This window comes from Mercurialis annua, linkage group LG3, assembly GCF_937616625.2.
Source record: "Mercurialis annua linkage group LG3, ddMerAnnu1.2, whole genome shotgun sequence".
Classification (NCBI taxonomy): Eukaryota; Viridiplantae; Streptophyta; class Magnoliopsida; order Malpighiales; family Euphorbiaceae; genus Mercurialis; species Mercurialis annua.
The window spans coordinates 65,111,594-65,247,814 of NC_065572.1; the positions used below are offsets into that span (position 1 = coordinate 65,111,594).

The window sequence follows — 136,221 nt, forward strand, 5'->3', positions numbered from 1 at the left end:
TTCTATAAAATAAAGAGTTAAATATTTTTAAAGAGTTTGTTAGAGATGCTCTTAGACCGTTAGTCATCATTGAAAACTAGTAAAATAGTATAGCGGTGCTTTAGCTTTTTAATTTTTATTATTAATTAAATAATTAATTAAATAATTAATTGGATAATATATTATTTTAAGTAACATACGTTTAATGAATTTCAGTGTTTTTCCATAATTACACAACATTAATGTTAGATATTGTATCACTTTATTGAACTATAATTATATACCTTAATAGAAATTACATTAAAATAATTAATATCAATAAAAATATATTTATTCAAATACAAAATAATTAATATCAATAAAAATGTATTTATTCAAATACAAAATAACTAAATAAATTAAAAATATTAGAGGCCATTTGGCTGGTAACAAAGAAGCGAGAATGGAAATGAAAATAGATGATGTTTACTATTTGTGTTTATTTTGTTAAAATTTATTTGATAGTGGAAATATAATTATTCCTTCAATGTGAATCACTCATTCTCTATCTCATATATGAGAATCAATTTTTCATTGGGATAAAAATAAAAATATTCAAAAATATAAAAAGTTTTCTTAAATAGCCAAAACCGGATAACTTTACATTCATAGCCAAAATGACCAAGACTTTACATTACTAGCCATCCAATAAAAAAGAGACAAAAATGAGGTAAGAGTTAAATTAGAAAAAACCAACCATGTGGGGGACAATGGCTGACGCGCGCGTCAATCCTTTTGCCCTCCAACTGATGGTTTTTCTTTTAAACATCTATTTGTTTTTATTATTTTAATAATAACTATAACGAAAATTAAATATTTATATAATTGACCTATCAAATATAATAATTATTAATAAACAAAAAAATTATTAATAAACAAACAAATTATTATAAATTTAATTTTATTAAATTATAAAAAACTAAATTTGTAATTAATTTTTTATATTTTACTTTTATTTTTTAAAATAAATAAATAAAATCATTATATTATGTACATGTGTATCTGATGTGTATATAACAATCTAAATTATAGAGTATGTATAAATAAAGTATTAAAGACGTATCTGTTGAATATCATATATTAAAAAATATATTTATCATGTATAAATTATATATCACTGATTTCAATCAAATACATTTTGAAAATGTCTCGCTCACATCTCATAAACTAATATATATTTAAAAAATAATATATATGAATTATTTTTGATATATATTCATATATAACTCTAACGTAGTGAGCAATATATTATGAGTATATATAATGTATTTGCAGCGTATCTCATATGAAAAACAATATGTATTACTAATGCACATATCATATAATATATATTAAAAAATATTTATCACAAATTACATATAAAAAATGTATCTATTCAAAAATATTTTAAAAACATCTCAAACACGTATCAAAGACGTGTTTATCATATAGATTTGTGGCAGGTATGTTCTTTCTTCTTTATTAGTATGTTTTTTTTGATTCGTATATACTAATTTGTAAACCGAATTGAATCTTCTAATTTAAACATAAACTAATGCCTGATATAACCCATGTAAATTACATTTGGTTTATTGTTGGTTACATCTGTATAACAGTTTTTGAAAACCTGCATGAGTCTTTGGCTTTTCCTTTAAAATGTAATGGATTATTTACAAAATGCAAGTTAGTTCCTATATAACCAGTCATAAAAGTTTAATATTTTATATGTAATTTTATTATTAGTATTTATTATATATTTTAATCTTAGGTCCCTGTTAGTGATACTTATTGTCAATATGCTTGTTATTTACTTTAACTTGCTGCCTACAAGTACTTGATAATCAAATATAATAACCTTTTCAAAAGCAAGAAATATAATGTTGTTTTAAACATCTATTTATTATTTTACACATTTAAGCAACATTTAAGTTTATTTAACTTGCTGCCTACAGTTTTTTTGTTGATACTTAGTTTAGGCCAATAAATGCCTTTAACCCAACCCAAACCGATTATTAGTATTTATTATATATTTTTATGTTAAGTCCCTGTTAGTGATACTTTATTATGATTGTGATTATTATTATTATTATCAATATCCTTATTATTTACTTTAACTTGCTGCCTACAAGTACTTGATAATCAAATTTAATAACCTTTTCAAAAGCAAAAAATATAATGTTGTTTTAAACATTTATTTATTATTTTACACATTTAAGCAACATTTAAGTTTATTTAACTTGCTGCCTACAGTTTTTTGTTGATATTATGTTTGGGCCAATAAATGCCTATAACCCAACCCCTATGTATGTTATTTTATTGATATTTTGTTAGTTAAATTTTGATTTTTGTGTTTTTTCAGGATTGATTCCTCCTTTTGTTATTTCTTATAATGTGATATCAATGTTGACTCAACTGAATGAACATCTTGGAAGTCGAAACAGAATGTTGATTGAAGAATTACACGGTGTTCGATCAATTTTGTCTTCAAGACAAACTGATGCCGACTTTGATGTTTCTGCGGTCCTTAATGATGCTGATTTTGCTGATGCCCCCGCTGCTGTTCGTGGTTTTGTTCCTCCTGTTGGATCGCCGCGGAGTTCATTGTTTTCAACTCTTTCTATCCCGCCGGTTCCTCAGCAGCTGCCCTTCCTGGGCCAGCAGATCCCCTCCCTGGGCCAGCAGATCCTCTCTCCGGGCCACCATGAGATGCCATACTCGGCCCCGCAGTTCTCCCACTCGGCCCCGCAGCTCTCCCACTCGGCCCCGCAGCTCTCCCACTCGGCCCCGCAGCCGCCCCACTCGGCCCCGCAGCCGCCCCACTCGGCCCCGCAGCCGCCCCACTCGGCCCCGCAGCCGCCCCACTCGGCCCCGCAGCCGAACCCCTCCTCTCAGCTGCGTTCCACGATGAGTTTGAATTCTTCAAGTCAGCTATCTTCCACTAAGATGCTTGATGCTGTGCTTTTTCAAGCCCAGTCTAACGCTGTTGGATTGCAGAATTTTGGTTACAAGTATTCCTTTCTACTCAAGTTTGAAGTAGGAAGTGCAATACTGTATTCTCTTGCGGTGCCTATTATGTGTATCCTTGTTATCAAAAGTAAGTTTTATTAATTTTTATTGATTTTTAATATTATATATTTGTTTATTAACAGGCTTAATTTTGCAGGTTTTCCAGCTTACGGTCGTGCTGCTAACTTGGAAATGACAACTTGAGTCGAGCCTTGATCTGTACTTCGTAAAGATTTCTAGACTTTGTGTTAAAATTTAAAAATTCTTAAATTTTTGTACCCATTATCCCAAAGTATCAAAGAGATGAATTTAATGATACATAGTTTAATAGTATATGTGGTCAAACAATGACAAATTGAGTATGTAGGCCTGGAATTTTGTTTTAACTGTATGCGAGCAGTCTGTTTTCTGGAATGCTATTATTTCTTTTCACCTTTCATTTTGATGACTAATCATTTAAAATGTGGCTAAAATTTGTAATTCTCTATCAAGACAAGGACCCCATTTCTTTCTTTCCATGATTGCCTGATGGGTAGAAGAGGTGGTCGTGCTTAGAGTTTATAATTTAACATTTTTACAAAGAAAATTTAAAATTCTAAATATTTTTACAATTTTAATTTTTTGATATCAAACAATTATTGACCTAGAACAAAAGCATGTAACCAATGTTTAAGTAAAAAACTCATGCCGGCAAAGTTCAAGCAGTGGCCAAATTTAAATATAGATCCCTACATTATTAACTTTTTTCAGAATGGGTCCCTGCACTAAAAAACTGTAAAGTTCTTCCTTGCACTTTTAAAAAGGTGATAAGTTAGATTATGAGAAGTAAAAATAGGTTTACATGTACTTTTGTATTATGCTGTCAATATTTGTGTAATAACTTTTAGTGATCTCTCACTTAAACATGTGATTTTATCTTCATCTTATAAGAAATAAAGAGCCTCTTTATTGCAATCTTTATTACAATCAATAGGCAATTTAGTAAGCTAAAATGAGCAACTCATATACTGTAATGTAACTGAAGTTGGGGTTAAATTACTGAATGTTAATCGACGGCAAAACACAAGAATAGTGGCATCAGTTCATCGGAGCTTCAACCTCCATACTTCCATCGAAATACCTTAACTTCTGAATCTCAATCTAGACTAGAGCGTTATCTATATAGATCCGCTTTTGAATGGAGCGATTACCATAAAAAGAATCAACTCTTAGAAGATCTCCGCCGGAGAGGTGGGGCGGCCGCCGCAGCTCGCCTCACCCTACATGTGCCACTATTTCTATCTATTTCCTTAATCTCATAGTATTAGTTTTCATTTTAATTTCAAAAATTTCGTTAATCCTTACTGTTATGTATTATATAATTTTATTTTGTGTTTTCCATTTTCTTCTTTAATTGCATAGTAGGTGCTTATTTTTTTTTTCTTTTGAGATTTTATTTTAAATCTATTGTTAGGTATTATATAATTATTTTTTATAATCTCTGCATTGGCCCAGGCTAATGGTAACTAATTGGCTCATGTGGCTAAAAAGGAAAATCCTATTATTAAACTCTGATAGCTTAATCATAACTATTCCATTTAAACCTTAACTCTCCTCCAATTAATCTAAACAACAATGGTTGCTTCTCAGTTGAGGAAGCCGAAGAAGGCTTTTATAAAAGAAAAATATTTGAATGTGAATCTTGTACTCCTTACGAGAAAAGAGTTAATTACTTAAAGAAAGAAAAACTTGAACTTATGAAGAAAACAAATGATTCAATATCAAACATATACCTTAAAACTCTATATATAATGTTGTCATGGCGTTATTTATATACTATTTGTTTGCAGTGATAAAGCCAACAAATTAGGTCTAGTGTTTGGAGTTATACTTCTTGTGTTTTTTGGATTTCTGACAGGTATTATCTATATAATTTTTCGATTATGATTTTAGTTAAATACGGATTTGTATGTTCTTAATCGGTTGATAATGAATTCACTGTTTAAAAACTGTTTAGCTTCTTAACTTTGCTTCACTATTTACTACTGTTTATTGGTTTGTGTATGTTTAGCTCATTTATGATTCTTAGTTTATATTCTATTTTGTTTTTGCTATGAATTTTTTTTAGTTGCATTGCTGTGTTATTTGGATTAGCAGTTTAAATATTTAATTGTGTGGTCATTGATTTCTTCTTTAACTTTCTTTTAATGTGTTGCTTAATTATGATACTCTCATTGTGTTTTTTTCAACCATAATATCAATTTTGTTGTTTCGTATAGAATGATAACGAACTTTACACAGCTAAATGATCACTTGCAAAGTAGAAATAAAAATCTTATTGGAGAAATGCATGGTAAATAAATATTCTTGCTTCAAGGCAAGTCGTCGCCCGCCGCCCCCCGCCCCCGCCGACAACGCAACTCACGCCGACAAGGCTTTAAACATACGTGATAAGCTAGGATCACAAAACTCTATTCATTTAGAAATATTGGAACCCAGAGTTTCGGCTCAAAGAAATAATTACTCATTTCATCATCATCTCCAAGATGGCACTACTGCTCATATAGATCGGAAAACCTGTAACATAATTTAATGCATAAAAAACAACTCTATGACATTAAAAAACAAAACAACAAAAATGAAACTTACTTTTCATCATAAGGATAGACAAGATAGGCTGAGCAAATGCATATGATATCGATTTACCAACTTCCATCTTCAAAGAAGACATTATTAGCCCTAAAGTTAAGCATTGCAAATTCGTTTGCCTCAGCCTGATAAATCACAAAAGAAAACAACTGACTCGAAGATGATGAAAAAGGTTATTTGTTGGTAATGAATATTTCTCTAAGAAAAAGTTTAGGTGTGAAAGTAGAAAAGAAGTGATGAGGAAAAAGGTTATTTGTTGATAATGAATAAGAAAATAACGGGCATGTGAAAGACAAGTTCATTAAATAAAAAAATAAAGGAGAACAAAAAGGATGTTATAGTCAGTTTATAAGATTATGGAGTGCAGATATTAATGCATGGAGTGCAAAAATACCCATCCATTAGGAAATGGTGTTTATTGATGAAATAAAGTATGTAGATTTATATAACAATAAATAATTAAGATTTAAAGGTAAATTATCTTATAAAGAATTACAATAAATTAAAAACAACTAGGATAAATCCATTCGGCCGAAACTTTATAGACACAATTTGACCAAAATATAATTTTTGCAATAAAAAACTATATTTACTTACCTATTTGATTTTCATAATTGTCAATGTCACTTACTATTAAATAACATTTATTATTACATATTTATAGAAAGAAATTATCATGTCATAATTTAGCCTTTAATATATGTTGTTATTAGCTAGTTTAATGGAGTCCATATTAATAGTATTACTAGCGTATAAATTCAATTTTAAAAGTTTTGTATAAACATATTAAATTTTGTTATAATATTTTGATTCTCTTAACACATGTCCACAATTTTATACGAAATATAATTAAATAAAGTCAACAAATAATAAAAAAATTATTCTATAAAATTTGAAGAAAATTGTATGATGTATGCATACAATTTGATAGTTGGACTACATTATTTTTTTCTTAATTTAAATTATTAAATTTTTTCCACTTTAAAATATTTATGAAAATAATACTATTTATGAGAGAATTTTGTACTATTAATCTGTCAAAATTTATATAGTTTAAATTTTTCAATCTGCTTAAAATAATAATCTTTTTAGCAAGAAGTTAAAATTTAAAGAGGACGTAATTGATTCAACAATAGATATAAAATTTATTTTTATAGTAGCAAAATTGTCCTTATCTACTAAGGCTATGTAAAAAAACCGATAAAACCAATTCTTTGAATCGAATATCGGAAATTAAAACCATAAAATATGGGAAATCAACAGATTGAGTTGAGACTGAATTATACTAAACTCAAACTCAAACTCCAATGTGTTATACAAGTTATAAGTCGAGCTCGAATGAGTTTAAATATTCAAATTCAAATTTAAACTCAACTCGATTTGAATAAAAAAAATAAAAAAAATTATTAGTAAATATACATTTATTTTTTTATTATAAAATAAAAATTATATAATTATGATGATTATATACCTAAATTTAGAGATATTAAAAATTGAGAATCACGAGTTTCTCGAGTTGATCTCGAACAACTCAAATATCGTTTGAGCTCGACATAAAATTTGTATGACATAATGAAACTCAAGACTTTGAATTGAGTTTCTGCCTAATTCGAACTCAACTTGACTTATTTATACTCCTAATTTGAATAGCCATATTGGCTTGATCGTTAATTTTGTGTTCTACTTTTTCTTTTCTTTTTTTTTTAATTTCATCAACGAAGAAATATCCGGCTAATTTTTGTTGACTGGGACACCGGAATCTTATGTGGCATGACACGTGGGACGAAATATCCGACCAACTTGGACTCGAATGTATTATACAAGTTTGAACTCAAACCAGAACGAGTTTAAATTTTCAAGTTCAAACTCGAGTTCATATAACTTCCTGAGAGGTAGAACTTGAATACAAAATCTGGATCAAGCTCAACTTGATTTCAATAAAAAAAATAAACAATCTCGATCAAACCATAATATCTCTAGAAATAAAATAAAATTGTCCAAATAATTTATTTTACCGAATATTATATTTTTAATTATAAATTTTAATATATTCAAACAAATATAAATGCATGTATAAATATAAAACTTACCCTAATACCCTAAACCCTAAACTTCAAAACTTTAAACCCTAAATCCTAAAATTTTAAATTTAAATAAATATAAAAACATGTATAATTTATTATAAATTTAATTTTTAATTTTCTTACCTTTTTAAATTATTTCTTATCTTACTGAAAAATCTGACTGAATGAGGAAAAACTTTTTATGCGATCCGGACTCGAAGTTCTTATGGCAGAGCACGAGGAGATTTATCATCAATATGATGATGGGAATGGAAACCAGAAGCACGACCGGGGTCTTCGTGGTCCAAGAGAAGGTCTGCAGCTGCATCCCAATACCAACTCTGCGAACCATGCTGGAGAAGATCGGACAAGATCTCGGCGAGACCAGAGGGGTCTAGCATCGCGCTCGGACACTAGACCGCTCGTGCCCGCCCATTCTGTCTCGCCCTAAATGGAATGATCACTTGCCTCCATGGCCCAAACGAAAGTAAAAAGTGTTAGTGATATGCACTAGGTCAATCATGTTTGACCATGTTTTGACTTTATCATTTTATTATTTATTGATTGGCAGTTTTTATCATTTTATATTAATGATTAAAATACTTGAATGGTTAATTCTTTCTAAGGTCATCGAGTATGTGACTTGATAGTAGAACCCTTAGGTTTAATAAAAGAATTATATACCATCTATCCCTAGTCTTAATAGAACATTGAGACTAGTATGATGTTGACTGATGATTACGTTTTACTAATCATGTATATGAGATATTAAGTCAAATCATAGGTGCTATTTGAGAAATAAGGCACTGGATGACCCACTGTGAGAATACTACATAGATCACTGTCATAAGTAATTCTCATTACAGTTCTATTAGTATAATCCTTTGACCTTGAAATCATCATGGATTTCTACATAGCTATTTCATATTTTGATACAGTCTTACATTATCTTTAACAGGATAATGGAATAGATTGTCATTGGATATGAAAGTAACTATGTGAGAAATGTGAGTGACTGAGAAGGAATTTGTCCCTCATTTATTTGAGTAAGATATCTATGGGCCCCTTGAAGAAGATAGACTGAAGTAAATGCATGGCCATGCTAATTGATAAGAAGTTATCATTTTCAGTCTATTTAGAGTCAAGAAACTAATGATTGAATGTTATAAGGATGACATAACTATGCCTTATATTCAATCTGGATATCGAGAGACAAAGGGATTAAAATATTATTGTAAATGGTTAAATCGGATTATCGATATTCATATAACTTGGGTAGTCATAATGTCTTGCTAGAGACCACTTATGACTTGTGGGCTGAAATAGGGATTTCGAGCCTACTGCCAACGTTATATGAACCTACAGGGTCGCACACTAAGAACAGGCCCAAAACAGTTATGGGTTGTACAAGCCCAATGTGATTAAGTGATTAATTATATATATATATATATAATTCGTAATATATATATATATATATATATATTAATAAATATATATATTAATTCGAAATTTAAGGATAAGTGTTTTTCTTAATTTATTATTTTTGGAAGATAATAAATATAGTAATTAATGTATATGGATAATTATCAAAAAGGAGTTTTTGATAAACATAAACTTGTAGAATTGCAATGAGATTGAAATTCGAATTTGTCTCAAACCCTAGTGTTATTTATCACTATAAATACTCATTAAGCAGTTGGTTTGAGAATCACAAAATTCATTATTCACTAAATCACTAAAATTCGAAATTGCTTGTGAAGCAATAGTGCTAGCACACAAGCACTAGTTTTGGCTAAGGACTGTTCGTGTGGATACTCGTAGAGGACGCGTTCTTTTGGAGGCGTTTCTGATCCGAGGCCAGGTATCACCAAAGTGAACCACCTCCTTCCTTCCTACATTGCTGTTGAATTCGACATACAAGTAAGTAATTGTTCTGTTTAATTCGAATTACATGGATCTTGGTTTGGGTTTTTAGATAAATTTTTGAAATTCCGCTGCGTTATGAACCAATAAAACCCAACAAAAAGACCTCTAGCTCATAGTTCAATTGGACATGTAGGTTATATTCGTACTGGGTTCTCATGTATACTGATGCAAGTTCTTCCCTTCTGAATCAGATAGATTCATATCCGAAAGAGATTGACAATAAGTTCTTTCAAAATTGACTATTTGTCCCTCTGTTAGAGCAGAAATGTCTGCGATCGAAGCTCGTGTTGGATAGATCAAAAATCTCCCTGTAAATAGAATGTATCGGTTTCCACCGGGTGAGGAAAAAGTTTTCACACCGCTGGCAAATTCAACCATTTCCCCCTCTTTGTTCAGGGCAGGCGGCGTGAACTCTATTCGATCCGGGTATTCAATCCCGCCGCTGGAACAAAGAAGCTCCCCCAGGGGGTACTTCCTCTCCAAGAGCGATAGAAAGAACAGGGGAATACAAAAAAGTAATGAGAGAGGCACACAGACCAATCAATCGATGTTTTCATACTAAAATTAATATAATCAATTGAAAGATTTAATATTTATGTAAAATATTTAATATTTGGTAACAAAAACCTTAATTATTAATTAAGGTAAAAATAGAAAATTTGCAATAAATCAAATCATTTCTTTCCATTTTATTTTAATTTATCACTGTTGAATGAAAAAAATAATAGTAATATAACTCTTTTATATAGGCTTACATAAAATTGTAATATCAATTGAAAGATTTATAGTTTAATTTTATTAGCTTAATTAAAAGTTAATTTATTTTATTTTATTTTATATTTAATAATAATATACTCAAATTGAATAAGCTATCTTCTTCACTCAAATCAAATATTTCCCTCATTATTCATGTTATGGACCCATTTGTATCTACCATTTTATTTTAATTTTTAATTTATCCACTGTATGAAGAAAAAGAATAGTTATATCACTCTTTTATATAGGCTACATAAAATATTTAGTCATTTATAATAGTCAAAAAAAAATTATTAAAGTGAGAATGCAATTTTATTTCTATTAAAAATAGTGAGTCATTTATTATAGTCAGAGAAAATTTATAGTTAATAGGAGAATAATTGTTAATATGAATGGACACGATATTGACCGCACCTATATTTCCATATCTATCAAGAATAGTTTTTGAAATAAAATCTCATCATATATCTTACCAAATATGTATAATAAATTATTAAATATAATATAATTTTTTTATGTGCTAATTTCCCTAAATACATGTTTCGTCAAAATAATTACAACTTTACATTGCAAGTTTTGAGTTTTATTTTTTGACTTTTTCCCTAACTTTATTTACCTGTTTTATTTTTTTATTTACCAAAATATCTTTTTCGGTTTTTCAATTTCGATTTTCGGTTTTTCGGTTTTTTGGTTCGGTCAACCAAACCGACCGAACCAACCATCAGTTTTTTTATATAGTGTAAGATTAGTGTATATATAGTGTTAATTTTTATTTTTTATAAAATTTTTTCCTGAAATTTTTTATTTTATTTTTTATAGTGTAACAGTAGTGTTTTTATGGTGTTTATATAGTGTAAAATTAGTGTATAAGTAGTGTATTTATGGCATTTAGTGTTTTTGTGGTTTAACCATGAAACACTGCAAATACACCAGAAACACTGCAAATACACCATAAATATACTAAAAAACGGCAGAAATACACTATTAATACACCAAAAATACACTAAAACGTAAAGATATTATAAAATTATTACAAATGCACCATAAATCAATATTTTCTTTACAAAATCAGTAGCAATAAACAAATTTATGAATCAGAGAAGACAAAATAAATAATTATATGAATAATATAACAATTTTATAAATAAAAAATTATAGATCTACAATAATTTACTTACAAAATATTTAAATCATTATATAAAATCGAAAAAATTAAACAAATCTAAAAACGAGTCGAGAAATCCATAGCGCGAACGGAAAAGACGAACGGACTAGCGCGAACGGAAAACCGACCGGAAACGACGAGAAATCGGAAGTAGACTAACGGAAGCGCGACCGGAAAAACGAACGGAAAAGACGAACGGAAAAATAATCGGAGGAGATAAACTGAAAATCTAAAGAAAAAGAAAAAGAGAAAAGAGAGAAGAAGAGAGAGAAGAGAGAGAAAAGAAAATGTGGCTATGAAAAAGTTTAACCTAAAATGAGATAAGGCTTCTTTATATAGTAGGTATTTTTTATAAATAAATTAACTTATTAGGTAACATAGGATAAGAGGAAAAGATGGGTCAAAATGGTGTAAATATTTTACCCAAATAAGGTATTTGGAAAATAATCCCTTTTTTATATATTAGTTTAAAATTTATATTTTTTATTGTATAAGTATTAATATAAAGCTGAAAAAATAGAATAAATATAATGTCATTTTTTATATATTAATTTTAAATTTAATATCATTTAAAACTAAAAAATAAAAAATGAATTATCAAATATAATATCATTTTTTATATATTACTTTTAAATTTATATTTATATTTTTTTATGTTTATTTGTTAATATAAAACTGAAAAAATGATATAAAACTAAAAAAATGCAAAACAATCAGTATAAATGTCATTTTAAAAATAATATAAATTATTACTGATATAAAAAAATGATATGAATTTATATATAAATTATTAAAATGTGTATTTTTTTTAAATACTAGTTATTATTTTTTAATTTTATAAAACTTACTAATCTAATCAATTATAATGATCAAGTAATATATTAATGAAGCCATTAATTGCTCTTTTTATCTATCTATCTATCTATTTATCTATCTATCTATCTATTTATCTTATATGTGGAAAGGGGGGGACAGACAAAATTACGATAATAGAGTTCATTAAGGGTATAAATTAATAATAAAATTAATAAGTACAAATTTAATTCAAATAAAAAATACTGATTTAATATAGAAATAAAAATAACCGTACTGATAGTATTGTATTTGAGTTAGAACTTAGAACTGCTTTTTGTTTTCTGTAGAAACAAAAGACATCCAAAATAGACACAAATTAGTGTTTTAATAGGATAATAAGACTTCAATTGAAAGTGTCCAATTAATTATAGATAAAGCAAATAACACACGCATATATACTCATTAAACCTTATGTCAAATTCATATTGCCGAAGATTACACATGAGAAAATTATACTTCTAATTGAACATCATACAAATATCATTTAAATACTATAATTTTAATTTAATAAAAATTATTTTATAATATTTTATTTATAGTTTAATTATTACATTTAATAGTTTAGCTAATATTCATATAAAATAACGGGTCATATAATTATCAATCACGTGCGTAGCATGTATTTAGCAGTAGATAACAATTTATTAATAACTAAACTATTTTATTTAATATTTTAATTAAAGAAAACCTTACTAATTTAGAGTCTAATTATTAGAAAAAGAAAATCATATTAATTATTGAATTAATTTTAGGCTTTTAGCTTTTTAGGATGGATAGAGTCCTTAATGCATTCCAGATCCTCAATTAGAAGTTAATTAGAATACTACTCTAATTTTAATTTTAATAGGAATCTTATTCTAACTAATATAAATAGTAAACATAACATAACAGTACATTTTAATTCATAACATTTATTATACCGTGAAGTTTGATTATCATAAATTTTCTTCGAACCTTTCAATCTCAAGGTACGAGAGATTCTTAGGTAGACTTAGTCCACCACGTCATCCGTGAACTAGCCTATCACATAATGACACGTCATTAAAATGATGACAATTTTAAAAATTCGTTTATTATTTATTTACACATTTGAATAGTAATATTACAAAATTGCCATCATTTTAATGACGTGTCATTATGTGATAGGCTTAGTCCACGAATGACGTGGTGGACTGAGTCTACCTAAGAATTTCTCCTCAAGGTACATATTTCAATTTTGTTTGTTTCCATTGGTTTTAATTATTTTTCTTTTATGTCATAATTATTTGGTTATAGATTTAATTGTTAAAGTAGCTCTATAAGGCATTTATATTATAGCAGCCATCACTTTTCTTTTATTTACATATATCTATTTTATTAGAATTTGTAGTCATTTTGTTCCTTTCCCCTCTAATTTGTGAAAATATTAATAATAGTTTAAGTAATCTTTAAATCAAACAGAGGGTAATTATTTCACTTGTACAAACAAAATATTATTCATAACAATTTAAATATGTATAAAAAATAAATTATTTATAGCATGAATACTATATTTAATTATTTCATGTCATGTAATTATTACTTACATGCGTAGCACGTGTAAATAAAAAATTATCTATAACAATTTAATTATTAACAATATAACTATTTTGTTTTATTTTATATTTTATTTATTATTAAATTTATAACAGGTCATGTAAATAGACTCCATTAAGGGTATAATTCATATTAAAAATATATAATCTTAATAGAAATTTAATTTAATTAAGATAATGTAAATAAAAGATTAGTGTTTAGGTAAACTTAAAACTCTATTAATATTTACATTGATTCGTGGAAAACAATATGGCTTTCCCGCCCTACGTTAGATGCAGACCTAAATAAAAAATTAATTTGGTTCCAATCAGTGGCGGAGCCACATGAGAAGCAAGAGGGACAATTGCCCCTCTTAATTTATAAAATAATAATAATTATCAAGTAAAGTTTTTTATTTTTTGTACATATTACATAAAAAATATCACACTTTGCCCCGTTTTAATTTTAATAAATTTTAGTTGTATAGATAATTTAGTACGCACGTGAGCTATTCATATGTCCCGTTAATTTATTAAATATTAACAAAATAAAAATATATAAATTGCTTAAATGTAACATTTTCTACATATAGTAAAATCGTAAAATCGAATAGGAATTTGAATTTTAGGTTAGATAATTAAATCTAACCTAGCCATATTGGTGAATAGTTTACAATAACAATTTTGTTTGTTAATCCAATTCTATTATTTTCTTGAATTTAAGTTCAAGTTTTATTGGTCAAAAAAAAGTTCAAGTTATAGAGAGTTCTAATTTAAATAGAACTACCATAAGTAAATAAATGTATAAATAGTTAAATTTAGTAAAAAAAATTATTTGTTGAAACTAATCTAAAGATGGTGAAAAATCATATATGGAAGAAAAAGTAGAAGGCATCACATGTTGATTTAGGATGAATGTTTATCTATTTCTTTTTCTTATTCTTTTGAACTATCATATAAAGTTAGCCTCTTTTATTCTTTCATGTGTTTGATTATTATATTGTGTAATATGTTTATAAATTATTGACTTTTAATCTTAATTAGGGATTAATTAGTGCCAGAATTGCTACGAACCTTAAGATTATGAATCATAATTGGTAATCTGCATAGTGATGAATGTCCTATTATTTTGGTTGTACAAGAGATATTAAGAGAGAGTTTTAATGGATGATCTTACGGGACAATGTTTTGCTCAAATATGTGAAAGGAGACAGTAGCTCATTTAGTTTTAAATGAAAGTACTCATTTAATTGTGGCACGCGACCAATTATAAAATTAGCCTTCAAAAAGTTAATTTATATATATTACTCTATAATGGGTTATATAAATATCGCTTATATGTGTATAAGTTCCTTAAGTGATATAGGTCCCTTAAGTGATATAGTCTTAACTTTAATAAAATTCATAAGATGTATTTGAAATAAATTTTGTATTTCTTATTTTAATTAATATTTAATTTAAATAACGGGTCATATAATGCCGCTCACGTGCGTAGCACGTGGCGAAAAACTAGTACTATATATAAAAGTACGGATGGGGGGACAGACAAATTTACTGAATAATCCTTTTCAATTTAGTACTAAATAAAAGTTTTATTGTCATTAACTAATTAGTTATTTAATTAATCACTATTGTAATTAAAGTTCTAATTAAAATATATAGCTAACTTATCTCCAATTTAGTTTTTAGTATTTAAAAAATAACTAAATTGTCTCTAAATTAGTAGGAATACTTATCTTTTAGTTTGATTGAACTACAAAATTAAAATACTGTATTTGGTCAATATATTATTATTTAAATTTTTGTTTTGTTATTTTTAAAAATATTATTAATAAAATTAAGTTAATTATTTAATTATAGTTATTATAAAACCAAAAGAAGAACAAATTCAGTATGGAACAAATTTAATAACAGAATATATTATATTTACTTTTATAAAAATTCTTAACTAATTTAATATTAATTATAAATAAAAAATTGATATAATTATAATAAATTTACTAATATGTTCATTGACGAGTTACGTTACGAGCCACGTGCATAGCACGTAATGCGAAACTAGTAACAAATAAAAGAGCAATTTATAACAAAGTCTTTAAGTATTTATGTCAAATTTCTTATTTCCAAAAAAGAGTGATTATCAAACCATAAATGAAAAAGATTTATTTATAAGTAAAATTAATTTAAAATCTTATTTGTAAAAAAATTATTTCAGGACATTTTGTGTCCAAAAAATTTCGCGCCATTTACCATTTCACATTTAGCATTGCCCATACAAATAATAGCAAAGGATTTCAATTGAATAGAAGAAAAATTATTGCACACAACCGTTGCGACATGTCATTCGTGCAACAAACCAGTTAGCCATGTGGAAAATTGAATGATAAAAGAAATAAGTAATAATTAAAAAATTCCCTATCGCAAATGCTCATTGGCTTGATGTAAAAATGACGTGGCGCAACGGTTGCATGGGATAAACACTCTGAACAGAATCTATAAAGCATACAACACTCTGAATCAATCGCACAAATTAATTACTAATTCCATCTAATTGCTTTAACCTAATCCATAAAATTAAATAAAAATAAGCATCAAATCAATGAAAAAGAAACAGCAAAGAAGAAAGCAAATACCTTCAAACCCAAAGCTAAATCTGAAGAAGACGAGAGTGAGTTTTTGTACGCAAGAAAAAAAGCTTGGGCATTATTTTAAAAGCCAAGCAAATAAACAACCTTCCATATTTCAAATATCTCGTTTATATAAGTAAGAAAATGAACAGGGTCGACCTAAAAGTACTATAAAAAATTGAGTATCATGCCTAACTAAATCTTAAATTAAAATACATGTCACGACCCGATTTCTAGGATCGCACTACAAGAAATATTAGAATTAGAAGCAAACATTTTTGCTGCTAGTAGTGCTAAAATTGTTACTGTTAATATATAGCAACAAAAAAAATTTGTGCCATGTTGCTGCTAATAAACGTTGCCTTAAGTAATTGTTAACAAAATTTATTATAAAATGCTGCTATAACTTAACTAATGGCAGCAAATTTCAAAATTAATGCTGCAAAATGTTTCTTAACAGCAAAAAAAAATTAGCTGCAAAAGAATTTGTTGCCAAATACAGAATTCCTTGTAGTGTCGAGACCTACGCTAAGAAATGTAAGTGGTTAATCCGAAATCCGCAGTAAACTTATAAGTACTATAATTTTTTTGCGAATTATAAAACCGATCATAACTTATTAATCTCTTTTACAATAAACCGGCAAAATCGCATAAAAAACTTGAGCGTTTAAACAACAAACCAATTACTATACCGCCATGTTTCAAATAAAATTGTATTGGATAGCCGGTATATTCACCATACATAAACAAATGCCATAAAAAAATGTGCATTTATTTAAACATACATTCACATATTGATATAAAAAAAGTTAGAGTTTTAACCGTATAATAAGTTATAATAAGGGATAATATCATAAAAGTTCACCAACTTTACACGTTTTCTCAATTTAATCACGTTCTTTAAAACTTCTCATAAAAATACATTAACTTTCATTTTTTTCCAAATTCATACACGGTGCTGACGTGTCACTCATTTACTGGTGCAATTTGCTGATCTATAAGTTATTTTTAACCAATAAATGAGTGACATGTCAGCACCGTGTATGAATTGGAAAAAAAATGAAAGTTTATGTATTTTTATGAAAAGTTATAAATAATGTGATTAAATTGAGAAAACATGTAAAGTTGGTGAATTATTATAACATTAACCTTTATAATAATAGCCGAACTAGCAACCCATGATACCTGCTAATATAGCACTAGAAATAGTATAAGCATATTATAAACCAGAAAGATTTTTAAGGACAACTAGAGATCCTATTAAGTCAAAATATTTATCTGAAAAGGGAAAATTATCAACGGATCAGTTTAAAAATGAGTGAGTTCGCAAAATTTACTAAATACATTAACATAAAACCACATGCAAAAAAGTTGATACATTGTCAAATATTCGATTCAAAATGAAACCCTAAATCTCAATTTCATAATCATAACATGCCATAACATATAACCACAAATCATAATTTGTCTAACATCACAGATTTAGGCTGTGCGTCAATAGTACCATCGTCGTACAAATTTGGATCGGATTTGCAAACCGTCACCTCAAAATATTTCCTATTAGTCTAGGTCGTGAATGGTGTTACCGTCACCTCATACATATATCATTTTCAATCTTTAGTTATCATGCTTAGTTTAAATAATCATTACCGGTGATCATTTAATTTTATTACCGCTCAATAGGTAGCATGTATGAATCTCAATCGGTTTCAAAATTATGAATACATCGCTGTTCAAACAATGCTCATATCGCATTTAGGCTTGGCAAGTCCGTTCGGTACGCGACCATTTTAGTCAATAACGGATCTTGATTTCTTGACCTCTGGCCTCCAGTTTGGTCCTTAGTATAAAAGCTACCCTGGTTTCTTCATTTCTAAATTTGATAGAATATAATTTTGAATACATGGGAAAATTAATAAAAATTGTTATTGCTATTTGGAAAACCAGATCTGGTTAATTTTTTTAAGTGTTGATAGAACATGATGATTGAAAAGAGCGTTCGTGAAACGTGGTATTTAAAAAGAAACAACTATAGTCGACCTTCTTATAATTAATACACATGGTGGATCAAATATTTATTAATTATTAGAATTATTAATTTATTGAATATTAAATAAGACGTAATATTAAAATTAGTTCCCTAAAATTTTATTAATTATTAGAATTATTAATTTATTGAGTATTAATTATTAGAGGGTCTACTGTACCTATAGTATAAAAATACAGTATTCTAAAAAGAGCCTCATATATTAAATTTGTACATAAGTATAAAAATACAATATTTTTGTAATTAGCTTTATTTGAATAGTAATTTTATAAAGTAAACTTTGTTTTGTAAATACTTTTTGTATTTGTAGTATGTATTTAAAGATCTCTAGAAAAAACCAAGAATTATCAAACAATTCCAAAATCACAACCAAAAGAATAGAAAAAGAATAGCTGAGACAGCGGGCTAAAAACTCCAAAATCCAGAAACAAAAAATTGAAAACAAACCAAGTTTTCTACAAAATGAAGTACAATAGTGTAATTTATATTAGCAGCAGCAACAATATGAGAATATGAAAGAAATAATCATACAATTTTATGAAAGGACTCAAAGCTTTTGGTATAAGGACTCCAGCATAATTTTCTCCTATCACAACTCGTTATATTTCGTCCATTGAGCATAACATCAATTTGCCTAAATTTTCTCAGCTCGAGATGATACTGAAACAACCCTACACCATCCCAATACATTAGCAGCTGCCCCTCTGGGAGGTAAAAAAGCTTTATATAATAGTATTGATGTGTTACGGATGGGTAGCGTTTCATGTCGAAATCAAGATTAATATTGTACCTCTCAGCCCAGAGCCATTTCGTAGAATCTTCAAGCACCCAAATCCTGATGAGTTTCAGATATATGCGAGCATAGAATAACCTGTTCTCCACATTTAAGAGGTTCATATAAGGCTGCGCATCTCGACAGCTAGAACATGTCGTCCCTGGATGAGCCATAACTCGGATTTCCTCAGTTTTCGTGTCGAATGTGATTATAGATGCAGTGCATAGAGGAGGAATAACAGCTGTATAATCTACTACTTTACTGTCAATCATCCAATAAACAATCCCATTTATGTTTACAGGACCATCCTTGAGAGGCGGCGCGAAAGTAGCCATCGGAAGCGGAAACCACTTCTTCACGACTAGAGCTGATGTTAGATAGTACCAGCAGCAATGGGTAACGGCATTGGGATTTTTATATGTATAAATCGCCCTGTATTCTCCGGCCGAACTGTGAAAATATACAGCACAGATGTAGGCTGTACTATATGGCATTTTCATGAATAATTCCTGTTGTGTGATGGGGTTGTAAATAATGGAGTACGGGGAGTCCGCTGGAAAACAGGGTGATTCTAATACAATTAATCCATTATAGCTAAAAAGAACATGAGGCAAATACCTTAGCATTTTGAGAGTAGGCTTACTGCAATATTTTTTGACCATCTGGTTCTCATTAGCTCCAACATCAATTAAAGAAAATTGCATTCCATGCTCATTGTAGGGTTTTGTGCGTGAAACATACTGTACTAACACAACTGGAGAAGCTCCCGTAAGGTGGTAGCGCGAAAAATACGGAGTGGGAACGAGTGCCATCCATTCCTTAGCGACACTACGACATTTGAGAACTTCATCAGCCGGGAGCCTGGATAGTATTTCGAAAACAATATCGCTCGGAAGAGGTTCGACATTCTTTCCGAAGATGTTCATTACCCGGTTCCAGACGTGTCGAATCCATAACAACAAGCATTCAAATTCCATTCTGCCCTGATTTCTTTGTATTCTCAGCAACAAAATAATAAATAGGAAACCGCAGTGATACAACGAGACAAAATCTCAGACCTGACTTACAGATAAATAAGCATCAAATCAATGAAAAAAAGAAAGGAAAAACATTTAAACCCAAAGCTAAATATGAAGGAGAAGATATAATGAGTTTTTGTACGCAACAATGACTTACATTAAATGAGTTCATAAGAATAAAACTCTTAATTTTTTTTTTCTAAATATTAACTTTTTTTGTCATTCTAAACCCTGGGTGTTTTTAAAGCCAAGCAAACGAGAAATAAACACCTTCCGTATTTCAAATATCTTGTTTATATAATTCAAAAAATTGAAATCTTAAATTTTAAATAATAAATAAATTAGTTATAAATGTAATCATAAATTTTATTTTATTTTATTTTTTAGAAAGTTGTTTTTAAAAATTAATTCAAAGATTTTTTTTTTCTCAAACTAAACTGAACAAGTCAGTTCGGTTAATTATTTAGTTTGGTTTATATTAAAATTCAACTAATTCTTTTTACGTTCAAAATTAAATCAACCCAGTACTTATAATATCAAAGCAAAACTAAATCAAAAAATTCATTTTCTCAAAATCAAATTGGGTGAATTTTTTAATTTTTTTAGACCAAATAGAAATGGTCAGTTTGACCAGTTTATGAAATTTTCTTCGATATTTCTACTTTCATGAAAAAGTTGAGATAACGATGGTGTTTTTTAAAATAAGAGTTTTGAAGAAGAACAAACCATACTAATGTTAGGAAAGTTCTACATATTTAGGTTTTACCCTCACTTGGTTGGGAGTAACTTCATTAAAAAAGCCTAACTTCTCGAGAAATACTATTTCTTTTCTTACTTGGTTCATTTATGTTAATTTACTTCTCATGATTAGAAAAATGAATTCTCTAGTAAAATTTAGGTATGTTACACTTCTTTAGTTAAGTTAATTAAAATGCAATTATATTTCTATATTTAATTAGCTAATTTAGTTATTAAGAGGAATATTATCTTTTAATTTAAATTAATTAGAAATAGAATGCAATTTTTCGGAAAGTTATTAAGTGAACCGAGAAATAAAAAGATTAATTTACTCCACACGAATTTCCTTAATAATTAACTTTTCACTTATAAGCTTTTGAACCAAGTGAAGCCTTAGTGAAGGTACGTCCCTAGTTAAAGGAAAGATAAACATCTAACTTACCGGAAAGTAAAGTGTACAAAATAAACCAAACAAAAAAATTTACTATTTTCCGAGAAGTGCAATTTCTCTACCCTATTTACCCCTAACCAAGTGAGGCCTTAATTTTTGTAGAACTAGACTGCACTAATCTTTTTTAGAGTTTTATTCTAGCAAAAACAAGAAAGGTTAATGTTAAAAAAAATCACGAACTTTATACGTTTTCTCATTTTAATCACGCAGTTTAAATTTTCTCATTTCATGCACGAACTACCATTTTTTCTCAATTCATGCACGGTGCTGAGGTGTCAGTCATTCATTGGTATAAAATGACCTCCACCTCAGCGAATACACTAATGAAGCCGTGGCACCTCAGCACCGTGATGAATTTGAGAAAAAGTGATAGTTCGTATATGAAAACGAGAAAATTTAAAATATGTGATTAAAATAAAAATACGTGTAGTTGGTGAATTTTTATGACATTAACCCAAATAAGAAAGCTGCAAATTAACATAATAAGTAGAAAAAATAACTAAAAAAGGTTTTTCTCACTGAGGCAGGGTAAAGGCGCCGCATGCGGGTAGTGAGGCTCTTCGGCCGTTGCCTGAGATAGAGGTGGCTACAGGCTAAGTCACCCTGTCGACCGGTTTGGAACCAGTCAAACCTAAAATCTTACCAAAACCATTTTTTTTTTTGATAAATTACCAAAACCATTTTGGAACTGAGAAGTACCCGTTTTGGACCGGTTCCAAATATTTTAGAACTGTAGTCATCGGTTCCGGTTCAGAACAGACGACTCTGATATCAACCCGCATTTATTTAGAAATAAATATACTTTAAGTTGCCTATTATTTAAGAATAATTAACAAAATACTTAAAAAAGAAATATATTAGTGTTTTTTAAGCCTCATTTTCAAATTTGATTTTCCTACCCCAGCGTGTTACAACTTTATTTTTTTTATTGTGCTCCTTTATTTTTGTACTTTGTATTTTCTTCACCTTTTTTATCAAATAACTAACAATTTAATAAATTAATTCAAATTTTCAGCTCATAACAATTCAAAAAATTGATTTTATAATTCAATTTAATTATTAAAAATTTATTGTGAGTTTCAAATTTAGTTCATGATCCACTAAAATTTTTAGTTCGTAATCAAACAGTTTTAAATTTTACTTCAATTGCAAATTCAATGATTATAACTTTCTCAAAAAGAAAAAACTATAAACTATAAATTTATTTTTTTTAATTAAAATCTATTAGAAACGGTTTCAAACAATTTCAAAAGATTTATAAAATATAGTTTTATTATAATTTAAAAAATAATTATACAATGGTTTCAAACAGCTTCAAAAATTTAAGAAGGTTTTGAACAGTTTACAAAATTTTCAAACAGATTACAAAGGTTTTAAATAGTTTCGAAAAACACAATTTGTAATCTTTATTTAAAAACAGTTTCAATCAATTTATAACCGATTATAAAAAGTTTTAAACAGTTTACAATGATTTCAAACATATGAACAAAATTGTCGATAAAAATTGACAATTAACAGATAAAAAATAGAAAGAGGGAGAAGGAAATCCAGAATAAAAGGATAGGGTGGTGGCGATGGCAGAAAATTTTGTTACTTCATGAAATGAAGGCTAATAATCACCCACGGACCCTGACTTTAGGGGTACCTTACGCTAAACCCCTTGATAAAAAAAAAACTGCCGTAAACCCTCTAAACTTTACCCAATAATTAGCTAAACCCCTTTTCGCATAAATTGACCAAAATACCCTTCAAATCTGTAAATAAATACAAACAAACAAGACAGCTTCAATTAAACCACACTTAAAACCGATCCAATCAAATCAAACCAAACAATCTAATCAAACCTAAATTTATTTAAAAATTAAATAAATAATTATTTTTAATTTAAATAAAAAATAATAATTTTTTTCCCAATCCGGTGAGCAGACCCACCACGGTGGGTTTAAAATTAATTTAAAAAAAATTATTTTTTTATTTAAATTAAAAATAATTATTTATTTATTTTTTAAAATTAAATGATTTTTATTTGAATAATTTTTTTTGCGGCAATGGACGGTGGTGGCCGGAAAAAACCGGCGGCGGCGGGTGGAAGTTTTCGGTTGGATGGTTTGATTTAGTTGAGTTGATTGGTGGTTTAAGTATGATTTGGATGGTTTATGTCTGATTTGATTAGATAATGACTTTAGATTTGGTTAGATTGGGTTGGTTTGGTTTTTGTTATTGACCTTAGGGGTATTTTAGGTATTTTTGAGAAAATAAAGGGCTTGGGGCGGTTTTTTGGGGCGGTTTTAGGGTAAAAGGGGTTTAGCTGATCATTAGGTAAAGTTTAGGGGGTTTACGGCAGTTTTTTTTTTATCAGGGGGTTTAGCGTAAGGTACCCCTAAAGTCAGGTCCGTGGGTGATTATTAGCCTGAAATGAATACTTTATTTTTTTATTAGTAACTTCTTATTAGTTTTATATTTTTGATTGTTTAATATTATAGATAAAAAATGTTAGACGAATTATACAAAAATTAGATAAAAAAAGACGTTAATATAAAATTGATTGTTCAACTGTACCCTGAGATGTTAACACTATATCTACACATAAAAAAATTGTCGGTCGGTTCGGTCGATCTAACCGAAAAAACTGAAAACTGAAATTGAAAACCGAAAAAAAGTTATTTTTGAAATTAAAAAAACAAAAAGCTATTTTTTGTAAATAAAAAAAAGTAAAAAAGAAAAATCAAAATTTGATAGATAAATGAGTAAATAAGTTAGCAAAACATGTATTTCAGGAAATTACCGCAATTAATAATAGGTTTCAATTTCCTAAACGTTTTAGGAATTTTAAAGTGTTATTTTAATTTGCGGAATTCCGCGGAAAGTAAAAAAGAAATAAGAAGGAAAGAAAGGTGTGAATTGTAATCTCAACTAACCATTGAATAGATTTTGTGTTTATGTCTCCCACTCCGTATTAACATTAAGTCATATATAAACCTTCTCTTTTCATTCACTCTCCTTTAATTCCTAATAATTTCAAAAACTAAACCACCCCTCTCTTAAGATCTCTCTCTATCTGTCCGAAAAACCCAAATCCAAAGCACCAATTATTAAAGGTAACTTCTGTTTATGTTCTGTTTTTTTTTTTAGTTTCTGTCGGTTTTTGGGATGATCTGACCAGTTCGTTTAGTTTTCATAAATTTAATTGCTTTCTTTACCTTACTGTTCGTCTCCTCTCTGGGTGTTCATCACTTTTTGTTTTTGTTTTCGATTTGGGGAGCTTTCTTTTGTTTAGCAGTGTGTAAAAGCTTGAATTTTTAGCTTGATTATTAATTTTAATTATGATCTATACAGTATTTAATCAATTTTAATAGTATTATTTGAAAGTTTAAATTTGTGAGGCGGTCAATTGCTCATACCTTACTCTCTATATAATTGAGCTTACTTCGAATATCTGACATGTTTGTTCTTTAAATTATGGCTCTTATTTTATAGTTTTGTTTGAATTTTCTTGAGTGTTTGTTGATGGGTTTTGTACTTTGATTCATTCTGTTATTATTGTTTTGTTTGCTAAATGGTTGCGTTGGGTTCGGTCCGCAGATGGCAATGCAGGAAGCAGACCCTGCCTCTGCTCCTACTGCTAATGTTGTTGGCAATGCCTTTGTGGAGCAGTATTACCATATTTTACACCAATCTCCTGAGCTCGTCCATAAATTTTATCAGGATTCTAGTTTGCTAAGTCGCCCAGATGCAGACGGTACCATGACGACCGTGACTACCATGCAAGTAAGTTTTTATTCCGAATTTCCAATAGCAAAAATCTTGTAATTTGGATGTAAATTCTAGGATAGATAGTAGGATATCTATTAAGTTCTTGCTCGTGAAACTATAGGTATTGAAAGATTGTCCCTATTGATGATTAGGTTATTCTTGTATATGTGTTTTTTTTGTGTATATAGATTCCTCTGAGAGCAAGAAAACAATAATTATGAGCATGATGTTTGGTTATGTGTGATAAGAACCTGATATGCATCACGCCTATTTGTTAATGGAACCTCTGTTTAAAGATTTTTCTCATATAGGTCAAAGTCATTAGCTATTATGCTATAATTGTACCGGATATTCCTGCACACATGTATGCTAGATTTATATTTTCCTCTAATACTAGCCTACTAGGTCACTAGCTTTTATGAATAGCAATTTGAATTCAGATGATGTACGGTATTTTCATATTACTTATCTTGGAACAGGCAATCAATGAAAAGATTCTTTCCTTGAAATATGAAGACTGCACAGCTGAGATTAAAAATGCAGACGCTCAGGAGTCTTATGAGAAAGGTGTAATTGTTCTTGTGACTGGTTGCTTAACTGGAAAGGATAATGTGAAGAGGAAATTCTCTCAAACATTTTTCCTTGCTCCACAAGACAAAGGCTACTTTGTTTTGAATGATGTATTAAGGTTTGTTGAGGAGACTGATTCATTGCCAAATGATAATACTAGTTTGGTTAATAATGTTAATGAAAATGCTACACCAGTAATGCCTACAACACAATCAGGCTGGGGTAGTATCTCAGAAGCAGGTTCGCGCTACTTTCTTTGATTTTTTTTTTTCTGGTTTAAACATGGTTGTGATCTACATATGCTAAACATAATCTTTGATGCAGTTCCTACTCGGGCTGCTGATCATCTTACAGTTGATCCTGCTACCTCTTTTGAGGAAGAAGATCTTGATAGTGGTGCTGAAGTTTATGATCCTTCTGATAAGGAGGAAGGATCAGTTGTTGAAGATGAGGTTATTGATCATCAATCTGGTTCAGTTCCCAATGAACTTTTCTCTAGTGTTGATGCATCTTCTGCTATCTTGGAAGATGCTCCAAAGAAATCATATGCTTCAATTGTGAGTGATATTTCTAGTTCATTCTATTAGTCCTTGTTATGCAGTCGATGTTTGACACTTTTACCTGTATTGTTATGCAGCTGAAAGTAATGAAAGGTAATACAGTGACTAGATCAGTCCATTCTGTTACCACTAATGTGAAGGCGGCGCCTGTATACTCCGCAAAACAATTTTCCAACTCTGCAAAACCTGCTTATGCAGCGGAGTCTATTACTCCGACTAGCGGTGGTGCTCCTGAAAGTGGCGATGTCCATGAAGAAGGTATATATATCACTGAATTGATTTGATAGTTTTCTAAGTTAAGTTACATATGCTCTTGTGAAAATTTAGCTGATTCTGTTTGTTTTTGTTGAGTATGTTTGGAGTACTAATCACTACTAGAGGTCAGGGTATTGCATATGGCAGGATCATCCGTTTTGGATATCCTGATAATGATACCCCTCTCTAATGAGGGAGAGGACCTATTGTTTTAATGTGCATCTTTTGTCTTTTAGTTGTACCTAAATAACCAATATTTTTATTTAATATCGTGGTTGTTACAGGAGAAGGCCACTCCATATATGTACGAAATCTCCCTTTTAATGCAACAGAGGCACAACTTGAAGAGGCATTTAAAAAATTTGGGCCTATTAAACGTGGTGGTATCCAAGTTAGAAGCAATAAGGTATGTTTTACATTATTTTCTTCAATTCTTCCCAACTAAGCAGCTTCTTAACATAGTTGTTTTGGTTACTCTCATGGAATGCAGCAAGGGTTCTGTTTCGGCTTTGTTGAATTTGAAACATTGAGTTCCATGCAAAGTGCACTTGAGGTACTGATACTTCCTTATTTCACTTGTTATGGGATTGTAGTTCTCTTTTATTTAAATCTATTATTATTTGAATAAGCATGTGCTTTCCATGTGTAGTATCTTGATTATTTTGATAGCTACTTAGGTGATTAAATTTGGGATCAGGCCCAAGATTGTTTGGGTTTCTTAAAATTTTGTAAATGCTCAAAATCTGTGCGTCCTGTTTGTTGGAAGTTTGAGTCCTATAAATGTCCTAGTCCAATAGGTGATTGAGATTTGTTTTATAATTTTTTTGGACCAATTCCTTTGATATAGATGGATTTATTTGGTTACTGGAAAACAGAGGGAGAGATAGGTGCAATATTAGGGAAAATCAAGGAATTAATTAACAACTTAAGTTATTACAAACATTGGCCTCAATCTAAAAGGCATATATTAAATCCTGTCCATTCAATGAGAATATCCAAAGCATTGGCCTCAAAAAAAAATTGTGTGTTCTTAGACTAGGGCTAATGGGAAATTGTCCTCCAAAATTGACAATATGTCATTATACTTTTCACTAAGGATCATTAGTTGTTTCTTGATCAATGGTTGGTTAGTTTAAACAGTCTGAACGGTGTCACTTGAAATAGAATCTTAGGCATGAAAAGAAAATCTGCTCTTTATCAAGCTTTATCTGCAGTACTGGGGCTCATAGTTCCTTTCAGTGATTTTTTCTGTGTTCTACTCTACTAGAAGTTTTCTGATACAAGAAAGGTTTTTAAAACTCTCTTTTTATTCCCACAATACAGTTTCACAAGTAGGCATATCTAAGGGTTTTAATATCATATCATGGGTAAATAGCAAGCTGGGGTGCCGAATTTTTGTGAATTGGTTTAAAGTATGTTCTTAGCTTTTCTTGGTTAAAGCATGAACTTAGTCTGTTCAGTCGGCAGACCTGTGTTCCTTCTCTGGTGCACCAATCTTTTTCCCTGCCTTCATTTAGCTGTTCTTGTTTTACCAAAGAGAACATAGAGGTGTGCATTGTTTGCAATTTGGTTGATACACTGTTTTTGTCGGCTAACAGACTTCATAACCCAGAGTTTGTTTTTGAATTTGATGTTATTGCAAATATTAATTTCAGACTTCGCCTGTCACCATTGGGGATCGTCAAGCTATTATTGAGGAAAAGAAAACCAACACCCGAGGTAACTTAAAATGTATTGTCTATTTGTTAAAGTAGATGATTTATATTCCATTTGAGTACTTGGTTTATAATGATGATTTATGTAATTGGTGAAAAAATCCTCTGGTTTTTGTAGTTGGTAGCAGTGGAAGAGGAAGGTATCCGTCAGGAAAAGGTGGTTTCCGGAGTGACAGTTTCAAAAATCGTGGGAACTTTGGTGGTGGTGGAGGCCGGGGTTATGGCAGGAATGAATTCAGAAACCAGGGTGAATTTTCGGGGCGACCCAAAGGTTCAAGCGGGCGCAGCGGTGAGGAATATCAGCGAACTAATCAGAATGGAAGCCGAAGGGGAGGGCGCCAAAGTGGAGTAAAAGGTACCACTACCAGTCCTGGTTCGACATCAACATAGGCCCGTGAAAACGGATAGATGATTTTTTGACATTAGAATTGGAGGTATGAAGGCACTAGAGATACAGGTTTTCTACCTTTTATTTAAAAACATTTCACAAGAATGCTGTTGTTATCCTTTTTTTTTTTTTAGTTTTCCCTAGGGAATTTCATAAAATCTTACAGGAGATTGATAATGCATTTGGCGCAACCATGTAATTTTCCATTTAATCGCATACATAATCTAGTAAAGGTGCTCTTCCTCTTCCCATCTTTCTGCATGACAAATTGATAATGTAATGCATTTAGCAGCAATATTAAATTATCTTAATTTACTCAGGTTGAGTACTTTTATATTTCAATGAAGATGGTTTGTGAATTGTGGATTTTTATCTTTAATTAGCTGAATTTTTAAATATTGAAAAAAATATTGAAAAACATTTGAGCAGATTTGTAAATGAATCGTGCTGTCAAATTTAGTTTGATTTCTGCAAGTTTGCAACAAAATTTGAAGCAGCAAAAGCTGCAGATCCCCCAACAACAGAAACCAGAGCAACTGCAACCTGCACTATAATCTCCACAAGGTTATCTTCAGGCACAAAGTACACACTAAAGGGACCTAAAAGCAGCAACCCCAGGCTGAGGGTGAGCAAAGTCCCCGGAGTCCCGGGATCGGTTGCTGCAGAAAGGACTCCCAATTCCTCTGCCTTGGAGAGAAGGCCCAGTTTCTCTATCGACGACAATGAGAGACCGGCTTTCTCTGCTGCAGATAGCAACCCAGCTTTCTCTGCTTTGCTCAGCAGTCTTAGTTGCTCCACCCTTGTAAGCAGCTTAATCGGAGGCGAGCTTGCGACCGTGCTATTCCTCGGACCTTTCTCACCGAGCGGAAATACCGTCGAGCTCTGCATTATCATCACCGCCACACAAGCTATTTAGATAAGCATTATTCATGGTCTATATTGCACGAAACGTAAACGTCGAAAATGGAAAACAACGTGAAACTATATGTTTTATCAAAATATGCTAAAAATAATAACGTTTTGGAAAACGGAACTCATCAAAGTAAAGAAGAAAAGCTAACCTTCTTGGAGCTAACAGTTTTGGGAGCTGATGGTGATGGTTTTTGAGTAGCCATGGATTTGATAGTAAGAAGGGAAACGGAGGAAGAGTTTTGTTTGATCAAATGTTTGTTTGTATAGAGAAATCTGCTGCCAGAAATTGCTGTTGCCTCCATCTTCTTCTCTCTGAACTTAGCCGAATGAAGGAAAATGAATGAATGATGGGTTTTTGATTGTTTCTTATTGGGTTAGGTTTGTCCACGTTGCCTCATATCTTTGATTTCCCTTTTTAGAATGTTGTCATTGCTCTCACTTCCCTTTTCTTTTGGCTTACATGTATAAACATGGTCTATACGCCAATAAGTTTTGAGGAAATTACACCATTTACCAAAAAAAATGAAAATAATTACAAAACTACATGTTGGCTTTTTTTATTTACAAAATTTTTAAAAATAATTATAAAAGTATCAAAAAAATTAAAAATAATTACAAACATACGGTGTATACTGTGAGTATAATCTCATTATACTAATAAACTACTATTATATCAATATTATATCAAAATTATACCAACATTATGCATACTGAAATTTCATTAATATTAAATAAAAATTTACTTAAACTACATCAAATTGTATCCTAAAATTAAATTAATATTATACCAAAATTACACCAACATATCAAGAGTATATACATCAAAATATAATGAAAATTTTATTATTACACCAACATTACACCACATCGTATACTAACAATTAAACTAATAATATATTAAAATTATACGAACAATATACAAATTCTCTAGTTAATTACCAATTATACTGAAAAATACATATAAAAATAATTATACATGTTATCAACTAGAAAATATATATAAAATTTTATAATCGATATACTAAAAATATACTAAAATTATACCCAATAATAAACCAAATACTATTTTTAAATTATCTGATTTATAGTTTTAATATTCCTAAAGTATACCATAATTATACAGACATTATACACATCGTACTTTTGTAAATAATTTTCATTTTTGGTAGTTTTGTAATTAATGTTAAATCAGTCGTATTTTTATAAATAAAAAAAGTTTACAGGTACTTTTGTAAATATTTTTAAAATTTTAGATACTTTTGTCATCATCCCATAAGTTTTACCTCAAGTGTTATATTGCACTGCATACCCAGTGATTGATCTATCGAACGGATTTGTCACGTCATTTTTACAACAAATCAGCAAGTGTGCGTGATATTAGAATATTCAACTATTATTTATTTTTGGCTTAATTACTTAAAAACCACTCACCTTGAACTTTTTTTTCGTTTATACCCTGACCTAGGAAAAAATTCATTTATACCCTCACGTATGTATTTATGTTTCACCTCTACCCCGAGGCACTAAATTAACCTCTTTTCATTAAAAAAAAGTTTAAAATAGTTCTTCATTTTTAACCTAAGCTATTTAGAGTTTAATTAGAAATGAATTTTTCTCTAAATTAAGGAATATTCTAAATTTTTTTATAAATGAAAAGAGGTTAATTTAGTGTCTCGGGGTAGAGGTGAAACATAAACACATACGTCAGGGTATAAATGAATTTTTTCCTAGGTCAGGGTATAAACGAAAAAAAAAATTAAGGTGGGTGATTTTTAAGTAATTAAGCCTTTATTTTTTTCTAATAATTAAATATCCTAAAACTGCAAATGTCTTGATTTGTGCCTGTCAGGGGCCATACTGCCTCTTTGATGGCAATAAAATTTGGGTTTTAACTTTTAAGCCTCTTTCTAACCGAATTAACAGAACAAAGCAAATAATTTTTTTTTTATATTAATGTGGCTTTAGGTTAAATTAATTTATTCGTAGTTAAAAATTTTGATTTTTTTAATTAATTTAATCTTGTTTTTTATTTAAATTTCTTAAAAAACAGAACCAACCAAATTAATGCATGATGTAAATGTTACTTTTATGATTTTTCAAAAGTTTAATGTATTTTTATAATTTTTCTGAGGGTTAAGCATCAAGTTGCCTCATAAATTTGTTTATAGTGAGACATTAACATCAAAAGTGATTTTTTGTATATTTATAAAAATTGATTTTAATGAAAGTTGGTTAAATGGTTAACCAAATAACCAGCTGAAGTAAAATATTAGCTATTAATCATCCGTGACCCTAACTCTTGGGGTCCAATCACAAAACCACGTGATGTTTAAAAACGATCACAAAACCCTATAATTTTTGTGACGACGCCATTCACGGCCCTTATGGACAAATATACCCCCGGCGCCGTCTTTTTTTTGGCGGCTGTCTTTTAAAAATAAAATTGATGGCGCCACGTGTCAATTGACACGTCACCAAAAGACAAAAAAATACCAAAAACACCCTTAGATATTATATCTGATCAAATCAAAAAAATCTAACCCAACCCTTATTATATCTGAAAATATGGGTCACTAAAATAAACAATTGAGATTTTGAAGATTTCCTTGTAATTTTCTCAAATTAAAAACCAGATTTTATTGCAATCAAAGAGGCAGTATGGCCCCTGACAGGCACAAATCAAGAAAGACCTGTATATTTATTCCCACAATCTAGCGAACCATATTTGCATCCAACATGGAATCACCCACCAGCACCATAATGAACCCAACCAGCAACAGCAATGGCCCCCGCAACATCTCAGCCAAACCACGCTCACCAGCACCGACGCTCGGTTACCATCTAGCTCGCAGACTAGTCGAAATTGGTGTATCCGACGTTTTCTCAGTACCAGGCGACACCACTCTGACTCTTTTCGACTATTTCGTTGCAGAGCCGGGGCTGAACCTCGTTGGGTGCTGTAGTGAGCTGAATGCTGGGTACGCTGCCGATGGATATGCGAGGGCCAGAGGTGTGGCTGCATGCGCTGTTACGTTCACTGTGGGTGGGCTAAGCATTCTGAATGCAATTGCTGGTGCTTATAGTGAAGATTTGGCTGTTATTTGCATAGTTGGTGGTCCGAATTCTAATGAATATTGTGGTTCTAGGAGAATTCTTCATCATACCATTGGCTTGCCTGATTTCAGCCAAGAACTTCATTGCTTTCGGGCGGTTACTTGCCATCAAGTAAGTGAATTTTACGTGCTTTTTTTAGAGGTGATGTGAGACAATGTTATTATGTGTATGCATAAATTTGATCTAATTTGACATATATAATATTGTATGGCTTAATACATAGTTTGACCCCTGAACTTGTACCCTTTTACCCATCTAACCTCCAAACTTAACGTCTCACCTATCGAACCCCTGAACTTGTTAAATAATCCGATTTGACCCCCGAACTTGATAAATACGTAAACATTGAACCCCTCCGTACACAATTTCTTCTAGAACGTTTCAAGTGACAGGTGGACACGAAGGGTTCAATATTTGCATATTTATCAAGTTCAGGGGTCAAATCGGATTATTTAACAAGTTCATAGGTTTGATAGGTGAGACGTTAAGTTTAGGGGTTAGATGGGTAAAAAGGTACAAGTTCAGAGGTCAAACTATGTATTAAGCCAATATTGTATCATGTCGGCGTTAAATTAGATATGCATATATTTAACAAATGTTGAAAAAATAATAGATCAAATGATTTAAAAATCATATTATGTTTTACAAATAAATTATAGTTCTAAATAAATAAATTTATTTTGCCATAATAGTTTTAGTAAAATTTATATGAATGATATCTTAATTTTTTAACTCTACTATTATAGTGGCTGAAAAAAGAATTAGTATTTTATTTTCAAAAAAAAAAAATGATCTTAATTGTTAGTTCATTAGTGTGCTAAAAATAAATCTCATATTTGCTTAAACTTTATAACCACTAGTAGTAAAAAAAGACAGCAGTTTGACAATGATATTGAGTTTCAGCTCAGTATCACAAAAAAAAAGAAGATAAATTTAATTACGCCATCAGTTAGTGATTAATTATTAATTGGATTTTTTAAGTTCCAAACTGGCATTAAACTATTGGTCCCATTGAGACTCAAAACCGAGATCTTAAAAATACAGTGGAGAGCGTTAACCACTTGAATTAGACCTTACCAACTTCTAATTAGTACTTCAGCGATTGGAGAACTTATATATATATATATATATATATATTCTTTTAATCTTATTTTTCATTAAAAGATGGTCTTTAAAAGTTCATTTTAATGCATATTATTTATCTACTTCCTTCAAAATTTATTTACGGATCTAAATAAAAAATAAAAATAAATTAAGTTTTTTTCTAAACATGCTTAAATGTTAAATTCAATCGTTTATATCAAATGTTATATATAAAATAGATAATTCATATAATTTTTTTTTTATGAATAGATAACTCAAGATTCTACGTACAGTACAAAATTCAAACCTAAATTTCTCGTTAGAATATTAGTACATTCCAATGTTAAAACTACTTTATAAATTCCATATTTTTAAAATGAAACTTCTATTAAAATCTACTTTTTAAAAAAGAAATATATGACCAATGAGCTGTAACTCAAATGGTATAAGCGCTAGGCAGCAAATTGCTAGGTCGTGGGTTCGTTTCCTCCCACAAGCGCTCCCCCTCCCCAATTATCAAAAAATAAAAAAATATATGTATCCAGTATCCACCTTCATTTCTACTAAAGAATGGGGTTTACACTTCTACCTACCATATGGACTCCACTGCTAGCTGCCATATTAAATTATGAATTGATATTGAAATTAATACTGATTGATTAGATAGGCTAAGAAGAGAGAGTAATATGCAGTCTGCTGCCTGAAACAAATATCCATGCTCAATTTATTATAATGTCTCATAAAAATAAAATAAAATAAAAATTACTATTTTTGTTATCTCATAAAAATAGAATATTTAATGTTTGAAAATAAAATTGCAAAAATATATATCTATCTAACCTATCATGTGAGTATTGAATGTAATGACTCTAAAATGATTACGTTTTAATTTGTTAAAAGAGTTTTGTATAAATATTATAATAAATTAATTTCTTAAATTTTGTGAAGGGGAATAATTTCTGGTCTTTATGTAATAGGGCTAATACTTATTTATAACTTAATATTTTTTAATATATAAATTGAATATTGCAGTAGACCGTAACTAAATAACTAGTTTATTCATATTGCGAATTTCTTTTATCATCACGGTGACGGAGAAAGAACGCTTGTTGGGGAACTTATAATTTCAGCGTAAAGTCTCTGATGCTTATACTACTTGAACTGTAACTCATTGGTATTAATGTATTTAATACAGTCTGAAGTTCAAGTTTGTATAGGTATTACCAAAGCTGAAAAGGAAAAATCTGAGTATTGATATTCATCTTCACATATAAAGTTATATAAATATTGGTACAGTTTAAGTTTAGTACATTTTTAAAAAATTAAGATAGTACATTTGGACAATATATTTAAATGATGAATTATAAATCATTCCGATGCTGCTTATGAATTAACCAATTATTTTAGGTCTAATGTCGTAAAAAATCCTGACCTTTTAACCCTTTTTAAGTCTATTCTAACGTTCAAAACTAGTCAATTTTACCCTATTTTGCATTTCTATGTTTTAATTGTACCCTAAAATATTAATTGACGTCTTTTTCATATTGGAAAAAATTCAAAAACGTTCATGTCTAGCATATATTAATTGTATGTGTTTAAAATTTATTTACATTTAATTAAATTAATTAAAAATTTAAATTAGTTTTAATTTAATTATGGTTTTTAGTTGGTTTTAAAAATAAAGGACTTATTTGTATTTTTTTAAAATAGAAATAAATTTAATTTTATCTCTAAATTTAGTTAATTGAATGATTTTATCATTTAAATAAAAAAATTGAAAAAAATCAAAAAATTGGGTTACAATTAAAACGATAAAATGCAAAATAGGGTACAATTGACCAATTTTCAACGCCAGGATAGAATTGAAAAGGGGTAAAAAGTCAGGGTTTTTTAAGGCATTAGGTCATTATTTTATGTAATACCTAACATTTTATTCTTTGCCATATAAACATTAAAAAGTTCATTTTTTATAGATTTGTCTAGAACTTTCAAAATTTAAAAATTCATCTGATAATTCAATTGTTTATTTAATTGTTTTAATCTACCACATCAGCACCATACTCAATTTTCTTTTTCTTTTTTTGTTGTTCATTTCGAACTTTAAATTTATTTCTTTTTTGCTTCAACCATTAAAAAAATAAAAAAATAGAATATTTTTTTTTGTTATTTCTGAGTTTTTTTTAATGAAGAGTTAAATATTGCAGTTATGATAAATATATTTTATGAATTAATGTATTAGCATAGAGATTTAACTCAAAATTGAGACAATCAAATTGTTTGAAAAAATAAATAAAATTACAATGAAATTATTAAAATAAGATAGATTTGTAAACTTTAAAAGTTTTGGATAAATTTATAAAATAATTTTAATTTTTTTTAATACTATTAAACTTCATTTTCTTTTGTAATTATTATCTTTGACTTAATATTGTATGTGTTGTTTGATTTAGGTGATTATCAAGGACTTGGAGAATGCTCAAGAGCAAATTGACAATGCAATTACAATATGTTTGAAAGAAAGCAAGCCTGTTTATATTAGTATCTGCTGCAATTTGGTGGCAATTCCACATCCCACTTTCATTCCCAACCCTATTCCACTCCACTTCTCTACTACTAAGTAAGATCACTCATTCTAAAACAGATTCTCTAAATAATTAAAATTGGACTAAAATTAATGGTATCTTTAAAATTGGACTAAAATTAAAGAAAGTAAAATTTTGGTTAGAGATGAAAATATTTGTTTTTTCTTTTTGAACTATTAGACCTTATAAAAATAAGGCAAAAGGTATAAAACCCTCACATTATTCAAAATGACTATAAAAGCTATTTTGTTCATTTAATTCCATAAGTTTTTTAAATGATGCAAATAAACCTTATACTTGAAAAAATTACAGAAATAATTGGTGTCAATAAAATAAACTAAAAAGGTTTAAAAGCTCTTTCCAAAACAATTAAAGAGCTTTTTTGCACCATCTAAAAATATCAAAGGCTCAAATAAACAAAAAAACTAAAAGAGCTTATGTAATCATTCTGAATAACTTGAAGGGTTTCTTTGTACTTTAGACTTAAAAACAATTTAAAAATAGTTTCATTTTCTTTCAGATTGAGTAGCGAGATGGCCCTGGAAGTTGCCGTAGAGGCAGCTGCAGAAATCCTGAACAAAGCAGCGAAGCCAGTTCTAGTGGCCGGACCGAAACTCCGATCTATTAAAGCTAACAGCGCCTTTGTTCAGTTAGCCGAATCTTCCGGTTACGCATTTGCAGTAATGCCTGCAGCCAAAGGACTTGTCCCCGAGAATCCGCCTCATCATTTCATCGGGACATACTGGGGCGCATCCAGCACAGCCTTATGCGCAGAAATAGTCGAAACCGCGGATGCATCGCTCTTTATTGGACCGGTTTTTGATGATTTGAGCAGTCTCGGCGACTCGCTGTTCTTCAACAAAAGAAATGCTATTATTGCAGAATCTGAACGAATACTGATTCATGGAATGCCTGTGTTAGGGCCTGTTCTTATGAAGGATTTTCTGACAAGACTGTCTAAAAGAGTTGATTATAATGCCAGTTCGTATCGAAACTACGAGCGAATTTGCGTTGCGGAAGGTGTTCCTCAACAGTTGGATCCGAAAGAGGAGTTGAAGGTTAATGTTATGTTCAAGCATATTCAGAAGATGTTGCTTGGTGACATGGTTGTGATAGCTGAGGTAGGTGACTCATGGTTTCACTGCCAGAAGCTCAAGTTGCCGCAGGGATGTGGGTATGTAAGCTTCATAATATTTTCTAAACCATAAACTTTGAAACAAAAAATGGGACCAACTCGATAAGTTTTCGTGCAATATAAACTATAAATTTTTTAAAATTCAAAGAAATGAATATGCAGATATGAGAGTCAAGTGATGTATGCTTCAATCGGTTGGTCAGTTGGTGCAACACTTGGATATGCACAGGCTGAACCAGATAAACGAGTTATTGCCTGTATTGGAGATGGAAGTTTCCAGGTATTTTTATATACGTCCAGTGGCATAATCAGAATTTTAAAAATTAAGAACGATTAAAAATATCATTTCAATATTTTTCGATTTGAGAGCTCTTGTTTTCGAACGTTTTAAGTTAAATCTAATGCTAGCAGATGACCCCTCAAGATGTGTCAACAATGCTAAGATGGGGACATAAAAGCATAATCTTCTTGATAAACAATGGTGGATATACGATCGAAGTTGAAATCCACGACGGACCGTATAATATCATCAAGAACTGGAACTATACTCAATTGGTTAATGCAATGGACCACGGCCAAGGCAAGTGTTGGACTACAAAGGTAATAGCTATACCAATAATTATATTATATAGTTATGATTTCAATTATAATCGATCTTTTGTTGTTGTTACTCATAAATTCATAATATATATATAATATAAGGTTCGATGCGAGGAGGAGCTAATCGGAGCGATAGAGACAGCAATGATGGAGAAAAAGGATTGCTTGTGCTTTATAGAGGTGATAGTTCATAGAGATGATACCAGCAAAGAGCTGCTTCAACTTGTGTGCAGGCTTGCCGCTACTAATAGCCGCCCGCCGAACTCGTAACTGTCTCAATAGTCTTGTTAATGTGTCCCCGTCGAGTCGTCGATAATTTAATGGTAGGAATGTTGTAATTTAATCCGTAAGAATCGAGTTTGAATTTTTTTAATTTATTTTACTAAAAAAATAAAGGCATTGTTGTAATCGGTTACATTCAAATGATGATACTCGAGTTTACATTAGCATTAGCTATGTTTTACAATGCACGAAAACTTCATTCAATTTTTATGCTTCCAAAATATTTTAAGTACTCTCATTTTGAAAAACATTTTTTCCATATTGTGAAATTTTTAAGAAATAGTTTTGTCATTCTGTTTTTATTTCAAAGTGTGTGTTTTTGTGCAAGCTAGTATGTAATTTTAACAGCTTAATCAATTGAGTAAGACATTTAACATGAAAATAGACTCCAAACATAAATGAATTCCTAAACTCAAATTATTTTATTTGGACCAAAGGATCACTTTACCCCCTGAACTTGTCACAAAGTATCAAAAACGTCCAAATTGAGAAAACCGGATCACTTATACCCTAAACTTGGCAAAACCGGCTCAAAAACACCTTTTGTGCTGAAGTGGCACTTAATTGGAAAGTGGGATTTATAAAAATCATAACTAAATTTTTAGGTATCTTTTTAAACCTTTTTTCAAAAAAATTAAATTTGTTTTTCTTTTTCTTCAACAGCCAAAACCGACCAAACCACCACCCTCTTCCTCCACCTCCACTGTCTACCATCCAAAACCGACCAACCACCGCCCGAGACGAGCTCGTCGTCTCCGTTGAGAGACGAATCCATCTGGTTCGTCTCTCAACGGAGATAGATCTGTCTTATTGGGTTCGTCTCTCAACAGAGACGACAGTTTGTCTCCGTGAGAGACGAGCTCGTCATCTCTGTTAGAGACAGATCTCGTCGTCTCTCACAGAGACGACGATGAGCAGCAGCCGGTGAAGAAACTAGTAGCTGCTCATCGATTTTTTTTGTAAAAGATACATAAAGATTCTTTAAGTTTTTTGTTAATAAAAATTTGATATATAAATTTTAAAATTAATTTGATGTTTTTTTAATTATTATGGATTAATTTGAAAAAAATATAGCGGAGAGTGCATCTCACTCTCTTGGGTGAGAGTGGGGAGGGTGGTTTTTGTACCCTTTTTTGACAAGTTCAGGGTAAAAATGATCCGATTTTGCTAATTTACTTTGTGCCAAGTTCAGGGGGTAAAATGATCCTTTATTCATTTTATTTGAATATAATTAAATTTTTTTACTTAAAATTCGATTAATAAATTAATGTTACTTCTAAAATTTAAAAATATTTTTAATTTATTTTATAATATGATGTTAAAATTGTGAGAATTTTTTTAAAAAAATAATGAATATCATATTTATTTGAAGTATGGGAGAGTGCCAATGTGGGCCTAACCTGAATGATGAAGGCGTCTCTAAATGCATCGAGAGGTTGTTGGTTCGAAACATGCCTCGTTAACTAACAACTAACATGAGACTCTAAAGAGTCGATTTCCACCTTTGATTAAAAAAAAGTATGGGAGAATTTATTGAGGGCTAATCGGTAATTTAAACCGATTTATAACCCTAATAAAGCCCAAGATTTCTAATTCCAGTCTGTTGCTTCGCCAAGAAAAACCCTCTTTTTTTTCTTTCGTCTAAAACCCTAACACTTCGCACAGTTAATCAAATGGCTGATTCAATTCTTTCCGTAGAAAAGCTCAAAGCTTTGTTGAACTCCCAAATTCATGATGAAGAGAAGTGGGCCCTCAATATGGTATTTTTCTCCAATTTTTGCGCTTTCTCAAAAATTTTAATTTTTTTTAATGTCTGTTTTCACTCTTATTATGTGCATAGTTTAATTGATTATTGGTACAATTGTTTTAAAAAATTAATTATGTTTTACACTTAATTGTCGAATTTAATTGTTGTTTGTGGTGAGGCTTGATTCAAATAGGCCTTTTGGGATGTTGCAATTTCTTTGTAAATGAATAAGTTTTATGAGAGAATTTATAGATTAAAGTTCGAGTTCAAAACCGAATAGTTCTTATGTATGTTGAAATCAGCATAGAAAAGCACAAGTTATAGCTGAGGAATTTTTCATGTGTATGTTCTGTTCAAGTTGTACGTTTTGCTTTACTGTCCGATTGGTAGCTACAGGGTAGCATCTTTGTTATAGCTGCGTCCGCGATGAAGCGTTCCATTTTTTGAGAAAAGCTACCCATGATTGGAATGAAGAATATTGGGAGTAGCTAGTAGCTTGTGTTAGTTTATTAAGTATTGAGGATGGGAGAAACGGCATTATACTTTATCACTTCAAATTTATAGTACTGTAGTTCTAGCATCAGGGGGGAGAAATCTCTCTCTATCCAGAATATGTGGTAGATGATTTATTTCAAGTGGTAATTACTGCATAATACTTGCTCGTGTGAAAAGAAGTTCAAAACCTGAGGTGTTAGAAGTGTTATTATGTCATTACTGGAGAAAATCATTGTTTTTCATTTGGTTTTATAGAAACCATCTTCAAGTAAATGCTGCGAATTCTAGGCTTTTGGTCAACTGGAATGTCGTAGTTGAGTGAGTCGTTTGTCAAGCAAAATGCTTTGCCTGAAAATGATTCTCTTTGAAGGTAATGGATTGATCTTTATGCTTATTGATCAAGCTTGGTTTGGAACGTAACATAAAACATAAGCATTAATTTAAGAGAAAATATTTCCTTGGTTATATCCGGAGCTATTTCTATCAGACATCTAATGATATGCTACGCCACGTTATTTCTTAACAGAGACCTATAAAAATACCTTAAAAGATCTATTGAAAATTTTAAATTTTATGTTGAAAATGTAGATATATAGCAGTTTTCAATATTGAGGGTTTCTTGTTGTGTATATTTGGAGTGTGTTTGGTTGTGTTCTGTAATCTTATATCACTCGTGAATTTCTCCAAAATCACTTATATGGATGTCTCATTGATTGGCTGGTATTTTCATTTTCCTGGACAACAAAGTTTTTTGTTGGGTTGTAGTAGAACTATAAGAAACAACTCGACTAATCCCTTGATTTGATTTGATTTGATGTTCATCTCACACGATTGATCTAGCCATAACTGTATAGTGTATTCATTAAACAAGACATGATCTTTTTCCGCGAGCCTGCCTTGTAGAACTTAAAACTTTCTGAGAATTGCTGGTGGGCAAGTTGTTGATAGAGACTAAAAGTTTTTTATAGAAGTAGAGTAGCATTATATGTGTTGTGGTTTCTATATTAATTGCAAGCGCAATGTTCCTATGTTCCGAGTTGAGGAATGCTTTTTCCCTTTTTGCAGAAATTGCTCCGTGCCGCTGGACTCTTTGCTGGTTCCATCTTCCTGATGCGAAATTATGGCGATCTCATGGCAATATAAGAGCAATGAACAGTCACGTCATTGTGGAGGCGGCTCGTATCTCCTAGTACTTTAGCAACATTTAGGTTTTAGCTGTTGTTTTTTTGGTATTGGTCTCTCTGAGAATTACAACAAACAGATCACCAAATTTAATTTATGAGGCCATGTTTTCTTTATGAAATGTAATGCTATGATTCTTTTTCATGTTGCTCCATTTCACTACTCTAATGAAGCCTCCCATTCAAGGCTTAAGCTAAAGCTTTGTAATGAATTTTTTTCGGTTATTGCATCCGCCTTGCTCCGGTGAGTTTCTGCCATTTAAAACTGAGTACCAAACTCCCAATCAATGTTTATGGGTAGAACTCCCCTCCTTTAGTTTCAAATTTCATCCAATGTAAAGGAATTTGGCGCATGTCTAATGACTAGGATGCGCATTAACGGATTGAATCAAATCAAAGCTCTAATTTAGGTTGGTTTTTTTGGTTATGGTTAATTTTTTTGAAAAGTTTGGTTAATTTGATTTCTTTCGGTTATTAGTTGAGAATTTGTCAACTAACCGAACCGGAGCAATTATTTATATACTTAATATTTTTCTATTTATTGATAGAACTTAATTTGCCTTTGGATTTGATATTCAATAAGCAATTAAAACTATTTTTTATATTTATAGTTATCTAATGAAATTAGGTTAACAGAGTAACCGGTTAAATTAAACATATTGTATTCGATTTCTTATATATATATATTGCCTCAATTAGTTATACTTCAAAATTATATAAATCATTATTTTCTTGTAAATGTATTTAACTATTTAAATAAAATAAAATAAAAGGTAAACAAATATAATTAGACTTTTTAAATGGAACCTATAAAAGAATAACAAATAAACTTCTAATGAAAGTATTGCGGTAAAGTTTTAGTAGTTACTGATGAATGCTTCCGTTTATTTTATAGTATAAAGAATGAAAGGACATGAAGTCGTTGTAGTATAGTGGTAAGTATTCCCGCCTGTCACGCGGGTGACCCGGGTTCGATCCCCGGCAACGGCGATTTGTTTTGTCTTAAATTTTTGGAAATGAAAGCAAAAGAAAAAGTGGACAATTATACGGGTCCCACCTCCGGTCACGACTCAAACCACTTCTGTACCAAAATATTTAGTCCAGAATTATATTTTTTTAATTTCATCAATAATCAAAAGCCACTTATACTCTCCAAATTGTAACTTTTTTTTATAGAAAGTATTTCTTTTTTACATATAGAAAATCTGACCGGGTTAGAAATATAATTTTAGGTTAGTCCAGTGGAAACAATAGGCCGTATCAAAAAATTAAATTTTATGAATGCACTTGAAATCCAAATCAGTCAGGCATGACTTCACTGGCATAAAAATATACTTAATTAATTTATTTTAAATTTATAATTCATACTAATTAAAACTTTGTAAGTCATGGAAATATCTGAGAGGGGCGAATTAGGTTTAATCAAAAAATTAAAAATTTGTTTAAGATAGAGATGATGAAGTTAGGATTTGGAGAGGAACACAAAATAATTTTAAAGTGGTTCGAATTAAACAAAATCATATATCCACTACTCAATTAAAAATTGAGATTGTCACAAGAAATAAACTTGATTACAAGTTACAAAATGGTGTTTTAAAGCTTAACACTCAATTTATAGTTTTTTCAAAGTTAAACCCCTAATTTACAACTAATTGAGTTTTACTAGGTGTAATTAACAACCCATAAAAAAAATACTCTAATAAACTAGAACAACAAACAATTAATGTTAAAGAATTGATGCACAATAAATTTGAGAGAATTTGAATTGTTAGAAAGTTTTGAATGTTGCAATTAATATGTTCCATATATTTATTTATTTTACATACAGTATCGCCTTCTTCGTCAATTTTAAGATCAACCAAAAACTAATCAAAGATCAACTAAATATTAATCAAAAAATAATGTATCAGTATTCTGTCTCAATTAAATTTTAATTTGTTTAATACGTTTTTCATACATTGTTGTCTTTTTCGTCAATTTTCAAATAAACAAAAAACTATCTTAATGAAAATTAATAATATCAATCATATGTTAACTGAAAATCAAAACGAAATCAACATGTGTACAATACTACAACATTATTATAAATATTCATCAGTCAACCATTATCAACAAATCGTGATGTAAAAAAAACAACACAATTAAAATGCAGAAGTAACACAATATAGCTTCAAAAAATCATAAGATGTATTAATATCATATGAAAAGGCAATATAATATTTAAAATGGTTTTTTTTACACAATGGTGAAAAAAATGTTGTAAAAAGAAAATATGAAAAAAGCAGAAAGAAATAAAGAAGATGAACAACGATAACATACTGTGATTTCAATGCCAAACAAAAATAATGATGATAAGAAGCATTCAAGCTAAAAAAAAAAACGACGCCGATGACATGGAAGCATTCGAGCAAGGGTGAAGCAGACAAAAAATGTGGGTTATATTTGATTACAAAAAATGAGATTTTTAGAATTACAAATTGAATGTTGTTATGACTAATGCTATATAATCCAATTTTTTCAACCATTTTTTTATTCCGTATGAGGTGGCAATTAAAAAGTAAATTTAATTAAATTTTATTTTTTGAGATATATATTTTTAATAGAAAATTGGACGAATATAATCTTACCACATAAGATGGGTTAAAAGAGTTAGGTTATAAAATATTTTTCTGTTATTATTTGTGTAAAAAGCTTTATATATAGATCACTAATTGAATATAATGCGAAATAGTGCTAAAATTCAGATATTTTTTATTTTTACAATTTAAAGTAAATTAATTTTAAATTTTATAATATTATTTCAGTTTTCTTTTTTCGTTGGAATTCTATCCAATTTTCTAAAATCAATTTAATTATCCATGTGAAAATACCACATTAAAATTTGGCCTACTTGGCTTGACAATGCCAAAAAGGAAAACTTTTTTTATATTTAGCAAAATCAATCCAAAATGATAAATTTTTTATTCTATCCAATTCATAATCATTTAATTGTTTAAATTTTCAATTAAATTTATATACTTATTTTATAATAAAGAAATTCAAAATTTTAAAATTAAATAAAAATCAGAAATAATGCCAAAACCAATGTTTGGAAATTGAAGAAAAATAAAAGCAAATTAAAAATTAAAATATCAGAAAAGTCAAATAACATAAATTTGTATCGTATTTGTAGTGAAAGATTAAAAATTTCAATTAATTATAACAAATAAATAAAATTGTAACAAAATTAATAAATTAAGGTAATTTATAAATTTCAATTTTTTAAAATAAAGTTACAAAAATTCAAAAGGTTTGCATTTTTACACCATCAAACTATGTGGGCAAAATTTTAACAGGGCATTGCCATGTGAGTTGTAGCATTATTATTGTTTGTGATACTAAATTAATTTTGAAAAACTAAATAAAATAAAAATAAAAAATAAAGTTATATTATTATTATAAAGGAATGTTTATCTCATATAACTGTTGTATGATTGTATCATGTCATTTTTATATCAAATATGAGCATTTATGATAGGTAATCTTTTAATTATTATATATTTTTTTATCATTCAATTTTTCACATGGAAAACGCACAATTAGTTTGTTACACGAATGACATGGCGCAACGGTTATGTTGTATAATTATTTTGACAAAAATTATAAAATCCAATTTAAATTGTAAAATATGCAAATATTAATCACTGGATGAGCATAATAAAAATAATAGTAATATAATTATTTTATTTTTTAATTTATTTAATCTATTTTATTATTGGATGCTTTCAATAGATAAAAAAAATACTTATGTTCTAACTTACCATAACAAGCTCTAATAATAATGCTAATAATAATAAGAATTATACAACATAATCTTTTAAATAGAAATTCCAAAACACCAACAGAGAAATACCAGCGTCACCATATCTGGTTTTCAAACGACACGTGTCAAACGAAAACCCCACAACACTGACGCCGCACACACTTTTCCAAAACCCTAATTTACGAAATCACCACTACCTCAATCAAAACCCGATAAAGAAACCACAGTAATAACAACCAAAAAAGGAGGCGTTTTTGGTAAATAAACAGTCAGCAGAGAACACAAAGACAAAAGACTCGCAAGAAAGTTTCAATGTCCAAACACAGACAGCACACAGAAGCCTAACCCAAAAGAGAAAAGATCCCGTACAACCCCTCTCTCCTAAGCCACTGCTCGCCACGTGGATGCCCTCAAAATATGTGTTGTCATTTACAAATCTTTAGTAACAGTCTTCTTCCTCAGTCGCTACCTCCATTTTTCATAACTTTCACCAGATTTTCATTTGATTTCACTTTTTCTTTTCTTTTCGCTTTTCATTCTCTTTTTATGGCTATTTAAATCGTCTTCTAATTCACTCTAATTCACCACAAAACAACGTAAGTTCATCATTCTTTTTTCATTTTGTTTGAAACTAGGTAGCACGGACACGGAGAAACGAGACACTTGAATACAGACACGGCGAGACGGCATTAGTTTAAAGTTTTTTTTTTATGTCTGAATCGTCAAGTGTCTGATACGTTTTCGAAACGAGATACAGTTGATCGAGTGAAGTGTCCGTGCTACCTTTGTTTTTGTTGATTCTTGAGTTGGGTAGTTGTCATTTTGCATTTATTTTTGTTAAGTTCTAATCTTTTGTGTCCTGTTTTTCAGCATCAACAAATAGCTGAAGCTTTTCAATTCTCTTTAATGGCGGCATTTTCTAAGAAAACCAAGTTGATGAACATGGATAAACCAGATATGAATCTGGGACTCTCTTTATCTCTGGGTGGAATTTATGAATCCAATAGAAATTCATTACCATTGCCAAGATCATCTTCCATTATTGGAATGCTGACAGTGAACAAAAATGATGCTGAATTAGCTGAGCATAATTCAAAAAACTCACTGCTTTTTAGGTCTTGTTCAGTGCCAACTGAGGCAGAGCAAGAGCAGAGAAAGGCCACTGTAATGGCTATGATAGCCAGAAAAAGAATTGATTCTGCTTATTTTATGACTGAAAATGGAATTAATGGTAATTTGCAGGAGAATTTTGTGGCTAATGAACCAAGTATTATGCCATCTTCACCATCTGAAATTGCTGCTTGGGCTGCTGCTTCTGCTGCAAAAAGCCCCGCCCTGTGTCGCGCTCTCGTCGAGATTAAGAGGCAGGCCTTTTTGAATAGCAGCAGAAAACTTGGTGGTATGGTTTCTTATCTTTTGCTGATTTGATGTTAATTTTTGTTTTTGTTGATCGATATATGCGTAATTGTCCGGAGAAACTGAATCGATAAGTGATGATTGTGCTTTAGCGATTAGTAAATGGGTATTGATTGAATAGAAATTAAGAGTAATACTGCATTTAGTTGTATGCATTTTAGTGAAATTTCTAGTTTGTAAGGTATGTTCTGCATGAAACTAATAGGAAATACATGTAGAGAAAAGGTTAATTAATGAACCAATAGCTAGGCGAATTTCTCGGAACATTATGTAAGGGATATATGCTTTTTCCGCAAAAATGTAAGAAAATGATGCAATCAAATCTTGAATTCATTTGCGAGCCGCCAAAACTAGAAAATGATCTGGCCGATATTGACAAAAAAATGAAAAGGATAAAATGATCATCTATTAGAATGAACACGTGCCGTGAAAATGTACTTAAGAATATTTGCGGAAAGGTTGTACATTTCACTTATTTTTTTGACTAATTGTTGGTTCAAGTTGATTAGAATTAGGGAATTAATGCTGGATATTGGAGTTAATGTTGGATTTTGGGAATTAAAGTTGATTAGATTCACTACTTTTATTAAAGCGGAAAGTGGATATTGATATCTTCATACGTGTTGTTTCTTTCGTAAAAGTCAACCAAACCAAAAGAAGGTTCGGAAAGGATTTAATAAAATTATAAAATAATTATATATATTTTATTAGGTATAACTCTTTAGATTTTTATGGATATGAATAATTGTTTTCAGTTGTCTATTAGATTTTAAGTAAGAAATGAACGATTACTGATAATTGTGCTTTTGGATTAGTAAATGGTTATTGTTCGAGTAGAAATGAAGAGTAATGCTGCATTTAGTAGTATGCATTTAGGGAAATTTCTAGTTTGTACAGTGTATGTTTCATGAAACTAATAAGAGAACACATGAAAAGAATGGGTTAATTAATAAACCAATAGCTAGGCAGATTTCTCGGAACATTATGTAATGAACATTCGATTTCTCTGCAAAAAAGTGAGAAAATGATGCGATCAAATCTTGAATTGATTTGCTAGACGCCAAAACTAGAAAGCGATTTGGCCGATTATTGACAAAAAAAATGAAATGGATAAAATGATTATCTATTTGCATCAACACGTGTCGAGAAAATATATTTAAGAATATTTGCGGAAAGGTTGCAAATATATTTCGACCAATTGTCGGTTTAAGCATCTTGTGAATGGTAGATTTTGGAATTAATGTTGGATTTGGGGAATTAAAGTCAATTAGATTCACTACTTTTATTAAAGTGGAAAGTGGATATCCAAATCTTCATATGTGTTGCTTCGATGTATCCAAACTTAGATTTTGAATTTAGGCTGGAAAGATCTAGCTGAGGTTCATAAATCGGTGGACATATATAAAGTGAAAGTTAATCGAACCAAAAGAAGATTCGGAAATGTTTTTGTCGTGATAGTATAATTTTTATTATTCTAGTATTTAGTTGAGAAATGCAAGAGTATAGTTTTCTCCTTCAAACTCTAAATAGTACCAGGGTTTAAGTTGATGCTAAGCTATATATAATGCATGTTGATTTCAAGTTTCAATATTTTCTTTCTATGTTTTTGTTCTTCGCTAAAATATAATTCATGAATTAACATTAAGAGTTTTGTCACTTTAATCGATTTTCAATCTATCATTAAATTTTATGTCTATGTTATCCCTTGATGATTATTTTCACTAGAAAAAATAAATTAAAAAGACATTAATAACTTTCAATGGAAGTATTATCCGCAATGAAATTTAGTGTAGATTATAGTCATTGGTGGGAAATTTTCTGAGTAAATTTTCTCAGGTTCTTGAAGCATTGAAGTTCTAAGTTTTGTCTAGTACTGATCCATACGTTTCAACTTTAGCTAAAAAAATTCGTACAGAACAAGAAAGTTTGGCTGCGGAGAATGGTGCGAGCCGTCCACACGCTCCAACGCAGAAGGAATCAGAATTCAAGCTGGCAGAACAACCCGAGAGCGGAAATCCATTCAAAAAGGCTAAACTTATGAGCAATGTGTTTGAGGTTACGGGGATGGAAGTGATGAAAGAGATGCCTAGTGTGACAACAACAGGAGATGGCCCATACGGAAGGAAAATAGAAGGATTTCTGTACAAATACAAGCAAGGCGAAGTGGGCATTGTGTGCGTATGCCACGGCAGGTTTCTGTCACCGGCAGAGTTCGTAAGGCATGCCGGCGGCTATGATGTAGCAAACCCGATGAGGCGCATTACTGTATGCCCCTCTTTTAATTCCTTTTAGCACATTTTATTACAGGGGCTTAAAAGTGTAACAATTGTGTCTAGCAATTACTTTTATTGAATTTCCTTTTGGTGTTCTTTTGAGAAATCTCAGGAGGACTCTCTATGATAAGCTTTTAAAAGGAAGAAATAGATTTTAATTTCTCTTCATTGTGGAGAGATTGTTTTATCACATTTGTGTTGAAGTTGTTTGCACCTTGCAGTGTTATTTAGAACTTGATCAAGCATTAATATAATGAAAAACTCATTTATGTTCCAAAATAATTGTTGTTTTTATTATTTTTATATATTTTAAAAAGGGCTAATACCTCAAAAAAAACTCCGACCTTTTAGCCCCTTTTCAATTCTACCCTGACGTTGAGAACTGGTCAATTTTACCATATTTTGCATTTTTGTGTTTCAATTGTACCTTTAAATATTAAATTGACGTTTTTTTCGTTTGGAAAAAAACTAAAAAACATTCTCCATGTCTAGCATATATTAATTGTATATGTTGAAAAATTATTTAAATTTAGTTAAATTAATTAAGAATTTATATTAGTTTTAATTTGATTATGGTTTTGAGTTAGTTTTTAAAAATAAAAACTTATTTGTATTTTTTCGAATGGAAATAAATTTAATTTTATCTTTAAACTTAATTAATTAAATGATTTTATCATTTAAATCAAAAAATTGTGAAAAGTTAAATAATTAGGGTACAATTGTGTCACGACCCATTTTCATGAATCGTGACCGCCGCTAGGGTATGGGTAATATAGTACCAACACCCGTAACTAGCCTTCCTTATATCATACAATTACAATAAACATGCAGAAAAACCAATGCTCAGGGCAACCGAGACTTCAACCTAATTACAATATTAATTTTTTTGATTTTATATATATTAGTATCGGTTTTTTATATTCAGTGTTTGTGTCTACTTAAATAGTATATGTAACAGGTTTAAACTGACAGGAAAAATTGTAAAAAACAGCAAATTTCTGTCGGGAATTCATCTTATTCCTGACAGAGTTTTTAAATTTACCGACAGACTGTCCGTCAGTAAATTAAAACAATTACTGACGAACGTCAGCGACGGATAATTCGTCGGTAATATTTTCCGATGGATTATTCGGTCGTTAGAACGTCGGGACTTCATCGGTAAATGGGTTGCCATTTACTGATGGAGTCTGTATATACCGACGGATGTGTCCGTCGCTAACATTCCTCGACGAACAAGTTCGTCGAAAAAACGTCGGTTCTTCATCGACAAATAGGTCGCCATTTGCCGACGGAGTCCGAATATTACCGACAGAGTATTCTGTCAGTAACTTTTCCTGATGGACTTTGTTGTATCGCTAAAGATTTAGTGACAACAACAATACCGACAGATGCAATCTGTCATTAATCCGCCGGAAAACGAATTTATCGACAAATTTATTGGTGTAAGCGACAGAAAAATCCGTCGCTAACACCAGACATTCTTGTAGTGAAATTTAATGGCGAGCGAGTGCTGGCCATTTTAGCAACGGATTATTCGTCGCTAAAGTGGAAGGCTTTTGGAGAGAAAGCTGAGGGCCAAAAAATTGGCCAAACTTAGCAACAAATTTCGAAATTCGTTGATAAATGGCAATTTATGTAAAAACGTCGCCTCAAATGCAACGTTTCATTTGTCTCAATTTTAGCGACGAATTTCTATATGTGTATTCGTTTGCTAAACTCGAGATAATTAAATAGAAGCAGCCCCTTTTCTTCTTTTGTTTTCTTCTTTTCCTTTGCAAACCGCCGTTCTCCCCAGCCATCATTAAAAATGATGAATTTTTATAATGATGATAATACAACTTTACCATCATTTTAATAGGGTGTTATAATACAATAGTTTTAGTCTACGGATGACGTGCTAGACTCGGTCTATCTAAGAATTTCTCTTAATTTATTTCTTAATTTGATACAACAAAAATAGTAATAACTAGCTATCTACTTTTTTGTATCGAATATAGAGGAAATTTTCTACTGTACACGATTTTATATTTTATTTTCAACTTTAAATTGTTTTGAAACATAACTACATCTCGTACTTCTTTTTTTTTTATCAAAAATACCTTTTTTTTAAATTCAAAAGTACTTTTTTTATTTTTTAATGATTTATGATCTTTTTAATAGATTTTTTTTGTGTTTTTTAATGTAACTATATTGTTTTTATAGTGTGTATATGGTGTTTTTTAGTATAATTATTTTTATAATGTATCTATAGTTTTTTATGGTATAATTATGGTGTATTGTAGTGTTTTTATGGTGTTTTTCTATGGTGTTTTTATATTGTTTATATGGTGTTTAAATGGTTAGATACACCATAATTATACTATAAAAATAGCATATAAGCATTATAAAAATATCATAGATATACCATAAAACACCGTAAATAAACTATATGTGCACTATAAAAACAAATACACTATAAAAACACCATTGTAGATACACCATAAAAATAATGTAAATACACCATAAAAATAACATAAATACACCATAAATTAATTAGTTGTGTACAAAATCAGTAGTATCAAAATAAAAGAACAAATCTATAAAAAGAGAAAGGGAGAATAATTATATGAATACTAGAATTATAAATTTACATACATATATATGTATATATATATATATATATATATATATATATATATATATAAAATAGATCTATGATAAAATTTGTGTATAAAAAATTTAAATTATCACAAAAAATCTAAAAAAATTAAAAAAATCTAAAAAATTACAAAATTACAAAAAATGTAAAACGACGTCGAGAAATCCACCGAAAAAAAAGTTGACGATGAGAAAACCAACGGAAGAAACGCGGCGATGAAAAAATCATCGGAAGAAATATGGCGATTAGATTTCCAACAGAAACAACGCGATGGCAGAAAAACCAGTGGAAGAAATGCAACAGCAAGAAAAACACCGGAAAAAAATACAACGGCGAGAAAATTACAGGAATAAACACGACGACCAGAGGAGAAAAGAAAAGAGAGAGAGAAATTTGGGAGGAAGAGAAATAGAAAGAGAGAGATGTGCGGCGGCTGTGAGTAAAAAATTACTTTAAATGAGTTGATGTCTTTTATAAATAATAGGGTATTTTTATAAACATATTTGTGAAAAATAGGGTAGCGAGAGAAATTATTAATTTTGGCCAGAAAACATGTAAATAAATTTTAAAATCATGTATTTTAAAAATAATTCCTTGATTATACATAATAATTGAAAGGTTATATTATTTGCATATAATCTTTTTCATAATTTATGTAGATTTTAAATTCAAATAATTTAATTTGATCTAAGGTTCTTTTGATAAAAATACATTTCTCTTATTTTATATTTTAAAAAAGAACAAATGATAAAAAAACCCCTGATGTTGCGTTAAAATATAAAAAAAAATCCAAAAAAACCAAAACCTGATCACAAATCACTTTTACCCTGATGTTGCGTAAACCGTATCAAAAAGGCCCTTCTATTATTTTTTCCCACTCTCACCCAGAGTGTGTAACACACTCTCCAAAAAAAATATACAATGATCCCTGATATTTTATTCATTGTAGAAATTGATACTAAACATTAATAATTACCCAACCACTCACCCACTATTTTCTGACCACTAGCATATTACCGATCGCCGGATTTTTTCCGGCTGTCTTCTCCGGCAGCTCTTCCGTTCAAGGGAAGAACAATTTTTCCCTTGAAAGGAAGAAAAATCTGATGTTCGTTCTTCCCTTGATGGGAAGAACAGAAGCAGAAGAACCAGATCTGGCTCTTCCCTTTAAGGGTAGAACGACCGCTCGTTCTTCCCTTTAAGGGTAGAACGACCGCTCGTTCTTCCCTTAAAGGGAAGAACAACCTGTTCTTTCCCATGGGAAGAATGAATAAATGCCACGTTAGCAATGTATCATTTTTACCTTTAAACTCGTCAAAACCATATCAAATACCCCCTTAAATACATTTTCCATTCTCCGAGGGCCTTTTGATACGATTTACGCAACTTCAGGGTAAAAGTGACCCTTTCTTGGAGTTTTGCTTTTTTGATATTTTGACGCAACATCCTAGAGTTTCTTTTGATCCTTTGTTCTTTTGAAAAATCAAGGCAAAAGGTCTGAAAAACTACCGACCTTTCAATTTTTTTTCAATAACACCCTCACCTTGTAATTTTTTCAATAGCACCCTATTTCGTATTTTTCGATTTCAATAGCACCCTAAATTTTTAAAAAAAGATGGTTTTACTATTATAAGGATTAAACTTTTTAAATAATTAAATTTAAGGGTCATTTTATACTTTTTTCTACTTGGACAAATTCAAATAAGTCCCTTCACTTAAAAACCTTTTAAATAAATTCAAAAAAATAAATAAATATATATTAATAATTTAATTTTAAATCAAAAAAAAACCGAACCCGCTCCGCTCGTCTTCCTCCATGGAAGACTGGTCTTCCTCCATGGAAGACCAGCAGCTGGTCTTCCATGGAGGAAGACCAGCAGATCTGGTCTTCCCACATGGAAGACCAGATCTGCTGGTCTTCCATGTGCGAAGACCAGCAGCCGCTGGTCTTTCATGGGGGAAGACCAGCTGTGCTGGTCTTCCTCGGAAGACGAGCCCTCCGGAGCGGGTTCGGTTTTTTTTTTATTTAAAATTAAATATTTATTCATATTTTTTTTTGTGAAGAAGATAGCATTTATGTATAATTTAAAACATTGTAGGATATTTAGAACTTATGATATATATGAAGGATTTTTTTTGAATATTAACCAGATGAAAAAAGTTCAATTTAATGCTTTAGGGTGCTATTGAAACCGAAAAATACGAAACAGAGTGCTATTGAAAAAATTACAAGGTCAGGGTGCTATTAAAAAAAAAAATGAAAGGTGGGTAGTTTTTCAGCCTTTTTGCCAAAAATCAATGTGCAAATGTTGATTATTATTAATATATTAAAAATTTCTTCTCAAAAAGAATTAAAAAATTAAAATATAATCTGACATAATATTTATTTTTATATTAAATTTGAAAATATATATTTTTTTGATAAAAATGTCAAAAAAGTGAATGAAAGTTTTAAAAGTTGAAGAGTTTTTTGCTGATGAACTCACTTAAGCCATTGTTGCGTACAAAAACTCATTCTCTTCTCCTTCAGATTTAGCTTTGGGTGTAAAGGTATTTCCTTTCTTCTTTACTGTTTCTTTTCCATTGATTTGATGCTTATTTAGGTCTGAGATTGTGTATCGCCCTGGTTTCTTATTTATTTAATCTATTATATGCTTTACAGAGTCTGTTCAATTGAAATCCTTTGCTGGATTATAATTATGATTGAATTTATGATGTGTAGGAGGAGTGTGTTGAATTGAATTTGTTGCTGAGAAATCAGGGCAGAATGGAAATTGTAAGCTTGTTATGGATTGGACGCATGTGGAACGAGGTTACGAACATCTTCCAAAAGAATGTAGAATTTCTTCCTAGTGAAATCATTTTTGAAATACTATCTAGGCTTCCTGCTGATGAAGTTCTCAAATGTCGTAGTGTCTCTAAGGAATGGAGGGCACTCGTTCCCACTCCGTATTTTTCGCACTACCACATACGCAAACAAGCATGGAATGCAATTTTCGTTTCTCGATCGAGGAGCTAAGGAGAACCAGATGGTCACAAAATATTGCAGTAAGCCCACTCTCAAAATGCTAGAGTACTTGCCTCATGTCCTTTTTAGCTATAATGGATTAGTTGTATTAGAGTCATCCCCGAAATCCTCGTATTTCATTATTTACAACCCCATCACACAAGAAGAAATCATCTTGAAAAAGCTATATAGTACTGGCTACATCTGTGCTATTTATTTTCACAGTTCGACAGGAGAATACAGAACGATGTATGCATATAGAAATTGCAAAGCCATTACCCATTGCTGGTCCTATCTAATAGCAGGTCAATCCTGGAATCATTGGTTTCATCTTCGGATAGCTACTTATGCGCCGCCTCTCAAGGGTGGTCCTGTAAACATAAATGGATTTGTTTATTGGATGATTGACAGTAAAGTAATAGATTATACAGCTGCTATTCCGCCTCTATGCACTGCATCTATAATCGCATTCGACACGGAAACTGAGGAAATCCGAGTTATGGCTCATCCAGGGACAACATGTTCTAGCTGTCGAGATGCGCAGCCATATATGAACCTCCTAAATGTGGAGAACAGTTTAGTCTATGCTCGCGTATATCTGAAACTCATCAGGATTTGGGTGCTTGAAGATTCTACGAAATGGCTTTGGGCTAAGAGGTATGACATTAATCTTGATTTCGACGTGCAACAGTACCCATCCGTAACAAATCCACACTATTATATAAAGCTTTTTTACATCCCGGACGGGCAGCTGCTAATATATTGGGATGGTGTAGGGTTGTTTCAGTATCATCTGGAGCTCAAAACATTTAGGAAAATTGATGTTATAATCAATGGACGAGATTTAATGAGTTATCATAGGGAAAGTTTATGCTGGACTTCTTACACAAAAAGCTTTGAGTCCTATATTAAAACTGTATGATTATTTCTTTCTTTTGCTATCATTTTGGTTGTGATTTTGGAATTGTTTGATAATTCTTGGTTTTTGTTTAGAGATTTTTACATAGATGCTAGAAATACAAAAAATATTTACAGAGGAAAGTTTACTCTACAAAAATACTAGTCATATAAATTTAATTACAAAAACACTGTTTTTAAGCCATAACCTATCTCTTGAATGACTCAGCTGGCCATGGTTTTTTCTTTGCCAATACTTTTAGCTCTTCAACACTGCTTTCTTCTTTACCGCAAGAGAAAATTGCATGTACAATACTTTAACAATACTTTAAAATAAATAAAGGCTAAACCTTAACAATACTTTCTCATTGGGTCCCTCTACTCTTCACTTTTTATTTTGACACATCATCATTTAAAGGAAGATTAGTATTTAACGGATAGTGTAGCACACTCTCCACATCCCATCCGTTTAGGGGTATAAAAACAAAAATAAATAAAAGTGAAGGGACTCAAGGAGGACAAAATAAAGTAAAGGCACCGAATTAAAAAAAGTCCAGAGTAAAAGGATCCCAAGATGAATTTTAAAGACTCTGAGTTATTAGAGATAAATAAGTATTTAGAATAAAAAAATGAAGAAATGAACAATTATATAGTACGGAAAGTAGGGGTGGGCATGAACCGGTTAACCGGTTCATGAAAGTAATTTGTAACCGGTTCATTGTAGTGTGGTTTTTAAAATTAAAAATCTAAACGTAAAATTTTAAAAGGTTAACCATTAAATTGGTTAATCGTTTAAAACGGTTTGATTTTTTGGTGTTGCGAGTTTTAACCATGCGACCATTACGAAAATAAGAACAAAAAAAATAAAATTTTAATATAGTCTAATAATTATACTTTAATTTTTATTTAATTATAAATATATACTTCTTATATATTTCTAACTGAATTAGGTAAATATTTTATTAAGAAAGATAAAGTTCTTTTAAAATATTATATATATATATATATATATAGATATATATCTATATATATGTATATGTATGTATATATACGTATATGTATATATACATATATGTATGTATGTATAAACCTGTATAGGTATGTATGTATGTATGTATATGTATATGTATATGTATATGTATGTATATATATATATATATATATTCTAAAAGTTAAAATATATTTCTAAATAAAATATTTATTAAATATATTTTTGTGTTTAGTATTTTATGTGTGTCGATTATAAAATATATTTTATTTGAATTATAAACCGGTTAACCGCATTTAAAATTTAAACTTAAACCATTAATCATAAAAAGTAAAAATCTAAATTTTTGGACCGGATAATTATATTTTTTTGTTCCATTTTACAATTTTGGTCTTGTTAATCGGTTTAACTGATTTTTTTTCACCCCTAAACGGAAAGAGTATAAATTATAGAAACTTTATGGATCCCGAAAATGAAAGAGATGGGTGCAAACGTAAAATGGGAGATGATGGTGGAGTAAAACATAAAAAACTAAAAGCGACATGCGTTCATCCTCAAAATAATATGTAGAAGATAGTGTGAATTGAATCTATCTTTTTGCTAAATTTCATTAGCTTTCACTTATATGTTACTTGGTTATTTTTTTATTAGGGAGGTTCAAAATTGAAATTTAATTGGTTTATGAAATGTAAAATATTTAATGAAACATCTAATAATATACTTATAGAATGCCCGGATCATCATCATTTTGGCTTAACGCATAGTTTAACCTTTTGAACTTATACCTGTTCTTAAATTTAACGTCTCACATATCGAATCTCTAAATTTATTAAAAATCATATTTAATCTTAAACTTAATAAAAAAAATAAACATTGAACCTTTCCGTACACAGTCTTATAGAGTGTATCAAGTATCAGGTAGATAAGAAGGGGTTCGACGTTTATTTATTTATCAATTTTAGGAGTCAAATAGGATTATTTAACAAGTTCAGATGTTCGACAGATAAGATATTAAATTTAAAAGTAAGATAGATAAAAATATATAAATTTAGGAGTCAAACTATATATTAAGCTTTCTTTCTATTCCTAAAATAATTATACTAAAAGAAGTGGAATCTTTGTAGCTACAAAAACAAGTCCAATTAAATGACAAATTTTAGCCTCCTTTTTCTTGCTCTATTCATTTTTTTCAAAATTTAGTGTGGTTGTCTTTATTTTACTAATCAGTGATAGTCCATTCTTTCATAAATTTAATAAAATATTTCTCATTATTGAAAAAGTTATATACTGAAAAAATGATTATTAAAAGAATTTAAAACTAATATATAATCTAGAGCATGAGTCAATTATCATTCTTTGGCCATAACAAATATCAGCATTGTTGACTTTAGAAAGGATGGTGTTCCTTCATGTGTTGACTTTATAATTGTCATTTTCTATTCCCACACTATATCATAAAAAGACAAGCTATAAGCCTTTCAAAATGAACCACTCTATTTCATTTAAAATTCATATACATAATTGTAGGTCAGGGTTTTTGACAAATTTGTTCCCCCTCCTTTATACAAATTTCGGATTTATGCCCCCAAATTAAAAAATTCTAAATTTGTGCCCGGAGACCCACCGGCCCGCAATAAGCTATTGCGGGCTGGTACCAGCCCGCAATGGCTTATTACGGGCTGCCTCTTAATCCAGCTAATTAGCTAATTACGGGCTCCTTTATCATTAATGCCATATTGCATCATATAGTCACTTTATTCATTTCCTTTCTATTTTGTATTGCTTTCTTTTCTATTTTGTATTGCTTTCTTTAGTGCCCTGATTGGATTTTGAAAATTTTGCTTATAAATGCATGATCCCCATTTCTTCTTCATTTTCAAATTTACACTATATAAAAAATAATAAAATTCAAAAATCTAACAGATAGTGAATATATTGTAATTAAGTAGTAATTGAATTTTTGAATAAAGTAACATAATCATTTCCTAAAAAAATAAAGCAACATAATCATTAATGTTGAATTTAAATTTTAATTATAGTAAAGTGGCGTAAATAATATAGAAGTATTTATCTGGTTAAACGTCGAAAATGCAACAAAAATAATAAAAAATAAATTATTGACTATTAATATAATAAAAAAATGAGATCAGTTTACAATTTTTCACGACTTGTTATATTATTTTATTTTTATTTTTTCATAAATTTTTTCTTATCGAATATAAATTATAAAAATCATTTGCACTTGAAGCAGAAAAGTCCAAATTGAAAGAACTTAAACTTTGAAGAAAGTGGATGTAAATTTCTAAATTAATTTCAAAGTTAGATTGATCAATTTACAGAGTAATGTTCCAAATGTCACCTACTCCTTGCTAATGTCTTCAAAAAGAATTATTTTTGGATGGTTTAACTAACTATGGTACCAATCAAAAGCTATAAGTTATACATTAACATAATATTATTATTATTGGCTTAAAGTCATTTATAAAATTAAGAATAACATTACCATCACTTAACCAATTAACTAGTTAAAGGTGCTTTGGTTTACAATGACAGCATTAGTACTAAATGACATACTCATTAATCTAACTTTTTATTTTCATTGTTCAACTTTTAATCATAAAATTAAATTTAAAAATCTATTTAGTTCAAAACAAATAATGATATATTTTTGTGAATTATATTTTAAATTAAAATTTCTGATGCTTCTAAAGTTTTAATAATAAAGGGTATAAAAATGTTTAATCATTTAAAAATATTTTACTATTTTGACTTTTTTTATTTATATCCCAAGTTTTTAAAGTCGTTAATCTTATCTCATTTTTTAATTTTTAGTTCCAGATATATTTATTTTTTAAATTGGAGTTTTTCCATTTTGTTCATATTCGACACTTAAACTAAATAAACTTCTAATATTATAAAACTTACATTAAAATTGAGGCTATGTGTAAAATGTAAAAGAATTTTGAATCTTATTCCAAGTTTAAAAAAATTCCAATTTGAAAAATGGATGCATTTAAAACAGAAAATTAAAAAATGAGTTAAACTGGACAATTTTAAAAATTTAGGGTTTAAACAGAAAAAATAAAAAATATGAAATATTTTTAAATGATCAAGCCATTAAAAAAAACTATAATATGTATTGTATTTTAAATTGTTTATACAATTTATGAAATTCAATATCTTTGAATCTACAGGCAATGGAATTTTGGTTTTCAAAATTTAAGAAAAAACTTGTATAAATTTCGGAAAGCCATTATTTTGTATAAATCGGAAAGCAATGAAATAATGGGATTGATGCATTTATAAGCCAAATTTTCAAAGTCCAAACAAGGCACTAAAAAACAGCAATACAAAATAGAAAGAAAATGAATAAAGTTGACTATGTGATGCAACATGGCATTAATTGATAAAGGAGCCCGCAAAGGCTTATTGCGGGCTGCCTCTTAATTCAATTGATTAGCTAATCAGCTGGATTAAGAGGCAGCCCGCAATAAGCCATTGCGGGCCGGTACCAGCCCGCATTGGCTTATTGCGGGCCGGTGGGTTTCCATGCATAAATTTAGAATTTTTTAGTTTGGGGACACAAATCCAAAATTTGTATAAAAGAGGGGGAACAAATTTGTCAAAAATTCCATTATTAGACTAACTAATTTCAAAACTACAATATTTTATTTTTATCTATAGAGTATATAAAAAAAATTATTATTTACTTTTCAACTTGTAGAGTACTTTATATTTTTGACAAACAATTCAAACACTAAAATTCTTATTTATCTATAATAAATCTATATATTTATCATCAAATAAATTAATTGTTTCATATTCTAATCTATAATGCACTGATAAGTAAACTTATCATTATTATACTATTTATACATTTAGAAATTAAAAGAATAAAACTAGAAAGATATATTAAAAAATTAATTTTAATTAAGTTAGCTATATTAAAAGAAATTTATTCAAACGGATTACTATTTTAGAATAGATACAATTTACCAAATAATGAAATTTGTTATTGAAAGTATTTTTGTTGTATATCAATATTAGTACTACCCCATTTGACAAACAATTCAGCCAATAAAAACAAAGAAAAAAGAACTGGCATCATTATTATTTATAGCAAAATTCAAAAACTAAATTTGGACCCAATCATGGCCATCCACATCATCACTTTAATATTAATCAATTAGTACAATTATTCAACAAATAATTCAACAAATAACTGATAATTATTGTCAAAGAGATAGATAAACAAAATCTTGAAGTTTAAAGATTTTATCTTGAAGGAATATTCTTGATTGTTAATGGATCCACGGCTACGAATCCTCAAACCCCATCTTGTTCAGCTTATTTATAAAGCTGTAGACTTTTGATGTTGGCTTCAAAACAAAGAAAGGCAAAATCTTTTGATTGGATTTTGACTTTCTTGAGAGTAAAGGAGAGCGCTTTTTTAGAGAGAAGCTCTCATAAATATATAATCATGACTGTGGCATGTAAGTTTTGCATATTATAATCCTTATTCTCTTCTGGGGTTTCTTAGTTTTTGCTTAGTTTTCTTTTTATAATTGGGGAAGGAGAGCGTTTGTGGAAGAAATCGAACCCACGAACTAGTTGAATGTTGCTCAGCGCTTATATCATTTGAGCTATAGTTTTTGCTTGGTTTGAAGTTTGATTTGATATGATCTTTGATTTTGTGTGTGCCATTTTGTTTGCAAATTGCTTGTTTGTCTATGCTGATATATGGAATGTGTGTTGAAATTGAGTAGATAGTGATTTTGGAATGATTGTGTACAATTATTGTTTAAATGTGATTCTATATTGCATAGAAAGAGCGCCCCTCCTAAGACCGACTAGTCCTAGGCTTGAGTCATCACGGGGGTAGGAGTGAAATCCGTTAATCCCCGTTAAAGAAAAACAAAAGATTGCATAGAAACTTGTTGAATCTATGTTTTCTGTGTTCCCATTTCCGAAAAGGTTTCTTAAACCCCGAATTTCTATAAAAAAATGTTGGTTTGCCGTTTTTTGTGAATGTGTTACAATTTGTTTGTCTCTATTTGCAATTTAATATATACGTTATTATGCATATGTGTTTCTTTGATAAACCTACAATTTTGTTTAGTTTTTGGATGCTATAATGTTTGAGGATCATATCCAATTGATGAATTGTTTCGTATGACGACAAAATGCAGGTTTTATTGCAGTTATATGCCTATCTTTGGTTCTTGTAAGCTATGCCAGGCCAATTTATCCTTTACCTAGTAAAATGAGCCATAATGAGAGACAGGCTCTACAGACTTCTCGTCCATATAACATTGCACATCGAGGATCAAATGGAGAAATGCCGGAAGAAACTGCTGCTTCTTACATGGTAATATGCATATGCAAGTTAAACCATATGTTCTTTTTGCCCTCTGCTCATTTACTACAGTTTCTTTATTTTGTTGATATATACATATTTGAAAAGAGCAAAAGAAAAAAAGCATATCAGCAAAATTATTGAATTTTCTTTTCGTACCTAGTTGCACAAAGATTTATAGTCCTAAATTTTGGTATTTTATATGCTTATGAAACTCCTGCTTTTGTAACAAATGTCATTTTGTTGTTTTTTGTTTCAGTATTTTATGTTTACTGTTCTGTTTTTTTGCAACATGACTTTGCATACTTTTGCAGTCAGAAAACATTTTCATTTCTAATCAGTGAATCTTCAGCTGGATGTTTTATTTCTCTCAAATAGATGAAATTGGACCATATCTAGAAAAATCTCAGAAGTTCTTTCATTTCTTTTATCCTAAATGATTTGATTATGTCACAAATGGATTTTGATTTTGTTTTCCTTGTTACAAATATTTGAACCGCGCATATCACTAATAATTTTTGCTTGCAGAGAGCCATTGAAGAAGGAGCAGACTTTATAGAAACAGATATCATGGCCTCCAAAGATGGTGTTCTGATATGCTTCCATGATGTTACCCTTGATGACACAACTGATGTTGCTCAACATAAGGAGTTCGCAGATCGTAAAAGGACATACGATGTTCAAGGGGTCAACACCACTGGCTTTTTTTCTGGTATTGAATCCCGTGATATTCTTTATAGATGATTTTATTGCACTTCTAAATACTGTAGTTGTCATTCTTCATAGGGCTTTGAAGAAACTAAACTTGCAACTTGTGCATGCATCTCTATGAATGTTTTGTTTTACCGTTAAAAAAATAACTGAGTCTTTTTACTACTTGCAGTTGATTTTACTCTTAAAGAGCTGAAGGCATTGCGAGTGAAACAGAGATACTCATATCGCGACCAACAATATAATGGTTAGTTACTCTACAACATGTTCAAATCTAATTTCTAATGAAATATTGCTTAAATAAAGAGCTGCAAAATTTTGTTGTCATGAAAATAAATTAAATTTCTTGCCAAAATTCGGTGTTGACAAGAACATGTCGTAATGACATGTGGTAAGCTTTTCTTGACCAATTGATTTGGTTCAATGGTGGATGATGTGTTATTCTTATAGAAGAAACCCTACTATATAAAAAAAATATCCATCATCTGGCATCTTTGCTTTTACAATTGTGCTTGTGTAAAGTTTACTATATATTTTATGTGCTCTGTGTGTGATAAATAACGTAAAGGTGTGCAATTTGGTAATAATAACATTACGAATCTGTTTATGTGCATTCCTCAGGAAAATTTAAGATTATTACATTTGAAGAGTTCATATCAATTGCATTGGACGCCCCGAGGGTTGTTGGAATTTACCCAGAGATGAAAAATCCTGTACTTGTCAACCAGCATGTAAGGAATTTGTTTCTACAATCAAGATTATTTGACGACAAATATTTCTTTAAGATTTTTCACAAGCACAAAGCTCATACTTTTGCTATATAATCATTGAACTCACTGCTTTAAGTCGCACTTGCAATGGCATTTTGAAAGGTCGTGCTGTCCTGGAACCTCAAAAAAGACGCATTCGGTTTTTGCCAGTGTGATCCGTTTTCATGTTTGATAATTGATGATTTTCTGCAGATTCAATTATATTTTAGATCAATGATTCAATCATTCAATTTTCTGATAATAGGTGAAATGGCCTGGTGGTAAGCGATTTGAGGATATGTTTGTTGACACACTGAAGAAGTATAACTACAAAGGTTCTTACATGTCAGAAGATTGGCATAAACAACCTATTTTTATCCAATCCTTTGCTCCAACTTCACTGGTCTACATATCAAATCTAACAGACTCGCCCAAAGTCTTCTTGATCGACGACGTTACTATTCCAACTCAAGACACTAATCAGGTTTGGTTTGAGTGCTCTTACAGTTTTTGCATCAATTTGAGCCTCTATAGAGTAGTTTCAGAAAGTATTGAAGTTTTAAATTTTGGTTTCGAATTTTCTTTATTTATGTTAAGATTATATAATTACTAGTTTACTTTCCGTCATTACTGCGCTGGAATTTCTAAACTTCTAATGAATATAATGCGATTGACAATCTGCAGTCATACTGGGAAATAACTTCTGATGCTTATCTCGACTACATTAAGGAATATGTGGTCGGCATTGGACCCTGGAAGGATACATTGGTTCCAGCAGCAAATAATTATTTACAAGAACCTTCAGATCTTGTGGCTCGAGCACATGCCCGTGATCTCCAGGTAAATTTTCTAAACTTTTTTAAAATTATAGAGTATCATATGGTAGAACTAGAAGTGACAATTTTAGGAATCATTTCTTCAGTAATGCATGTTAGCGATGAAATAAATAATATTTTCATGGACGAGTTTATAAGTATATCACTATTCAGAGTAAAAATCCTAGACTTATTTTGATATTATTCTCTCGATTATCATGTTCATCTGAAGTGCTTTTGCTTATGCATAGGTGTGCATTCGGTTTAAACTTATTAAAGGGAACCAATTCTATAAGCATTTTAAATATTTCTAACTGAATTGAACCTGTTGGTTAGATTTGATTTTTTTGGTTCAGTTTGCACCAAAAGTGAATTGTTTGTTTTTTACTTTCAAAATCGAACAGAACTGAAAAACCGAAATATTTCATAACTTCAACCAAACCAAGTCGAATTTGTCGGACTTGTGCCCATCTCATTGTTCTTAATCTTCACAAGCTGATATCTTATGCAATTGTGATATAAATCAGGTGCATCCATACACATACAGAAATGAGGAAAGTTTCTTACACTTCGACTTCCATCAAGATCCATATGCAGAATATGATTTCTGGATTAACAAGATAGGAGTTGATGGACTTTTTACGGATTTTACAGGAAGTCTCCATAGTTTCTTGGAATGGAATTCACCGCTCGACGGTGATAGCAAAAGTGCATCAAAATTATTGCATAAAATAGAATTAATGCTGTCCTCATTAAAAAACTGACGAGGATTTTTATTTTTTGGTCATCTTATGTTTAGGTGCAATTAATTTTAGGCTTATGCTTATTCTATCTATTCCCTGGTGAGAATAATGAATGTAGTTTGATCAGATTTTTCAATTTCAGATGTTGCATATATTGTATTTAAATGTTTCTTGATTCTTAGCTGGGGTGTGTTACTGAACCAACCAGAATATTGAATCATACTGAACCAAAATGATCGGTTTGATCTATTTATTACTCCATTTGTTCTCATCTAGTTGACACAAATAAAAATATAAAGGTTTAATAGTGCTAAAAATTACCTTTTTGATTTTTTTAAAGTCTATTCAAAACTTTCAGATATCGTAAATAAATTCCAACTTGAACAATTTACTAAAAATCTATCAAATTTTTTAAAATTGATTTAATTGTTTTTTTGTGACAGTAAAGTCTTTTGAAAAAATGGAAAGAGAAAAAGGTCACATAATACGAATAAATTAATTTTAAAAAATATTAGTACATCAATTTTGAAAAGTTTAATAAATTTCTAACAATTAAATTTTGATAGAATTATAACTTTTGTAAGGTTTGGTAGATTTCCAAATTTTGACACCATTAGATCAATATACATAACAAAATATAATTTTGCTAAGCTTTTAAATTATTTAAAGCATCAAAATTACAATGTCAAGTTTCTTTTAAAAACTTAAAAAAAATGAAATGATCTTACAGAAATAATCTTCTTTATATTCTATATGCTAGTATTATATTATCATCAATACATATTGAATATAGATTTAAATATTTTTAAAGAAATGAAAGTGTAATCCAAGTAAGGAAAAAACAGCTAGTAAATTTTAAATTATTAAGACAAAATTGATTTAAATATAAGATTGAAAGCTTAATAAACATCAATATGTTAAATTAAGAACACTAAATTTGATTCCAAAATCAGGAAAGTGCACATTTAAAAGGCCTACATCATATACACAACAAGAAATTGTTTCAGAAACCAACAATCTGAGCTAAACCTATCCTCTCATTTTATAAATACTGACCATCTAAAGAACAAATCAGAGGAATTTCTACCCTACTGGGAGCCTTTGATCTTGGAAATTTCTTCAAGCAAAAATCTGGATTCAGCAGAAAAATCAAGTGGAGCAACAGCCCTGACTGTTATTCTCTGCCTCTTCTCATTGTTATACTCATTCTGTGATACACTGACTCTGAAAAGATGAGGGTTCCATGTTGCTTCTTTCAGTTTCAGTTGGTACATATTCCCATCATCCTGAAAATACAACATTCTAGTTTTAAAAAACTATTTCTGTATAGGTGCATTAGTTTAATTTCAACTAATAGATGAATTGTTTTACCTGTGATTTCAGTTGATCAAGTTCATCAGCTGAGCAACCCATAATCTTCTCTGCTTCATCATTGAATGCAGATATCCAACCTTCACCATTTGCATCTGATACCTTAACCACCAAAATATACCTGCATAATCCAACAGACGAAATTATTAGGCAAAATACGCAAAACCCGTCAAATTTTTATTGAAAAGGTATTAATATTGTTGATTCTTGAATTCCCTTTAGCTTCTCACCTTAAATTACACTCAGCATCACTCTTCTGGCATCCTTCACACCAGTATCCGCCTCCAATAGATTCAGTCACTTTCTTATTACATGTCTTGCATGCTCGGTACCACATGCCTTGATCAGGCTTGATGAAACTTACATATGCTCTAATGCTAAAGAAAGCAGGCTGCACCAGACAAGATTGGATTCACTTTTTAATCAATAAAATAAAATAAAAAATTGTTCAAGTTGACTTTGTAGCACAAACACAAAAACGCTGAAATGGGAAACGTCAAAACGTGGAAACAAAACAAGGAAACTGGGACTCAATTAGTGCAACATAGTTGATCAACCAAGATACAGCATTTCCTGACAAAATCTAAACAGTATTCCCCTTATCAAAGCATAAAAGAGACATCAGACCTAAATTCCCACTGGAAGACTTGGTATCGCTTAAACAAGGTCTCGAGTTCGAGTCCTTGTGAATGCAGAAAATTCCCACTGGAAGACTCACCCACCATGCCAGGTGCGCGACACGGGTCGGATCCGGATGAGTCAGGGCGAAGCCTTGGAAACCGGATGGGCTTACCAAAAAAAAAAAAGCATAAAAGAGACATCAGACCTAAATTTATACCTTGTCATCACCCAATGAAGGGTTGCTTGTTATGTGCGAAATGGAGACTCTGTCAGAGTACATAGACCTTCCTCCAGTCTTTGTTGAAGGACTTAATCCAGCACCAACAGATGCCATTGAAGTTTCTTTACCTTCAGAATCATACCTAGTAATGACAAAACAAGATAAATTATAGAAAGTTTGACCATAAAATATCAAGGGAAAAAAATTACAAGATGACAAAAGTTTACCAGCTTCTCAGTTTCTTTGCTTCTGGGGTATCTGGGTTAATTTGCAGAATACTTTTGCCCAATGTAGACAAAGACACTCCTGAAAAATCAAACCAAAATAAACTGTCAAAAACCGCGATAACTACATTTCGTCACCTTGTAAAAAGGCCAAAACCAGAAAATGAACTACCATAAATTATCAGATTACCTTGGAAATCTCCAACTTTAACAGATTTGATTGCAACTACAGGAGATTTATCAGCCATATCAAGTAACTCCTGCCCCACAGTAGTTGCAAGATCATTCCATAGTGAAACCACAACTGTCTTCTTCCTGTGTCATGCATAAAAAAAACTTCAATATAGCAGTCACCAAAAAGGAATTGAAACACAAATTGAATTGCAGAAATATAGGGCGAAAAGCATTTACGTCTCATCAGCAATAGTTATGTCACGCTTTGGAATCATCTCATTGTTACTCTTCCTTCGAATGCTCATTGTAGGAGAAACACTTTGAACAACTCCAATAACATCTGCGTAACAAAGTTGTAAAATAAGTTATCATACAATTTAAAGAGGACAAATCCATTCATTCAATTGGTCATTTTTCTAAGATTGAACTGTTCTTACCAACAAGCTCACTGGTACTAACATAGGGACCCAATTGATCAACCGGAACAAAATTAAATTTTGTTTCCGGGATAAAAGCAGCTTCATTACTAGCCTCTTCAACTTCAGAATTCTCATTTAAAGTCATTTCATAATCATTCTGCACAGTCCTGAATTGCTTGTTAGCAACTTTAAGAGTTCCTTTCGATATATAATAAACCTTTCCCAATTGAAACTTCTCGTAGAATTTCTTTGCAGCCTCATTAAACATAGTTGCTTGAATTTGAGTACCCTGCAAAATCAAAAAATCTGATTAATCAACCTTACTCCAATCAAATAAAACACCTTAAAACACAAGACTTTTGAACTTACATCATCATCAGTTAACTCAACATTGAAAACACATCCTTCACCTCTCGCATTCTTGTACGTACGCATATTCCCTTTGCTCGTTACACGAACCTTAATTGTCCAAGTTCCTTGATAAGGATTCAAAGAAACAAGCGGATGTACTCTCCTTGTCATCGCCATTCGCGCAGTAGGCGCCATACTAAAATTCAAATTACACAACAATTAATACACAAAACACACACAAATACACACTTAATCAACACTAGACATGAATTCAAAATGAAATCTCACTTGCTACGCTGTTCATAAACAATCTGAGCAGCCGATTTAGCAACCACTTCGTGCTTTGGTTTCAACACTATGGGCGCTTCTTCTTTCGCTTCCCTAATCTCCATTTCAAGTGCAGGTGACACCACCTCACATTTCGTTATGATTAAATAGCTGGCACAAATTAAAAACAAAGAACCCGTATCAATTTAAACACGTTGTTAAAAAATTATCATAACATTTAGCACTAAAATTAAAGAACAATAACTTACTTTTCAGATTTGCTGGGGATTTCATTGACAGTGTAATCTAGAATACGGATAAGACCCAGATTCTGAATGTTCCCGGAGATGATCTCAGTTGATAAACGTGAGTTGAATATTGCTTTTATTTTCCTTTTCCCGTCGTTCGCATCGAATCTGCAATAATTAAGACACGAATAATCTAGATCAGATCTAAAACAAATGAACTCAAACTAACAAGAAGAAGAATAAGAAGTAAAGATTACCCGTAAGATTTGCCTTTCGGTTCAAGGTTGGTGATCTGAAGAATGATTTCGGGTACATCGGAGATTGAATCTGGCTTAGGGTTTGCAAGCAGTGTAGCTATTGCATCTGGGCTCACTGTTTTCGCCATTTTTTCTCTGCTCTGTGAGTTTTTTTTTTTTAGGTTAATAAAGAGATATTTGGGAGAAATGGTACGAAATTCTTTTTGTATAGAGAGATTTAGGCGCCATAAAGTAAACTTGAGATTAGATTATTGGTGATTTTAATTTCAATTTTGAAATTTTCGCGGTAAAAAGGTTACATTTTTATCAAAAATAGAGCCATTTTTTGGAGGTTCTATTAGGCGGGAAGTTTTTGGTTTGTTTTCATTTAGCCGGTCCCGCCAATTTGGATTATATTTACTATTCTGCCCTTTCTTTTTATCAGAATTGGAGCTCTGTCAGCAGTTCAGGCCCATCTCCTTTTACGCCAGGCCTGAGTCCATATTTTTAAGATTTAGGGTTTTTTACATAAATCCCCTAAAAATGTTATGGTGTTTCACTTTTCCCTCACCATTTTGATTTTGGCAAAAATCTCTCAAAAAAAATAAAAAGTTTACAAAAATCCCTCATAACCCAAAATAAAAAAAATTGTCCTTGATATTTGTCAACATTTCATTGGTCTATGTTTGAATCAATCAAATGATGACACGTGGCAAATGTGGATTTGGTTAGACAAACTAACCAACCGCCACCGACCAATTTTCGGTCCGACCGGTCGGACCACCGCGGTCAACGCCGGTCAACGGCCGGACCACCGCGGTCAACGGCCGGCCCACCGCGGTCAACCGACGGTCAACGGCAATCAACTATAGTGGTGAGATTTTAAAAAAATTAAATAAAATACAAATTTGCTATTAGTAGGAATAGAACTCATGACCTCTCACTCTTTGTCCATGTGTCTAACCATCAAGGCAAGACATATTTGTTGTCTTTATTTACTCTTTTATATATATATACATATACTCTTTAATAATGTATAAGAAAGCATTTAAACTAAATATAAACATATTAAAATGGTTGATTATAAATAATATATTATTATAAAATACTAATAAAATATTACGCTTGTTAAAATTTAAATTAATTTATTCTAATTAAATTAATACTAGTGTAAATTAAATATTAACTTAAAGTAAATTAAGTTAAAATAAATTTATAAATTAATGTATTAGAAACACAATTAACTTAATGTCAACTCGATATAAACTCAAAATAAATTATATAAGTTAATTTAGTTGATATTAAGTTAGTTTTTAAAATTATAATAAATTACTAAAAAAATTGCTTCAAATTGATATGTAACCTTCATCAAGTTTACATTGAGTTGACAGTAGGTTCACATCGAGTTGACATTAGGTTCACATTGAGTTTACATTGAGTTGATATTAAGTTACATTTCAAAATTAAAATAATTTACTTTTTCAGATTGACATTAAATTTATATTGAGTTGACATTAGATTTGCATTGCATTGACATGATATTTACACTGAGTTGACATTAGGATTACATTGAATTGACATTACGTTTACATTGAGTTGACATTGAGTTGATATTAAGTCGACGTTGAGTTGATATTAAGTTAATTTTTAAAATTATAATAATTTATTAAAACATTTACTTTGAATTGACATGTAGTTTACATCAATTTTACATTGAGTTGATATTAGATTTACATTTACTTGACATTGAGTCGACATCGAGTTGATATTAAGTTTAATTTATATTAAGTTTACATTTAGTTGATATTAGATTTATATTGAGTTGACATTGAGTCATCATTGAGTTCACATTGATTCGACGTTGAGTTAACATTAGATTTATATTGGGTTGACACTAAATCATCATTGAATTTACATTGATTTGACGTTAAGTTGACATTAATTTACAAAAATAATTGCAAAAAATCTTAAATAATTTACTTTCAATATACAATTAGTTTATTTTTAAAAGTATGAATTATAAAAAAATAATTTTACTATTATAATAAAAAATAATTTCATTTAAAATTTATAATTATTTATCAAAATATTTACTTTGAGTTGATATTTAGTGAACATTAAATTTACATTAAGTTGACATAAATTTATATTAAGTTCACATTAAGTTTACTTTGAGTTTATATTGAGTTGACATTGAGTTCATATTAAGTTTATATTGAGTTGACATTGAGTCATCATTGAGTTTACATTGATTCGACGTTGAGTTGACATTAGGTTTATATTGGGTTGACACTGAGTCATCATTGAGTGTACATTAATTCGACGTTGAGTTGACATTAAATTTACATAAATCATTGCGAAAAATCTTAAATAATATACTTTCATTCTACAATTAGTTTATTTTTAAAAGTATGAATTATAAAAAAATAATTTTACTATTATAATAAAAAAATAATTTCATTTAAAATTTATAATTATTTATCAAAATATTTACTTTGAGTTGATATTTAGTGAACATTAAATTTACATTAAGTTGACATAAATTTATATTAAGTTCATATTAAGTTTACTTTGAGTTTATATTAAGTTGACATTGAGTTCATATTAAGTTTATATTCAGTTCATTTATTTTAAATTTACTTTCGACTCATGTCAATAAAATCTTAGATAGTTTGTTTTTAAATTACTATTACTTTATTTGTCATTTTATAAATTATTTTTAATAGTATAAATAATAAAGTTAACATTAAGTTGTCATTGAGTTGACATTAAGTCGTTATTAGGTTTATATTGAATTTTTGCCCACCATGGCGGGTCCCACCACCACGTATTCGACCACGACCACCTCGGGTTTGACCAATAAACCATTATATTTTTTAATTTTAACAAGTGAAATATCTTACTAGTCTTACTCATGTATTAATAAAGAGTGTAAAATATAAATATATGTATATTTTATATTTTTACTGTGTAAATATTTATTAAATAAATTAAATTAGACTTATTTAATAGTAACTTTAATTTAAACTGATATTTAGTTTATATTTAATTTATACTATAAAAATAATTTCATTCTAATAAATTTATAATCAGATGTATATAATATATATATACATTATAGAGCAAATGTTGACAGCAATAAGCCTTTGCCTTAATGGCAAAGCACTTGGTCATTCTTGTAAGAGGTCAATGGTTCAAATCCCCTTAACCCCAATATGATGTTTTATTTAATTTTTAATTATTAAACAAGTATTGGTCCAACCATTAAAAATGGTCGTTGACCGGCATTGACCGCGGTGGTCCGGCCGTTGACCGGCGTTGACCGCGGTGGTCCGGCCGTTGACCGCGGTGGTTCGGCCGTTGACCGGCCAATAATGGTCTGACCGGTGGTGGTTCGGTTAGAATTGGCCGGTTTATGTAAAATGAGGAGAAATTATTAGGTGTAATGAAAACACAATAGGTAAAATACACTATAGGGATAAAATAGTAATCACAACTATTAAAAGGTAGGGATGAAAAGAATCTTTTAAAATTGAGGGATTTTTGCAAAAAAGAAAAAGTTGGGTGATTTATACAAACTTTGGAGTTTTTGGGTGATTTGGTGTAATTTTCTCTTTTCAATAGGGGATTTTTAGACAAATACCTACCAAACACATACTTATTCTCAAAAATACCTTTTGACCACAATTAGTTGAAATTTACAGTTTGACCAATTTTTTTATAAAAATACTTTTTTTATTTGCAATAATACGATTTCGGTTTCTAACAGTTTACTAACGGTTCACTAAATATTGTTTTAACTAGCAGTTTACTAACCGTTTACTAATAGTTTACTAAAGGGTAAGTTGATTTACTAATTGTTCACTAACAATTTCCTAACGTTTTACTAAAAAATAAATCAGACTCCTAAAATTTATAAATAGGAAATAATGTAAAAAATTAAGTACATAATAAACAGGAAGTCATTTTGTCTTAGGATTTCAAATTGAAACATACACAAAGTTTTGGTACAACTTAAATTTTTAATTAACAATTCTGTTCCAGCTAGCTTTAATCATAATCTCAGCCGGATCCAACCTCATTATTGTGGTTGTCGCTCCTCTTGTTGCCAGATTTCTCACCGCTCTCAGCACCTCCACCAGAAAATCCAACAATCGGCAACCCATTGCCGGCCCAGCAATCGACAACCCATCGCTGCCGTCGTTGAACCCATCGCCACCGCCGTCGAACCCATCAATGGACAACCCATCGCCGCCGCCGTCGAACCCATCAATCGACAACCCATCGCCGCCGCCGTCGAACCCATCAATCGACAACCCATCGTTGCCGCTGTCGAACCCATCAATCGACAACCCATCGTCGCCGCCATCGCCAGCAAACCCATAGATCCACAACTCGTCACCGTTTTAGCGGCAGCTTTATGATATAAAATACCTTTGTTATTGTTGGTTATGAGATTTCTGTACTTTTCAATATTTTGAGCGTAAAAAAATCAAGAAAAAATGTAAAGAAGAAGGGAGGAAGAAGACTGGTGTATTTTGGCAAGAGGATAAGCGCGTCTGTATTACTGAGATTAAATATGGATTTGGTCGTGGCTGATCTAATTTCCTCTTTTAATAGAGCTGATCATGGATCGAGTTAGAGCATATTTGAGTTGGACTAATAGGTTAGACTTCTATGAGCTTTTGGCCTTGACCCACCCTACATAGCCTGAATAAAAAATAAATTTAACATAAGGAAACTCTTTTTCCGATTATAGATCAGGTGTTGCAAGGTTTTACCTGAGTGATTTTGTTTTTCTTGTTGAATCATTTCTAGTGCAGACTGAGGATTTTCCGTATGTCTGAAGTATAATTCAAGATAGTAGGGACTTATTTTTACTGTTCTATGATGACTCCGTTAATTTTGCTTAGAGATTAGCGAATGTGACTGCTCATATCTTAGCTAGAAAGTTAAATTATAGCAGAATCAGAAACACAATATTGTATTCAGAATCGGAAAATTCAAAAACACAGTATTCCAATTTCTGTTTTGCAGGCTTTGTATTCTGTTTCTAAATTTTAATGCAGCATGTTTTTGTTAAAATAAAATTAACATGAACATTACAAACTCATGTTACATTATATTTTAATATTTTAATTAACTAAAGATTTGAGAAGGAAAAAATTAAATGAATCTTGCTAATTGATTAAGGATTATGCAGAAGACAAAAATGAAAAGGATCACAAGTCTTAACAATCTCTCTACCAATAAATTAATACCTATACTACCATCTTGAAATGTAAATTACATTTGCTCTCACTGTCTCAAGAACTGCAGGATGAACAACATGGGAAACAATTGTACCATCTCCTTTGATTCGGATTTGTCTCCGTCGGTTTACCGCTTTCTATTGCTTGTAATTTCGGCTGATCGTTCGATACTTTCGGAGTCTGCGGTTGCGAGTTTTGATGCGACATTCCGTGTTGCTTTCTAGGTGATGCGTCCGTTTTATGATCTCCTGTCAATCTTCATCAAACAAACACATACAATTTAGAAACACATTATTTCCCAAACAATGGCAGAAATAGAAATTTTATTTTTACGAAACATAGACTAAACAATAGGATGTTTGACTATTTTCAATTTTTTTTGCCACACGACAATATTATTATTCAATATTTATCGATCTCTAATATTTCGAAATGCCACCCTATTTCGCCCCACCCTAGTTCCGCCACTCACAAGTACAAGTACAAAGCTTAATGGATAAAATTTATAGAGTTCATCGTGCATAACTTACATCGGAAAAGCAAACGACGTGACACTGGCGCCGCTAGCGTCCGAACCACGAAAGCTCCCGGAGCGAATGTTTTTTTTAGCCAGAGTCTTTTCTTTATGAGCATGATCAGCTTCATTCTCTTTAATAACCTCCCTCATTGTCTCCGCAGCTTTCGACTCCGTTACTCCGAAATGCGCTTCAACATTCCCGATACCCGGTTGCCCTAACTCCGGCGGTCTTGGCGGATGGTTCAAATACTGATTAGTCGAAAAATCCATCATCGGAGACATTGCCGGATCACCAAGCAACCCTAGCTCTCCAGATTTGCCAAACCAGTTCACATGATCTCTAGTAAAACTCGTGTTCCCCATGTGAATACTGAACAGAGATTCATTCGAAGTGGTGCTCCACTCCGCCGGAGCTGACGATTTGTTTCTGGCAAATACTGACGAGGGAATCCTGTAATTTGAGTCCGCGACAGGCGGCGGTGGCTCCATCGTCATCATTTTCGGGGGAGATTGCATAGGTGAATTATTGTTTGAACTTGATCGCGTTTCGGTTCCGGCCGTTTCGTATCCGTTAGATAACGGCGTTTCGCTGCTGTCGTCGTTGCCTGGCGAGAGTCGCATGTTTTTGGTAACATCCAGTTCGAATGGAGAACCTAATGATGAAGCGGAAGAACCTGACGATGAGGAGCTTAATGTTTTCCGATGGGAAATCGGCGGCGAGGTAATTTCTATTCTTAAATCGTCTCTTTTTCTAGTCTGATGCTCTTCCATTGCTCAAAATGTTGGTTTTCATTCATCTGAAAATGTCTGTTTGGCTTCAGATTCTGGATTTTCCAAAATATCAAAATTTAGGTCAAACTTTTCAATTCAATTATGCACAACAATTTGCAGGAGGTTGAATCATAATGTTTCTAAATTTTTTTCTACAATTGCTTATTTTTGAGACGAGAACTAATGTTCTATGTAGCATGGAAATTAAAATACCAAAATGAAAAATATCGAAATAAAAAATGACGAAAAGACATTTTTATAGTTGTTTCGGATTTTTGGAAATATTTCAGAAATGACAATAAAACATAACTGTGATGATAAACAACCTAACATGAAATAATTTTCAATGTTCTGTTCTCTGTTCTACATTTTTTTTCTTATCTGTGTCATATGATCAATTTCTATTTGCAAGCCTATTTTGTGCGATTTTTTCATCTATAAAAAAAATGCAACTTAAAACTATCGAACAATTTTAGGTAGCACGGATGTTCCATTCAATTAATGTTTTCCGTTTCAAAAATGTGTTAGAAATTTGGCATTTCAAACATGAAATTTCAATTTTATTATGAAAAGATCTTGGTATAGCACTATTTTATCCCGTGTGTATCCAAGTGTTTGGTTTTTCTATGCCCGTGTTCTTACCTAACGTTTGATGAAAGCTAAAAACAATTAGAACTTACCGGGGAAAAATAATAACCGCCTTCCGGAAATTGCGAGTAATGAAGGTTGTTGAAGCCCAAAAAATGAACAAGATTTATAATATTCTCGAATTATTTGTCTTCTGCAGATTAATATATATGTTGAAGATTAATATTTGAGTGATGATCCAATGTAGGAAAAGAAATAAGTGATAGCAGAAAAGCAACACAGAGAGACAGGTTGAAAGAGGAAGAGTGAGTTAAGGTGGCAACAGTTTTAATGGCCTTGCATTCATTTAGGTAACTGCTTCTCTTTCGTTTCTACAAATATCACACGCATCCAACTAACTGCTTATCATTCCTATCCCAACTAACTTTTTATTTCTTTGCATTTCAATATTATTAATTTACTATACAATATGGTTTTAAACTATGCATTATGCAATTAATTAATCAATCAAATGTATTTGGATTAATATAACAATTTTCATTAAATCATTTGATTGACTATTTTTTCTTACTTATATATTTAAAATATAGAGATACTTATTTGATAAAGTTAATGTATAAAGAATATATTGCAAAGTCAATTATTATACAATAGGGTTTTAAACTATGGCTGATGCAATTAATCAATTAAATGTAATTGGATTAATATAACAATTTCATTAAATTATTTGATCGACTATTTTTTTTCTATTAATATTTGAAATATAGAGATATTTAATATTAATCTTCATGGATTAAATTTATTGTCTTCCCCTACATTTTTAAAAATAATATTTCTTTCCAATTTTTATATGTTAGATGATTTAAATCTTTTACAATGAGATTTCAGTTATGTAAAATTAAATTATTAAAAATTTAGTGACATATTTTAAAATGTAAAATAAATGGAGTATTAATTTTAACTTAAATTCTCTAGGGACTTGTAATAATTATCTCTATATATAAATTGTGGTTGTGTATTACAATGACTCACTAAAAGAAGTGGTCCCGTAGCATGAATTATAAAAAATATTCTTTTACACATGTACATACAAATTAGTATGTTTCAGAGCTGCATTATAATTTATAGCAAACAATTTTTTTCCTATGATTTTGCTTCTTTGACAAGAAACCAAGGCTTATGTTAAAGTTACTCGCCAGTGAGGAAGCTGACTGACCATAAGTGCCTGCAAAGGTGAGAATCTAGAACTGTCCGTACAACGCAGACATTTCAAAGTCTCTTAAGTAATGGCAAACAGAACCCTGAAAGACAATCTCAGTTTATGCAAAGTTGTTAAAAGTTAAACTTAAAAGATTATTTATTTATTACATTTTTGTTTTGATTCTAAAGTGGAAAGGCAAGACCTTGACTTAAACACAAAAAGCCCACTATTTTATGCACCAGCTAGAGAGAGAGCATCACATCACAGTCAAGGTAATTACTAAGAACCAAACTCTGTTTTATTTCTTTTATAATTTTCCAATCAATATATCCAAAATTCCCAACTTTTTTATTTCTATTCAAGATTGTCTTTGAGTTTGATTCATTTGTTCTTTCTTCAGCTACTTTGTTTCAGCAAATATCACCTACTCCATTCAAATTGAGTAAATTCCATTATTTTTCTTTGAAAAATCTTTAACTATGGATTCTAAGCTTATATTTTTATTGTACTTCGGTTGTAATGATAGCTTTCAGCCTAACTTTTGATCCTTTTGTGTTTTTTATTGTTTAGTTTGTTGGCTTTTTGTAGGATCCTAATTGTATTCTTAAATCAAAAAGTTGATTTTTGTTTTGTTAGCTCCTTTTGCTATTTTGATTCAGTTGGTGAAGCTAAAAGTTGAGTACTTTTGATCCATAAATGTATATGATCATACATGGTTCTTTTAGTAATTGAATAGCAGTTGTATTGACTCTTGAGTTTGATTGTAACTTTTTTCATACCATTAAGAGGAGATAGGGTTTTGTAAAATTTGTGCAAGATTTTGATGAATTTTCTTGTCCAAATCAAAAATCTATAGTTTTCCTTGTGTTTTGTGCATAACTGATCTTGATCCCTACCTAATTTGTTAAATTGGTCAAATGAGTTGGGGTAATACCATGAACAGTTGACTCTCCCACTTTTTCCATAGCCACTTATCTTAGGTTTTTCCAAATTTGGAGGTTAATCGTTTTTCCTCTGGCAGTACTAATTCATTTTTCTTCTTCTGGTGTGTCCTTCGTAGTCATCGTAATTAGCCGAAGTCATTGTTTACTAAATCTGTTGTTTCCTTGGCAAGGTCAAAGGAAAGTTTGCTGTATTTGGTTATTTTAGGGTTATTCAATATTAAGTTGTGAGATATCATTGTATTTCTTCTGGTTTCCTTCATTGGCTATGCATAATCAGTCTATCATGCCAGCTTATGAAGCTGAACAACATATCGTTGCTGCAACTCAGCATATTTTGAAGGTATTAGGAGCAAGTAAGTGCGTGAGTGATGATATTCGAAGTGCGCTTAAGGAGCTTGACTCTCATTTGTCTTCATTGAGTATTATAAATGAAAACAACAAGGGATCCTGCGAGTTTACTGAGATTGAGAAACGGCTAAACTCTGCTCAGAGAAAGGTGATGCATTGGAATTCAATTCCATCACCGATATGGGACTCTGGTCCAGTTGAAGCAGCGGAGTATCTGCAAGCTGTCAATGACATTTTATCGGTGATCCAAAGTTTGGAAGGTTTGTCCTCAAGTAATGATCGGAAGGCAAGGGATATTTCTTTCCAAGCTGAGAATTTCCTGCAGATAGCAATGTTAAGGCTCGAGGAAGAGCTCTGCCAAATTCTAGTTCGACATAAGCAGTGTTTGAAGCTGCAGTACGTATCATTTCGTTCTCCAGCACAAAATATTATGGTTTATGACGAGTCATACGTTTCTGTTGAAGTTGAAGATGAAACGGTTGATGAAACATCCCATGTTGAAGATGGAACAGTGGAGGAAACATCCCCGAGAGATAGAAGCAACAGAGAATCCATTGAATATACAGCGGATTTGGTCGATCCGCGTATTATTTCTGACATCAAGTCCATTGCTAATGTCATGTCTGCTAGCAATCATGTTGAGGAATTTTGCGAGGCGTTTATTGGCGTTCGGAGAGAAGCATTGTATGAATATTTGTCGGAACTCGAAATTGGAAAATTCAGCATTGAGGATGTGCTGAAGCTGGAATGGGATAGATTGGACAGTGAAATCAAGAAATGGATGTGGGCTATGAAGACCATCATTAGAGAGTATCTTGCTAGTGAGAAACGGCTGTGTGATCAGATATTGGGAGATTTTACTCTTGATCACACTTCATATTGCTTTATTGAAATCTCAAAAGATTCAATTTTGTGCCTTCTGAATTTCGGACAAGCCGTGGCAATGGGGCCTCGTAAACCAGAGAAGCTGTTTCGCTTATTCGACATGTACGAGGTTCTGACAAAAATTCACCTAGCAACTGATGCTTTATTCTCAGAAGATAATAGTTCATTTATTAGAATTGAGTTCCATGAACTTTTGAGCAGACTGGGTGATTCCGCAAGAGAGACTTTCTTCAAATTCGGAGATGCCATCTCTTCCAATGCATCTGTAAACCCTCTCGCAGGAGGCAAAATTCATCCCCTGATAAAGTATGTCATGAACTTCATGAGCCTATTCCCATTATACTGTGATACTATGAATTTGCTTCTCAAGGACCAAAATGTGGACGAATCAGATGTTGTTGCTGTTGAGAAGGATGACGAACAGGACATCTCTTCATCCATTTTTTGCCCGATGGCTTGCCACCTACGCTCAATTACGTGCGCTTTAGAAGCAAACCTTGTTAACAAAGCAAACTTATACAAGGATGAATCGCTGCGCCATATTTTCTTGATCAACAACATCCATTACATGGTCGAAAAGGTCAAGGACTCGGAACTCAGGCTTTTCTTCGGAGACGAATGGATAAGAAAGCATACCGCGAAGTGCCAACAACATGCTACGAGTTACGTGAGAGCTACTTGGAGTTCAATCGTTTCTATTCTCAGAGACAACACAAAGGCATCGAGTTCAGCTGTTTCGACTCAAAGAGACGACAGAAAGACATGGACAAAGGAAAAAATTGAAAAATGCCGGAGATTCACCTCTGCTTTCGAGGAAGTATATAAAAGCCAGACACAGTGGTTAGTTCTGGATCTTAGGCTTCGGGATGATCTACAAATCTTAACATTACAGGGAATAGCCCCTGCTTATAGAAATTTTCTTGGGAAAGACAGTGATATTAGCAACAAGTATGTGAAGTACAGTGCAGATGATTTGGAGAAGATGCTTTTGGATTTTTTCGCTGGTTCGCCAGGTTCACTGCGTAATTCACGCAGAAGGTAAAGCCAGAAGGGCCTTTTTAGCTTTTATTTTTTGTTTCATTACAATGTTCTCTAAATTGTGTAGTGTTTGTAATAGATGCATGGTAGATTCTTATCAGCTTGTATTTATAGTTGTGTTTCAGGTGCAACATTTTTTAGTTCCTGAGCAATACCATAAAATTAAAAAAGCATAAGCACGCCGTATACTCATGAATGTGTGCCCAGGCGAGCCTGCGAGAGAAAGTTATTGTCTATATTATTTTGTCAAACGACTCTTCTTATCCGAATAAATTTCATAAACCAAATATAATGAATTTTACATAAAAGAATTTGATTAAGATCTGTCAAAAATTTAACATAGATAAGAATTTTTCACTTATAAGATGAAATTGAGAGGGTAAAATCCCGTGATTATGACACCCGCATACACCTCCAGCAAGAAAAAAAAAACATTTCACGAGAAATTGTGGAAAAAAAATATCTTGAAAAATACAAGATTAGATGAACATAATTTTTATGCTTATTTAGACTGCCACATCTAAATCAAAAGAAAGAAAATTTGTCACGAAGCCATAATTTTGATCAAAATATGAGTCTTCTGAGAAATAAAATATCTAGTACAATGTGTAGGATTATAAATCATGTGACACGTGTTATTGTTAAATGTGATGATAATCAATAAATCAATCAAAAGTATTTAATTTTAATTAAAATTTCACTACTTAATCTGATATTTATCGGGTGATTTATCACATTCAACAATGATATGTATAGACACACTTAATAATCATATACACCGAATTGAGTTCATATAAGAATTTTTCCAAAAGTACAGGTCATATTTCCTCTGAAAGAATGTCACTGAACTATGTCATTGTAGTTTTGTCTTGTTGAATTGGAGTTGAGGTTCATTCAATTGTTAGCTTTCAGACATAAAAGCAGGTGACAATGAGGGGCCATCCCATGTAAGTTTTGATGGCAAGCTGACGCAAGCTTCATTATGTTTGACAGAATCAACACGGCGGTGTTGCATTTTTAATTCACTACAAATTTGGTCCATGAATTATGATCCTTAATTTTGTTACTTTTGCTCCCATCAAATCAGCTTATTATTTTTTAATGTTTTTAATGAATTTGATGTGGAATCTTATTTAAATACTTGCTTAGGTATCTCATTTGATCAATATTAAAATAAAAACTGCCTTCAGATTTAGAAACATATGACTAAAATATGCATCCATGACGAGTCATCGACTGTATCGGACAAGTTCACTACGCAGCCTAACTACATTCTTTGCTCACAAAATAAGGTTTCTGTCATATTCAATCCTACACATCTTGGTGCTGGCACTGACTGTTTTAATGGTAGTTTATATACAATGTTAGTTTAAAGAAGCCTGCAGTTCACTGTAGTTTTCTTTGCTTTGACCCTATTTCCTTTGATTTTTTTTATCTAAACTTAATTAATACTGGCAAACAACCCTCTCATGAGTGACTCCATGTTGTAAAACTATTAAAGTTTTTACGAGATAGCGCCAAGGTAAAACATTCAAACTCGCAAACCATTTTTCTTTTTCAAAGCTTTCTACCAAATCTTGTACCAACTCACTCAAATAAGAAAGAAAGGATTCAAGCTTAGATGAAATATTCCAAGAAACACGTCATTACAGCAAAACAAGAGAGGTTTTTCAGCCACCACAATCGAATACAAAGACACCTACAAAGGATTGCCGGAAGAAATGAGGCAATAAAGTCAAGTTTCCGACCATCTGCTATATCAGATGTCACAACACTCCCAACCCAATAAATCACGAAGAGCTAAAAGTAATGGGTTCAAGCAGCTCAGGCTTCTTGGAGCAGAAACTATCAGTGCGCGAAAGCAAAACCATTTCAGCATGGCGATATTGATGCAAATATATGATATATATTAAGAAATTTTTCCAGCACCGAATAGTCATGTAAACAGATGCATATGTACCATATTCAAATGGAGCTTATTATGACAGCCTAAAAGTAGGTTACCAAATAAATAGCTAGAATCTAATCCTCAGGCCAAACAAAAAGGCCAATGAAAAGCTGAAATTTAACAATTGTTGCCTGATTAATCCCTTCCACAGTTACCTAAAATGCCATCTCCAATGTGCATCTACAACACTGTATGTTACCTAATTAGATTCATAGACTAGAGCAATTGCTTATGGAAGTCGATCACTTCTTCACGCTCCGTCAACATCTTATACATATTAACTCATATGATTATAAAATCAAATACACAATTGATTTGAAGAAGGATTTAAATTATAAGTTACAACAACAATTGATGAATTTCAAATGATGCATCTTCTGAGGCAAGGTTTTGATCTAGAAATATAACAGCTTAGTCTAATGCTAAAACATCACTAGATTCGAAGAACATTGTAAAATGAAAGCTTCAAGCAAGAACCGTGTCAAGAAATAAAATAACACACCTAACGCAATTGACACAGGAAGTGCTGGCAAAGCTTTGTGATAAAATGCCAACAGCATCAGCGTAATGCCTAGACCAGCTATAATAGCAAGATAGCACGCATACACAGTCATAAAGTCATACATCGCAGCTCTTCCAACTAACACGCTGTAGAAGATAAAGTCCCCAAGTCCCAACTTTATAGCTCCGGTTGACCCCAACCCAATACCCTCTAGCAGCAAATTTTCGCTAGATACAACATCTCCATGTCCATGCGACTGAACACTGCTCCTACGGTCAATTAACGGTGCAGAAAGCGCAGCTTCCCTTTCTGGAATATGCCCCGCCTCAGCCCTGACCAATTGCGTGGCATGACGGCCACCATCGATTAAATCACGTGCACCACTATTACTCAAGTTTGATTCCAAATTATCCTCAGAACCATCCCCCACAGTCCTCCTCTCTCTCCAAACCCTCCTTTGAATCACACCCTCCCTCGAGCCAGAGTCATGACTTGTAATCGGACGCGCCTCATAAACCAACGCCGGGATATCTTCATCCCTCGATATAGCAAGCTCAACCAAAATCCGTAACGGACCAATCGGCAACAAAACAGCAGCCAAATCATACAAAGCCATAGCAACCAACAATGCCCAAGTAGTCCACTCAGGCAAAAGGGTAAACCAATAAGCAACCAAAACCCCAATAACAACTAAATAAGCCTGAGTAACAAAAATAGCCATTTTTGACATAAACACAGCCAAAACACCCACCACAGCAAAATTAAACAAAACCAACAAAAAACTAAAACAATCAATACCAAAGCTAAACTCTTTAATCAAAAACAAAGCAATTTCACCACCCATGAACCCTAATACAATAAAAGAAGAGAACCCCATGTAGTATTTCAAGAACTGAGTGCATCTGAGGTAAAAAAGAAGCACTAAAAGAAAAGTTACTGCAGTGATAATGGCTACAAACACTAGTGAGTTCAAAAGGGCACCTTTGAATTTGTCCCAGAAAGAATCTGAGATTGTTTCATTGTATGCCATTGTTGCCATGGAGTTGATTGTGGATGATGCTGATGAACTGTCTGCATCGTTGAGGATTGACACTAGAATTACCACAATTAACATGCAGATTGAAACTGGTGTTATGATTCTGACTATTTCTTCTCCGAGTGAATCGATTAGGCTTTTGGGTCTGTGATGATTTTGAGCCATTTGGGTTTCAGTTTTGTTATCAATTTTTGATTTTGAAGGTGTTTGATATTTTTGAGTGTAAAGTTCGTCTCTTTTTTGCAGGATTTGGGTCTTATGAATTTTTGTTTAATGGTGAGCAAAGGGTCAATTAAACCCCTCAACTTGGCAAGAAATACTTAAAAGGTCAACTTTTACAAAACCGGATCATTTTGAAGCCAAATCAGATCGGTTTCACCTTTCTGAAAAAACAAAGTGGGATTCTTAAATAATCCTAATTAATTTTTATTAATTTTAATTAATTCTGATTAAAGCATTAATCAATTCTACTTAAAAGGTTCTTACATCTTTTCTATTAAAAATTAATATAATATTTGAACTTTTAAAATTATAAAAAATAATTGATGTTTGAAAATAATTAATTTAACTTTTATAAGGAATAAAAATTAAAGACCATTTTAAACTTTTACCATTAACTATTAGAGAGTGTGTTTCAATCTGAGGGGTGATAGTGAGAGAAAGGTGATTTGATACGATTTGACAGTAATTATGGATTGAATTGATTCATTTTTACCAACATGGACATTTTTAATATTTCTTGCCAAGTTGAGGAGTTCAATTGATCCTTTATTCGTTAATGGTGGAGCTGAGCTATTCACAGATACCTGTCCGTTACAAACACCAAAACACAACCCCCTCATAAGGTGACACGTTTGCAAATGTTTAAACCCTCAGTCAATCCTCTAATCCAACGGCTCATATGCACGTTCATAAAACCCTCCATCGTTCAAAAAACAAGGTTTTAGTCACCCACTCTCCACAGAGCCTGAACCAGAGAAAGGGATCGTGTAACTCAAGTATAGCAAGTACTGAGATGATTCCATTAATTCCAGTACTTTTTCTTATGTTGTGCAGCTTTAATTTTAGTCTTGTTGAATTTATTTTTAGTTCCATTTTTATTAAGTTTAATTGATTCTCTTTGTGATTTATAACCATTTCTTCAGTGATTTTTGGTTCAGTTTATCATTGTTTGTAATGCTGATTTGGGAAATCAATGTTCTAAATTTATGTTAAATGTTGATTTATTACAAAGTATGTAACCTAGCATTATTTTATTTGTTTAGGTTGGTTGTTGCAATGGCTATTCTTGGTAAACTTGGAAATATAATGAGGCAGACATTTAGTAAGCAGATCATTAATGAACTTTATGCATCATCCACCCGCCCATCATTATGTCGACCAGTACGGTGCATGTCGTCCACTAAAGTTTTTGTCGGAGGTGGTTCTCTCCGTTGATTTGTGTATGTGTTTGTGTTTGAGCTCATGTGCCATTGTCTATTTGCTAATATTGCTATTATGTGTGGCTCGATTTTGACTTTTACTGAACTTGGTTTTGCAGGTATTTCTGGTAAAACAAATGGTGATGACCTGAAAAAAGCTTTTAGTAAATACGGTTCGGTTGTTGAAGGTATTTAATTTGGGTCGCCGTAGTATTAGTTTTTTGAGTTCCAAGCAAAATTGCCCTCGTCTTAATGTCTGTGACTCATGCTCATGTTTATATGGTGTGGCAACTGTGTGAGGATCTAGCATGAGTTCCTCCTGTATAATGTGTGCATATATTTTAAAGTTATATAAAATATTGCATCTGCTCAGTAATGTTCTGATTTACTTGATCTATGTTGCAGCAAGAGTTATTACACAGCGTGAAACTGGTAAATCTAAAGGATTTGGTTTTGTTACTTTTGGTGATTCAGAGTCAGCCGCTAATGCCATTGACTCCTTGAATGGGAAGGTAATGTTTGCTCCTTGTATTTGTGTGCGCACGCATATGCTTGTCTAGATTACTAAGTGCGCATATAGTATCTATTTTTTATTTGCATAACCGGTCTCGGTTGGCATTGACTCTCTAAATTTTGCAAACTGGACCATTGATATGCTACCAATTGTTGGAATATGTGAACTACAGTCTTTTGCTGGAAAAGATTATGACTCTGCATCATATACAACTATCAGTTGATGGGATTTTGTTTTTCTCTGATACTAGTTTGAGTTTCTGAATTAACACTGAGGTTTATGAAATTGCAATGTCGTGTGTCTCTCACCATATCTTTCCACTGCTAAGGCTTTTTGTTTTTCTCCAACTTAAAATCCCATAATTAGACACCAACTACTCTACAAATACCCATACTGCATGATCTGCCTTACAACTAGAAAGTTCTGCAGATTCCCTAGTTGCTGAACCTACATAACCACCATCACATCATGTTGACAAACTTGTGCTCTTCTGCTAGGATAACTGCTACTTGCATCCTTAGTTGATACTGCCGTCTCTTCTAAGGTTGATAGTAATTTAGGTAAATTATTTTTTAGGCTGAAATTTGTAAAAAGAGTAAAGAAGAAAGAATAATTGATCTGGACGATAATATAAGGCATGTATTTGAAACCGTTATTTGCTTTATGGAATTTTATATGTGGTTACTCCTTTAAATTTTACATGTATATGCAACCTGTTACCGAATCATAGTTCTCATATATGGAAATAAATGCACAAGATTGTTGCTTCAAAGGCTTGCAAAATGCAAATAGTTGATGTCATTTATCCAGGTTGGTTTGCAGGCTATATTGCACAGGAACTCCTTAGTCCTAGGTTTCTAGCTTCGTTTTAGTTTCAAAAAAATACTTATAAAACTTTGAAACTCTATATTTATAAGCTATTTTTATAAAAAAGATATGGTTTCTCCATTTTCTATTTTGGTATCTATTTTCTGTTTCAGCGTATTTGTTTACTTGATGCACAGTCTGCAAGGGGTAACACTTGGTCACCCTTACATGTCTTCTATGATGAACTCCTAATTTAAGTTTTCATACAAGTTTCAACTGCAATCATGCCTCTATCTCCAGAATCTTCATATCGGCTGCGTAAGGGTTTGCTATGCAACTGATAAAGCTCCTGGTACTGTAAGAGGTCATGGTCGCGGAGGCTACAGTAGCGGCAAGGACAACGCTGGGGATTTGGCCAAGCAGGGTGTGACAGCTTCCGTTCCAAATTCAATAACAAAAAAATGTATACCTCCTCTTAAACCAAAATGAGGCAATTTCCATGAACAACATGTTCTAGGTGTATGCTATTGTATTGTAGCTATTGTGAGAATTATGAAAAAAAAGACATCATTCTAATAGTAAAAATTAAAAATATTCTATGATTATGAGCTGAGCAAAGTAATAAAGTTCAATCAATTTAATGAATAAGAAATCCAACTTAATATTTCGTTCTTTTTCAGTTAGAAATATAATTTGGCAACTTCTTGATTGATAATTTTTTTTTTAAATAAATAGCATCTCACTCATCACATTATCTTTAAAAAAAAAAATCACACCCTTGCCTAAATCTTCAGATTGTTAGAAATGGAATGAATTTTGTATTTTTTTCTTGAAGAAATACGAATCGAACTTATAAAACCATGGGCCATGATGGGTTGGTATTGGCCTGTTGGGCTAGCATTGGCTCTTACTTCCATACACATGGGCCATGATTCTGGGCTTAGTTTTCTAATGGTCAGATTCAGTGCTCGTAGGATATTTTCCTTCCTATTACAAGAGAAAAAAAGCTTCACTCGTCGGTCACAAACACGAAAACACAGTTCCATTCACAGAACGACACGAGTAATCTCCACACAAAAATCCTAACATTAATCCGTAATCCAACGGTGCACATTCGATTCCTCATTTGTTATAACCCTTCTCCCGTCTTTACCCTAACATAAACCCCATTTCGAAAAATAGGGTTTTAGTCACTTTCTTTCTCGCTCTCTCTCCTCACTCACAGCTCTGAATTGAACTCATTCCAAGAATCAAAATCTAGGGTTTGCTTTTAACCTTTTCCTTTTCGAATCAAACTTTCTTTTATTTCAGTTTAATTCTGTTCGAATCGTTACAATTTATAAATTCTTGTTTTCGCTAGGGTTTGTTTGGTCGAGCTTCGAAAGTTTCAAACTATGATCATTTCTTATGTTTTGATTAATATTTTTGTTAGGCCATGTGTTTATTTATATGAACTGTGATTTCTGATTGTTATTTATACTATTCTTTATGGTGATGTTTGCTTTTTGTTGCTGTTTGGGTGTATAGGTTGTTATTTGCAATGGCTTTTCTCAGTAAAGTTGGGAATATATTGAGGCAGACAGTTACCAAGCAGATCAATGAAGTTTCTGTATCCTCCATGCCTTCCTTATATCAAGCAGTGCGTTTGTCGTCCTCGAAAGTTTTCGTTGGAGGTAGCTACCCGATTTTGAATTTTTTGAGTCTGCGTGTCTGGCTTTTGTGAGCTTGTGTGGTTATTTATCGCTTGATTGTTTGTTTGTTTGTTTGTTTAATTTAATTTGGTTTGCAGGTATATCTTATCAAACTGATGACCAAAGTTTGAGAGAGGCTTTCAGCAAATATGGTGAAGTCATTGAAGGTATTGAACTCGCTCACTCTTTTTACCTTTGAAATTTCCAAGTGAATATGCCAGGGTTTGTAAAGGTGGTGCGTGATAGTAGTTGTTTATTAATTTTATCTGTTCGGTAGATTTTCAAGTTCTGAGGGTAAGTGTGCTTGTTTACATTGCAGCTAGAGTCATTATGGATCGTGAAACTGGTAGATCTAGAGGATTTGCTTTTGTTACTTTCACCTCCAGTGAGGAAGCCTCTAGTTCCATCCAGGCCTTGGATGGACAGGTAATACTGACCTCCCTTTCCTCTCTGATTTCTGTGTTTATGTTCTGGTGGTAGATGAAGTAGATATAAGTGAAGTGATGTTCAGAGTTATGAAAAGAAAAATACTGAATTGTGATTGTTTTCTAGGACCATGTTTCTCTATGTACTTGCAGACATGGATAATTCCAACTTAAAAACAAATGCAGAGATGGGAGACTGGCAATAGCAATAGTTTTTGATTTTCTTAATTTATATTTAAAGCTGTAGGTATGTATGTTTGAGTGAACGACCCATTTGAGTGGATGAGAAATCCAATATTTTATCTTGTGAACTTCAGATGTCTTTGTTTTTGTGCAAGGTGCTTGCTTATGCCTGCTGTCAGCGCCTCTCTTCTTTTGCCCTTTAGATTTATTGATTTGTTTTGAGTGCGCTCTTAGGATAATTCATATGTTAGTGATTTTGTGTAATTTCTCAACTGGTTTTTTGTTTTACAGAGATGTGTATAGTTTCTATCAGTATTTTGAAGTTATAGCCAATCATTTCTATCTTATATCAGTTTAAGTCTGTGAATGAAGTGCTTGTGGGACAAGTTATATGTGTGATATATTTTCTTATCTAAATATTATGTTATCTGCTTCTCAAGTTCGTCTAAAGCTACTCTCTCTGCATTGTGGTGATGCCACAGCTAAAATATTATGTATTCCTTAGTGTATTCTTTTATAAATCTGATGGCACCATTTATGATCAGCCGTTCCCTTTCACTCCTAGTTCAGTTTTAGCTAAATTACATTAGATTCCCTGTATATTAATCTCACCTGCACCTTTCCATATTAGATTCATTTTTCTTTGAGCTTCAAAACATAATGTTACTGTACTCCTATGTGTTTCTTTTGGAAAGCTTGATATAATAAACACGGTAACATTGCAAATTGTTGGGTGGTCAAGCTCTAAATTTTGCAAATAATTGATCAGTTAAGGCTCATTGATTAATGAATATTTGTTGATCTGATTGATGAATTGTTGATTTTGGGGATTCAATAATATAATGGCATTTTGTTTTTCTTTATGTAGAAATCATCTACTAATTGTTGCATTTACTAGAAGTATTATATTATCTGTCTTCGTAAACTTGATCACTTGTCAGTTGCATAAACTTGCCTGTATTCATGGTTTTTGTTATTCAGATTGTAGCTTCTGTTAGAAAATTAATATGGCATACTGTTTCTTTGTTGTGTTAACAAATGTGCGACTTATTTTGTTATTTTCAGGTTGGTATTATGCAAATTTTTATGTTGTCATCATGGCATGTCTTTGTTAGTTTTAACTGTTTGGAGCTTGTAGCTTGTATATTGATATGCTTCTGCCTGCAGGATCTTCATGGTCGCCGTGTAAAGGTGAATTATGCAAATGAAAGACCTCGTAATAATTTTGGCGGAGGCTTTGGTGGTGGTGACGGAGGCTATGGCGGAGGCGGCTATGGAGGTGGTGGCTATGGTGGTGGAGGCTACGGAGGCGGTGGTGGAGGCTATGGGGGCGGTGGTGGAGGATACGGAAGTGGTGGAGGCTATGGTGCTGCTGGTGGAGGCTATGGCACTTCTGGTGGGGAAGGTTATAACAATAATTATGGTGGTGGAAATACTAGCAGCGGTGGAAATGTTGGCTATGGTGGTGGAAACAATTTTGACAGTGCTAGTACTGGAGGCGGTGGCACTTTTAATTATGGCAGCGGTGGTGCTAATGCTGCAAGTGAAAACCCTAGTGCATTCGGTGCTGGTGGTGGCAGTGATAACTTTGGTCTCGGTAATACAAGCGGTGGGTTTGGTGGAGATTCTGGATTGGGACAGCCGCCTAGTAGTAGTGGTAATGCATTTGGTGAAGCCGGTTCTGATCAAGATAAGGACGATGACGAGACTGATGACTTTGCCAAAAGGGCGTGATGGAATGCTTTTGTTGATGGAAAGCATATATTGTGCTTTGATTAATGTTTAAAGCAGAAAACTCTTTGTTTACTTTTTATTTCTTTCTTTCTTTGTTTCTAAACAGTTCGCATCATTTATCAATTTGGTGCTGTGAAGTGAACTTCTAGTCTGGTATCTATGACAAGCAAAGGATTTTGTTAGAAATAATTATAGCTGCATGTACAAGTGTTTCCTAGCCTTATAATGGCTTATTGTCATTCATTTTCTTTAAATTTTTGCTCGAAAGTGGCTTTAAAGCTGCAACATGAGGTCGTTCACTGAATTCTTTTGTTTTTTTTTTTCAGAAGGATTAAAAGTTGATTTAATTTTAATGGCATTTTGGTATCAAATTGATCAGTTTGTCATATCAGGAACTAGTGAATGGTAGTCTCGTAGAGTGCTTTAGTTCTCAGAAATTAGAATATCATAAGTATAGGAGATGAATTCCTAATGCTATGTCAATCTATAAATATTTGTGCACTGCAAAACTTTATGTTCTTTCAATTGAATGTGAATTTAACACTACTGGAGAGCCTTTCCTGGTCTTCTCCACAATTTTGCTTTATCAATTGCTTCTCTGTCACACCATCGCCATTGCTGTTTTCATCCTGACTCATTCCCTGACAGAACAACTTCCGAATTCCGGGGCTATGCTCTATTGCTACATTAAACTGACCAATAAACGATTCTCTTGATACTCCTTTATTATTGTTTGCCATACGAGTAGCAGAACCATTTGCTGCACCACTTTGACCCTCTTGATTGTACAGATAAATGCTCATTTCGTGGCTGTTTTCATAAACTGCCGATGGCGATGAATCATCTTCTTTCGACTCATTTATCTTCATTAGCTCTTCGTAAGCTTTGTTGTACACATCTAGAGCTTTGCCTGATAAATTCATAACCAGAGGTTGGGATGTGGAATTGAAATTGTCTTCAGTTATTGGACTTTCTTCACCGGATGTCGGATGAGTATCTTAGCTCATCCCTCGACATTTTCCTCCACATAATCTTATGTTCAGATTCCGACTTTCCTCTGACTGTTTTGAATTGCAACTTCAAGCTTGTTCATGCGCTCTTCAAGTTGGGATTCAATAACTTCATGCAGACGCAAGCTCAATTCTCAGGGTGAAACTGCATAATTTCTACTCTCAGCTGTTGGAGTACCTTCTTTATCTCGATCCAACTCGGGTTGACAGACAGCTCGCCTATTGACTATTTCAACTTTCAATACACCTTGTGCAAAATCTGCCACAAAGTCTGGGTCCAGCTGCATGAAATTTAAGCCCTGTCAAAAGAAACCTACAATAAATCCTCAAAAAGCAATCAACACCAATATGCATTCAACTCACTGTGTAACGGTATGTGGAGTTTCATTAGGCTCATATCCTAGTAGTCAACTGCTAACTCATAAGAATTCAAAAAAACAAAAAAGAGTTAGCACATAATGCAAGAGACGAGAGGTCAGCAGTTGTGAATTAAGATCGGTAACATCCTATACTTTAAGAACTTCTGATGTAACAGAAAAATTGCATATCAAGTCACGTAGATATCTATACGTAGGATTCTATAAACGATAACAGAAGAGATAGTTAAACCAATCTTATATAACATATTTAATACTAATAGAAAACAAGCTATATCCCTGGTATGCAAGTATTCATGTGGACAGTCATAAACTTATTGCAAAAAACCTGTTATTAAACAATTAACCTTTTTTTGCTTTCTTGATATTGAGCTTTGGCATCCAACAAATTATTGGTTTTCTATTTCAAAATAGTAAATGAGTAGAAATATGATTTTCAGTTAAATTCTTATAGTTTAAATTTGCTTTACAATAAAGCAAATTCAGAGCCTACACATTCTAGTTTAAATTTACTTAGCGAGTGGAATAGAGAATAAATGATGCTGAACCATGCACATCAACTCTCAGTTATGATCCCGAGATCTACGAGGAGGCAAAAACGAAACAGCAAATTCAGCAATATAAAGAAGTTTTACCTCAACAAGGTTGGACAATCTTCTTTCCATACCATTGTTCGTGTTTAGTCCCAACCTCTCAAGTTCAGCTTCACTCTGTCATATATGCTTGCAGCAACAAGATGTAACTCCTTTTTGTTAATGTTAGGATCAGAATCCAGTTTTTCAAAATGAGATTCCACCATTACAAAATCTTTTCTTGCACATTAGAGGCTGAGCATCTGAAAGTGAACTTCATCTGGAAAAACACTCTTCTTCCAGCATTTCTTGATATACAGAATCCGCCTTCTCAAATTCCTTCAACTTCCCGTACGCATTCAGGACGTGAGCGATCACATTAGAATCAGGGTGAAATCCAGCCAGCTTCCCTCATATTCTCGAAAACCTCGACAACGTTGGCAGGTCTTTTGTTCCTTGAGAAAAGATCAATCATGCATCCAAATACGGGTATATCCTTCACATCTCCGACATCAAAAGCCTGACGAAATACCCGGCTCTAGCAAGAATTTTGATGGCAGTCCCTCTTGGTATATTATGAGGGCATTTGAGCTCTTGAAGCATACGTTTCGCATGAGCAACCAGACCTTCCCTCTCGTATGCAACAATCATTGTTTGATAAAGAACTTGATCAATCTCAACCCCTGAACTCCTCAGCTTGTGAAATAACATTGCTGCTCTATCCAATTTCCCGGATTTACCCCAAACAGAAATGATTGTCGAGTATGTAATAGCATTCGCATCAATTCCTCGTTTCTGCATCTCTTGCACAAGATTTGTAGCCTTTTCATGCTCAAACGACTTTCCATAAATGTTAATCATAATATTATATGTAACAACATTTTGCTCAATCTGTTTCCTCTGCATCAACCGAAATAAATGAATAGCCTCCCCGAAAAGTTGAGCCTCGCCAGAAACCTTCAAAAGGGTATTATAACTAACAACATTTAGTTCAATCCCCATCTTCCTCATACTCCAAGACAACCTATCAGCTTCTTTAGCCATATGAAGCTGTCCGCAAACATCAACCATAACATTACACGTCGTTAAACCAAACGGACACTTAACTTCATTCATCTCAGAAAAAACAGATAACTCCTCAACAAAGTTCTCATTATCAAAATAAACTATCAAAATAAACAGTCAATAACGTCGAATAACTAACAGTATCAGGCATAACACCAACCTCTCTCATCTCCTTAACCAACAATCTTGCCTCTCTAAACAGCCTAGCTTTACCAAATACATTGATCGTAGAATTATAGGCAACTAAATCCGGCATAATCCCGCTTCTCTTAAGCCTCATAAAAATCGAAATAGCCTTAGAATAATCACACAACTTCCTCAAAAGCTCAATTAAATTTCTTTTACAGTAATTATTTTTTGTTTGTTTTATCCTCTTCAATATGCATTTAGAGAGAATATTCAAATTTGAATGGGATAAGGTTAATAATGCGACAACAATCACAAACTAGTGATTGGGGCCTTGAAAGACAAGCTTTTAGAGGTAATAAATTAGATAAACAATTATATGAGATCAATTGTTAATGCTATGTCATCTATACACTGCAAAAATTTTATGTTGTTTCAATAGAATGTTCATTTCTTATCCATGGACAACAACACCCTTTGTGCATTTAACACTACCGGAGACCCTTTCCTGGTCTTCTCCACAATTTGCTTTATCAATTGCTTCTCCATCTCACCATCACTACTGCTGTTTTCATCCTCACTCGTACCCTCATAGAGCAACTTCCGAATTCCAGGGCTATGCTCTATCGCTACCTTCAACTGATCAACATATGATTCTCTTGACAGTCTTTTGTTATTGTTTGCGACACGAGTAGCGGAACCATTTTGATTATACGAAGGTATGCTCGTTTCGTGGCTATTTTCATACAATGTAGATGGCGAATCATCATCCTCTGACTCGTTTATCTTCATTAGTTCTTCATAAGCTTCGTTGTAAGCATCTAGAGCTTCCCCTGATAAATTCATAACCAAAGGCTGGGATGTGGAATTGAAATCTTGTTCCGTTATTGGACTTTCTTCACCCGATGAGTATCTTAGTTCATCCCTCGACATTTTCCTCCACATAATCTTATGTTCAGATTCCGCAAGTTTCACTTTCATCTGACTGTTTTGAAGTGCTACTTCAAGCTGGTTTATACGCTCTTCGAGTTGGGATTCGATAACTTCATGCAGACGCAAACTCAATTCTCGGGGTGAAACTGCATAATTTCCATTCTCAACTGTTGGAGTGCCACTTTTATCACGATCCAACTCGGGTTGACCAACGACTCGCCTATTGACTATGTCAACCTTCAATTCACCTTGTGCAAAATCTGCCACAAAGTCTGGGTCCAGCTGCATGAAATTTAGAATCTATCAGAAAAACTTGGAATAAACTCTCAAAAAGCAATCAACATCAATATGCATTGGATTCACTGTGTACCGCTATGTGGAGTTTCATTAGGCTCATATCCTAGTAGTCAAGTATTAGCTCATGATGCAAGAGACGAGGTCCGTAATCGTGAATTCAGACCAAGTAACATCCTATACTTTAAGAACTTTCGATGTAGCAAAAACAAGTTGTTCATATCAAGTCACCTAGATATATTTATGTAGGATTCTATAAACGATAAAGAAAGAGAGAGTTCACATTAGCTATAAATATTACAGTTAATCTTATCTGCTATGATGCCATTCATGAATTGTATATAAATTGATATACCTAACTGAACAATTCAACTATAGTTTAGTACATTAGTTCACTAGATCATCCAATAAACAAGATCATTTAGGAGAAGAAATTATGAGAGAGAAAAGGCATGCTTTTGGGGTTAATAAATAATAATGGTATTTGCTTATTCACTTGAAAGGGTTCTTCTCAAGATAAATATGTAGAATGAGAACCAATGGCGACATTTATTATACAATTTCCACATTTGAAAACCTAAAAGGATTGATGTTAATCTAGATAAAAGACAACTTTAAACCTAGCAGCATGACAAAATTCCACTCTGATATACTCCAAACGCAAAAATGAGACAAGAACCAGAAATAAAATTAGGCATATCCCCATATTATCCTCTGCTAGACTCTTCCGATTATCATAAAGCCAATGCGGTCGATTCCTAAATTAAAATCATGAGGACATTCATAAACTTATTGCAAAAAATTTGTTATTTTACATGTGTATTTTAAATGGAAAAAAAAACTTACTTTTGCTTACTTATATTGAGCTTTGGCATCTAGTTTAATTTTTACTTAGCATATGGAATGGAGAATAAATGATGCTGAACCATGATGCCGCATGAACTTTCAGATATGACTCCGAGTTCTATGAGGCGGAAAACACCCAAGCAAATTCAGCAATATAAAGAAGTTTTACCTCAACAAGATTGGACAATCTTCTTTCCATACCATTGTTCATGTTTAGTCCCAACCTCTCAAGTTCAGCTTCAAGCTCTGCTTCAATTTTACTCATGTCTCCTGAATCCTCTTCAGCTTTCTCAGATTTTGATTCTCTGTCATCATTGTTTGCCAAAATATTGACACTATGATAGGAAAGGAGTGGGTTCAGCGCCTTAGCGAGCAAGGAGTTCTCACATGTATCCAGCGATTCATAATTCTCATCAGCTAGCTCTTTCACTGTCAATGAATCTTTCATCTCAAGTTCATCTTGTAGATCTTGAACCAAGTTCTCTGTCTGCTTCAACAGATCTTGCAATTCACCTACTTCTCTTCTGCTAGCTAGGAGAGAAGAGGCTATGCCAACAGATATACCCAAACAAAACAAATACGTTCGGTTTGGTGAACCTGATGGGAGAAGCATAATGCCATGATTTAGGTTATACTTAGTCAAAAGTGGATGATCCAAAAATAGATGCAAGTATTCAGATGCAAGAAACCCATCACAATACATGAAAAGTATCCAAAATGTGCCATGGTCGACAAATTAGAGCGTACATAAGTAGAATGCAAAATATCCAAAAATGCACACAGATATGTGCATAGTAGCAATATATATCTATAGTTAGAAATTTTCTTGAAAACCATTTACATTAGTAATATAGAGCTACTGATGAGAGGAGGGAACATATTTGGTAATAAGAATGTGGCAAACGTAATAGTTTCAAAATTTATTCAATCTGAAAGTTGGTATAATTAAAAAGAGCTAAAATGCAAGTTTACACTTCTATGAAGAGTTCAATATGTCTATAATTTATCATTTTTCTTTATAAAGAGAAAAAAATAAATGATAGTTTCAAAGAGAGACGTAAAATGATATTTTTGGAAATTATGCAACTGCCTGTGGTTCCGAAATCATGAGTTCATAAATGTTTCTGACAATGAGATTATAAGAAAAGATGTATTTGTGAATTCATAAGATGGCATAGCATTGCAATAATTCCCTAAAACTTTACATGCAAACAGAACTTGTTGCGCTAGGTTGAGAAGCAAGCTCGAAATATACCTGTTTGAGAACGAAAGAGTCCTCCACCGCCCACTTTGCATGAACTATTGAATCCTCCATTGTGCACTTCTCTTGTTTTAGAATTTATCTTATAAGGGACATCTAGTTTGCTGATTTTTGGTAATGGAGGAACCCCACACACATTTTCATCCTTTTGCAGCCTGTAGTCATCTGTACCAATGCACGCAGTAAGAGAACCACCATATAGCCTATTAATAACTCGGTTCCCATCAGTAACAAGCAGCGGCCTCCTTTTTGCGGATGGTGATGGAAAAGCGCTAGGCACGTACTCCTCCATGTGCGTATGTTCCTTGTATAACTGAGCCATTAGGCAACTTTCTAAGGAATTCAAAGGTTTGATAAAACGGCCATGTCTGTGTTTTGTCCTAAGAGAGCTTGTTTTCTTTCTAGACCTATAACAAGAATCCATTTCACTAATACACGGCCTACAAAATGTGTCACCCATATTACCATGTCGTCCATTTTCACCTTCATTTTCATTTAGGTTCTCATCCATGGTGATTTCAGGTGGCAGGCATGATAAGGAAAGTACATTTCTTTCATCACAAGTATCCGAAATTTCAGCCATTTCAACATAATTATTAGAAGAACTCTCTGCTTCTGAGGAACTGTGCAGCCAGTACATATTGGACAATCTTTCACCTGCATCAGTGTTACTGTCCTCTTTTACTTTCTTTTTCTGAGCCAATCTGCGTATGGGACTAGCGGGGTTTTCATGTATTTCAGATTTGCAGCCTGATAAACCATCCCTCTCTCTCGAAACATTTTTCCAATACTTAGCAACATATCCAGCGGCAGCTGCTGCTCCAACAACCCACAAGTCCATTTCTTCTCCAGCAAAAACTAACCAAATTCTACAGCACAAAGTTTCCTCTTTGTAGCAATTTCAACTAGTAAAAAACTCAAGGCATCAATTGCCATCAATACTAATGCAGAAAGCTATTCCTGAAGTAAAACATCCAAAACCGAAAACCCTAAAACCCTACTCAAATATGAGAGCTTTTTTCTGGTACAGCAAAATACAATATTTTTTCTTTCTCACTGCTCCCAAAACTTTTTGTTTCAATACAAATACCCGGTAGCAACAATGATACCGCGAATGCAATAGAAAACACAACACGACTAAACAATTGAAATAGGAGCAATCCAATGCTGCCTTCCTCAATCTAAATTCCAAATTGATTCAAATAAAAACCCCTTCCTCCTCAACCAACATTCCAAATTCACCAATTCAAGCACAATCCCATTTTACAATAACAAAAAAAGGAAAGAATCAGTACAACCGAGAGTGTATAGCATCAATCCAAACAGCATTCACTTCCAACTTTTTAGCACCATACAAATCACATAAAACAACCAATTCCCATCACTCAACACAACCTTATTCACATAACCAAATAAAAAAAGAACAAAAAAGTAACCAGCTTGAGCATAAGATATAAAAAAGAATGAGTACCCAATTGATAACAGCTTGAGAAGTACAAAACCCTTCAATGGAAATGACCGGAACACCAAAAACCAGAAAGTGTAATGCTAATACTAGTAAAAGATGGAAGCTTTGTGATAGTATGTAAACTAATAGTAGTTGAGAAGGAGAACTAAAACCTAAAAATGACCCAATTTTCGGACACAGAGGTTGGGTTTGGTGGCCTTGTTTTTGTTATCGTTGGTGCTGAATAGTAATTATAAATCTTGTTCTTTGAAACTAATAACAAGACCCATACGTTAACATTATCTTCACTGCCACCCAATGCGTAAGCCGGCTTTTACCATCCTGTCCGAAGGCAAAAACCTAATATTATCCCTTTTAAAAGTTTTAATGTTTTTTGATTTATAAAAAAAAAGTTTTAATATTTTTTTAAGAACAAAATTTTCCTGCAAATGTTATTGTAGGAGTTCCTGCAACATTGTCTTAGAGATGGCCACGTTGCAATAGAAAATGGTTAATAGAATTTATAGAAATGGTTAAGTAACCATTTAATCCATGTATTGAGCCGGATAATTAATCAGATTTTATAAAATTTTGAAATCACGTAACGTGACTCAACAAAGATGATGTTCTTTGATTTTTTTATTTTAAGTTATTATTTATATTAGAAAATATTGTTCTCAGTAATATTAAAAGATACAATTAACCAGACTTTTATACTATTTTAAAATTATTAACATCACCTTTTAATAATTAGACAATTTTTAACACTCAATGTTTATTGTATTATTAACATAAAATTAATAAATAAATTTATGATCGTAAAAATAAATTAAGGCAGAGAATAGTTTTGCGTTTGAATGTAAATTAATTAAAAATAAATATAAAATAAGTCAAAAAACAATAAAATAGAATTTTATTTTAAAATTTATTCAATCCATTCTTCTTAGATTCTGCAATTGCATCCTGCAAAAAAATTATAAATATAAATATATATAAACAAATTATATGAAAAATTTAATTCTTTAAATGATAAATCACTTGAAGAAGCTGAGTATACGAGAATTGATTTTGATTGGAAAATGTATAAGAACAATCATTTTGTGGTGAGCTTTTTATTATCTCTTGAGTAGTAATAAAGTCTTCAGATAAATATTTTCCACTTGATTCCTTCAAATAAAAATAAAATATAAATTTATTCAAATTATAAATTTATAAAACTTAAAATAATATCACAAATATACACGTACTTGAGTAGTATTTTCCAATACTTGTAACTCGACATCCAAATCTTCTTGAACATAATTGACGCATTCATCCTAAAAATATATTCAATTACAAAATAAAAATTTATTTCATAAAACAGTGATATAATATTATATATTTCTTACATCAATATGTTTGCCATCTTTTTTCTTTTTTTTTGGACTTGTTAATAGAATCTATGCCGTCCTCCTGTTAAAATATAGATAACAATTTAACATAAAAACACAAGTTTAAAACATAAAATTTATATAAAACAATTTTATATTTTATATATAAAAATTACCTGTGATTTGGATTGCCGTTTAAATTTTTTTCTTCTTTCTAAAACACCTTTTATCCTATTACTTGGACGCCCAACAGTTGTTGTTTTCTTGACTTCGCATATAACAGGAGAAGATGTTTTGTCATCTTTTGAATTGGACAGACTAGATGGAATATTATTTACCTTCATTTCTTGTAAGTCTTTCAATAATTTCTTGAAATCTTCACATGCATGCTCGTACATATTCTCACTTTCTGATGCAAGTGTCAATATTTCTCGAAAATTATGACTCAAAGATGAATACCTTTTTCCAATTTACTCTTGTGGACTACTTCCAACTGCAATGTTATAATTATCCTCAAGCATTCCAATCTTTGCATCTCTTGTCCATCTCTTCAAGATGTATTGTGGTGGAATTTATTTGATATTTTTCTTATCAAGGATTTTCAAAGTATGTGTGCATAAGATTCCCACAAAAGTAAATTTCATACAACTACACTTAACTGATTGTGTTGATGCTTCTGATGTGACCAAATGTTCTTGATCTTTTCTACCACATTGGACTTTATAACTTGTAATATGTTCAGACTTGTCAACTTTGTACATAATACAATCTAAAATCTTCATGTATTCATCTTGAAACATCTTAAACACCGCCGGAGTGTATACTTTTGAGGCATGTCTTAACATCTCTACGTCAGCTTGTAAAACTGGAACCCTTTCTCTCATTTTGAATTCTATTAACAACTCCTCATATCGTTTATTTGACAACAACCTGTTATAATTATCAAAAAAATGCACAAAGTTATTCTTTGCATCCAAGTATTTTTTAGGACATAATTCATTGACTCACTTCGCTGAGTGCTCATCATATCAGTTGTAAACATATGTCGTCCATATACCATAGCCCATTTTTTCCTTACTTCAAAAATTCCATTGCACCATTTATTATCAGTAAGCATATACTTATTAAGCATATCATCCCAAGCTTGAAGCCATTTGTCTTCCTTTTCATAATCATATACACAAGAGCTAAAATCGTATGCAAATTGTTTCGATGAATGAAAAACATGACTTAAATTTTTAGCAGCATTCTGATAAATATGCCACACACATAATCGATGATGAGCTTCAGAAAATACTTCTTCAATTGCCTTGGCCATTGCGGGGCACTGATCTGTCAATATTGTCCTGAGATGCTTGCCAGACATTGCACTGAGAAAAGTCTCAAACAACCATTTAAATGATGACATTGTTTCATCATATAGTAAAGCTGCACCAAAAATTATACTTTTTTTATGTTGATTAATACCAACAAATGGAGCAAATGGCCTAGCATACTCATTTGTTCTATAAGTTGTATCAAAACATAAAACATCTCCAAAATGTTGGTAATCGATAATTGATCTCCCATCTGCCCAGAACACATTTAATATGGAATTATCATCATCATCAAGTTGCACCAAATAGAAATAAGAAGGATCTTGTAATTGCATCTTATGAAAATAATCCATAATAGCATGACCATCTCCTTTAATCATTTCTGTTCTACGCTTGGCAGACATATAATTTCTGAAATCACTATCTAAAAATCCATTAAATTCACGACCTCCACTTTGTGAAGTTAGTAAATCAATAGTGGACTTAGTAGATAATCCAGCTTTTGCAGCATCATCAGCAACAGCTTTATGGGCTGATGTGATTTGTCTTTGTGATCTTAACATGTGTTTCATTGGTGTAGGAGTAAGTTCATGACTATGCTCTGCATTAAAAGAAATAACTTCAAACATACCGTTCGATTTTAGTTGACACGTCATATGTGCTAAACAATTGACTCGGGAAATTGGATGCTCAAATTTCACTTGTTCGGATCTTTTGTCAACTCCTTTTTGACCTTGTTTTGAACAACAAAACGTTCTTCTTTTAATTTGTCCATCCACACGCTGCACATATTGTTTTCTTATGCTAAATCCAAGTTTATGAGCATAACTTTTATAAAAAGTATACACATTCTCTTCATTGTCAAATTTCATGCCAATACATGGCTCCTCGATATCCATAAATCTGATGAAAAAGATAGCATATCAATTTTAAATCATTAACTAATTATGTGACTTAAATTTTTTATTTAACACTTTTAAGTATTTTTCAAATAGTTTTATAAGAAATCTGTTTTCTCACAAATTTTAGGTCACATATAAAATAGTTGGATACTATTTAAAATAAACATAATAATATTTTTGAACTGAATTAAAAAGTTAAGTAAATAAAAGATAATGATAAAAATATATAAAATATTAAAACAGTAATAACACACAAATATGTTTAAAGTAAAAAAAAATACAAACATTAAGTTAATAATTTATAGATTATATCATTTTAAAAAGAAAAAATATTACCCAATGAAGAAATTAATGATGCAGGTCAATTTACTAATGAGAGGACACATTAAAACATATTTCAAGGATTACAATTCGACAAAACAAAACAGAAACAAGGCATTCTAACTATAAAAAATTGATGTGCATGAATTGATGGATATAAAAATTCTTTCTCCATCTTAAAACTGAAATTTTTTAGCTAAACTTTTATATCGTGATTTAATTTTTATGAATTGTTTAAATTTAAAAGTATTAAGTAATGATCTAATTATGTATAAAAAAATAAAATCTTTACATGTGATTCAAACATAACAGATGTAAAGATTTTAATTTATTAATTATAAATAAATAATAAATAAAGAACTATAATTATCCGTTTTTCAATGCTTGACTTTCAATTTAATAATTGTTTGCTTGACAAGTTGCTTCAAAAGCCGATAAAAATATGAATAATCTGCATCATATGATAACAATTCAATATCTTTTTGTTGCTGAAAAAAAAGACTAGCATAAAATTAAATAATTTAATACCTGAATTTCTTTATATATTTAACGATGAAAAACACTGCTTTAAATAGAGGTGATTTTTAGTTTGGAATGTGTAAGTTAGAGTGTTTTAATAGAATTCAAAATCATGTATCCTAATTAAAATTGGAAGTTAAATCAATAGAAGAAAAATAGCACGTGAATAATGGTTGATTAATTTATAAGTCTTGTGAGTCACGTACTTCTAGAATCTTACAAAATATGGTTAATTATTCAGCTTAGTAAATGGAGTAAATGGTTATTTAACCATTTCTATTAACCATTTTCTATTGCAACGTGGCCATCTCTGGAACAATATTGTAGGAACTCCTGCAATTGACTATTGCAGGAAAATTTTGTTCTTTTTTTAATATAGTCCTATGAGATTTTCTGAACGGGTTCAACTATAAAACTGTATTTTTAACTTTTCGTATAGATGAATATGGTTTGGAATCCGTGAATTCATTTAAATTAGGAGAACGCTTTATTAACTCAAATACATCTTGGAGTTAAATTTCGATTTTCTTTTTTTGATAAACAAATAAATAAAATTTTAGTATTTTTTCAATAAATTACAAATTATGAAATTAAATATACATAATTTCAATAAATTTACTGTTCAACGTCTAAACTATTTGAACTGTAATTCCGAACTAATTGATACGTTTAGTTTTTTTAATGTATAATTCATTTATGAATTTCAATTTAAAAATAAAATGGAAAAATAAAATAAAAAATTCAATTAAAAATACATAAATGTGAAAGGGAATGGTTGATGATATTTTACAAGCTGTCAAGTGTCACTTTCAATAATATTATTAAGAGGATTAAATGCATTTGATCTACAACTTTTATTATATTTTTTAATTGATTTTATAGAGTTAGCTGAAATCAATTAGATTAGAAGAATGCATAAAATGTACTATAGAACATTATTAAAAACAATAGTGGCTTTATCCATATAAGTATGAGCTTATTTTAATAATAAAAATATTAAAGATTACCTTTGTTTATAGAACAAATTATGATTTTGTATTTGTATTTAAATCCAGATAGTAATAACAAATGAATGAGTAAATTGGGATGTAGATATTAAGAGAAAGTAGATTGAGACCTTAGATTTGATCGCCCATTATCCTATATTGACAACAAGAAACATACAATTATAGTTTATAATGTTTGGTAATAGACATAGACAAAAATGAATATCCAACTCACAACTAACTTAGCTACCAATCTTTACAAGCCAAGTGGCTAAAGTGATTAAATAGATATTATAGTTTTAATGGGCGTTTGGTTCCGCTTCTCGATTGGATTTTTAACTTTTACTTTTTAAAAGCTCTAACTTAAATGTTCAATTAAAGTTTTTTTAAAAATTATTAGTAGTTTACCAATGGGAGTTGGTCTAAGTGGTAAGCGGCTTGGTATTGCTTAAGTAATGTCTCGAGTTCGAGTCCTTGTGAATGTAGAAAATTCCTACTAGCAGACTCACCCACCATGCCAGGTGCGCGACGCGGGTCGGATCCGGATTAGTCAGGGTGAAGCCTTGAAAACCGGATGGACTTACCAAAAAAAAATTATTAGTAGTTTTTTTAACCTTCAATAACTACTATTGAAAAAATTCATTTTAGAAATTTTTGTTAAGCTATTTTAATTTTATTAACCGGTGGATGTGACACTTTAACTAAATGATTATTCAAGTGATTAACATGAAATGCATTTTCCAATGATAATTCTATTTTTCATAATAATTTAATTTATTGGTATATAATCATGGATAGTTAAAGAAAGACTTCTAGAAGAGCAATTTTTTTTTTTATCAAAGTTAGAATTTATTGATGAAGAATAAATTATAATTAAAAAGTCATATAACAAAGCTAATATATAATTTCTCAATTTTAATCTAAAACACTAACAAACAACCCAAGATACAAACATAATATAAATTAAAATTAGACAAATCTAAACATCGATTCCGCATTAAGGACCGAACGAGAACTTAGGAGCGAAGTTCTGTTGGAGCGGGTTTTCGATTTGTCCTTCCGATTTGACCGGCAATCCGCTTGATCCGTTAAAACTTAGTATTTCCAATCCTCATTTTCAATGAAATTCTAAAAAGTTAGAATAACACCCATCCAAAAAAAATTAGATCTACAAGAAGTTGACTATGAAATTTGAACAATCACTAGAAATTCTTGAGAAATCTAAAAAAACACACCATAGCCTTCAAGCCTAAAAGCACTAAAAATCACACCAAAAAAACGATCAAATAGATAAATTTATTGAAGTAAAATCTAAATTTATAAAAAAACTAAATTTTTATGGATGGAGGGGGGGTGATTTCCGATTGAAATCGGATAATCACCTCCTCCCACCCTTCAAGAGAAAAAAATTTAGAGAGGAAGTTGTTTAAAGAGAAGGGAGAGAAATTTTTTAAAGAGACAGAGAGTTACACTAATGATTTTGGTTATCCAGAAGAGCAGTTTGTTCGCCCATATAATTCAAAGAATTAAGATAAATACTCTATTTTTCAAAATACTGTGAATTCCTATCTCAGTAAGAAAAAAAAAAGATAAAAAAAATAACTCACTATTTTAATGTTTTTATTTTTTACTCTAACACCTATTTATATTATAACTGTATTTATCTTTTATTATTATTTTATTTTAACAATATTTTTTTACTTTTAAGTGACAATTGACATTTTTTCCTCTCTTTCTCTCTTTCTTCTTCATTATATTTTATTTAACCGGTAGAACTGGTTGAATAATGACCCAGTGGCTATATTGATTAGTTCAATTTTTCAAACATCGATCACAATCACATAAAATAAAATAAAATACTCTAAGGTCCTTCCATATATGTCATAATTCATAATTTGGCACTTCTTATTTGAAAATCAAACGATTTGACACCTCATTTTTAATTTTACAAACACTTACAACCTTCTATTAAATATAGGTACCAAATCGTTGACAGAATTAAATGTGAGGTACCAAATCATTTGAAAATGAGGTGCCAAATCGTTAACATAATTGAAAGTGAGGTACCAAATCGTTAACGTAATTGAATCGTTTGAAATTAAATATCAAATTATTAACGGAACTAACAGAAATCCTTAATTATTGACAGAATTAAAACTGAAATATCAAATCGTTTAAATTTTCAATAAAAATATTAAAATATAAATTATAATAAATGTGAAGAGTTTTTAGAGTTATTTGCTCCAAAATAAATGAATTTGGGTGGGACTATCAATCTTACTCATATAAGAAAAGGCCCACATAAAAGGGGCATTTACAAGAATTTAAATAAAAGGTGTTCTAAACAGAGTAGCTTTGTAAAATTATGTAAATTAATAAAAAGTAGCTTGTACATGTGCAAATTATCAGAACTGGACCAAATCTTTGAATAGTGACATGACTTTAAAACAATTACAATAAAAATTTCTAGATCTATAATAAATCTAAAAACTAAATAAGTTGTAAACATATAAATTTATAATATAGTCTTCCAACTTTGCCGGAGTATGCCGGAGATGTCTAAAAAGGCCGGAGAATGCCGAAAGTGTTGGAGAATGCCGAAAGTGTTGGAGAATGCCGGAAAACGTCGAAAGATGCTCAGAAGGGCCGCAAAATGTCAAAAATTTCGGAGAACGCCGGAGATACCGGAAAGAACGCCAAACTATCCCATGTAGGGAGATGAAAAACAGAAAGGATACATTGATACCGACCTAATAATATTCGAACTCCAAGCATCGCCTAACGAATGCTATGCTCGCCCAACGAGCCTCCAAATCTCCCATCGCCCATGTCTGTCTCGGGCGGACTCATCCCGGTCTGCCATCTAGGCGACCTCATCCACTCCGTTCCCTGACACCCACTACCCGGGATAATCGGGAACGTGCCTTCACCATTATCAATAATCGTGGGGCAAACCCACGATTTACCAGATAACCACCGCCTTAAACTCATTATAAAAGGAAGCCACCGAGTGCTGAGAAGGGTAAGCAGAAATCAGACTTAAATACTCTTACATTCATTTACCTACCAAAAAACCCTCTCTGACTTAAGCATCGGAGTGGCTTTCAGGCTGAGCAAGCCTGAGGTCCTTTGAGCTTATATTTGTTACTTGTGCAGGAAAAATAGTACAGGCGACCCCTTAAAGATCGACTTGTATCATTTGGTGCGGTGAGCGTGGAACTTATTAGTTTCGTCGTTCCTTTTAGATACTTTTCAGAATTTGCTTTTTCAAGAATGGATCCCCCACAAGATAATACTCTACCAGCTACCAACCGAGAAGACAGGGAAACAGAACCACCGGCCCTAAATCTGTTTCCCCCAACCAGCGAAGAAGGAGAAACCAGCGACCCCCTGGCGATAAGACAGACGATGCCTCCGATAGCCATAGCACCTGATGAAGGGCCAATCAACAACCAAGCAATGTTCAAGGCTTTCCTAGAAATCACCAGTCTACTCAAAGATATCAAACAGAGTATCTCGTTAAAATCGCCAGAACAGGGATCAGCGAAATCACCAGTACAGAAGTCAACGTCAACCATGGACAAGGGAAAAGAACCAATGCGAGAGGAAGATGCCCCTGAAAATTCCGCAAGGAAACAAAATGCCCCCATCATAATTCCAGACGAAGAACGTTGGATGGATGAACAACACACCCTCAAAGGCGGAGAAGAGCATCTGGAGGAAAAAGTCCGCCAGGTCATGAGCAGGCTTGGAATAAGATGTGAAGACGTGGACATCTCTCTTCGAAGTGACTCACCACTCGCAGATTTCATCATCTCTCACGAGTTCCCTACAAAGTTCAGATACCCCCCAAATTTGGAGTCGTACGATGGAACAGGTTGTCCCAAGAGCCATATTCACAAATTCCAAGCGGTGATCAATGTTCAGACAAACTTGGATCACGTACTATGTAAACTTTTTCCTACTACCTTAAAAGGTCTGGCGCAGGAATGGTACCAGAGTTTAAAGCCAGGATCAGTGCTGACGTTCAAACAATTCTCAGGACTTTTTCAGGCTAGATTCGTAGCATGCATCCCTCAAAAGAAGCTATCCACAGATCTGCTGGCCATCATGCAATGGGAAGGAGAGACACTCAGGAAGTACGTAGAAAGATTCAATAAGGAGGCGATGCAGATAGAAGACCTGAGCCAGGAGATCGCCTACACAGCATTACTCAATGGAACTACCAACTCCGACCTACGAAAGGAATTATTGGCTAAATCACCAAAATCATTTACCACACTGATGACCATCGCACATACACAGATCAGGGTGGATGATGGCCAGAGAGAAATAGAGAATCGCCTCGGACGGGTAGAAGAACGAACGTTTGCAGAAAGAAGAAATGGGGACAGATCGCCCATAGGAAAGAGGTTCGGAGAAAAAGGCAATGACCATTTCAGAAACAAAAGGAAAAAAGACGAAGATAGGCGATATACGCCCCTGAACACAACCAGAACCAACGTACTGTTTTGGGTAAAAGACAGCCGAGAGAAGGTCAGATGGCCAAGGAAGATGAACGTTGCATCAGCCAGCAAAAGAGACAATAGCAAATACTGTGAATTTCACAGAGACAACGGCCACACCACAGATGAATGCTGGCACCTGAAGGAGGAGATAGAGAAATTGATAGAAAGGGGATCCCTTTCCCAGTTCGTAAAAAGGGACACCGAAGCCAGAGAGACAGAATCAGAAAGAAAGAAAGAGCGGAAAGAAGAAATCGCCAGAAGACCCAGACCAGAGCCAGCAGGCGTGGTTAATGTAATAATGGGCGGATCGACCGGAGGAGACAGCAATACTACAAGGAAGAAAGCTGCAAGAACAGTCTACTCGGTTAGCCCAGGTGCACCGAATGCTAAGAAATTCAGAAGCGTATCTTTTTCGGAGGTCGATAGTCATGGCTTATCAGTCCCCCATGAGGACGCCCTAGTTGTCAAGGGGCGACTCAACAATTTCGAGGTATCTCGGATGCTCGTAGACACGGGAAGTTCGGTAAACATGATCACGATGGAGGTGTTCGGTAGAATTGGACTCAAGAAAGAAAATTTGACACATGTTACTACTCCACTAGTGGGACTAGGAGGCAAATCTGTACAGGTGGAAGGATCACTGGAGATAAACATCCAACTGGGGGATGGAGAGATCTACAAAGAGATCCGAGCAGAATTCATGGTGGTCAATATGGATTTCGCATACAATGCAATTCTCGGAAGGCCACTCTTGCACGATACATGCGCATCCATTTGCATGAGGTACCTACTGATGAAAATCCCAACCAGAGAAGGCGATGCCGAAGTCAGAGGATGCCAAAAGTCAGCCAGAGAAGCATACTTTACAGCTCTCAGGAAGGTACATATAACCTTGCCAGTACTAACAATGGAACCTCCAGAGAAGAAGGAAAGGGCGGAGCATTATGGGCGAACTGAGAAAATCGAATTATCCCCAGGAAAGGAGATAGAAGTGGGAGATGAGCTAGAAGAAAAAATCAGACGATCTCTGACCGAAAACCTCAGATCGCTTGGAGACTCCTTTGCCTGGACAACAGACGAATTGATCGGAGTAGACCCGGACGTCATATGTCATCGGTTAAACATAGCGACCGACGCGAAGGCAGTAATACAAAAGAAGAGAAGGCACTCGCCCGAAAAACAACTTGCCATCGCAGAAGAGATCGCCCGGTTAAAAGCAGCAAACGTGATCAAAGACGCCTATTACCCCAAGTGGGTAGCAAATGTGGTAATGGTAAAAAAGTCCAATGGCACTTACCGAATGTGCGTGGACTTCACAGATCTGAATAAAGCATGTCCCAAAGATAGTTTCCCACTTCCACACATTGATCAGTTAGTAGACTCCACAGCAGGTCACGCCCTCTATACATTCCTAGATGCCAGGGCGGGATATCACCAGATACCCATGGCACCTGAAGATCAGGAGAAGACGGCCTTCATAACGGACCAGGGATTATTTTGTTACAAGATGATGCCCTTCGGTCTGAAGAACGCAGGAGCCACATATCAGCGGCTGGTGAACTCAATATTCAGAGATCAGATAGGAAAACACATGGAAGTTTATGTGGATGACATGATTATCAAGAGCATCCGAGCTGAAGACCACCCAACAGATGTGAAGATAGTCCTGGAGACGCTAAAGAGATACCAGCTAAAACTCAATCCGGAAAAGTGCGTATTCGGAGTACCGGCAGGCAAGTTCTTGGGGTACATGGTCTCTCAGAGGGGTATCGAGGCTAACCCAGATAAAATCGAAGCGGTCTTAAAGATGACACCGCCACGGAGCATACATGAAGTCCAGAAGCTCAACGGTCGGATCACGGCTCTAGGTCGGTTCATGTCCTGCTCGGCAAAACGATGCCTGCCTTTCTTCAAAACCCTGAAACAGATCAAGAACTTCACATGGACCGCAGAATGCCAGCAGGCGTTTGAAGAATTGAAAAGCTTCCTATCCTCGCCCCCACTGTTGGCTAGACCAGATCCGGGCGACGTGTTATATTTATACATCTCTTGCTCTGACGAAACAATAGCAGGAGTATTGGTGTCGGAAAAAGGAGGCGAACAATACCCGATCTACTACATCAGCAAAGTACTCAGAGATGCGGAGCTGAGATACCCGAAGTTGGAGAAGCTGGCGCTATGTGTATACACCGCCACCATCAAGCTCCGACATTACTTCGAAGGACACCAAGTCATTGTACGGACCGACCAACCACTACGAAAAATCCTCCAGAAGGCAGAAACAAGTGGACGCATAGCAGAATGGGCCGTCAAAATAGGAAGTCTGGGCGTTATCTATGAAGCTCGGAAAGCACTGAAAGCACAAGCACTAGCCGACTTCTTCGCTGAACTAACATTCAAAGAACCCATGGAGGACAAAACGACTCCCTGGGAGATGCACGTCGATGGAGCAGTTTGCGGAGAAGGAGCAGGCATCGGAGTCGTGCTCAAAGGACCAGGAAAAATCCAAATGGAATACTCAGCAAGACTCGAGTTTCCAGCCTCCAACAATGTTGCGGAATATGAGGCGCTGATAACAGGGTTGCAACTATGCGAAGAGCTCAACATCTCCGAAGTCCAGATCTGCAGTGATTCACAACTGGTCGTGAACCAAGTCTCGGGGAACTTCGAGGTAAAGGAAGCTACATTGAAGAAGTACGCCAAGCAGGCCAAAACCTTCTTTGCCAATAATGGGCGATCCTGGTCGCTACAGCAAATACCCAGAGCAATGAATGGAAGATCCGACGAATTGGCAAAGTGGGCAGCAACGAAGAATTACGACCCAATGAGAAACATTCCTCATGAAATCAAACGACAACCTAGCTTTCAAGAAGAAATTGAGGAAGGCGAAGTACTGATGGTAGAAGGGGAAGAAACCTGGATGTCCCCCCTCACAGCATACCTGGCTAATGGAATACTCCCCGAGGATAAGAAGGAAGCCAAAAGGATAGTGATACTTTCATCAAAGTTCGGAATATACAACGGCCAGCTATACAAACGGTCGTTCACCCATCCCTGGCTAAGATGTGTGAACAAAGAAGAAGGGGAGTACATCATGAAAGAATTACATGAGGGGACCTGCGGAGCACATGACGGAGCATCAACACTGGTCAGGAAAGCACTACTACAAGGCTATTATTGGCCCACGATGAAAGAACAAGCTACAACGCTAGTAAGGGGATGCTGGCCTTGCCAGCAACATGCCTTGGTACCAAGAAAGCAAGCTTCAGAAATGAAACCCATCGGCAGTGCATGGCCGTTCGCCCAGTGGGGTATGGACATCCTGGGACCTCTCCCTTTGGCGACAGGACAACGGAAGTTCCTAGTAGTGGCAATCGACCACTTCACCAAATGGATAGAAGCGGAACCACTGGCAAAAATCACACAACAACGCATAACTAACTTTTTCTTTAGATCTATCTTGTGCAGGTTTGGAATACCGAAGGTGCTGATCACAGACAACGGAAAGCAGTTCGACTCAGCAAAGTTTAGAAAGTTTTGTGCCGAGTATCAAATCGACCTAAGGTTCACTTCGGTTTACCATCCACAATCGAATGGGCAAACCGAAGTGGCCAACAGAATCCTACTGGCCGGACTAAAAAGAAGACTAGACGAGTGCAAAGGAAGATGGGTAGAAGAACTCTACAGTGTCCTATGGAATTACCGTACCACCCCTAGAGAATCAACGGGCGAAACTCCATTCGCCCTAGCCTATGGAACGGAGGCTGTAATCCCTGTAGAGATCGGCGCACCCACGCCAAGGACAGAAGACAACCAGCTAAACCTAGAAGAAAACGAAGAAGAGCTCAGGAACAATCTAGATCTCCTGGTTGAAAAAATCAACAGATCAGACATCAGGATGGAAGCCTACAGACAAAAGATGGCCAAACATTTCAACAGCCATGTAAAGAAAAGAAAATTCAAACTAGGCGACCTAGTCATGCGAAAAACCGAAGTCAAAAAAGGAGAAGCAGGAAGTGGAAAACTGCAGCCAAACTGGGAAGGACCTTACACCATCAGCGAGGTCATCAAAGAAGGAACATTTAAACTCACCAACTCCATGGGAAGAATCATACCAAGGACATGGAACGCCAACAACTTGAGGAAAATTTAGTCACAATGGGTCGCCATCAGACATGATTAGTTATTCCTTAAGAAGTAGTATAATTAGTCAAGCAGTGTTCAGTTTCAATATTGTATTTCAATTCCTCCAAGTGATGTTTAATCACAGCATTATTTCAATTTCTACAAGTGATATTTCATCACATTACTGTATTTGAATTTATGCAAGTATTTTAATTTACCCTTGCTCGGACAAGGAATTTCCACAGATATCATCTCTTTACCATAGTTGTTGATTACTTAAAATATTTCCAAAGAGGAGAACTGACGAGTTCATTCCCAAAAAAAGGAAAATACAGAGTCGAAATATATATATCGCCTAAAATAAAGAGAACATAGAAGCTAACTGTCTCAAAAATAAAAAAGATATATATTAAAAAGAGGGCAAATGCCCCACAGAAATTACAAAGGAAAATAAAATTCCTAACAAAAGAAAAGATACAAATGTACAAAGTGCATAACAAAAAAAAAAAAAAAAGGGGAATCTAAAGCTTGATGATCTCTGGCTCAACCTTCTCCGGGGCAGCCTCCTTGTTCCCCTCCAAAGTATTGGGGACAGATAGCCCCTCCTGCGAATCCCGCCTGGCTGAAGAAGAAGCATCGACATGAATGTTGCCAGAACGGGTGGGAGAAGGGACATCGGCAAGACTAAGAGGATCGGACCCTGGAAGGATAGACTCCAGGTCAGAAGGCCGATCCAATAAGTCCAGAGCAGCAAAAGGCCGCTCCGAAGATATAAGCAAGCCGAAGTCCTTCTCCTCAGGACTACCCCCCAAACCGGGAACAAGAGGCTTCTCGCCAGCCTTGGCAGGTCCCTGGACCCCTTGGGCAGACTGTTCGGCAACCTCAGCAGCACCTCCACCATCTTCAGACTTGATGGAGACAAACAAGTCTTGGGGAGAATCTGGCTCACTCTCACTGTTAACCCCCTCGGGAAAGCCGTATAAGAATTCAACGTCCCCATCAGGATGACGCTCCAAGTAGGTACCCACGATGGCTTCAGTGAAGTCAGTCAGATCATTGGCTAGCTGGGCGGTGTTACGGCGACGCCTCTCCTTCTCACGAATCAGCCTGCCTCGCTTCAAATAAAGCCTCTTCTCAGCAACTGAGACTTTATCGTTAAGGGCCGTGACGGTGGTATCGAACTCCTTCTTGAGATCGTCATAATCAGTGCTTTTCAACACCACCTCTGCCGCCAGATTTTTATTTTCCTTCTTAAGGCGGGCGACCTCCTCAGACAGCACCCGCTGCTGCTTCACAGCACTCTCCCTCTCCCTGGATAATCTATCAACATCAGCACGAAGAGAGTCCAGCTTCTGAGTACACCCGCCATGTTCGCTGCGAAGGGAGTCATACTTTCCCTTCAACAGCTTGTACTCCGTCTTCAACTTCACCTGCATCTCATCGTCGTTAAGACGGTTGGAGCGGTATTGACGGATGGCATAGGCAACCTAAACATAAAATAAAACTGAGTTAGAAAATAACCATCACGGGAAGAAGAAGGCAAAATGCTAAAGATAGAAAATTCAAACCTTTGCCAGGTTGGAAAAACAATCGTCCATCAGTACGTGGTCCGGCCTCTTCAAATAATAGTCAACGTCCGAAGGGCAGCAGGAACCCCGGAAGATGTCATGGGCAACGGCAGGACAACGTACAGTGGCATCGGCCCCATACTTCTGAAGGAGCAGGTCGACCTGAGTCACCATCACATCCCTCTTAGGCCTTTTCATCGAAGGTCCCTCCCCCTCAGTATCTTCGCCCCCTGAAGAAGGAGCTCGCCTTTTGCTACCGGTCGAAGCAGCCGGGGCAGTTTGGGGAACCGGAGGAAGGGGTCGGGAAAGCTTCTCCTTCGCAGGAACCTCCATCTTATCCTTCCCCTTACCAGTGTAAGAGGGAACAGCAGGAGGAGGAGGGCCAGTGACAGGTTCCTTTATCTGGAAACCCGGTAGCACCACCCTAGGAGTGGGAGCGGAATCATCACCCTTCTGAGAAGAAGGTGGCTTGCCTCCAGCCGTGGAAGGAACATCGCCTCCTTTCTTAGCAGGCGCCTTCTTAGCCTCAGAAGACGGCTTGGGATCAGCTTGGGGAAGGGCCTCCCTCTCTCGAGCCTCTCGGCGAGCTCTCCTGTCCTCCATGACCTTCTGCTGAAGTTCCTTGAAGTTCGGCACTGAAAAGTCAAAGGAAAGAAAATTCAAAAAACGCTTCACAAAAATTAAAAGGGAATAAAAACTTCATGGTACAAACAAGGTACCAGAAGGACTAAGAGGCATAGAAGAAATATTAAGAGGGGAAGAAAGCAGTGGTTCGCCCGTATCAGGGAACTCGTCTCCATTATCGGGCGATGTCTCCCTCTTGTCCTCACTCTTCTTCCTCTTTCCCCCTTTTTCACCCTGCACTCTCTTATTTCTCTTGGAGGCAACACTTTGGTCCCAGCCGAAGTAGGAATTTATCAGATTCACTACGTGCACCTTAGCGCCACCTCGAAGCAGACGCAACGTCTCTTTATCAACCTCGCTCAGGTTCGCCTTTTCCAACTTAAGGGGCCCTTCCACAAAAACATTCGGAATGGAGCCCCAACCCCCTTCCTTCTTGGCGATGACGAAGTTACCTTTCCACCGCTTCAAAGAATTGGGAAGGCCAGTGAAGGGAGATCTCCCGGGTTGCAAGTAGAAGAACTCGTCGCTTTTCTTCCTCCCCAGAGAATAGATCGCCCTAACAATCTCGTAGCCCACCTGTCTCTTCAGTTGGAGACCACGAATAAAAACTCCGGTCAAGTGACGGTGGGCATTAGGATGGAGTTGACCCAAGGGGATCTTAAAATTATCGAACACTTCTTGGGTAAAGAGGTCGAGTGGTAGCCTCAAACCCGCCTCAAAATCGTCAACAAAAAGCAACTGTTCATCATCCTTCAAGACCTGGCTAACAGCCGAACCCTCAGATGGAATCCGAAGGCTGATGAAGGGGGGAATTTCGTACCTCGCCCTAATCCAAACTAGGGCTTCTTGACCCAGACTGATAGGCCACTCAGACAAGGGCTTTTTCTTACTAGAAGATGTCCCAGAGGAGACTTTACGTCTTTTAAAAACAAAATCCTCCTCGTCTCCTTCGTCATCACCCAGTTCACCATCTCCACCCTCATCTCCACCAACGTCCTCAAGGGGAACCTCGCCCTCTGGCCCTCTGTCATCAACACCCTCCTCACTATCAGGGATCACCTTCTGAGACAACCCTTCCTCGTCAGATGACAACTCAACAAGGGTGGCAAGAGGAGCAGGGTAAGTAGGGTCACTGGCAGAACTCTCAGAAGAAGAGGAAGAAGAAGGGGAAGACATTGAAATCCTTAATGTAGACATCCTAAGAATATACTATCTGAAGGCAAACAAGAAGAAGGAAACAAGAAGACAAACAAAAATAGCTAAGCCACTTACTGATTAAAAGAGAAAGTCTGGTGCTATGTAACTCGAAGAAAACCTGGCTGAAGAAATACGTCAACAGAAATACAGAATCAGAGAGAAAATTAACAGAAAAGCAGAGAGAAAAATTAAGAGTAAAAAACTTTTAATTAAAGAATATGTACCTCTTTTATACACTCGAATGCCTGACAGCAGGAAACTCCTCGAAATAATCAATGGAAAACCAAAAGTCGCGTTCTTTTATAGTCAAAAAACGCTTCAGATTCGTAACCGTTGCAGGAAACGTTTGAAATTCAAGTTGTTTCGAAAATTTCGGAAATTCGAATTTTGAAAATTGGCGCTTCAAGTCTTTGACTTAGCAAGATTATAAGGGGGGGACATCTGATACCGACCTAATAATATTCGAACTCCAAGCATCGCCTAACGAATGCTATGCTCGCCCAACGAGCCTCCAAATCTCCCATCGCCCATGTCTGTCTCGGGCGGACTCATCCCGGTCTGCCATCTAGGCGACCTCATCCACTCCGTTCCCTGACACCCACTACCCGGGATAATCGGGAACGTGCCTTCACCATTATCAATAATCGTGGGGCAAACCCACGATTTACCAGATAACCACCGCCTTAAACTCATTATAAAAGGAAGCCACCGAGTGCTGAGAAGGGTAAGCAGAAATCAGACTTAAATACTCTTACATTCATTTACCTACCAAAAAACCCTCTCTGACTTAAGCATCGGAGTGGCTTTCAGGCTGAGCAAGCCTGAGGTCCTTTGAGCTTATATTTGTTACTTGTGCAGGAAAAATAGTACAGGCGACCCCTTAAAGATCGACTTGTATCATACATAAACCTAAGAAGAGAAGATAAAGTTTAGAAAATAGAGTAATAAGAAAAAAAGAAAACAATCTAAACTAAACACTTAGGGGCCGTTTGGTTAAAGGTTGGGAATGAGAATCAGAATGGGAATCGGAATGAGAAGGAATGGGAATGGGAATGATTGTTTTTATTTTTTGTTTGGTTTAAAATTAGTATAGGAATGGCAATGAGTAAAGTTTAATAAAAAAATTATTTATTATTTATTAAAAATACTTTTTTTTATTTTTTTTAAACAATTTTTTGTATAAAAAATAAAATTATTTTAAAAAAGATTAGAAAAAATTAAAAAAATTATTTTAAAAAAAGTAAAAAGATTAATAGATAATATATCCCTCTGCAACATGATCAGGGTATAATACTTGAAGGAGTCTGCCTTCTGAGCCGGTGAGTAAGACCTGCAAAACAAGGTAGAAGCTAACCGGACGGTGGTTGTCCGATTAACTCTCCGATGCCAAAGTCAGTTTAGAGCTTTGAGCAGCGTTTTGTGTATCTGAATGTAATTGTGATTTTAGGCATACCTCGTGCTCCTTTTATAGTAGTCGAATATACCTTGTAGAGTCATAATAGGCAGGTGAATCCTACTTTGTAGGGATTCGGCAACATAGTAGGGATTCTCCTGATTTGTCGAGATCTACCTTAATCTGATAAGAGTCTTATTTAGGAACGTCTTCCTAAATAGTCTTATCTTCCAAAGGTAGAGCTTATCCTTCCATATGTAATGTTTGTGTCCGAATACCATTCTTGGTCGATTGCCTGAATCCCGGACCTAACGCGCTTTGGGCGGATCACGTGGGATTCGGTCTTTATTGGCATATCATCGAATCTCAAGGGATTCGGTGTCAGTTGGCATATCACCGAATCTTAAGGGATTCGGCGTCTCCTTCATATCTCAGACCTTCAGGGGGCGTCTCCTTCATAATGGAGCCGAGTCACAGGAGATCCGCTCTCAGGTGATATCGGACTCCCCCTGAAGGTCTGAAGATATGAAGGAGACGCCGAATCCCTTAAGATTCGATGATATGCCAACTGACATCGAATCCCTTGAGATTCGGTGATATGCCAATAAAGACCGAATCCCACATGATCCGCCCAAAGCGCGTTAGGTCCGGGATTCGGGTAATCGACCAAGAATGGAAGTATTGTCCTATTCGGACACAAACACTATATATGGAAGGATAAGCTCTACCTTAGGAAGAAATAAGATTATTTAGGAAGACGTTCCTAAATAGGACTCTTATCAGATTAAGGTAGATCTCGACAAATCAGGAGAATCCCTACTATGTAGCCGAATCCCTACAAAGTAGGATTCACCTGCCTATTATGACTCTACAAGGTATATTCGACTACTATAAAAGGAGCACGAGGTATGCCTAGAATCACAATTACATTCAGATACACAAAACGCTGCTCAAAGCTCTAAACTGATTTTGGCATCGGAGAGTTAATCGGACAACCACCATCCGGTTAGCTTCTATCTTATTTTGCAGGTCTTACTCACCGGCTCAGAAGGCAGACTCCATCAATTGGCGCCGTATGTGGGAAAAGCTTAACTAAACTTCAAATAGAAGGAGCTTTTCTGAACTCAAAAACAAATTTCATTGAAGAAGATGACTTCTGAAAGAGTGAACCTGAAAGACAAACAACCAATGGACCCAAAAAAACACTCCGGAGATAATCAACGTGACGGAAGACGGGCTTCACAACTCCGGGGAGAAAAGCAATACCGGAGGGCCCTCTTTTTCAACACCTCATTACCAAACTAATCCGATGAGGGGAAGCAACCCAATTGCTTTCAATCGGAACACTGAAGAACAACAAACGCCGAGCGTAGCAGCACAAGATTCGTACAACGAAATGCTGAAAAAGGTACTAGAATCGGTCCAAGCAAATCTGGACAGATTGGCTAGCGAAGCCAAAAGAATGAATGATAGGCACGAAGAAACTATGAAAATCCTGAGGGAAAACTTCAGCCCAACAGCTTCCAGAAGAAGAGGGAGAACAGAAAACGCAAACCCAAGCCGCCGAGAGACGAGAGCGGAAAACAACAAAAGCAAGGAACCCCGAACCGAAGGGAATGGAGAAAGAAGCGAAGCAAGAAACCAACGAGAGAATAGAACAAGCGATGAGGAAAGCCCGAATGATCAAAATAGAAACAAGTCCAACGAGGAATCACCAGAGACACCCAGAAATGAGCATAACCAGGAGGACGCCCGAAGTGGTTTGAATTCAAAGAGAGATGAACGAAGAGAGAAGGAAAGAGAAGACGCCCCACCAAAGGGCAAGCGACAGGAAAGAGATGCAGGGAAAGAACAAACTAAGAAAAAACACCAAGAAGGAGAGGGCGAATCGTCAGAAACACCCCAAAAAAGCAAGCCCACATACGTAGTGGAAGAAGATTTGGAAGAAAAGATCGCCAAAGCACTCAAAAAATTGAAATCTGAAGAGTTGGACATAGATGATCTCAGGTTGAAAGGATCCCCCCTCTCGCCTGAGATCATGGAGGAAACTATCCCATACAGCATGAAGCGGCCGATCCTGCCAACTTTCAATGGGGAAGGAGATCCCCGAGATCACACATCTAGATTCACAACGACTATGGGGCTACTCAGCATACCAGACGCCATTCTATGCAGGGTCTTCCCCACCACACTCACAGGCACAGCCCAGAGATGGTATAACAAATTAAAGCCAGGCTCAATCAAGAGCTTCGCTTCGCTCTCAACAGAATTCCTCAATAGATACCTCACAAACATTCCAGCAAAAACTACTACCAGCATCCTGAGATCCTGCATCCAAGAAGAAGGAGAAACCTTACGAAGCTACATTGAACGATTCAACAAGCAAGCTATGAAGATTGACAACCTGAACGTCGACATGGCGACAGAAGCATTGCGAGAAGGAACGCGATTCGAAAAACTGGTGGACAAGCTACTAGTCAATAAACCCACGACTTTCTCGAACTTGATGGGCATAGCCCAGAAATACTTCGAGCTAGACGAAGGGCGAAGGGCGATTCGTGGAAAGGAAGCAAAAGGAAAAGAGTCAAAAGAGAAATCCAGAGAAAAGACCAAGTCAAAACCTGATGATAGGAGAGGAAGGCCAGAAGAAAACAGACGATTCGCCCCCCAGACAAGATATGAATCAAGATATGACCCCAGAGATGACGAGAATAACTTCACACCGCTAAACACCAGCCGAACTAATGTCCTCATGTGGATCAAAGAAAATGTCAAAAACGTGGTATGGCCACCAAAGATGAAAGCAGAGATAAGAGACACCAGAAAATACTGCAAATTTCACGAAGATTACGGACATGAAACGGATAGCTGCAGAGATTTAAAGGTCGAGATCAAAAGGATGATCGACATAGGCGAGCTGAGAAAATTTGTGGCCCAAAAAGAGAAGAGCAATGACAAAGGAGAAAAAAGAAGCAGAGAAGACAAGGCAAAAGAGAAAGAAGACGAACGCCCATCCAAAGTACTGGGAACCATACACATGATCAATGGAGGAGGACATAGCAGCTCCACGATCAGGAGAAAGCAGAGGAAAGAAGTGATGAACATCACAGAAACTCACATGTCGCCGGTAATCTTTAATGTAGAAGACTATGAATACGTCAAAGCACCCCACAACGATGATTTGGTATTAACTACTATCATTGAAAATTGGAACATGGAGCGAATCCTAATCGACGAAGGAAGTGCAGTAAACCTTATGACAAACGCAGCGTACAAAATGCTTGGAGGAACGGCATCAAGGCTACGTCGAGTCCCGATTCCGCTATCAGGACTCGGTGGCCCCTCCATCAATCCACTGGGAGCAGTCACCTTGGAAGTAATAATCGGCCCAGAAAGAGGAATCAACAAGAAAGTCATGTCACTATTCAACATAGTAGACATGGAATTAACATACAACGCCATCCTAGGAAGACCTTTCCTCCATGATTCGGCGGCGGTGACTAGCATAAGAGCATTGGCAATGAAAATACCAACCGAGAAAGGAGTAGTGACGCTGAGAGGAGACCATGGAATAGCCAAGAAATGCTATGACGAGTCCGTAATGGATCTTCAAGAGAACAAGACCGAAAAGAAGGAAGAATAGGAAAGGAAAATGACCCATCATCGGTAACGATTTTATGTCTTACCCGATGGCGTCAAATCTATCTTTAATGTTTTGTATGCAGTCTTTTATCAATAAAAGTTCAATTTCCCTACTATATGATTAGCCAGACGAATCAATAAAGAAATAAAAATCAAGAACAACCACGAATGATTAAATCAAAGATGAAAAAATGAGTTAAAGATCAAACTCAGAAAAGGCAAAATCACCAAACAAGGCGAATCAACACGGAAGGCTGATAGCCAAGAAAAATGAGTTAAAATTAACTCAAGAAAGGCAAAATCGCCGAACAAGGCGAATCGCCACAAAAGGCGGATAGCCAAGAAAAACGAGTTTAAATTAACTCAGAAAAGGCAAATCGCCAAAAAGGAGTTTAGATTAACTCAAAATAAAAACAAAAAATAAAAACAAAAATAAAAGAGTTTAGATTAACTCTATAAAAGCAAAAACGCCGAGAAAAGGGTTTAGAATAACCCCCGAGGCAAGACAAGTACATAAATCAAAAACTGATATAAAGCAAGAGCACACTTGTGAAGAAGCACGAAGAAAATATATTCATAAATCGCGAATTACAAAAGAACAAAATTCGTACATTATGAAATACAATCAAAAGAAAAACTACCTGACACGGTCCTTGACACGGTCCTTAGATATCTTGTCAAGAAGGCCACGAGCGATGGCCTGGGGATCTAACCCATTAACTCCGGAAAGATCAATATTAGGATTCTGCTCCAGAAGTTTCCTCCCAATCGCAAGGCGATACTCGCTTATCAAAGCAGAATAAAAAGCCTTTGTATCAAGTAAACGGATGTGAAGATTTTCAACCTCTGACCTTAGTTTATCCCTCTCCCCACCAACAAGGGTATTGATTCGAATAAGTTCCTCAATCTCTTAAGTAAAGTCATTGGTTTTCTTCTCGATCACTTTGACTTGGCGATCGTTAATCGCATCTTGCGCCAAAAGGGAATCATGCTCTTCCAAAGATGCCTTCAACTTTGCCCTCTCAGACTCGGAAGTCGCCAAAAGAGAAGATAGACGCTCGACCTCCTCCTCAGCACACTGACGGCGGTCATTCAATACCAAAACAGATTGAAGAGCCTACAACACCAAAAATAGATCAGTAAGGAATAGATCAGTAAGGAAATAACAAAATCAAAAAACATTATATTCAAGAAAGAAAACACTTACAGAGAAACCATGAAAACAAGCCAGATCGGAAAGCTCCTGACCCGGCCTAGAACAAAACCATGTGACATCATCAGGAATCGCCAAAGTTCGGATGTATTCCGCCAACACTCTAGGATTCAGCAAACTAGCAGGATCCTGACCTTCGACCCATTGCACCAAATCTGGGACAGAAGAAGAGCTTCCAGGAAGACTCTCTCTCGATGGAGAATCATCGCCAACTCGACGTCTCTTTCTAGACAGAGAATCCATGTTTCGACCTAAGAAAATCTCTTCCGAATCAACAACAACCAGCCCACCTGAATTCACATCCCCAACTCCCCCCGAGACAGTAAATGATGCTAGAGGGGGAGGTAGAAATGGGACCGCCTCATCACCTACCGGATCAATCAAGTCATCATCATCTACAACAATAACCCCATCGCCCGCAGGCAACGCTATCTCGGCAGGAACGATGGGAGCATCAGCAGGAATTACATCCACATCAACATCGCCATGAATAATGTTGGCAATGTGAGCGTCAGGACCGCCCATCGGAACGTCCAAATCTACTTGAAATCCGGAAAGGAAATCGTCAGAAGAAGAAGACATCCTACAAAAGAAACATCAAAAGAACTTAAGCAAATTAATATACCTTGAAGAAAGGAGTAGCAAAGATCCGCCAAGCCTCGAGGAGGATCCTCCAAAGGAAACCATCGATGCCGAAGATGACTATTAACTAAGACATCTAAGACAGGACGCTGAAGAGCACCATAGAATGATATATCAAAAGCAAGTGTTGACTAAGATAAACTTAAAGGAGACGGACAACTCCGGACTTGATGAGAAGAAAAACCATCTGAAAAATGAAGAAAAGCAAAGTTATGATAAACAATAAAGAAACGTCTCCGCCAGCGACTGGTTAGGCAAGGAAGATAAATACGAGATCGCCCTCCTCTGCCAAGGGCGAAAACGAAACAACCATCGCATTTCCTAAAGTCTACGAAATAATACAACACGTTAAGAGAAGGGGCATAACCCCGAAGCCTACACGTCTCCGAAAAGGCGAGCACTACTTTAATCGTACCGGGATAAAGTTGTCCCAGAGCAACCTTTAAATCCCTGCACACTTCTACTAAAAACGAATCTAAGGGAAACCTAAGACCAGCAGCAAACTGCTCTTCAAAAAGAACCGCCCTACAAGATGAACCCGGAGAATCGGAGGCAGCCATATCGGCACCAGGTAATATTACCCTATAATCAGAAGGAAAGCTATGCTTAAAATAGATATCTAAGACTTCACTCCTACGAAGCTTTGATCTGGTAAAAGCCATAGTAGCGCATGCATCTTCCACTCGACTAAGAGGCATCCTAGAACAGGAAATCACAAATACAAATACAAAATAAAGATCAAACAGGAAATATATTGAAGAACGCATTGAAGAACACCAAGAACAGAAAAGGAGTTTCCAGAACAACGATCATGAAAAACATATACAAGCAGGAAAACCATCTCAACAACCAAATAACGAAAAGGAACATACCTGAAAATCTGGAGAAAACAAGTCACGAAGAACAAAATGACCAGACAAAGAACGAAGAGGAAATAATTGCAGAAATAAGAATAAATTCGAAAAGCAAGTGAGAGGGAAATGAAGAAATGCAAAGAGATTAAATATGAAGAGTTTTGAATAATCATTAATCACTAAATCACTAAATGTTGACACGTGGCAACACAAAGAATCTTACTAGAGAAGAAACGTCACGCACTAACATATGAAACGACTCGCCCGGAATACAAAACGACTCGCCCGGGATATAAAAAGACTCGGCTCCAAAAGAGCTAAAATCTACTAAGGCATGAATACCAATTACTCCAGCTCACTTGCGGGGGGGCTAATGATGGATATCGAATTCTACAGTAAATATAATGGAGCCGAGTCACAGGAGATCCGCTCTCAGGTGATACCGGACTCCTCCTGAAGGTCTGAAGATATGAAGGAGACGCCGAATCCCTTAAAATTCGGTGATATGCCAACTGATACCGAATCCCTTGAGATTGGGTGATATGCCAATAAAGACCGAATCCCACATGATCCGCCCAAAGCGATTGTGACTGATTTTCAAAGGACGTAAAAAATCTAAACGGTTCGTAAAGAAAAACTCTTGAAGAAACTTTGAAAACAAGAATAGAACTTTTGCAATTAGAATCTAAAATTCAACACTGTAAATGAACTACTGCTGAAATAATGTTTGAAAAACAAAAGATTGAAATTGCGAAAGCTGTAACGTGTTTACAAAGGATTTCATTAAATAAAAGCTTTTGGTGTTGATAATCTCCTGAGAGTATTAGGTTTTTGTTGAATTTGGCTGCGCTTCAAATCGTCGTCTTCTTCTCCCTTTTATAGCGTCTATGGAAATTGCCGGGTGATAACTGCCTCTTTAACTGCCCACGTCTTCACAACGCTTCCCACTTCTAAAAACTACTCCTGAAACATCGCTTTACAAAAAGCACGTGACTTCCTGGACCTTGGCCAATTGAGCTTCTTCTTCTGATGGGCTTCTGGCCTTTTGATTCTGAAATTCTCTTTTCCTCCAAGATTAGGTCAAGGTCAAAAACAAACCTCTGAGATTAACTTTTCAATATCAAATCTCTTGAAATTATGAAAATCAAATCTCTTGTAATTAACTTCTCAAGTCTCTTGGAATTAACTTCTGACAGTCAAATCTCTTGGAATCAACTTCTGACAGTTATATCTCTTGAAATTAATTTTTACAGTCGAATCTCTTGGAAATCTCTTGGAAAAGTCAAATCTCTTGGAAATCTCTTGGAAAAGTCAAATCTCTTAAAATTAATTTCTCCAAAGTCAAATCTCTTGAAATTAATTTCTCCACGTAACTTTTTGTATATTTTTAATAGAATATGGGCTTTATGGCCTTCGGGCCATATTTTTAAATTTTGGCGTAAACAGAAATATTAAAAAAAATAAAAAAAATTAAGAAATTAAAAAAAATAAAAAAAAATCAGATTTTTTAAAAAAAAATTAAAAAAAAATTATTATTATTTTTAATTTTTTTGAAGAAAATGGTATGTTTGCACTATTAATAACATTAATATCTAATTAGTATATAAGTTAAAAATGAAGAATTGTTTTAAACTCTTTTTCAAATGAAAAGAGTACAATTTAATACTTTTGGATAGAGATGAAACATAAAAACTCAAAATTGGGTACAAATGGTATTTTTACAAGATCAGAGTATAAACGAAAAAAAAAATGCAACGTTGGGGTTTTTTTTTAAGGAATTAAGCCGAATTATAAATAAAAAAGAAGTGGTGCGTTGTGTTATCTTTCATTGATTAGCCTTCCAAATTACAAGGGAACGTACTAATTCCTAATGCAAATCAAACTCTAGTTCTAATTGTATTCAATCACAATATAATTAATATTTCAATTTATAGTGAAAAAAAAACATATGATCAAGTTATTATTTAGTAATAAATTAAAAAGGATATTTCAGTAAATTTATATGTCTCCCTCTATTTATATTTTTATACATACTAGTTTTTCGCCACGTGCTACGCACATGAGCGCTATTAATATGACCCGTTATTTATAATTATATTATTAGATGTTTTTTGTTCAATAATATATATTATTTATGTCTTATTAGGATTTTGTTTTCTTATTTGTTTTAGATCTTTCATATTTTATTTTCTTCTTTAATATGCTGTTAAAAATCATAATTACAATTATCTAGTGTCTCGCCATGTACTACGCACATAAATGTTATTAATATGACCCGTTATTTATATTGAATATACATTAATTATTAGATACATTATTTTAATTTATAATAAATTATTGCAATTTTTTATTCAAATTATAGTTACTATAATATTATTCATGTATTATCTCTTGTTTTATAAGTTTTTATTTTTATTTTTAAATATATTTTTAGACTCCAATTAATGTGTTGAACTGACATACAAGATTGATCAAACGACATACAAAACTTACTTAAAATTTGACTCTACAAAAACATTACATTTATATTTATCAGATAAATGTGTATAACTATTATGTTATATATTTCACTTCGAATAAAACAATTTGATAAATTCCGGACATAAAATTAAAAATGCAAGAAATTTAAACAAAATATATACCTATTTAGTAGAGCTAACAACTTCTTTAGCTGATGCAACATACTTTTCCATAAAACTACACATTATCAAATTAAAACGAATTAATGTAAGATAAATATACTCAAAATATTTGCATCTTAGACGTTAGGTAATGAATTAACGCTAAATTAATAGATAAAACTAACATCTCAATAATATAACAATTTAAATACAAGAAATAAAACCTAAATTATGATATTTGATAATTTTATTAATATTCAATTATGATATTTAATAATGATATTAATATTCAATACATACAACATGTCATACAAATAGCGCTCATGTGCGTAGCACGGTGGCAAAAAATTAGTACTCCCTCCGTCCCAAATTAATAGGCAGTTTAGGACAAATACATATATTAAAAAACTTAAATTTTCTAGATAAAATGAGTTAATACATAAAAGAATACCATATTTGTCCTCATTCAATATAGTGGTAACTTTTATCTTTTAGTGACTTTTATTATGTTTTCAAGATATTTTCTATAATTAATGAGGATATGTTTGAGAATTACTTAATAAGATAAAGGCTTAATTACTTAAAAACCACCCACCTTGAACTTCTTTTTCGTTTATACTCTGACCTAGGAAAAAATTCATTTATACCCTGACGTATGTGTTTATGTTTCACCTCTATCCCCGAGCACTAAATTAACCTCTTTTCATTTAAAAAAAAGTTTAAAATAGTCTTTCATTTAGAAAAAAATTCATTTCTAATTAAACTCTAATTAGCTTAGGTTAAAAATGAAGAACTATTTTAAACTTTTTTCTTAATGAAAAGAGGTTAATTTAGTGCCTCGGGGTAGAGGTGAAACATAAATACATACGTCATGGTATAAATAAATTTTTTCCTATATCAGGGTATAAACGAAAAAAATGTTCAAGGTGAGTGGTTTTTAATTAATTAAGCCTAAGATAAATATCTAATATCTATAATTTGAGACAAAGAAAATTAAAATAGTGTCTGTCGATTTAAAACCGAGAGAGCACTATATATAAAAGCACAGATAGGGGGAGGGACATGCACATTTATATTATTACCCTTATTATTATTTTAATTTATAATATAATGTATAGTCCTAACTCAATAAAAACTTTACCTAATTTGTAGTCTATAAAATATTTCCTAATCCAACAAGAAATCTAATTAATTCAATGAAAATTACTATTTCGACAAAGCTATAATTCTTCCGTTAAAAGAACTAACTATTTCAATAAAACTTTTTTTTATCGCATTTCAATAAAACTTAACTAATCTAAACAATAAAGAATTTCATTGTTACAATATATTTCTATTCATGGCACAAAAATAATTACATCAAGGTTTCATGTTTGGAGATTCTATGGGGCAGTTTGGTTTAACTTTAGGGCTTTTTACACAAACAACCTACTTTGCCAATTTCTTATCTTTTATACGGGTCCAAATTTGTCTTTTCTAAACTACCATGTGCGGCCTATTTTATTACTTTTATACGGACTCTATATATTAAACCAGAATACAAATCATAATTTCATTTATTTTCTCTCTCCTCATCATTCAATTCTCTCTTCCTCTCAGTTCATCTTCCTCTTTTTTTTACCGTTCGTCGTCTTCTGCTGAGCCGTCCTCTGTTCCTCCGCTCCTCCGTCATCGTTCTCATCATCGCCTCCGTTGTCATCTTTGTTAACGTCATCATCTCCTCTGCTCATCGTCGTCATCTATTTGATTTCAGATCTATAATTTATTCATTGTTCTTCTTTTTCTTCTTTTTTATTTTCAGATCTACAATTTTTTACTGTTATTTCACCATTAAACATGTATAGAGATTATATTTTAAGAATATAATGCTAATTTCATGTTATGTAATATAAATTTATGGTTATATGGAATAAATTTTTGTTATTTCTGCATTTTTTGTGTTTGATTGTATTTCTGTGTTTTTTTATTCTGCAGTTCGATTTATTGATGATGGTTGATTGCTGAAACACTATAATATTCCAGTGTTGTTGATTTTATGTTGATTTTGTGTTGATAATCAGTTGGTATTTCCTTAATTTTAACATTGAAAAAATTTATTCTAAAAAAACATTAGCAAATTAGATAATTTTGTGCGTGAAATAAACTAAAAAAACAAAATTTAAATGATATTAGATAAGGATATGGTAGCATTATCATGTTGATTTTTTGTTGATATTTTATAAATTGTCACAATTTTTCAAAAAATTATGTTTTATTTTATTCCTTATGTTGATTCGTTGTTGATTTATTGTTGACATTATGTTGATATGTATTTCAACTTTTTTTTATTTTCAATTTTATGTTGACATGTTGTTGATATACTGTTGATAACATGTTGATTTTTCAACCATTGAAAGAAAAATAAAGTTAGTCTTAAATTGATGTATTAATGAACTATTGATATATTTTTAATAATATGTTGATTGTTTTTGACTTAAATCAATCAATATTCTCATTTTACAAACATCTTGACTAAATTAGCATTAATTGTTGATTCGTTGTTGATTAATTGTTGACATTATGTTGATAAATATTTCTACTTTTTTTGATTTTCAATTTTATGTTGACATGTTGTTGATAAACTGTTGATAACATGTTGATTTTTCAATCATTAAAATAAAAGTAAAGTTAGTGTTAAATTGCTGTATTGATGACCTGTTGACATGTTTTTGATAATATGTTGATTGTTTTTTGCTTAAATCAATCGATGTTCTCATTTTATAATTAAATTAGCATTAATTGTTGATATCATGTTGACATTATGTTGATAATCTGTCAATATGATAGTAGTAATTCTACTAAAGAACAACAAAGTTACAAAATATTTAAAATAAATGAATCAGATAAAGATATTAGTATAGTAAGTAATCAAAACAATATGAAAAAACAACAACAATAATTCAAATGAAAAAATAAAATTATTCTTACATATAAAAATAAAAATATATTAAATATACACCAACACAACAGTTCACAAATTAAAAAAATTTATTTCAAAATATTTTTTTTCCTCAATTCTCTTTGCAGCTGTACAGTTTCTTCAAAATCACTTGTATAACTATTTTGCGTTCAACCTCTCATACCTAACTAAATTTCGACAAAGACGGTTATGATACAGTTTCATTTCATCTAACAAAAGTTTATTTCACAGACAATATTATCTTATTTGTCAATGTTAAAATAAAAAGAATCAGTAGATATCAACATAATATCAACATAAAGTCAACATAAAATCAACAACACTGTAACATTACAATAATTCAGCAACCAATCATCATCAACAAATCATTCTGCAGAATAAAAAAAACGCAGAAATACAACAAAACACAAAAAAATGCAGAAATAACTGTAATACCCCAAAATATTTAAGTACCTAATTGGACCACGTGTCCAGTCTGGGTTCGCCAGAGTGGCGAAATCAAAAAGAATTCTGATAAAAATTAAGATAAATAAGTTCTAGCAGATTGGTTTTGTAAAGGATTATGATGAAGGATTTAATAATGTATTTCAATTCTAAAGTCAGAATTGGAATTGTAAGGAAAAATGTCAAGAAAAAGCCCAAAATAAAGTACAGGGACCAAAGTGGTAATTTAGCCACTTTGGGACGAAAATGGAATTATTTCGCCAAGGTCCGCGAAATGTCTTATAGTATATGTGGTAAAAGTTTCGGGTCAATCGGAGACCTTTTAAAATTTGGACGCGGATACGTTTTGGACTAAAATGCAACTTTTGAAAAGTTTAGGGGCTAAAGTGTAAATTAGCCAATTAAGCCTCGAGAATAGCAATTAAAGGATTATTGACGGAAATAATAATATTGGGTTAGTATTATTTATTGGAATATAAATAATACGTATGAAAGTGAGTTAAAAGGATAAGTTAGCTATTTGGTTAAAATAAAAAGTTTAAAAGAGAAATGGTTTAAGTTAAAAAAGAGAGGGATCAAAAGGGCAAATTTGCCAAAACATATATACATTTCCTTAGGCATAAGGAAAGGAAAAGAAAGGAACAGATAGTTCCAGAGAGAAAAGAGAGAGAGCGAGGAAAAGTGACGATCCGTCGCCGCTTCGCCGTTTCTCGTCCGTTTCCGACGTTTAATAGCTCGAATTGATCGTATTCCAGAGGAGAATCACGGTAAGCTTGTCGTTTTACCGTTTAAACGGATATATTTTAAGTTATATCGATTCAAAGTTTTAGGCCACGGAACGATTATATCGTTTTAATCGATATTAGAATTGGATTATAGTGTTTTGAGCTTAGATTAAGTGTTTTGGATGTGTTTGGAGCGTTTTTACGCTAGTAGCACGTCGGAATGGCCGCGGACGAATCCTATGCGGGCGCGTAACTAGGTTACGCGGGCGCGTAACTATGTTACGCGGGCGCGTAACAAACTTGCGCGGGCGCGCAAGTACTTTGCGCGGGCGCGCAAGTACTTTGCGCGGGCGCGCAAGTACTTTGCGCGGGCGCGCAAGTACTTTGCGCGGGCGCGCAAGTACTTTGCGCGGGCGCGCAACAAGACTACGCGGGTGCATAGTTTATGTGAAGCACCTATACGATATTTTAGCCCCGCTATGATCCCGTTTTCCGACTTTAAGAGTGTCGGACATCAAAAGAAGGAAATACGGACCCCGAAAACGATAAATTTAGATATCGAACATGACGTATTCAATTAGGGTTTCGAGATAAAAGAAACCTATGATAGAAATCAATGAATAAGAGATATAACAAGTATCTCGCCTAAGTCTTAGAATACGATCAAAGTTAAAAGACTTATTTAGAATAAGATCGAGTAAACCTAAGTTTATAACTTAGGGTTTTGATACTAAGCCTACGTTTATGGATTAAACGTACAGGTAACTTGACTAAGTAACTGACGTATCGACGAGCTACCAAGCCATTGGGCCGGAGTGGTTACGTGAGTGGACAATGCATGGAGCTTACGCTTGCGGGATTATAATAATGCAGTTTTTGGATAGCGGTCACTGTGAGTGGCAATTTACTTTTGCGTATTATTATAAAAGTTATTTTCTTATATTATGAGTATTGATATTAAATATCTCGTATCTATATGATTTGCTCGTATAAGCTGTTTTGTTTGATAGATTTGATTATATGAATGTTGTTGTATTCGTTGTTTTGGAGATAAGTGTCTAATGTGCGGTCCGAAGAGACCAACTACCTATTGGGTGTCAATAGGCTACATGATCATTGGTGAGTCAGTCTAGAGTACTTGACTTTATGATTAAGAATTAATATATGTCTATGCATAATATATTATGATTTAGATACGCAGAGTGAACTCGGCTACGGTGTAGCCTGGAAGTCCCCGTATCTAGTGGCTGGGCCACCAGTGAGTTGGACTCACACTTTATGATTTCGATACGAGTGAGAACTCGGCTACGGTGTAGTCTGGAAGTCCCCGTATCTAGTGAGTTGGACTCACACTTTTGAAATTAATAATGTTTGCTTATATCATAAAATTATATATGTATTAAGCGTGTGACGCTATATTTTGATAATACTATAAGTAACTTGCAAACTCACTCAGTATTTTCCCAAATACTGACCCCTCACTCTGATGTTTGCAGGTAGACAGAGTCGGATCAGACAAACCAGCTCCACTGTGCCAGAAGTCATTGGACTTGCACAAGTATGAGTTCTTAGAGCTGCAGTAGTCAGTAGTTGTTAGTATTAGATAGACGCTTTAACTTCAAATGATATTTTATATTGTAGACTCTGATATAATACTTTAATATCTATAAGTGTATTATTTAAAAAGAGTTCTTCCGAAAATGTTTTAATATATATATCATATATTATACTTTTAATTGCGAAAAATTATTAGTGGTTTTAGGCTTGCTACGGGTTTTGGAGCTACCACTCCCATTCCCTAGCGCCGGTCTCGGCTCAATAATTTGGGTCGTGACAATTGTGGTATCAGAGCAGTTGGTCCAGTTACCTCTGCTAAGATGTGTTTGTCAGTTAAGTAACCTAGGAACTACTGCAGCTTTAGAGTTGAGGTTTGTCTGATCCAAGTTGTTAGTGTGATTTACTTTGTGATCGGTATGACAGATTGATTTGTGAAATGTTTATTTGTTTTTGTGACACGTATATACGAGGTATATACGTATATGTTGTTTCGAAGAGACAGGCATACATGATATGCTTTTTGAGATGAAGCTTTTAGGAGAGGTATTGCCTCCTATAAATAGAATACTATTGATATGATTATGATTTAATGTCATATATATGTGTGCTTAGCATCAGATAACGTGATAGATGCTATAGAAGTCGATCGATCGAAAGTTTAGAAAGAGTGTGAAGAAGGAATGCAAAGTTGTAGAAGTTGAGGAACTTTCCAGAAGCAGAGTTTAAAGGTCTAGAGAACTTACAAAACTCTAAGTTTATAAATTTTAAGAGTTATTTGTTTGACGATTCTGAAAGCATAATTGTGCCTAGACCCGATATAGAAATACATGATTGCCACGACATTGATAGAAATGCATCACTACATACATCAATACATGCATTAATAGGACATGCATCATATGCATTATGTCCAGACGAAGAGGTGAGATGTGGCAACTCTTTGGGGATGAGAGACGTCATCACCCTAGTGCACAATTTTGCTAAGATTTAAATGAAATTTTCAAATGAGTCGTTTTATTTGAAAGAGTTTTCAAAGAGTTTTGTTTTTAATGTGAGTATACCTAGACCAGAACTCTGTGACAGAAGTGAAGTGCTCGCGAGCAAACTGTGATCAAGGCTACGAGGCAAATGAATAAGTATAATTGTAAGAACATAGGATTTGTGTCTCTAGTTAATAAACTTAGCCTTGACTAAAAAGGCTAGTACACAGTTAGAATGATATATGTGTTCGATTAATAATGTATAGAACATGTATGATGTGATTTGATCCTGATGATGTTTGATTAAGTCCATGTGAGCGGAATACTCGCAAGACTTAAGATGCGTTACGTAATCAAGAAAATCTAGGGGACACTGATTTTCTTGAATCCGGTCAACATAGATGCTTATAGTTACGATAGTAATATGCGTTTAACATATACAACGCAAGTATATGTTTTGGCAATTGGCTAGTTTACGATGAGTCAGAACACTCAGAAGACTTCCAATAAGAGACGTAATCATAGAAGGCTTAAAGGAAGGAGACGTCCCTAGAGTCCAACTTACGTGGACAGCGAGTATTTGTGATGAATAGTAAATGATATATTTAAGGAATTCATTAATATTCTTTATAATCGCCATACTATGAACAAAGAGCTGGGCGAACGCGTGCTGTTGCACAGCAAGTATATGAGGTGCGAGAAGAAGATTGAAGTAACAGAAGCGAATGCAACCTAGTCTAATTGGCCTACAAAGGCCAGAAATACGATGAAGGTCAATAGGAACCTAACAAGATAAAGTGAGAATATATATAGGCATTGGAAATGACGTAATAACCCGACGTCATTATGGATTAGTTAGCTGTATAAGCAACTGATATAAGTAACTATGTGTCAATAAAAGGATGATGAGTACAGAGATAGTATCAACGTAAAGAAAGAGACACCTATAAAGGTTTGATAATGGTATGGATAAGTTAAAGCTAAAGGAGTTTAGCGGATCAAGTGGTATGCCAAAACCTTTAGAAAAAAATAAAGTAAGATGTTGTATACATCGAGCGGATGACGGACAAACAGTAATGTCAATAAAGATGTCGATGAAAGGTTCAACCTATAATTAGTTCCGACATGCAATTGGAGCGGTGAAAGACCAAATAACATGAACTAAGTTTGTGACCCGATTTGGGAAATTCTTTCTACCATTAATTCCGATAAGGAATAATCGGGAAGAATCAAGGTTATTAGACCTGAAGATATGATGTAAATGAACAGTTGAAGTATACGATAAGAAAGATCGAGACATAAATAACAAGAACTGCAATCGGTGGATTAAGAGTTGAAACTTCCACCTCAAAGATTCGATTATGAAACGAATTAGTAAAGCGTAAAGGTGTAAAGGATTAAAAGGTGTCAGACAAGATCAAACTTGTTTGATACATTCCCAGAAGCGGATCCTCAGGAAAAGGACTTCGGAGAGGAAGAATTATCAGACGAATCTGATATTGAAGAGTACTGGAATGAACATTTCTGATCCAGTGTACGGAAATATCACAATCTGAGGAAGGATGCAGAGATAGCTCTGAATCATGTAAGGAGGTAAATGCGCTCCTCCTCACAAGAAATGCTACCGGTAGGTCCACTAACTTCCGGCGTACGGTCAAGGGATTACCAAAGGTACATGACGTACATGATAAAGTATAAAGACGCAAAAGAAGGTTATGAATAATAAGAAATCAGTTAAAGTAAGCAGAGTTAAGGAAAGTACGGATAACCGCGTATATCGCAAGAAACTTGATAAGAGTTATTGAGGAATGAAAAAGAGAAAGTCACGTGAAAAGATGACGAGAAGATCAAATGAATTGAATTCTATGTAGTCGTTAACGCATAGAAACAAAAAAAAAGGGATAAAGATAATAGAGTCATATGAATGGATCTACTGACAGCTAAGATGTCAGTAAAGGGTACAGTATGACGATATATAAGTAATCGAGAATGTACTACGTCGATACTGCAGGCAAAAGAAGCTGCGACCATTACTAATTGGTAATCGACGTTCAGAATGCTGAAACAAGAAATATCAGAAATACGAAATGCGATAGAGATGACATCAGCATATGATCGGCTTACAGACGGCCATGATGACAGTACGAATACGATAAGACGATACGTATACGATTAAGAACGCACTACGTCGGGAAAATTCAGATAAAGAAGGCCACAACTCTCAATTAATGATCGATGTTGTGGATATTAAAAGCAAGTAGTACATGACGTACGAGATGCGTTGAGGAGGAAAGCAAAGACTGCACTAGAAGATGATTAAGAAACACGATAAGAACGTGAATTAGGAACGCAATAAGAGTACCATAGGATCATAGCATTTAGACTATTGATCCTATTGGTTAACTAAGGACAAGAAGTCAAAGAAAGTAACGAAGAAGTATACCTACGATATGGACAGAAGTAGAAAGTAACAAGTTGAAAATGAATACACAGTGTACATTGAACAAATCAGGAG

At 33.1% G+C, this 136,221-nt stretch overlaps 18 protein-coding genes, 1 non-coding gene and 1 pseudogene across 24 annotated transcripts; 12 read left to right on the top strand and 8 right to left on the bottom strand.

Annotated features, from left to right (window-relative positions):
* The first annotated feature begins 24,523 nt into the window (after positions 1 to 24,523).
* Positions 24,524 to 29,162, top strand: LOC126673580 (nuclear transport factor 2). Its single transcript, XM_050367779.1, has 9 exons — positions 24,524 to 24,704; positions 25,189 to 25,374; positions 25,839 to 26,169; positions 26,254 to 26,486; positions 26,567 to 26,747; positions 27,029 to 27,150; positions 27,235 to 27,297; positions 28,400 to 28,463; positions 28,578 to 29,162. The coding sequence occupies exons 2-9, from the start codon at positions 25,189 to 25,191 to the stop codon at positions 28,847 to 28,849; spliced, it is 1,452 nt and encodes a 483-aa protein (XP_050223736.1). The 5' UTR covers positions 24,524 to 24,704; the 3' UTR covers positions 28,850 to 29,162.
* Positions 29,163 to 29,257: 95 nt separating this feature from the next.
* Positions 29,258 to 30,167, bottom strand: LOC126673581 (uncharacterized). The gene is made up of 2 exons (XM_050367780.2): positions 29,909 to 30,167; positions 29,258 to 29,729 (listed from the first exon to the last, which is right to left on the bottom strand). The coding sequence occupies exons 1-2, from the start codon at positions 30,059 to 30,061 to the stop codon at positions 29,304 to 29,306; spliced, it is 579 nt and encodes a 192-aa protein (XP_050223737.1). The 5' UTR covers positions 30,062 to 30,167; the 3' UTR covers positions 29,258 to 29,303.
* Positions 30,168 to 32,407: 2,240 nt separating this feature from the next.
* Positions 32,408 to 38,759, top strand: LOC126671106 (pyruvate decarboxylase 2-like). Its single transcript, XM_050364819.2, has 6 exons — positions 32,408 to 32,984; positions 36,407 to 36,573; positions 37,059 to 37,712; positions 37,836 to 37,953; positions 38,085 to 38,273; positions 38,376 to 38,759. Exons 1-6 carry the CDS (start codon positions 32,496 to 32,498, stop codon positions 38,541 to 38,543), a joined length of 1,785 nt encoding a protein of 594 aa, XP_050220776.1. The 5' UTR covers positions 32,408 to 32,495; the 3' UTR covers positions 38,544 to 38,759.
* Positions 38,760 to 40,146: 1,387 nt separating this feature from the next.
* LOC126671013 (mitochondrial import receptor subunit TOM5 homolog) lies at positions 40,147 to 42,203 on the top strand. The gene is made up of 2 exons (XM_050364703.1): positions 40,147 to 40,315; positions 41,863 to 42,203. The coding sequence occupies exons 1-2, from the start codon at positions 40,229 to 40,231 to the stop codon at positions 41,938 to 41,940; spliced, it is 165 nt and encodes a 54-aa protein (XP_050220660.1). The 5' UTR covers positions 40,147 to 40,228; the 3' UTR covers positions 41,941 to 42,203.
* A 693-nt stretch (positions 42,204 to 42,896) lies between these two features.
* On the top strand, positions 42,897 to 42,968 carry TRNAD-GUC (transfer RNA aspartic acid (anticodon GUC)). The gene has a single exon. It is a non-coding gene; the product is annotated as a tRNA-Asp (tRNA).
* Positions 42,969 to 46,115: 3,147 nt separating this feature from the next.
* On the top strand, positions 46,116 to 49,659 carry LOC126674446 (ninja-family protein 2-like). 2 transcript variants are annotated; one of them, XM_050368886.2, is made up of 3 exons: positions 46,116 to 46,376; positions 46,651 to 47,179; positions 49,094 to 49,659. In XM_050368886.2, the coding sequence occupies exons 2-3, from the start codon at positions 46,687 to 46,689 to the stop codon at positions 49,486 to 49,488; spliced, it is 888 nt and encodes a 295-aa protein (XP_050224843.1). In that variant the 5' UTR covers positions 46,116 to 46,376; positions 46,651 to 46,686; the 3' UTR covers positions 49,489 to 49,659. The 2 variants fall into 2 exon arrangements, with proteins under 2 accessions (XP_050224843.1, XP_050224844.1); XM_050368887.2 differs by having other exon boundaries at positions 49,112 to 49,659.
* A 4,907-nt stretch (positions 49,660 to 54,566) lies between these two features.
* LOC126674292 (uncharacterized) lies at positions 54,567 to 56,155 on the top strand. The gene is made up of 3 exons (XM_050368723.2): positions 54,567 to 54,657; positions 54,830 to 54,943; positions 55,021 to 56,155. Exons 2-3 carry the CDS (start codon positions 54,895 to 54,897, stop codon positions 56,034 to 56,036), a joined length of 1,065 nt encoding a protein of 354 aa, XP_050224680.1. The 5' UTR covers positions 54,567 to 54,657; positions 54,830 to 54,894; the 3' UTR covers positions 56,037 to 56,155.
* Positions 56,156 to 61,241: 5,086 nt separating this feature from the next.
* LOC126674520 (glycerophosphodiester phosphodiesterase GDPD6) lies at positions 61,242 to 65,644 on the top strand. Its single transcript, XM_050368981.2, has 8 exons — positions 61,242 to 61,492; positions 62,189 to 62,367; positions 62,884 to 63,067; positions 63,239 to 63,313; positions 63,688 to 63,797; positions 64,081 to 64,299; positions 64,500 to 64,655; positions 65,158 to 65,644. Exons 1-8 carry the CDS (start codon positions 61,372 to 61,374, stop codon positions 65,392 to 65,394), a joined length of 1,281 nt encoding a protein of 426 aa, XP_050224938.1. The 5' UTR covers positions 61,242 to 61,371; the 3' UTR covers positions 65,395 to 65,644.
* A 644-nt stretch (positions 65,645 to 66,288) lies between these two features.
* On the bottom strand, positions 66,289 to 69,745 carry LOC126675104 (replication protein A 70 kDa DNA-binding subunit B). Its single transcript, XM_050369687.2, has 12 exons — positions 69,526 to 69,745; positions 69,290 to 69,436; positions 69,042 to 69,191; positions 68,772 to 68,949; positions 68,421 to 68,691; positions 68,221 to 68,323; positions 68,000 to 68,124; positions 67,813 to 67,891; positions 67,583 to 67,727; positions 66,975 to 67,135; positions 66,745 to 66,865; positions 66,289 to 66,659 (listed from the first exon to the last, which is right to left on the bottom strand). Exons 1-12 carry the CDS (start codon positions 69,651 to 69,653, stop codon positions 66,462 to 66,464), a joined length of 1,806 nt encoding a protein of 601 aa, XP_050225644.1. The 5' UTR covers positions 69,654 to 69,745; the 3' UTR covers positions 66,289 to 66,461.
* Positions 69,746 to 72,630: 2,885 nt separating this feature from the next.
* On the top strand, positions 72,631 to 73,890 carry LOC126672861 (vegetative cell wall protein gp1-like). Its single transcript, XM_050366813.1, has 2 exons — positions 72,631 to 72,696; positions 73,549 to 73,890. Exons 1-2 carry the CDS (start codon positions 72,631 to 72,633, stop codon positions 73,888 to 73,890), a joined length of 408 nt encoding a protein of 135 aa, XP_050222770.1.
* A 780-nt stretch (positions 73,891 to 74,670) lies between these two features.
* LOC126673807 (uncharacterized) lies at positions 74,671 to 76,912 on the bottom strand. The gene is made up of 3 exons (XM_050368088.2): positions 76,725 to 76,912; positions 75,287 to 76,097; positions 74,671 to 75,012 (listed from the first exon to the last, which is right to left on the bottom strand). Exons 2-3 carry the CDS (start codon positions 76,042 to 76,044, stop codon positions 74,811 to 74,813), a joined length of 960 nt encoding a protein of 319 aa, XP_050224045.1. The 5' UTR covers positions 76,045 to 76,097; positions 76,725 to 76,912; the 3' UTR covers positions 74,671 to 74,810.
* Positions 76,913 to 78,120: 1,208 nt separating this feature from the next.
* LOC126673806 (exocyst complex component EXO70E2) lies at positions 78,121 to 81,188 on the top strand. The gene has a single exon (XM_050368087.2). It carries the CDS (start codon positions 79,043 to 79,045, stop codon positions 81,050 to 81,052), a length of 2,010 nt encoding a protein of 669 aa, XP_050224044.1. The 5' UTR covers positions 78,121 to 79,042; the 3' UTR covers positions 81,053 to 81,188.
* A 2,098-nt stretch (positions 81,189 to 83,286) lies between these two features.
* On the bottom strand, positions 83,287 to 84,788 carry LOC126675529 (presenilin-like protein At2g29900). Its single transcript, XM_050370181.2, has one exon. The coding sequence runs from the start codon at positions 84,697 to 84,699 to the stop codon at positions 83,419 to 83,421; it is 1,281 nt and encodes a 426-aa protein (XP_050226138.1). The 5' UTR covers positions 84,700 to 84,788; the 3' UTR covers positions 83,287 to 83,418.
* Positions 84,789 to 85,334: 546 nt separating this feature from the next.
* On the top strand, positions 85,335 to 87,881 carry LOC126674633 (glycine-rich RNA-binding protein 3, mitochondrial-like). Of its 4 annotated transcripts, none has more exons than XM_050369113.2 (5): positions 85,335 to 85,567; positions 85,800 to 85,954; positions 86,075 to 86,143; positions 86,361 to 86,467; positions 87,577 to 87,881. In XM_050369113.2, exons 2-5 carry the CDS (start codon positions 85,813 to 85,815, stop codon positions 87,763 to 87,765), a joined length of 507 nt encoding a protein of 168 aa, XP_050225070.1. In that variant the 5' UTR covers positions 85,335 to 85,567; positions 85,800 to 85,812; the 3' UTR covers positions 87,766 to 87,881. The 4 variants fall into 4 exon arrangements, with proteins under 4 accessions (XP_050225070.1, XP_050225069.1, XP_050225073.1 ...); XM_050369112.2 differs by having other exon boundaries at positions 85,340 to 85,541; XM_050369116.2 differs by having other exon boundaries at positions 85,342 to 85,567; positions 85,800 to 85,976.
* A 548-nt stretch (positions 87,882 to 88,429) lies between these two features.
* LOC126674632 (glycine-rich RNA-binding protein blt801) lies at positions 88,430 to 91,563 on the top strand. Its single transcript, XM_050369111.2, has 5 exons — positions 88,430 to 88,538; positions 88,804 to 88,949; positions 89,066 to 89,134; positions 89,287 to 89,393; positions 90,743 to 91,563. The coding sequence occupies exons 2-5, from the start codon at positions 88,817 to 88,819 to the stop codon at positions 91,307 to 91,309; spliced, it is 876 nt and encodes a 291-aa protein (XP_050225068.1). The 5' UTR covers positions 88,430 to 88,538; positions 88,804 to 88,816; the 3' UTR covers positions 91,310 to 91,563.
* A 142-nt stretch (positions 91,564 to 91,705) lies between these two features.
* Positions 91,706 to 93,403, bottom strand: LOC130015321 (uncharacterized). Of its 2 annotated transcripts, none has more exons than XM_056105164.1 (2): positions 93,332 to 93,403; positions 91,706 to 92,600 (listed from the first exon to the last, which is right to left on the bottom strand). In XM_056105164.1, exon 2 carries the CDS (start codon positions 92,230 to 92,232, stop codon positions 91,831 to 91,833), a length of 402 nt encoding a protein of 133 aa, XP_055961139.1. In that variant the 5' UTR covers positions 92,233 to 92,600; positions 93,332 to 93,403; the 3' UTR covers positions 91,706 to 91,830. The 2 variants fall into 2 exon arrangements, with proteins under 2 accessions (XP_055961139.1, XP_055961138.1); XM_056105163.1 differs by lacking the exon at positions 93,332 to 93,403 and adding an exon at positions 92,683 to 93,318.
* LOC126672863 (pentatricopeptide repeat-containing protein At5g39980, chloroplastic-like) lies at positions 93,376 to 94,778 on the bottom strand (annotated as a pseudogene).
* Positions 94,779 to 94,806: 28 nt separating this feature from the next.
* On the bottom strand, positions 94,807 to 99,562 carry LOC126674630 (uncharacterized). The gene is made up of 3 exons (XM_050369110.2): positions 97,788 to 99,562; positions 96,702 to 97,129; positions 94,807 to 95,674 (listed from the first exon to the last, which is right to left on the bottom strand). Exons 1-3 carry the CDS (start codon positions 98,632 to 98,634, stop codon positions 94,907 to 94,909), a joined length of 2,043 nt encoding a protein of 680 aa, XP_050225067.1. The 5' UTR covers positions 98,635 to 99,562; the 3' UTR covers positions 94,807 to 94,906.
* Positions 99,563 to 101,182: 1,620 nt separating this feature from the next.
* Positions 101,183 to 102,825, bottom strand: LOC126675118 (protein FAR1-RELATED SEQUENCE 5-like). The gene is made up of 2 exons (XM_056105081.1): positions 101,651 to 102,825; positions 101,183 to 101,540 (listed from the first exon to the last, which is right to left on the bottom strand). The coding sequence occupies exons 1-2, from the start codon at positions 102,823 to 102,825 to the stop codon at positions 101,183 to 101,185; spliced, it is 1,533 nt and encodes a 510-aa protein (XP_055961056.1).
* A 5,102-nt stretch (positions 102,826 to 107,927) lies between these two features.
* Positions 107,928 to 113,315, top strand: LOC126672864 (uncharacterized). Its single transcript, XM_050366814.1, has 2 exons — positions 107,928 to 112,574; positions 112,674 to 113,315. Exons 1-2 carry the CDS (start codon positions 107,928 to 107,930, stop codon positions 113,313 to 113,315), a joined length of 5,289 nt encoding a protein of 1,762 aa, XP_050222771.1.
* Positions 113,316 to 136,221: the final 22,906 nt, after the last annotated feature.

What these genes read in the sequence shown, in the direction of transcription:
- LOC126673580 (XM_050367779.1), top strand. Translation starts at nt 25,189, where the DNA reads ATGGCAATGCAGGAAGCAGACCCTGCCTCTGCTCCTACTGCTAATGTT. An exon ending in CGACCGTGACTACCATGCAA is followed by an intron (nt 25,375 to 25,838) that starts GTAAGTTTTTAT and finishes ATCTTGGAACAG; the next exon opens with GCAATCAATGAAAAGATTCT. An exon ending in GGGTAGTATCTCAGAAGCAG is followed by an intron (nt 26,170 to 26,253) that starts GTTCGCGCTACT and finishes TCTTTGATGCAG; the next exon opens with TTCCTACTCGGGCTGCTGAT.
- LOC126673581 (XM_050367780.2), bottom strand. Translation starts at nt 30,061, where the DNA reads ATGGAGGCAACAGCAATTTCTGGCAGCAGATTTCTCTATACAAACAAA. An exon ending in AAACTGTTAGCTCCAAGAAG is followed by an intron (nt 29,730 to 29,908) that starts GTTAGCTTTTCT and finishes ATGATAATGCAG; the next exon opens with AGCTCGACGGTATTTCCGCT.
- LOC126671106 (XM_050364819.2), top strand. Translation starts at nt 32,496, where the DNA reads ATGGAATCACCCACCAGCACCATAATGAACCCAACCAGCAACAGCAAT. An exon ending in AAGTTGCCGCAGGGATGTGG is followed by an intron (nt 37,713 to 37,835) that starts GTATGTAAGCTT and finishes ATGAATATGCAG; the next exon opens with ATATGAGAGTCAAGTGATGT. An exon ending in TTGGAGATGGAAGTTTCCAG is followed by an intron (nt 37,954 to 38,084) that starts GTATTTTTATAT and finishes TAATGCTAGCAG; the next exon opens with ATGACCCCTCAAGATGTGTC.
- LOC126671013 (XM_050364703.1), top strand. Translation starts at nt 40,229, where the DNA reads ATGGCTGATTCAATTCTTTCCGTAGAAAAGCTCAAAGCTTTGTTGAAC. An exon ending in AGAAGTGGGCCCTCAATATG is followed by an intron (nt 40,316 to 41,862) that starts GTATTTTTCTCC and finishes CCCTTTTTGCAG; the next exon opens with AAATTGCTCCGTGCCGCTGG.
- LOC126674446 (XM_050368886.2), top strand. Translation starts at nt 46,687, where the DNA reads ATGGCGGCATTTTCTAAGAAAACCAAGTTGATGAACATGGATAAACCA. An exon ending in TAGCAGCAGAAAACTTGGTG is followed by an intron (nt 47,180 to 49,093) that starts GTATGGTTTCTT and finishes TTTCAACTTTAG; the next exon opens with CTAAAAAAATTCGTACAGAA.
- LOC126674292 (XM_050368723.2), top strand. Translation starts at nt 54,895, where the DNA reads ATGGATTGGACGCATGTGGAACGAGGTTACGAACATCTTCCAAAAGAA. An exon ending in CGAACATCTTCCAAAAGAAT is followed by an intron (nt 54,944 to 55,020) that starts GTAGAATTTCTT and finishes CAAATGTCGTAG; the next exon opens with TGTCTCTAAGGAATGGAGGG.
- LOC126674520 (XM_050368981.2), top strand. Translation starts at nt 61,372, where the DNA reads ATGTTGGCTTCAAAACAAAGAAAGGCAAAATCTTTTGATTGGATTTTG. An exon ending in TATAATCATGACTGTGGCAT is followed by an intron (nt 61,493 to 62,188) that starts GTAAGTTTTGCA and finishes GACAAAATGCAG; the next exon opens with GTTTTATTGCAGTTATATGC. An exon ending in TCGCGACCAACAATATAATG is followed by an intron (nt 63,314 to 63,687) that starts GTTAGTTACTCT and finishes TGCATTCCTCAG; the next exon opens with GAAAATTTAAGATTATTACA.
- LOC126675104 (XM_050369687.2), bottom strand. Translation starts at nt 69,653, where the DNA reads ATGGCGAAAACAGTGAGCCCAGATGCAATAGCTACACTGCTTGCAAAC. An exon ending in CCGAAAGGCAAATCTTACGG is followed by an intron (nt 69,437 to 69,525) that starts GTAATCTTTACT and finishes TAATTATTGCAG; the next exon opens with ATTCGATGCGAACGACGGGA. An exon ending in TAGTACCAGTGAGCTTGTTG is followed by an intron (nt 68,324 to 68,420) that starts GTAAGAACAGTT and finishes TTTGTTACGCAG; the next exon opens with ATGTTATTGGAGTTGTTCAA.
- LOC126672861 (XM_050366813.1), top strand. Translation starts at nt 72,631, where the DNA reads ATGTTGACAGCAATAAGCCTTTGCCTTAATGGCAAAGCACTTGGTCAT. An exon ending in ATTCTTGTAAGAGGTCAATG is followed by an intron (nt 72,697 to 73,548) that starts GTTCAAATCCCC and finishes ATTCTGTTCCAG; the next exon opens with CTAGCTTTAATCATAATCTC.
- LOC126673807 (XM_050368088.2), bottom strand. Translation starts at nt 76,044, where the DNA reads ATGGAAGAGCATCAGACTAGAAAAAGAGACGATTTAAGAATAGAAATT. An exon ending in ACGTCGTTTGCTTTTCCGAT is followed by an intron (nt 75,013 to 75,286) that starts GTAAGTTATGCA and finishes TGTTTGATGAAG; the next exon opens with ATTGACAGGAGATCATAAAA.
- LOC126673806 (XM_050368087.2), top strand. Translation starts at nt 79,043, where the DNA reads ATGCATAATCAGTCTATCATGCCAGCTTATGAAGCTGAACAACATATC.
- LOC126675529 (XM_050370181.2), bottom strand. Translation starts at nt 84,699, where the DNA reads ATGGCTCAAAATCATCACAGACCCAAAAGCCTAATCGATTCACTCGGA.
- LOC126674633 (XM_050369113.2), top strand. Translation starts at nt 85,813, where the DNA reads ATGGCTATTCTTGGTAAACTTGGAAATATAATGAGGCAGACATTTAGT. An exon ending in ATACGGTTCGGTTGTTGAAG is followed by an intron (nt 86,144 to 86,360) that starts GTATTTAATTTG and finishes TCTATGTTGCAG; the next exon opens with CAAGAGTTATTACACAGCGT. An exon ending in TTGACTCCTTGAATGGGAAG is followed by an intron (nt 86,468 to 87,576) that starts GTAATGTTTGCT and finishes CTCTATCTCCAG; the next exon opens with AATCTTCATATCGGCTGCGT.
- LOC126674632 (XM_050369111.2), top strand. Translation starts at nt 88,817, where the DNA reads ATGGCTTTTCTCAGTAAAGTTGGGAATATATTGAGGCAGACAGTTACC. An exon ending in ATATGGTGAAGTCATTGAAG is followed by an intron (nt 89,135 to 89,286) that starts GTATTGAACTCG and finishes TTTACATTGCAG; the next exon opens with CTAGAGTCATTATGGATCGT. An exon ending in TCCAGGCCTTGGATGGACAG is followed by an intron (nt 89,394 to 90,742) that starts GTAATACTGACC and finishes TTCTGCCTGCAG; the next exon opens with GATCTTCATGGTCGCCGTGT.
- LOC130015321 (XM_056105164.1), bottom strand. Translation starts at nt 92,232, where the DNA reads ATGAATTTATCAGGCAAAGCTCTAGATGTGTACAACAAAGCTTACGAA.
- LOC126674630 (XM_050369110.2), bottom strand. Translation starts at nt 98,634, where the DNA reads ATGGACTTGTGGGTTGTTGGAGCAGCAGCTGCCGCTGGATATGTTGCT. An exon ending in ACTCTTTCGTTCTCAAACAG is followed by an intron (nt 97,130 to 97,787) that starts GTATATTTCGAG and finishes TTCTCCCATCAG; the next exon opens with GTTCACCAAACCGAACGTAT. An exon ending in GATTGTCCAATCTTGTTGAG is followed by an intron (nt 95,675 to 96,701) that starts GTAAAACTTCTT and finishes AATTTCATGCAG; the next exon opens with CTGGACCCAGACTTTGTGGC.
- LOC126675118 (XM_056105081.1), bottom strand. Translation starts at nt 102,825, where the DNA reads ATGGATATCGAGGAGCCATGTATTGGCATGAAATTTGACAATGAAGAG. An exon ending in ATGGTATATGGACGACATAT is followed by an intron (nt 101,541 to 101,650) that starts GTTTACAACTGA and finishes TAATTATAACAG; the next exon opens with GTTGTTGTCAAATAAACGAT.
- LOC126672864 (XM_050366814.1), top strand. Translation starts at nt 107,928, where the DNA reads ATGGATCCCCCACAAGATAATACTCTACCAGCTACCAACCGAGAAGAC. An exon ending in GGATAGAAGCGGAACCACTG is followed by an intron (nt 112,575 to 112,673) that starts GCAAAAATCACA and finishes AACGGAAAGCAG; the next exon opens with TTCGACTCAGCAAAGTTTAG.